Source organism: Carassius carassius, chromosome 50, assembly GCF_963082965.1.
Source record: "Carassius carassius chromosome 50, fCarCar2.1, whole genome shotgun sequence".
NCBI lineage: Eukaryota > Metazoa > Chordata > Actinopteri > Cypriniformes > Cyprinidae > Carassius > Carassius carassius.
Window position 1 is genome coordinate 3,497,956 of NC_081804.1, and position 122,382 is coordinate 3,620,337.

The window sequence follows — 122,382 nt, forward strand, 5'->3', positions numbered from 1 at the left end:
GTGTTTGTGTCTGAGCTGCGTGTGAGTGTGTTAATGTTCCATTAGTAAGTGACTCATTACTCACCTGTGGCTGCGCATCAACCTGACCAATGCTTTAGCAATGATGCCCACCTCTGCTTTAGGAGCCAAATGGAAGTACAACTGAGCTACTGCCATCACCACCTGCACAGACAGAGAGAGGGGTTCATTATGAGACAGTTCCGGCTAAATGAACACCATTTCTCTATTTAGAGGTCATGTGAGACAGATCCAATTATCATAATGCTGGCAAAACAGCTTTAGCACTTTGTCAAATTAAATACTGATGCAATGTGTGAACAACAGTAAAAAACAACAACAAAAAAACCCTATAATTTAAAAAAAAAACACTAAACTAAAATACATTTAAATAATTCTAAAACAAATGAAAATAATATTAAGAAAAACTGGGGGGGAAACTGGCATTAAATTATATTTATTTTAATAAAATAAATATAAAATAAACAATCATGCATTTAATTTAATAATAATAATAATAACAACAACAATAAATAAAATGAAAAGAAAAAATACGATTTAAAAAAACTAACCAAACAACTGGAAAAAACTGACACTAATGTACTGAAACTGAAACTAAAATACATTAATAATACATAAATAATAAAACAAATGTCCCATAAATTTAATAATAAAAAACACTAACAATAACAAACAAAAGAGACTTTAAAAAAGACGAAAAAGGCCAAAATTATACAATTAAAAAAAATTTAATACCATACTTAGAATAATAAAAACACCAGTTGAGTAATTGGAAAGACTGAGAGTGAACTAAAGTAAATTCTCATGACTCCAAAACTAATTAAAATAGTAACATTCATGCATTTGGCATACACTTTAAAATGAATGAATGGACTAAGGCATTCCAATTCAATTTCCTGCAGCATGTGGGCAATTCAATTCAAATTCAGTTCGTTCTTAAAATCAGAATTTTCCTAAATATAATTATTGAAATATTCTTGATAATTGTTTAATATATAGAAAATAAATAATACTGTTTCTAATTAATAATTAACTTGCAGTGAAGCCAAAGCAGAACTGTGTGTGTGTGTGTGTGTGTGTGACTCACAGCAGCGTTGCGGCTCTGCAGCAGGGGTTTGGTGTTCCTCAGTAGGAGTCTGTGATCGGGGTCCATCACATATGGCTTCCTCTTCACTACAGTCGCTGCCTCGGCTTTCTTATCTTCATCTTCCTCATCATCAGAGGCGTAGAAGGCCTTCTCACTGTTCTCCTCCAACAGAGACTCCTGCGTATACACACACATGTTAAAAGTGGATACATCTTCCTGCGATACACACTCACACATGTGTGAGATACTCACATTGACGTTGGGGTTGAGGAACTGTGTTCTGGCGTAGCGTGTGAGCATGTTGATGATGACCACCTGACCCCACTCCTCCACGTCAATCAACAGGTTACACAGCTTACGGTAGTTCTTATGGATCAGATCGATGCGGTCCGGACACACTTCCTCAAACGCCATCACCACACTGCCGGCTACCAGCTACACACACACACACACACACACACACACACGCGTGCGCGTCAGGAATGAGGATCACATCTCAGGACTGACCTGAAATGATTCTGTCACTCACTGTGGTTTTATCAGACAGCAGCTTCTCGATGACTTCAATCAACTGATCTTTCTGTTCTGGGTCCAGACTGAAAGAAAGAAAGAAAGAAAGAAAGAAAGAAAGAAAGAAAGAAAGAAAGAAAGAAAGAAAGAAAGAAAGAAAGAAAGAGAAAAATGACCATAGGCCCCTTCAACCTGTGGCTCTTTTTAACTTTTATTGAATATTAAAGAAGTAAAACTAAATTCTACAATGCTAAGAAAACTTAATACATAGCTGTGTGAAATACTTGACTGAGATTGGTCAATTGCATTTAAGTGGTCAAATATTGTTACATATTGAGCACTTAGCTGCTGCATAAGTCACCATTTTTCCTAGTTTCATATCACACACATAATTCCATGCTTTTTCATACTTAAATTATTTCATTACGAATTAATATTTAATATCTACTTCATTATTTATTGTTTTGCTCGTGGGATATATAAGGATACACAAGGTTCTTGATCACCCTCTTGAGACTGACTTGAAAAAATGACTATACCTTATTTTTTATTTATTCTTAACTATATATGTAAGATTAACAAATAAATGTTTACAAATACCTAGAAATCGAATAATACATAAAAGGTTTTAAATATAAAATTGTAATAATTTATATTTATATAAAATATATATTTATTAAACGATATATTACACAAAATTTACTTTATTATATAATTCATATGATAAATATATCTGTATTTTGAAATAAAGGAGACTTTTTTATATACACTACCTTTCAGAAGTTTATAAGACTTTTATAAAAAGGAAATTAATACTTTTACTCCGCAAAGATGCATTAAATTGTTTCTTTTCATCAGACAATCCTGAAATTAATATTAATAATAATAATAATAATAATAATAATGTTTTCAAAAGGATCATGTGACACTGAAGACTGGAGTAATGGCTGTTGTAAATTCAGCTTTGCATCAAAGAAATAAATTAAATTTTAAAATATATGCAAACAGAAAACATTTACTTTAAATTGGAATAATATTTCTAATTACTACTGTTTTTACTGAATTTTTGAATCAAATAAATGCAGCACTAAATGAACAGTTACTTACTCCCATGCCATGTTTTATTGTACCTGTGTAGTTTGGGTATGGCATGAGCTGCGGTCTTGCGGACGTATGGAGACATGTCAGACGCTGCCTCTTTGATGGCTAACATCATGATGGGCACGATGATGGTCACTCTGATGCTGGACAGCACACGCAGGGCACTCGCACGGATCAGCTGGTTGGGGTCCTGAATCAGGGGTCACAACTATTTAATTAGAAACAGATGCTTCAATAATGTGACTTCACACAGCAGAATCAAAGGGTGTGACAGGTATTTCCTCTATCTGAACACTAGAGGGCATTTTTGGTCCCATATGACACACTTTTGCAACATCTTGAGTGCATCATACACTATTAGCATGTTCTCCATACTGTATAATATGTGCTGTAAGTTTATATTTGGATCGCCTCTCCAGTCATAAAACACTGGAAACAGTATGACAAAGGCACATGGATGGTATACTATTTCCACATTCTGGCAATATGTATTTGATTTATGGTTTAGTGTTTCCTCAAACCTCTTGCACTATGGAACAGGTTTGTAACAGTTCTATAATTTAAGTAGAAAAAAAAAAAGAAAACCACAGAAGCTTTAAATATATGAAGCTAAAATTAATAATGAATTGTAAGATGAGGAATTTAGGTATATATATATATATGTATATATATGTATAATAAATTATAATGTATATAAGTATATTAAATATTCTATATACAATATATTAAAATTATTTATTTATTATTTATATTTTTCATATTTAGTATAAATATTAGATGAGAAATCAGAAATTTTGCATTGGCAACTAACTGAAATAAGCTGAAGCAGTAAAATTAATTGAATATAAATAAAACTAAAACTAAAAATGTGAATAGTAATATTAAAAAAATTATATAATAATAAAATTTACAAAAGCACATTACAAGCTAAATAATAAAAAACTTATTCAAAATATGAATACATTAGTACTAACTTGATCTTGGGGTTTATTTTGCAATAAACTACTCTACATTATCTTTAACATAACTATATTCAACAAGCATAAACATAATATAAAGGTTTTTATATATTACAAGAATTTTAATATATTTATATAATATATTCAAATGTATATACAAATATTCTTTACATAACTGAATTGAAAACATTGCAATAAACAGCAGCTTTAACTAAATAAGCAGTAGTCTTACAACACACTCAAAAGTACATTATGCACTTTCAATACAAAGCATGCAAACTGGAGTGTAGCATTTTCTTATGTTACGGATGTTGTGAAAGATGGTGAGGGAAGGTTTTGTCAGGATTGACCTTCAGTCCTCTCTGGAAGGTGGAAATGGACAGCAAAGCGAGATCCTGCTGTTCTTCAGCGTACCGCACGAGATACACGTACACCAGCTTCTTCACCTGAGAGAGAAAACACACGTCACTGCAAACTCACAAAGCACACATACACTGGAGGTGTAAAGAATACCTGTAATCATACTTGAGTAAAAAAAAAAAAACCATATCCTTCAAAAAGGTCTCTTCAATATAACAGATCAATTAAATAATGTTAAGTTAAATGAAAAAGTCAAAGCCTTCTTGCACTGGATGTGCTGGTTTCGGCCTCATCGCCGGTTGGAGTCATGTCCCCTTCACAGCTACTTGCTAAGTAACTCACATTCACATCAAGTATCCTTGTCGACAAGTTTTGGTGAGTAAAGGCACAACGCACAAGATATAGTACTGCCTGTAGTTGAAATGTCACTTTTTTTTGTAGCAGAAGTAAACTGCTGCAGAAAAAGCTAGGTGCCGTGCAACTACAAAAAATGTAGTGGAGTAAAGAGAACAGATCCTTATTCAAAAATGTAGTGAAGTAGAGAGTAAAAGTTAATAACTTTATAACTTTGATACTCAGTAAAACTGATCTAATGTTGAATGCATTTTTTTGCGAGTCAGCACTTGAGCTTACAGTGACTCATGAACAGAATCACGCTGCCTTTGCAAACTAACACAAGATTAAAGTTTAATAACAGCCTGAAAAGCTGACATCCTGTAAACTCTGAGCTGCTCCTCTGCGTTTCACTCACCTCAATGTTCTTACAGGCCACGTTCTTCACCACTGCAGGGAAGAGTTCTGAGGTGTTCTTCCCCCGGGCGATCATCTGTGGGAAACACATTCTGATGTAAAATATATAGTGTGATTCAATTATACTGTGACCCTAAAAAGACTCTGGACACTTAGTACAGTTCATCCAGAAATGAAAATTCTATGTATAACAAATGACAGAATTTTAGTTTTTGGGTGCATCATGCTAAACACTGTGTCCAAACCAGACGTAACATGACACTGCGACAAATGACAAAATATATATTTGCCATATTAAAGAAAATATTAAATAAAAATATAAAATAGAAATAAAAAATAATTACAGTATTACTGTCTTTACAGTTTTTTAAATCAAAGACCTATTTAAAAAACAAACAAACAAAAATATTACTGAGCCCACACTTTTGTCTCCAAATCTGTCTAAAGATATATACAAATAACATAATTTGGTATAATTTAAAGTTCCCCATTTGAAAAGGTTGCCGACTACAATTAGCAAGTTAAAGTCACAATTTATTTTAAATATTAATATTGAATCTAAATATATTACTGACATGGTCTACTTTTGATATGCAACTAGTGTTAACAAGGATAGTCTTAAACTTCAATAATAAAATGTGCAATAAGCGCTACATATGAAAGACGACAGTGGGTTTTATTATTGCATCAGTTTGCAATAATATTACAACCAAGTACATTTGTTGCACTATATTCACTGGACATATTTGCTTGCTACTAGAAGAAAAAAAAAGGTTTTATAATATGCAGTGATGAATCATTCACAGGAAGATAACGAAAAATAGGGTGACATTTGGCTTGGTTCTGAAGGAATCGTGTGTCTGCTGCCAGTGCCACCTGTGCTCTGTGAATGGAAACAGTATCAGGTGGCTGTTTGTGGCTTCTGAGCTCTTAGTGATAAATATTTCATTCTTGATCTGATCCTTCCCAATACAGAGACACTAAAACAGCTCATGAATATTAAACACATTTCACATTTCTGTCCCGTTTCCAAAAGCGCTCGCTGAAATCGCTCATCTCGCGATAGAAACAGATCTGATGCAACAGTTACAAACCGTCGAGAGCCCGGACTTCACAAAACACACAGTGACAGCGGTATTTACTGCCCTCTATATCAGCCTTCTGTCTATTTACACAGTCGCATAATTACTGACATGAATCCAAATGTCTCTTCCTGAAACACAAAACAATCAGCTTTGTTATTTGACTTAGATTTCTGTTTAAATATCTGGTTCTGTTCATCGATACAGCTATAAAACCGAATCTGCTGGGACTTTATTAATGATGATCCATGAAAACTGAACACAAATTTCACAGTCCAGCTGTGCATCACACAACGAGACGATGCAATTGACGCCTGAGAGAACTGCATTGTGGGACACCTTACGCATTTTATAATGCACATTTTGGCATGTCATTTAATGCGTTCAGAAAATGTGCATGCTATACACATACTGAATACTTCAGAAATAATATGCACAAAAACTTGAAAACAAAACCCAAATGCTGAATGTGTTTGGTGTACTCACCGCAACAATACGCTTCATGGCCTCCAGCTTCAAGGAGTCTTTATTACTGTCCAGCATTTCCTTCAGGTCATCGTGTCTGAAGATGTAAAACAAAAAAGACAGAATTTTATCAACTGTTCTTGTTCTCTCTTCATTAAAAATCTCACAAAGGTGACCATTAAAAGAAGATTCAGAGAGACTCGTTTCAGCTCTTTAAGAGCCCTGCAGACATTCACGAGTTCAGAAGAACCAACCAGAGCAAATGAAATTAAACCTTGCATTAAGAATTCACACAAATTTGACATACAGAGAATCAAAACAGACAAACACACCCAGAAACACCATCAACAGCACGATCTGGTTTTCATAAGCACCAGATATTAACTCAAGGGAAGCCACAAACCACTCCGCTTTCTCATTTGGATCGCAATTGTTTCTCCAAAAAATCAGTGGCAGTGATTTGCTGTTCTGACATGCTTCTCCTGAGAAGAAGTCTCTCAAATGCATTTTTTACAACAAAGTCTCAAACTCTGGTACCATAAGTTATTGCAAAGTTAGAGATCTCAGTATGAACTCCAACATTTCTCATCAGATGACTTGAGCAATACCATACACATTCATTCATCTTTATAGATGCCAAAAACTGCCTTGTTTATGATGAATTATAGCAAAAACATCTAGGAAAAGTTGATATTCAAATGTAAATGAAATCTGCATTAAATCTCCCCTAAAAGGGCAACTTCTGAGCATTTGTGTTCACTAGAAAAAATTTTATGGGTATAAATCTAAATTATTGGCAATGTTAATGATCCTCCAGACATCTGGGGAAAACTATTAATATTAAAATAAATGAATTAATATCAGCTCAACTGACAAAAGATATAATGTCGAGCCAAACTCATTCTAATTGGCCAAAGTTTAGCTAAGACCCACATCTGATCCTGGGTCAATTAAACTCGTCGCAGATGAGACTTTCTGACATCCTGTGCAAGAAATACCTGTCTATAAACACACATTACTATAGCAACCACATCCTAATGTTAGCAATCTTGTTTTAGAAAGAAGTCATGAAGAAGAGATGTTGAATCTCTCGTTTTATCGCTCTCTCTCTCTTGCCATTAATCACACTGGTTGGGTTTAAATCAACAGAGAGACATCTGCTCACACATTCACACACAAACAAACTCAATGAACATATCTAGTATCAATTCCCACTTACTAGTGTGCATTCTTGCCTCAACTATGCACAGATATTAATGTATTTAAAAATATAATAATTATGTTTGCTTGTTCTTTGATGATGATTCATACATAGCAAGAATTAGTAATTGAGTTCAAAACCATATTTAAAAATGTCTCATTTGAGTGTACATGAATGACCCACCACAACATCAAAATAGAGGCTTTGTTGCATTTCTTGAGCAGCAAATCAGCATATCAGAATGATTTCTGAGGCATCATGTGACACTGAAGACTGGATTAAAGATGCTAAAAAAATTCAGCTTTGCATCACAGAAATAATTTTCATAAAAAAAAGTTCTTTTAAATTGTAATAATATTTCCCTATTTTACTGTATCTCAGCCTTGGTGAGCATAAGAGACGTCTTTCAAAATGAATTGTAGTGTATAAAGGTCTGTGCTGTAATAGTCAAAAGCCAATCATATTAATATATTCAAATGTATGCAGATTCCAAATTAGTTATGGGCAAATGCAGTACTATAATAAAGTAACAGTCTACAGTGATGCAACACTGGATTTCCACTGATGTCATCACAGATCAGAACCCTCATCAATGAAAACATGTCAAGCATTATGACACTCCTAATAATGTCGCAGCGGGCTCAGAACAAGTGAATCAGAGCGAGTGTGTGCCCTCAAAGCTGTGGCGTGAAAACATTGTCAACTGGTCGAGATAACACAATTTGCTAATTAAAAACATTCCCCCGGTGGCTGTCATGCCACTGTCGCTGGAATTAAACGACTATGATATCTCGCAACACACCCAGGTCCTGCTCTCTGGTTTCCACAGCAACAAAGAGAGAGCAATAAACTCCAGCGAATAGATTTGCTGCCAGAGTCTCCCACCCAATACGACCATCTATCGCTCCTGAAAAAAGATTGCCTTGGCGGCCTTCATTAGCTGGAAGGGTCCGCGGAGATTCACACCGTATAAGCACCGTCAAATATTAGTGTGTGTGAGAAGGTGGGGGTGGTGTTTCCTTTCATGCATCAGAGTGTGTGTCCTGTCTTGATGGCTGTGCTAGTCGTGTGTGGATGCGCTCTGTCAGCTCAAGTTACCTCACACACACAAACGCGCGTGCACGCAGTGGGTCGTGATCAGAGGATGAACACAGGCTTGGTGATTCAGCAGACATGCTACAGTCAAATACATCATCTCCACATTATGGCAGATTATTATGTCATATTCCAGAGAGCTGTGCATGAACTGAATGCACTGTAAGTCGTTTTAGATAATAAATGTAGTGGATAAACAGTGTCACACATCAGAGATGAGCAAGGGGAAGTCTCTGAATCACAGTATGAACTGCTGCATGCAGAGGGAATACAAACCTGTAATCACTTTCCCTCCTGACCTGCAGTGACTGAGCACCAATGCTTTGATTTACATACTGGAGCTTTTAGCAAATTAATTAGTCCTGACGAAAGGTCTGATGCTGGGTATACTTACACGGTATATTTTTCGACAAATAGAAAACTATTAGGCCTGAAACACAGTCTTACATGTGTATATATATATATATACATATATGAATGCATTAAATATATTTAGGCATCAAGCTTGCACAGCTATATATATTATATAAAATATATATCATTTTTAACAGGTTAGAGTGTTTGCAAAAAGCTTATAGCTTTTTTAAATAAATTTTTATATTTATTATTTTAATATATTATATTATAATATTTAAGCTTGATTCACACTGTAATACACTAAAAAACTCAAAATAATGTAATAGTAAAAAAATATGTTCGAAATAGACTGTCAAATCCACATTTTATTTAGTTGTTGATAAAGCTGATAGTAAAATTATTATTGTTGTTGTGTATAGTTGTAAAACATCTAGTAATTTGAAGGAACTCCAGATCACTTGTTACAGTCACAGTAACAACACAAGAACATCTCAATATGTTAAACAACACAAAGTAATAGCATTGCATTGTCCCAGCAGCTTCGCATGCATTTGCATGAGAAGAATATTTAACTCGTGTAAAGCTATATTATAGCATATTGTAACAACCAAATAATTATGTAACATAAGCTCCCTGCAGAGAATCTTATTTGTAATATATCTAATTTTCTTCAAACATGAGATACTTTGAGCTCCATATTATTAAAGTTATTCATAATTCAACACTCCACAGGGTTATTCCTTTCTCTCTAATGACCTGTTGAGGAGCACAGCTATCCGCTCTGGACACAAACTCTGAGACAGTGATGCTCTTAGAGTCTCTGCCAACATTTCTGAAGATCTATATGACTGTACGAGCAGGTGCACAGGTGACTATTACACCAACCAGAGCTGACAATTAACAAACCCTCTGCTCAAGAGGTACAACAAGACAAGATCCAGTAGGGAAGAGAAAGCAGTTTCTCCTAGACAGCAATGGCTCTTAAAGAGCTTCAGAAGTGATCAGATTATAAGAGTTATACCAATTACACACACACACACACACACACATATACATTGATTGATTGTAATATATAATTGAAATAAAAAATATATATTTATGTAAAAAAAAAAAAAAATTCTATAATTATAATTGTTTATTATTTATACATTTTTAAATTATAATTTATAAAATCGTACATTTATAGATTAAATGTAAACTAATTTTATTCAAATTTTTTTATCAAAAATTGTACATTTAGAATGAATATTGAATAAAAAGAATTTATCGGTTTTTTCATATGTGACTATTTTTTTCAGAGAAACAACAGAGGCAAAGTGGCTTAAATTATGCTTTGAAAGAGTATCAGTCAGACAGCCATTCATGAGAGTTAGCGTACCGTAAAGGTTGCGTTTGAACGCTGTTAAGCCCCTCCTCCTGCGCAGATCGATCTTCTGACCCCTCCCCACCTCCACCTCCACCCCCACCACCCGTCCCCCCAGATCTCAGGTGTCGGAGTTCTTCAGGCTGGACGGCGCTGTACCAGTTTTGTGAGCCACTGTCGGGTGTCAGCACCGGACTGAGAGCTTCCTCCTGGCTCTGAGTGACTCCCTGCACACCCTTCACCATGTTCACGGCGTTCACAGGCAGCTGGAGCAACTTCTGCATGGTAGTCATCGTCAAGCTAGTCTGAAAACTTTTGCACCTGTTTAGATCCCCTGAGACAGGTAAACACACCCGTAGATGATTCTTGAAGAGCCAAACGGTCACACACACCTGTAGAATCAGTTTCAAAAGCAAGCAGACCGTAAACTCCAAAGCACAAGCATGTAACAGCCTGTTGTACTAAATCGTCAGGTCTGGTCTTCAGCTGTCAACACAATGCAGATATGCAGGCTTCAAAGCGCTCTACGTTCTTTCCTTCTTTCACATGAGGCGACTCCGAGAGGTGAGGAGACGAGAAGGGAGGTGACAGTAAAAGCTGTTCTCATCCTGCTCAGAGCCGACTGATGGTGAACACACTGCTCTGATCGCTAAACAAAGCTAAACCCCGCCTACCAGCACCAGACCCCACCCCTCGTGAAACACACACTTGGTCTCTCCCTCTCCTTCATTCACACCATCACTCTTTACCAGTCCCTGGCACATTTTTCTGTCCCTCGTCCTCTTTTCCTTTGTATTTTCTGCAATGGTCGATTGCCTCTCCCTCTCTCTGATATGACTCAGCTAGAAATGCTGCTCTGAAAAAAGGCTTTTCACAGGAAAACCCCTAAGTTGAGATGTTGGCAATCACAAGCACTGAATTATTAGTCGCTTTGAATACTACATAAAAATTTAAAAACACCGCGAAGATATTCTTACGTGGAGTCATACATGTTGTCTTGAGTGTGCGCACATATTGCACCATTCACAATTGGTTTCTGTTTCTTGACTCATTATTTGATTCATTTGAAAAAGGTTCAAATATTTCTTACACAAAATTGGTTTTAAAATGTGAAATAACAGGGTTTTTTTTGCATCATTTGCATGCAAAACAGTGTTTGTCTAGCTCAAACTGGTTTTAAAACTGAGTGAAACTGAATCTAAATTATAAACTAAATCAGACTGATTCACTGATTTTATTTACTTCCATTCTGACTTCTGAGTCCATACAGTTCAATTCAGTTATTTTCAGTCTGTCCAATTCGGTTTGATTAAAATGATTTTGTTGATACAGCTCGATTCATTTAAATCAGTGTGATTCAGTTCCATTTACTATCATTCTGTGTGATCCAGTTTGTATAAATTTCAAATCAATCTGCTTCGATTCGATTCCCTTTCATTCCGGCCCATATGGTTTGATAAAAACAATTAAACCAGTGTCATTCTGTCCAGTTCAATCTGATTTATCTCAATTTAGTTTTTTTCTGTCCAATTGACTTTAAAAAATCTGTTTAATTCTATACAGTTTAATTTATTTGAATAATTACTATTTAGTTTGATTCATTGTCATCCTGTCCAACACAGATTGATTAAATTTGAATCAGTCTGATTTAGTTTGATTCAATTTCATCCTGTATAATTCAGTTTGAGTAAAATGCTTCAGTTTCATTCTGTATGACATTTTTATTCAAATGAATCAGTAAAATACTTTTTTTTTTAATTCTCGTTCATTCTTTCCAGTACAGTTTGATTCATTTGAATCCTTCTGATTCAGTTCCATTCCAGTCAAATTTAGTCTGATTAAAATTATTCGGTTTTATTCTGTCTGATACAGTTTGTTTCATTTGAATCATTATGACTCAGTTAACTGTTATTTCGTCAGATACAGTTTGGTATAATCTTTATAGATACCAAAATGAATACTTTAATCAATCTGATCCTTCATGTTTGACACAGTTTGATCAAAATGATTCACAGACATTTTGTTCACTACAGTTTGATTCATTTGAATGAGTCCCATTCTTATTGTCAGCATGTGACGTGGCGTTTCTGAACCCAGAATAACATGGAGAAGGGAACAACTGAATTCACAGACAGATGCAGAACTCACACTTCAGTGCTAAAAGCCACTGACCCCTAAAAAGACATTCTCCTGCGTCAGAAACCCCCAAATCTCTCTAAACTCACATACAGAGTCTGTCTGACTGATCTCCATGAATACTTGAGGGTGATTCTCTACAGCTACTCTGTTTATTTAGCTGTTCACGGAGCAGAGATGGAGAGCCTTACAGTAGCAGATCAGAGGGGCGGGTTGCCAAGGCAACAGTATGTGAGAATCGCTTTTCTTCATGTTCACCATGGAACCAGTGGAGCTGCCACCATACACACACACACACACACACACACACACATCCTGCAGCTCAACAGTGTCAGATCTCTGTGACAGCAGAGCAGAAATTTTTAAAGGGGTGATTATGATGATGTGATGATTAAAATATTTATGTTAGGCTCTGTCACATTTATGCCTCATTCACAATAACAACAGCATGAAACGCATTCACAATGCATCTCATTTTCATACCTTGACATATTTCTAAGAGAAAGAGAATATTAAGTGGGAAATAATTGAGGACAGGGAGTGTAAAATATGTTAGGCTATAATATAATTGGTTATTATTATTATGATTATTATTATAATTGATTATTATTTTTCAGAAGAAAGTTGCTTCAGACGTTATTCTGATAAATACATATATATATATATATATATATATATATATATATATAATAACGTGGACTGATGAATGAACTAAAAACTAAATAAAACTTGGGCTTGGTGTTATTGGGTTTTTTTTCATCCTAAAAAAATTATGAAGCAACACAACTGTTATCAACATTGATAATATTAAGAAATGTTTCTTGAGCAGCATGATTTCTGAAGATCATGTGACACTGAAGACTGAAGTAATGATGCTTGAAATTCAGCTTTGATCACAAGAATAAATGACATTTTAAAATGAATAAAAATATAAAACAGCTATTTTAAATTGCATTAACATTTCACAATATTACTCTTTTCACTGTATTTTTTATCAAATAAATGCAGCATTGGTGAGCATTAGAAAGCTTCTGAACAGTAGTGTAGCTATTACACAAATAACCCTCCACCACAGAAGCTCATTGTAGATCAGTACACATGATATATCAGTGTTTCTATCACCATTAAATAATATAAAAAAAGAATAGTGAGCATCGTAAAAGTCGGGTTTGTTGACTAGTCTCCATGTTCAAATGAGTTCCAATGACACCCTGACAAAAGCAATGATGGGAATAAATGTGCATCTGGCTCCCTCTACTGTCTGAGAGAGAGATGGCGTGAAATAAATGATGCCCAGTGAAAGAACAGATTTATCCAAGCAGTTTTATTTTAAGCATTGTTTATATACTATTATAGCATTTATTTATTAATACTGAATAATTTTTTAATGTGCTTTTGCCATTTTCATTTAAATTTTATTTATTTTAAATTTAATTTATCATTAATTTATTATTTATTTGCATTTTCTGTTTTAGTTTTAGCACTTTTAGTACTTCAGTTTATTTGTAGTTAGTTGCCAAAGCAACATTTTTAACGTGTTTACATATTTATTTCAATTACCAAAAACAATTATTTATCAATTTAATCTCAGTCTTAGTTACCTATAACAACACTGGATTCAACAAGCATCAAAAACACAACTGATAAATGATAGACATTTCAAGTAAACAATATTAGCAAATGAACACTGAATCCATCAGCTACAGGATGAGCATGACCTCAGCAGAAGCAGACCAGAACCTTGATATTCTCCACACACCAGACTGAAGCACCTGCCTCAGACAGAGAAAGAGTCTGCCAACACTGATTATCAATCTCAGTTAAAGATCTAACCTTCAGAATCATCACATCTTCACAAGAGACAGAGGTAGAATAGAGGAAGAGGAAGAGGAAGATGCCAGCTTCAATGTAAAGATGTAAAATCCTGGGTTAAGGTCACATTTACCCCGTGTTAAACCACATTTTCACATTTGTAAGTTTTGTTTCCCAGAAAAAGAAGGGGAAAAAACTTAATTTACTTCACTAATTATTTTACTAATTTTGGTATTATTTACTACCACAGTATTTTTTATATTTTGAATTAGCTTTTATTTTTATATTTACACTTTTCATTTTAATTTTATTTTTAGTGATTTTGTTATATGTTTTTGTCATTATTATTATTATAAATATTTTAATTTAGTTTGATTGCTAAACTGAAATTTTTTTTTACATTTGGAATTTTGTTATTCCAATTGTGGTGCCAAAGTTAAAAAGTGTGAATTAATATCCCAGAGTAAAGTGGGAAACATGGACAAAACTAACTCTGCATTATTTATATATATATATATATATATATATATATATATATATATATATATATATATATATATATATATATATATATATATATATATATATATGTATATATATATATATATATATATATATATATATATATATATATATATATATATATAAGCAGTGTGAATTAAAAACCCAGACTAAAGCATAACTATGTGAAACATGGACAAAAACATCTAAGAGTTTTTTTGTTTCCCAGAAGTTTCTGGGAAGGTTATCTACTGATAATAAAAATAAAACATTAAAATGGTATCTAGAAAACGTTTTGTATACAGGTTATCTTAAGGTTATTTAAAAAAAAAAACTGTCGTTCACCCACAAAATAAGCAACATTGTGTGTTTGTTGAGATGCTGATCTAAAGTTATACTCAACAGAGACGACGGTAGTGGTGCTGGTCACGTGATGCTAGCGACGCTAAGACTACAGGATAGCGAGAGATACAGATTACATGGCTATATTTACACTGTAAAACCAACGATATATCACTGCCATACAAATATTAACAACATAAACCAAACGTTTCACCAAATAAACGCCTAAAACAGTCAGAGTGAGGTGTAAAACAGGACAGAAGTCATCATGTGGGACCTGAGCGCTGTCCACCGACTGGTGCTGAAACACAAACACGCGAATCACACACGTACACTACACACTCCATTCAGGCCAGTTTCTCTCGATGTTTATCATGTCCTTGTTTTTCCACGGAATTCATTCGTTCATCCGCGCATGCGCACCTCGCCCCGTCTGAGATTTTCTGTAAGGTAAAGGCTCCGGTGGGCCGTCCCCGGGTTACGAGGGTTCACCGAGCGTCTCACCTCTTGTAGTCGGAGGAGAAGATGCCGCCGCTGGCCGGGTCGTGTCCGTACTCGGGCTCGCTGGCGGAGCCGCCTTTCTCATCGCTGAACGCGGAGCTCGCGGACATCCCTGCTGCTGCTACTGCTGCTGCTGGTGCTGCTGCTGCTGATGATGATGATGCGGAGCGGCGGAGAGCGGAGACTGAGTCACGTGACCAATTACGCGGTGCTGAAGCAGACAGAGCCGGAGGAGCGCGCATGCGTGCGTGAGCACCTCCACCTTTATCCCTGTTCATATCTGTTCCCATTTTATTTTATTTTATTTTATTTTATTATCCCTCAATACTGTAGTGACATCACATGATATAAACGTTTTATTTTACATTAGATTTGATCTGTACTGTTGTGAGATAACGAAAATATAATTTAATTTAGCATCTAATTTTTAGTGAGAGAGATTTCTTGAGAAATCACTTTGAACTGTGATTAAAATACAACAATTCACTTTGAGTTGTATTTAATTTTATGTCCACAATTTAGTATGAAGTATTCCAAAATAGAACATAAAATGAATATTTTTAAATAATTTTATTTTACTGTACTCTACAATGTACCCAAACACACACACGAAAAATACAGAAACAATAAACAGCATTATATAAAATACTAAAGTGTATTAAGTAATTTATGTATTTATTTATTGTCAGGTTTGCTTTCGATTTTATTTTATTTTAATTTATTCTGTACAATATACATAAACAAACGCACATACTCACAATTTAGAAACAAGTAATAAGCAATATTTTATAAAATACTAAAATGTATTATTACTAGAAGGATTGTTTAATTTGGTTAGGTTTTCTTTCTAACCACCAGATGGCGGCAGCGCTCCGTCATGCAGCTGCTCCTGCTGGCAGAGGTTTGCTCACACTGCCTGTATTAATTGCACAGATTATTACGTATAATGAAGAGCCAAGGACTGATCATTCTACAATGAAGGTCATAGCAACAGACCAATAAGAAGTGACTTAGGGCAGAGTCTGTTCTGTGGGTGTTTCGGTTTTCAGTTCTCAGGCCAAAAGTTGACATCAGCCTGCCTGACTAAACATAAAACTTCTCACTGTTAATTAATTTAAAATACTTTAAAGTGAGCCATTTTTGCTATTTCTTTAAAGTGAAGAGCAACATGCAATTAGACGTTTTATGCTCTAATGACAGCTGAAAGAGGCTGTAGTCATCCTAGATTAGAAATAAAGATAGATAGACTTTGTCAACATACAACTTCATGTAAGAAATATGTTTATCTGCCTTATTTTGCAGCTTGTTTCAGACTTCTGATTCATTCACTACTGTATGTAAATAGTTAAATTAACAGGGGTCTCTAAACTCAGTCCTGGACAGCCGGTGTCCTGCAGGGTTTAACTCGACACCTGCCTGGAAGTGTATAGTATGGGTAGTTAGAGCTATATAACACTACTTTGTAACATTTGTAATCTCTTAATGAGTCCTTGCTGAATAAGAATGTTTTAAAATCCTACACAAACATTTGGAAAACATCTTTTCAGGAGTACACGCACAAAAAAAAAAAAAAAAAAAAAACCGACAATGAGCCACAAAAGTCAAGTTCTGACTTTTGGGATCTTCAAATATGTGCCAGATGAGGAGGATTTGCCTTGCGGGGTCTTGGTTCCTTTGTAAGGTTTCTTCTTCGTTTAAACATCCAAGGGGGTTTTCCTCTGCTTGCTCACTTGGAAGTTAGCAAGGTACTATTTTTGGGAAAGCTGACTGGAACAGTGTATTCTGAGAGCACCATTCAAATGATTTGAACTACCCACTGATATTCTTTCATTAGACCTTCAGACATAGTTTGAAAACAATAGTACTGTTCAAACAAACGGTCTCTCACAGACCAGATCTGCAGTTGTGCTGTGATTAGAGGTTCTGTTCTTCAGCTGGTAACAGCTGCTAAGAAAATGAGGCCTTAAAAGGAAAAACATGAAACGAGAGCACATATTCACTCTAAAATAACATATCTGCAGCAGTAATATGAAAGGTACAGAAAGATGTCAAATCCATACAAGGAAAGAGTTTTTGCCTTTAACAAAATTAATATTTTGCAGAGAGAACTCATTACAAACACAGCATTTAACTTCAAGACATTAACTAATGGACTGGAGTGGTGTGGGTTACTTTGTGATGTTTTTAATCAGCTGTTTGGACTCATTCTGACAGCACCCATTCACTGCAGAAGATCCAGTAGTGAGCAAGTGAAGGAATGATACATTTACCCAATTCTCTTCCCTTGAAAAATTGATAATTTTTTGATGACCTTAGGAGTAGGTTTTCAGCGGCAAAAAAAAGGTTGATTTCTGAAAAGTGATAAAAAAAATCTCCAAACACTCAAAATCCTCAGATTCCCTTTTATTCTCCAGTTTCACATTCTGAAAAAGAAACAGCATTTACTTTTTTTTTCTTCATATAATACAGCAATGTTAGCAGTCCGTTTAAACTCTGCCACAGTCTGGACACTTCAGTATGTAACAGCAAAAAAACAAAAGGAAAATCAAGATTGCACTTATTTACTCCAAACAGGTTATAGACGGAATTAACCACCAACTAAAACACAAAGATACAAGGGAACACTAAACTACTCCTACATATATACTTATTTAATTGCACAAAACAAATGCATAAATATTCATTACACTAATGTACAAAAATACTAGTACATTTCTTTTTTTGTTCAAATATTCTCCAAGCAGACACCGATAGCAGAGGACTGGTGATTTCAGGGCAGAGGAAGATGCAACAAAGGTCTGGAGGAAACAAGAACTCGAATCTGCTCGTTCACGTCAAGATCACAAACACAAACAAATACCCAGTGCATGTCATCAGTTCTTAAAAATAGAAAACCATTACACAGACTGGATTTAAAAAATAAAAAAAAACCTCTGGGTTAGCTGGGATGAAAAAAAATAAAGGTCTGGATTTTAAAACTCATGCCTTATCGCATGCAGAACGACGACCTCAAAAACATACATCTACCAGAGCAGCTAGACATGTTGAACGCCTGCACAATTGGCTCATCATGCGTGGCTTTTGAAATGGAGACGGTACCGTGAGGTTTGTCAGAGTCCTCAGCATCTCAGAGTGCCTTGTAGAAGACTTCCTCCAGGAAAACAATCCTTCATGTTTAAATTGTCCGTTAAATAAACCTGATTAAATTAAATGCTGCACCCAGTGGGCCTTCATTTAAACCGGAGGGAGAAAAAAAAAAAAAACAACAACGTCTGGTACAGAATGGCATCTGTGGAGATGAGAACAGCCCATCAGCCTATGGTCATCTATGATCAGAGACAGTGATCACATGCAGAGAGTGAAGAGCGATACTCACAGATTTAACAGAACTGGCGTGACTTCCATCCCGGCTGAGAACTTTCAGAGGGAGAAGGGTACCAGCGCATCTACAGACAAGATGAACAAGAAAAGTTTCAATGAGCGGTTTGAGATTTCAAAAGCTTCTCCTCAACCAACAAAGTTTTAATTTACACTAATATAATAAAACATGTAGATAAATGTATACAAAACTGCATTACCATTTATTTGCATCTTTTTATATAAAAGGATAAATATACACTATTACTACGTTTTAATTTTGAATCATACGTCACATGAAAATATTCTAGAATTAAAAAAAACACATTAAGTTACTTGCATATTTTATTTAAAATACACTTGCATTGTTTTAAAATAAAATATTGAAGTATAAATCTTATAAAGCCATGCATTACGACATTGTATTTGCATAGATTTAAAATAACTTCTATAATAAAAATTAACACAAAAGCCTAATTATATGCATTTTAAATTATGCAGTTTCAAATATTCACAAAAATTTCTATTAAACTATTAGGACTTAATACTACTATTTATATTCTGTAAACACACACACACGAGCTTAACATTCAGAACAATTTAAATCTCCCAAAACCCATATAGCCAACTAAAACTACAACTGCCAAGAGCCATTTAATTACCACTTTGAAACCTTTCAGACATTGTTAAAAAGCCTTTAAAATGAATAGGGCAATAACAGACAAACAAAACTAGAAAGAGAGAAGAATTTCTACAACACCAAGCAGTTTAAGCTGTGCTAATGACCTGATGCAAGCATGAATTCCCTGACTGAACTGGAAACTTATCAGTGCATCTATAAACTCAGCAAGATTACATTAACTCCCTTCCCCAGCCAAGGGCAAGAGAACCACAACAATCAGCCTGGCATGTCCGTTTCAGCCCTTTGCCAACTCTCACTCCGAGCTTCCCACGTTCTTTACGAGCGGTCGGGATGTTTGAAGACACAGCGCACACAGACACAGAGTGCAGGTCGTCTCACTCGCTGCAGCGGTGATCTTCCTCTGCAGGTGTGTGCTGGAGAGGGTGGAGTAAGAGAAAGCCAAGGGCTCTGTTCTTCCAGCAGTTTAACTGCAGACTTAGTTGCGTCATCCCGACTACATGTAAACATGCCAAAAGGAATTCCACTTCCATTTTCCTTGAGCTATATCAAGCAGGACTGCTATATGGCTCTTTTGGGTGACAAACGGTTTTGAATGTCTAATATTTAACTACTTTTGATCCAGTAATAAAAGAAAAAAAAAATAGTTCTGCACATGTAAAAAAACATTTTACCATATAAAATACAAATGAACCACCACCAACTAAAATTACTTCACACACACCCCATATAAAAAGTAGAAATTATACATACACAATGTTGATTGTTTATATACATTGTGCACAATGCTGTTTATATAATATAGAATGACTTTGTATATACACACAATTTAAGCACACAAGTTGATCTCTCTGAAGACCCTCAGAGTGACATTGGGCAGAGAAGGTGTTAGCGTGTGGATCCATTAGCACACTCGCTCGCTTTCTCACCCAGAGGATGAAACCTTTTACAACCCCTTTGAGATCCTGACAAAACATCCTACACTTTAGCAAGTTCTTCCGAACATGATTGGAAAATGTTTTTTTGGGATAAAATCTTAACGCTTTAATAAAAAATAAAAACTATTACATTTGTCCCGTTCTCTTTACGGCTTGAGGAACCTGTGAACGTACAGTACTACTCAAGAGACTGAAGTAAAACCTCTTCATCCGTGACCTTTAGCTCTCACTGGGTTTCCATGACAACCACAAAGTCTAGCCATCCAATCAATAAACTTGATCAGTCAGCACAGAGTCTTCAAAACCAATCACATTTCATTAAACTTAAGTAAACAAAGAATGATTGACCATAAACCATGTCAGCATTGCCCGAGTAGCATGAGGCACTTTAATTTTTTACCCGTTTAAACCTACACTGCAAAGTGTTTGCAGGGGAGAATTTTAACATGTGCTGCTTTTAATGGATCATAAAAAGGCTCGAACACAGTTTTTTTGGCTAAACTTTAACCGGCACCTCCCTGGGCACAGATTCACTCAACGAGTCCATTATAATCCAACCTCTGAGATGCAATTAAAAACAGCTTTTCTCTGATGTGATCTCTTAGCAACACTAGCAGGCCAAGGAATGTTGTTCTGAGGGATTGTGGGTAATATTCAGAGCGGACCCCTGACACCTCAGGTTTAGCTGCATCATGTCGGCCCAGGGTCAGTTTCCATCAGAGCTCGAGTCGGGGCATTATGGGAAATGTTAGCAGACTGAACTACAAGCCAAAAGAATTGAAGGCTAATGATATATATATATATATATATATATATATATGATCAGATTAAAAATTAACATGCATAGCCAGAAATATTCAGAATTAAAATAATATTAAAACTCAATTTAAAATAGTGTATGCTAAATACGAATTAGTAAATCCTTAAAACTTGGCCTTGGGACACATTTAGAATAGGACAAAATCAGAGAGACAGTGATGGAGTGAAGGAAAAGGAGGACACACCGGTTGGTCCCTCACCTGGGCGTGCAGGGCGGCGGCGGCGGCAGCGGCGGCGGGGTACGTGAAGGCGGCGTGAGGCAGGCCTGGGGTCAGTTCAGTGGTGTAGAGAGGATACGGAGCCCACGCCTCAGGAGACGCAGGGATCAGTGCTGCCCCCGTCAGGTCATCTACAGAATCACATCTGAGAGTCACACACGGAACCAAACACTAGGTGTTTTATAGCACTTTATACAATAGAGATGGTCTCAAAGCAGCTTCACAGTAATAAACAGGAAAGTAACACGCAATACAAAAGTTCAAATATGACAAATCCAAATTTTGCAGAAAGAGACCATAGTGTCATTATTCAGCTCAAGTAAATTCAGCGTTGGATCGGATCAATAAATGTGTAGTTTATAGATTATGAAACCAGTTAAATTCAGCTATAAGCATCTAAACAGATGAAAATGGTCATTATTTAAGTTCAAATGTCGATTCAATTCGGTTCAATAACAATATTGATGTTGCAAAAATTCATCAGATAAACCAATTTGATTCAGCTATAAAGCAGCTACAAAATAAACTGAATAAGGAATACTGAATAGCCTCTCATCTGAGGGTCACTGTCATCAAATTGATAATATTACGTGCATTTTAACCGCCAACTAAGCCAGCCAAAATGAAACCGCATCCAACATACACACACTTCGAATATTTCCACAAAAATATGAAGTCCTGTGACACTGAAGAATGGAGTAACGGCTGCTAAAAATTCAGCATTGCATCACAGGAATAAACATTTTCAAACAAAAACTAATAATATTCCACAACATTGTTTCTGTATTTAATCAAACTAGTGCATCCTTTGTGAACAGACAGACTTAAATTATATACATTAGCAAATACTATTTTCAGCCACCCATACATCTTACCAACATCAAATCTCAAATTAACAAAAGCTATATTCAAACAATGGGAATAATAAAAGCATTCAAAATGACATCAGGGTGTTTATAAGAATGCACTATAAATCGAAAAACCTTTTCATTTGCGTTTTTAAGGTTTTGTGTACAGATGACAACGTTATAAAAAAATAGATCCACGAAAATGTCTAAAACTGCTGTATTATACATGCCAGGCCCGTAGTTGGCAATTTATGGGAAAAAAAAAAACCAGTGTCTGCTACAGAATAAACACGTAATACACATGCACAGAGTTTTCACAAGTTCACATTTTATGAAGTTTACAAGGAGACAAAGGTCTTCAAACGTTTGCATTTCCCACAAAACAGCATAGTGTAAATGAACAACCAAAATGCATAAAGTATTGTTTTTAGTTGAAAACAAGTGCAATATGGACGGTTACTGGTGGCTTATCGTAAATGAACTCCTGTTTTGCAGTGTGGGCGGGGCATAAGCCCAAGGTTTTACTCACATGGGTCTCGAGCGATGAAGTGCGCACCCAGAGCTGGGTGCAGGTTGGAAGGGTTTGGCGTGGCCATCAGTTTACTCTTTGCCATCTTTGTGTTGGCTTTAGCAAACTCAAGACGCAGCGTTTGAGGGCTCTCTGGGTCAAAGCGGATACCCTGAGAATAGATGAAATCGGGTGTTGGGTCTAATTATTCTTCATACAATGCACAAATCAATCAGCAGGTCCATAAACAGAACAGCAGCACAAGTGCACTGATTCCCAAAGTATCCTACATCCCACTGAAAAAGCATGACATCATGGAACATTTCTTAGAGACAAAGTGAAACTTCCCCCTCAGAGAGGAGAGCAACATCTGAGTTAAGAGCGAAGTTTGGGGGACATAAAGCACAGACAGTCTTATAAATGATTAAAAGCTGCCATCACTTCAGCTTACTGACGGACCAGTGGTTACTTACGTTCAATGCATTCTTGGCTGCTTCAGCCCCAGACCGGCTGTCAAACGTGACAAACCCCACAGGCTAGAGAATGGAAAGAAACAGATAGACCGAGGTAGAGAGACAAAAAAAAAAAAAAAAGTAGATTTTCCCAATCAACAACTAAAAAGCAGAAAGCAAATCTTATAAGAATTGTAACATTTGACCCTGCCCCAAAAACTTTCAAAATTAAGATAAATAAGTTAATAAACTTTTAAATGTGATAAAGCCTGAACCTATAAAGAAAGCAGTTAAAAATACATTCTCTTTATATATAGGTTCAAGGGTCTTTGTTACTGCATGTGACAAATCTTTATATGTAAAAAAAAATTAAGATGTTGTCACATGCATATTACAGGTGATAAAATCTGAACCATCTCTTACATACAGAACACATTTAGGCAAAACAACTACATACAAACCCAGGAATGTCCGGAAATACAAATTTATGATTTTGGGGTTTATTAGAAATTAGAAAGTTTTTGGGAAGGTTAAAATTGTTAGATTAAATCATTTGTGTGGTCGGATAATAATGGATGTATGATAATAATAATAATGATAATCCCACTGAAGGGAAATAAGTTTCCACTTTACCTGTTTTGAGGTAAGCTTTATGAGAGATCCTTCATATCCCTGTTTAACAAAAGACAAAATTTATAAAATCAGGAAAATTTCAATGTCAATTCTTAAAATAAAAATAAAACCACATCCAGAAAAAGGTGGACTAACAAAACAACCACCTCTTACCTTGAAGGGTCTGAATAGCAGGTAAAGCTCACGTGGTTTGATGTCAACAGGCAGCCCGCTGACAAACAGCGTTCGTACCTAGAACAGGGAAAAGCCTAAATGACATCAGCACACAAACGATTGACAGAGGGCAAAAATGCAGTGACCTCTGACCTAGGAGTGCCATGTATGGTCTTATAAGAGTGCACCTGAAAAGGAGAAGAATAGGAATCATTCAGAACTACCTTTGATCGTCTCTGTCCCTTCCTATCGTGTCAGAATCTCCCCGTTTGTCTGCAGAATTTGCTATTGGAGAGTGAATGTGTTCAGATCAAATCATGAGATTGTGTTAGTTTAGTGAGCAGAAGTGTGTGCGTGGTGATCAGGTGTGTGTGACCCTGAGCATGGATGCGGAAACCTCTGCAGGGAGCGGACAGCATTATTGCTCCAATGTGAGTGGAAGGTAAACCTAGTTTAACTCGACAAATTAACAGGATGGATCAAATTATATTACAGTGAACAGAGAGAGAAAGCAAATGGCGATCAAATAAATAAAGTATGGACACAGCAAAAAGAAACTAGCACTTTACCTCAGAATTCCACATTTTATCCAACAAATTAAAAGTAATATGGATTCTAAAGTTACTCAAAAAGCAGCGAGCATTTAAAAACAGATGTAGCAACTCTATACAGATCTAGTGGGGAGAAGAGAAAGACTGGAGGACACGGTGTGCTATGACCTTTTACGGAAAAGAGGAGAGGGAGAGAAAGAACTTCAGTTCAGCCTGACCCATCACATTCTCCCAGCTCACATTTTACCAGAGAACCAAATGAAACCTTTTTTTATTGCATTAAAATAAAGAAAATTCTCTCAAATTGTTTGGAGTTTTCGCTTTAATTCTGCAACATTTTCAAAACAGAATATCAGTGAACTCAATGAATTCTAGCAATTTCTCCCTTAGAGTAAGTGCATATTAAAATTATTATAACATTCTCCTTTTTAACACCGATTACATAAGATCAGATTGTCAATGAAAAGGTTTGTCTGAGTAAAAAAAAAAAAAAAAAGGCAAAGTAGCATTTATAATATTTAATAGCCCTGCATTATTTAATTCCAATCATTCTCAATTACAGACTGTTAATTAAACCGTATTTTCCCCCCGTAGAGAGAATTTAAAAATTCATAAAATAAAAAAGGAAAAGAGAAAAAGACCATCAAGCAAAATATAAATATATATATTTTATTAATATAGTTAACTATTTGATTTTAATTCTGCACTAACAAAAATATCAAAATACAATAATTGATTTATTGTTTTTATTTGGGGGGGGAGGGGTTATGAAATCTACTGTAGCTTGATAGCACCATGGTATTCTTTTAAATATAACAATGCCATGAATGAACACCATTGTATATAAACTACATGGTAAAATCCTAAAAAGAGTGCAAGGTCATCATAATGCTAAAAGAGCAAATCAGAATGTGTAGCAGGACAAACGTCCATCACTTAGATTTCTACATTTCCACCAGTATATCAGCCACTGGAAACCCGACATGTCCTGAGCAGTCGCAGAGTTCAGACTCCTGTCAGGCTAAAAGCCCCCAGCAGAAACTTTCAGATTATCCTCAATGTTCCTGTACACGAAACATGAGTGCAGTGCTCAAGTGCTGCCAGCAGCTGAGAGGGCAAACAAACAGGAATTTAATCAAAAAGGAATAAACACAGTCCACAAGCACAAATAATGGACAACGTGCCACTTAACCTAAATAAACAGTTGATTTGGTCTGCGGTCAGAAAAATGGGATGCAGGTTTCGCAGGACCGAAACAAAGGGCATGTACGGGGATGCCAGCGACCGGTTCGAGGCACAGAGGGAGGAAACCCCTGTCCTAATTACTGCAGGTTGAACACAATGAACAATCTGAACACACCACACGCTCTGACCCAGTGCTGCCCAGTAACAATGACAGGACACAACTCCCACCCAAACACTCAACCAGAGTCCAACTCAAACTACACCATTTACATAAAGACCCTCACTAACTACTCACTTTAACAAGAAACTGCTTAGGACTGATGCGTTCTGACAGAGAGTGTATTTGCAAATTGCCTTGTAAGGTCTTAAGCCAGTAAAAGAATACACTAAACAGCAGGAAATGCCTCTACAAGAGGTCAGAGGTGGCATCGGCACTCAAGAGCATAGAATGTAACTAAAAATAAGACTTTAGATAGAATAAGAAACTGCTTCACTCATTTTACAGCAACTGCTGAAATATCTACATTAAATGAAAAGGCTAAATAATAAAAGCATAAATAATAAGAACTCAATTTAAAAAGCATTTTATTTAAACAATTAAATAGTAGCAGTCTTTTGGGGTCTTGAATTAAAATTAAGTTCTAATTTAAAATAATGCCTCCGTTAGAAATCAGAGACTAAATCAACACTGGAAACAAATACTGAAAAAAAGTAAAGTAGTTAGTTTTAAAAATAAATAAATAAAAATAAAAATGCGTCTATGCAAATGAAGATGTTTGGGAATTTAATATATATTAAAAAAAAAACCTTCAACACTTTCGACCCACGTTCAATTAAATAAAAGACAGCCCCAACTTAAAAGCTCTAAAAGTAATAAAGTGGGTTTAATTTTTTTTATTATTAATTTTTTTTTTTTATGTCATTATCTCTGGCAGACCCACGTTCAGTGCGTCACTGTTTGCGCGTCTTTAACGAGACCCTGAGAATGACGGGAGGAAAACAGAAAAAAAAAAAAACAAAAAAAAACAGAAAAACTTCAGAAGAACAACCACCGAAACCGTTGCTTGTTAAATCTGCCTTTAAACTTTATGCAGTCACACGAGTGTGTCTCTCATCAGGTGAGTCTCATATTTCAATGCCAACTTTAAGATTAATCATCAACAGACTCCGCATTCCTCTCAAGCTTTTCCACAGCAAACGCTTTTCCTCAAACGTCAAATCAAACGCCAGAACGGTTTTCCACAGTCATCCCCCGCCAGAGACTTGAACTTCACTAAATGAAGTTTATATTGACCAAAAGAGTTTATTTCTCTTACCTCCTCCTCTAATGAAACACTGGTGTTCGTCTCTGAATCTGACTTCAGACTCATTGTGTAACTTTAACGCTTCTTTGTGCCAGAAAAATAAAAATAAAAAGTTTCCCTGTCGGTGATTTTGTCCCTGGTGTGCGTTAAAGTTGCAGAAGAATCTCGTGTCGTTTGTGCCCAGTGAAGTCGTGAGTTAAAGCCACAATCCGAAAGTAAAGGTGAGAGGTGCTCTGTGAGGGTGACAGAAGGGAAAGGAGGTGATTTTTGGAGTTTTTTTCCCGCCTCGCTCACATCAAGCTCGTTTGAGTTGAAATGGAAAGAAAGGAGTAAAGAGGAACCGTGGGTAGGTTTAAAGCTGAAGTTGTGCGTCTGCTCTTCTGTCCCATTAGCGGATCAATCATGTTAAATGCGCGCACCCGAGCTTCAGATGGGACTCAGCTGCGCGAGGCCCGGCCCACTTTACCACCATCATCACCATATCTAACCCCTCCTCTACAACCATGCCTGCCTCTATCTAACCCTGCATGGCTGTGTCTGAGACCAAGGAGGTCTATAATGATTACAGAATGTCTTCCAATGTCTACTATTCATGCCAAATATGCCAATCTGCCATTTTTGCTCATTGCGTTGAGTTCCTTAGCCTGGTTGCTTTGAACCAATCACTTGAGACATATATGTCATGTGACTACGCACTCTGGAGCCAAAAGGAAATAATTTTAATTGACTGGCTGATGCCAACAGAAAAAGGGGTCCAAACCCAAACACTGGCAACTATTGAGAGCTTCTGATATCAAAATATCACTTACAATATAATGGAATTTTTAATAATTACTGCAAAAAAAAAAAAAAGTCTATATGAATATGGCTGTTTTTAAACGGCCGTCATTGGAGGATGGTGCTTTTCACATTTTTGTACGACAGCACCTCGTTAAATATGATTTCAGTGCTCATTTCCCAACATAAATATACAGAATTATAATTTGAAATAAAGAAAAATCGATATTTATAGATTTATTCACTTCTATCCAGTTTTTTAGTATGATTGATATACTATTAATATTTTATTAATTTGTGCATATTTAATATTTTCTGCTTTCACTTTAAAGTGTAAGTTTTAGCAATTTTTTTTTTTTTTGGTCCTTTTTAATTAACAATCCTGTTAAACACTGCTTCTGTCAGCCAGCTCAAGTCACTTTATCAGATTCCGCTTATTGTTTTTTCCTCACTTCACTCTACAAAATCATATCATTTAACCCTGCCTCTTTCATGATCTTATATCTTTACATAAACACAACATATTAAAACCTACCTATAGATCATTTAGCTCTGTCTTTTCCTCCAACCAGGGCCACTGCTAAACTTATAAGGCCCAGGACAGTATTTTTCTCTCCCTCTGGTCCAACGGGTCGATGACATCACAGAGGACCTTGGTGGGCCCCTCATCATTGTGGCCGGGACAGCATCGACAACAGCCCTGTATGTACCCCTCCCTTTTCTAAATTTCTGTACTGCACAGTTAAAAATTTTATTCATAGCGATGCCTTTCACTCCAGGGTTCATGGGAGTTTTGTAGGTTTTATTTTGAATGTTCATAGCCGTGTGTATGTATATGTTTGTATGAATTGCCACGATTTCCTTGACTATAATGTGAGACAGAATCAATTTTACACACATTTTAACTGGCTGAAGTATTGCTCTGGGGTTTTGGCCCCACTTTACCAAAACGAACTGAATTTGTTCTGTCCACATGTGATGCAAATGCTGGATATGGGTTACACAAATGTAGTTTCTGATTTCATATTCCACATTACGTATCTAAATATCGTCTGAGATCTGTGAGATCTCGCGGCTGTCCCGTGTGACGTCTCGTGACAGACTTGATCTTCCTCGCATGTTTTATGGTAAACGCGCTTGAGTGTGTGAAACATTAACGATCCTGTTAAAGCATTTGGCAGACAGTTTCTTGACCTGTGTTAAAGCAGACAAACAAAAACAGAAACAGTTTTTACACAGCTTTTTTATTTCTATATTTGTTTAATGTTCGTTCATTTGAAATTGAATAGCTATAATACAACTTAAACAAGTTTTACCAATGCATTTTGTCTGTAAATATCACAGTATTAACTTTCTTACTTCTGTAAATATCATAAAATAAAAAAATAAATAATAGTTTATCTGTTAAGTTATATAAAGATGACAACAACAATTATGTTAAGGAAAATTATAATATACAGTATAATTCTCTCTCTGTTTTAATAACATTTATTTTAAATATTATACGTTGTCATTATTGGCTATAAACGTAATCAACTCTGGCCTATATATGTGTGTGTGTGTGTGTGTGTGTGTATTTATTTATTACCATAGACTATTTTAAGGAGTAAAAGATTGTTGTTTTTGATCATCATTCACTGTGTTTCTATTAATGGCCGATCTGTGATATCAGATCAAGCTGATGTATAATTGTAGAGGCTTGTCTCTGTGTTTAAGTCTGTGATTCAACTGGTCTAATATGTACACAGGCAGGGCTGAAGTCAGTTTCTGCCTGAAGTGTGTGTGTGTAAATGTGCTTGTGAGTGTGTGTTAATGCACACTCAGTCGGTGTGTGCAGGAATGACTGGTTTCCTGTCTTTGTACTGGAGCACAATTACTCAAAGACCAAAACCTGCTGCCAATATTCGGAGAAGGTCTGAGGCCTTAACAATCATTAACCTGCTTACTGCTTAACTAAAACTATCTCTAACCTTCCTAGTTCATGTGTGGAGAGGAAAAGATGGCACAATATCTGCGGTTTACATCTTCAGTCACTGATATTCTGATATAATTTTAGTGTTCATAGATAATGTTGACAATTGTTGTAGTATTACAACAGTTGTAGTTCCGCCAGTTTGAGTTTTTATTTATTGCTTTATTTTTCCATTCTTAAGTTTTGCAAGTGCTAAATATTCATGAGCATTGCTAAATATGTTTTGAGTCACTGATTAACCCATGACTAACAAAAGCACTCTCAAGTTTTAGGATTTCATTGAGAGTTCATGTAGAAAAGGTCTCTTTCAGACCTCATACAGCTCTCATTTCTGTTTTTAATGAATGCTCCTTCATGTATTGTAATTTCAGTGCTGCAACAATAACTTCCTATAATATTTTATTATTTTGTCTGTAGATATTATAGTATTTACTTTTGTAAATATCATGATACTGAATATGTTTCAGCCATGAGTTCTTAATGTACATTGTAAAATATATAGATTTTTTGAAGATGAATTATTGGAGCATGTTTCACAAGAAAACACTTCAAAATTTCAACAAAAAAAAAATTCTACTTCAAAATTTCCAACACAGGATAAAAAAAAGATCTAGCTGACAATTTTGTCTGATAATTTTGAATTTTTTCCTAGAGATTATATCTATATATATGCGAAATAATAGAGAATATATATAGTGAAAAGCCTGAATTGTGAGTTAAAAAGCCACAATTGCTTTTTTAGTTTATTTTTATTCTGTGGCAAAAACAGGCTTCTATAGTTACTTCCTGATTCTTTGTAATTAATTGTGAAATTTACTAGCAATTTCTGTTTTTTTTTTTTTTTTAAATCACTGTTGCAGCTGGTTCGTGTCTGAGACAAATTAGTCTGCAAATGTCTTTCTCGGTTAATTGAGATATCAGATAAACACTCTAATTAGCATAGGGCGTGATTTGGGTGTTGCTTTTGCCCTGTAGTGTCCCAGCGGGGGTCTGCATCTCTTTTGCAGACCACCCTGCCCCCTTCATAATCAAGAAAATGCTGGCAGAGATAAACACGTCTGCCACCATCACCTCACTATCAGACACCAGGGGTATAAATAACAACCCCTAACATTCTTCATCATCACAGAGATAACAGCAAGAGGACCTAAATGAGAGCCTGTTAGTTTTTAGAGGAACTGCAGGGGTCACTCAGGGGGTCAGTAATAAAATTTGAAGGATGAAAAATTTCAAAAACAAAGGGATTCTGGTTTTCTTAAGGAGTAGCGAATAAGCATAAGGAATGAAGCGTCAACTCCGGCCATGTGTGCTTGTGTTCTCCGCTATAAATCGAGCTTGTGTATAGCTCTGTTCCTCTGTTATGTTCAAAATGACAGTGTACAGATCTCTACTGCACGAAAAGACAGAAGAAGGCGAGATGTTCTCGCTCTGCTCTGCGATTTACAACAGCCTCAGGATTACAGCATTAATGCTTATAAACAAGCAGAACTTCTGTGTTATACATTGTAAAAAAATAATTTCCAAAGTTTATTACAGATTATTGGGGTATATTTCACCCAAAAATTACATTTCGGTATTAATTAAGAATTTCAATGTTGCCTTTAATAGTAAAATTTTGCATTGTGCTTTAATTCAAGCTTATTTTAACATGTGTACTAAACACCGGCTAAAACCAGGAAAGAACATGATTTCAGGATGGTTTAACAATGATTTTTTTCAGTGTTTGTCTGAGGCCCTTTGGTCTCCCATGATGACTTCGACCAGTAAAATTAGACATCTGCCATTCTTCTGTGACATAGATACTAAGGAAGTCATTTTCTTGCAGAGTTCAAAGTTTTATTCATCACATGCTTGTCTGGTGGTCCAACAGTGAGTGTTTTGTTGTGTATGCTGTGCATCAAGCAGTAAAAAGACAATAGATGATATATGACTGTAAAAACAGGACAGTAAAGACACTCTTTCTCTCAGGAAAGTGAAGCCATGCAAACTGTGTGTGTGTGTGTCTCTCTCTCACACACACACACACACACACACACACACTCAGGAAAACAGACGTCGAGTATCTATTTAAGAAGTACTGGAGAGACTGTAAACTGTTTCATGCAGTTGTATATACACTCTTGGCTCTCTCTGGTTTATAGAGACTCAAGATTGGCTCCTTTTAAGGTGAATTCCCTGTTTGCTCTCTGCATTGAACTTCTGCTGCCAAGAACTGTTGGGAGAACGTTCAAGTAAAATCTCCCTGAGAAAGAGAGAACTATGGAAAAGCAAAATCACAAATAAGACCATGAACATAAATGATATCTCATTTGTTTCTTCCGGACAGCAATGAGATTAAATTGAGATAAAATAGAGAAATTTACCAAATACAAATCAGTCTGTCATTAAAGTATAGAGACTCTCACATGTTTGTGAGAACAGCAACAATAAAGTAAATGTTTAATAAATCTATATTAACTTTATTATAATATTAAATATTTGTATTATTATTTAATTATTATATATAACACTAATTTAAATAATATCTATATGCAATACATACATATGTATATGTATTGTGTGTGTGTGCATGTGTATGTATATATATATATATGCATATATATGCATACATACACACACACACACACACACATACAGGTCCTTCTCAAAAAATTAGCATATTGTGATAAAGTTCATTATTTTCCATAATGTAATGATAAAAATGAAACTTTCATATATTTTAGATTTATTGCACACCAACTGAAATATTTCAGGTCTTTTATTGTTTTAATACTGATGATTTTGGCATACAGCTCATGAAAACCCAAAATTCCTATCTCAAAAAATTAGCATATCATGAAAAGGTTCTCTAAACGAGCTATTAACCTAATCATCTGAATCAACTAATTAACTATAACACCTGCAAAAGATTCCTGAGGCTTTTAAAAACTCCCAGCCTGGTTCATTACTCAAAACCGCGATCATGGGTAGACTGCCGACCTGACTGCTCAAGCGAGAGGGTAAGACACAGAAAGAAATTTTTGAACGAACAGGCTGTTCCCAGAGTGCTGTATCAAGGCACCTCAGTGGGAAGTCTGTGGGAAGGAAAAAGTGTGGCAAAAAACGCTGCACATCGAGAAGAGGTGACCGGACCCTGAGGAAGATTGTGGAGAAGGACCGATTCCAGACCTTGGGGGACCTGCGGAAGCAGTGGACTGAGTCTGGAGTAGAAACATCCAGAGCCACCGTGCACAGGCGTGTGCAGGAAATGGGCTACAGGTGCCGCATTCCCCAGGTCAAGCCACTTTTGATCCAGAAACAGCGGCAGAAGCGCCTGACCTGGGCTACAGAGAAGCAGCACTGGACTTTTGGACAAATTTTGCATGTCATTCGGAAATCAAGAAGCCAGAGTCTAGAGGAAGACTGGGGAGAAGGAAATGCCAAAATGCCTGAAGTCCAGTGTCAAGTACCCACAGTCAGTGATGGTCTGGGGTGCCATGTCAGCTGCTGGTGTTGGTCCACTGTGTTTTATCAAGGGCAGGGTCAATGCAGCTAGCTATCAGGAGATTTTGGAGCACTTCATGCTTCCATCTGCTGAAAAGCTTTATGGAGATGAAGATTTCGTTTTTCAGCATGACCTGGCACCTGCTCACAGTGCCAAAACCACTGGTAAATGGTTTACTGACCATGGTATTACTGTGCTCAATTGGCCTGCCAACTCTCCTGACCTGAACCCCATAGAGAATCTGTGGGATATTGTGAAGAGAAAGTTGAGAGACACCAGACCCAACACTCTGGATGAGCTTAAGGCCGCTATCGAAGCATCCTGGGCCTCCATAACACCTCAGCAGTGCCACAGGCTGATTGCCTCCATGCCACGCCGCATTGAAGCAGTCATTTCTGCAAAAGGATTCCCGACCAAGTATTGAGTGCATAACTGAACATAATTATTTGAAGGTTGACTTTTTTTGTATTAAAAACACTTTTCTTTTATTGGTCGGATGAAATATGCTAATTTTTTGAGACAGGTATTTTGGGTTTTCATGAGCTGTATGCCAAAATCATCAGTATTAAAACAATAAAAGACCTGAAATATTTCAGTTAGTGCAATGAATCTAAAATATATGAAAGTTTAATTTTTATCATTACATTATGGAAAATAATGAACTTTATCACAATATGCTACTTTTTTGAGAAGGACCTGTATATATATATATATATATATATATATATATATATATATATATATATATATATATATATATATATATATATATATATAAAATGATTTTATATATAATATGCACACATTTTAAAAAGATTTACTCAAATTATTTATATTATAATATAAATGTACTATTATAAATATATTATTATTTCTATATATCTACTATTTCTATACTATTTTATAGCATTATGTTTATATCATAAATAATAAGCACATATAAATAATAGATATGTAAAAACTAATTGAGACAATATAGTACAGAAAGATAAAATGATGTGGATGGCATCGCTAAGTCTAAGAATTTGATTAGAGATATTTGAGTTCATATTGAGATCTCTGAGACTGTGGTAAAATCTGTAATCTGAGGGTGCAAAAAAATCTAAATATTGAGAAAATCACCTTTGAAGTTGTCCAAATTAATTCTTAGCATTGCATATTATTAAACAAAAATTAAGTTTTGATATATTTATGGTAGGGTATTTACAAAATATCTTCATTGAACATGATATTTACTTAATATCCTAATGATTTTTGCCATAAAAGAAAAATCAATAATTTTGACCAATACAATGTTTTTTTTGGCTACTTCTACAAATACACCCTGGTGACTTAAGACTGGTTTTGTGGTCTAGGGTCACATTTATTTTATAATTCTATATGCTTACTGCATCTTTTGGCCTGTTTGTTTCTATTTGTATGATTTTGGACGAAACATCTAAGACAAAGTTGATGCAGGAACCTAACTAAAATCCCTGTCCTCATTTCCTGCTAAAACATCTCTTTCCTCTGCTTTTCAGCATGACTAGAGTAGAATAGCACAGATTTGCTGATTAGCAAAGCTTAAACATTCTTTGCAACCCCCTTTGGCTTTTTTATTCCCATTCTCATATTTTTATATCTAATGTCCAAGAGCTCAAATGTAAACAAATGACTTTCAGAAGACCAAGGCCTTTTATGGAGTCCAGAGCAGCTGAGATAAATTAAACTGTCAGTGTTTATTTTCCAACAAATCAGCAGTTGAGCACTCCAGCCCTTCGTCAGCTGATAAAACACACCGACGGAGAGCTAGAGACGAAAGCGAACTAATATAAGGAACACAAAAACCCTGACTTAAAAGGATAAACTGAAAAAAGCTGGTAGCAGGAGTTTACTACGTAATCCGGCGTTATCTGCATGGAAGATCTGGGTCTTGTAAACCCGTGTGGTCAAGAAGCTTGAAAGTCTTTTATTAGCTTGATTTTAAAGGTTGGTTTCAGATCCTCTGTCCTTTTAGGGAGGTGAGGAGCTCATGTACATCAAAGCATGAAGAGAAATATTAGTCCCAACTACTGTTACACGCTGAGTCTTGTGTCCATACAATGATGAGACCATTTGTGTTTCTTACTGATCATCTCTGTTTTTTTTCTGCCTTAAAAGGTTTGGCTGTCAGTCGTATTGTTGACTAGGGCCCCGGAGTGACACTGGCCCCCTGAAGCGTCCACCTGATATAGCAGTGAAAGATCACAGACATGGACTTTCAGGCTGGTTCAAACTTGAGAAAACTGTACTAAGCAGATTTTGAAGGATGTCCCTGCTGAAAAGACCAGCATGTTCAATTTCCAAACCAACAGTAAGTTCAAGTGAGGTTCCCAGCAGGATTGTGCACTTTTCAAAACTGAACTGAGAATGCCTTTTAAATTGCCCAATTCAAAATTGAATCTGACTTCATTTCCCAGAATGCATCACCTGTGTTGAATGTCTTTGAATTACAATTCCTCTTCTCGTCAATTCAATTAAATTTCCTGTTTAGTTTGGCCAATGCAATTCAAATCCCACCTCGCGAAGTGAAATAGAGCCAACTCTGAATTTAACACAGCTTTGGTTCCCACACATTTTTGACCAGTGAATTTGAAAAACTTTTCAATGTCTTGTTACTGATTTCAGGATAAGGATAATAGAAAAAAATAATTTGACAATGAAAAATAATTTAAACATGATGAAATATTTTAGCTGAACATAAGAAAACAATACATTTTGTAAAAATGCTTTTTACATTTTTATTCATTTTAATCACTTTTTTTTTCCAAGTCTGCAAAACCACCATTTAAATACTCAGATTTTTGTACATTATTAATAACCATAGAAACCCTGTCAAGCCATACATTAAGCATTTTGGATTCCCAGTGCCATGCTCTTTCAGTTTAGCTTTATTAATTATATAAATCCTAAAATGGTTTGGTGTTGGTTTAGCTGGTGGACCAACATGATCTTCATAGTAAAGCTGGCTGACCAAAGAAATGTTTCTGTTTAAGCTATTACTCGATCAACAATCTTCAAAAGACAAGTTCACCAAATAGACCAGCACAAAACCAGCATATGAATTCATGCTAGTATTGGTGAAGCTGGTCTTCCTAAATTAGGGTTACCATAAGTCCTCTTTTTCCCAGACAAATTGCATAAAATATCCAGGTTTTGGCTTTGTTTTCCTATAGTATAAGTAATGACTGAAAAGTAGTTTGACCAATAGCATTCGGGCAATGAACATATCAACCAATCATGGCAAGTGAGAAGGCGGGATCTACAGAGAATGGTCAAAGCAATGCAAAAGCATGTACATATAATATATGAGGATGGTAGAAAGCGTGGCAACAGGAAAACAAAGCCAAAACCCATCATTTTAGGCGATTTAGAAATCCCGGTCAGGACTTGTCTCGGAAAAAGAGGACGTATGGTCATCCTAACAAAATCTTGTCAGTGTGTGTTCGGTGTACTGCATCTGCGTGGGATTCAGCGATCGTTGCCCTGGTGGGGTGTGGCGGTAGAAAGGCTGTACTTAAGCATGCTTTTAGCAGCCCTCAAGAGGGACCGTCTTCCGTCTCACTGCATTTTCTTCCACACAGTCAAATCTTACAGTTCATTACCCAACCCAAGCTAAAAACGTCCTTATGCGTGTGTTATGCTGGGTCTGAGAGTGAACCAAAAAAAAAAAAATGAAATGCACATCAAAGATACATGAAAACAGAGAAGGAGAATAAAGCCATCCTTTCAAATTTTAATTCATCATGTGTAATCAAATTTTCATCTCACAAATCACAGCACTGTGTAAAGAGCAGGACTGTAACCGACATAGACACTGCATGTCCGTCACTATAATCAAATTAGTGATTAGTCAATATTGGGTGTTGTTTTAATGACTGATTCCTAAAATGTTGCTTTTGAGTCTTGGAAATATGGTTTCCACCTTTGCAGAGACTGCTCCATTAAAACAAGAGTTCAGAATGAAAATAATAAAAATGAAAATTACCTCAGAATTTTTTCATCCTCATGTCATTTCTAACAAAAAAGATTTTCTCTTTTCAATGAAATACAATTACTATCAATGTCAGGACAAAAACAAAAAAACCCTTGTAGTCCATACAACTTGTGTACTGTATTTTAAGTCTTCTGAAGTCATACATTAACAAATTATGCAGACTCGGGGGGTTTCTCTGAACAGAGAAGAACCGATTATTTTCAAAGATTTGATCTAAAAGAATGATTCATTGATGAATCGCTTTTGTCTCATTAACCCTAATAAAAGCAGATACCAAGCTTTTCAATGAATAACAATTACTGAATTAAATTCAGTCTGTTTCTCACACAAAGGGAGACTTTTATGCTGCTTTTTGAGTCCTTTTAGGAAGCTTATCTAAATAAATTAAGGATAAGCACTTAAAACAAAAAAAGTGATTTTTTAAATGCAAAACCTAAATAAAACCTACAGTATGAAAAGAGATAATCATTTTGAGATTAGCTAAAGATCACATTTGTTGAATTATCAATGTTTTTAAAGATTAACTTTAAGTGAGCATTAGATGATGGCAAAGGTAATCTAATAACAGCTTAAATTCGTCTGTTTCTCTCACGAAGCTACACTGTCAAAGTCTAGAAAAGTATAAAAGACGTTTTCAGAATAGTCAATCTGCCATCAGTGGTTCAACAATAATGAAGTTATGAAGTAACGAGAATACTGTTTGTTAGTGAAGAAAACAAAAATAACTACTTTATTCATCAATTCATTTGTCAACAGTTTCCACTGTGTCTCTCCACATCACTCAATGGCCTATTCTGATGATGCTTTTCATACTTTTCAGGACCTTGAAAGTGTAAGTTACTTGGCAGTCTATATGGGACAGTCACAAGCCTCCCGGTTTTCATCCAAAATATCTTAAATTGTGTTCCGAAGACGAACAAAGCTTTTACAGGTTTGGAACGACATGGGGGTAAGTGATTAATGACAAAATTTCCATTTTGGGGTGGAGTATCCCTTTAAGACCACTTTCATTTTGAAGTAAAATTTTAAATATATCGCAAAAAGTGAATCAGCATAGTCGTTGGCTTAACATGTTGCCATCCACTGATCTAAAGGCAGCCGGACACACACCTGCTTGAAGCTCTTGTGTTCATTGCATCTCCTGCTGCTGCTGTCATGATAAATAAACCTCACTGTTCCCAGTCACAACATGCCTCCTGTCTGGCCCCGTGTATGTTTTCCTCCTGTTCCTCCACGGACTCCATCATGTCGTCCGTGGCCTACCATATAGACAGAGCGGAGGCTGAACATGCCTTATTCATGCTCTCCAGCTCCGGGAAGCTCTAGCTGGGTTAAAACAAGCCTCTCTCTCCCCTGAACTTCCATAAATGATGAGCTCTAAAGCCTGTGCTGGTGTAGCCCTGCTGTTCCCAGCAGCACCGCCGCAGGGACGCTAAATCATTCACAGCACTGTGGCTTCAAAAAGAAAAGTTTCTGCTCACTTGTCGTCTACGGTGAAGTAAGAGATAAAGTTGGCATGGCTAGTTTAGTCGTAGCTTGTCTTAACTCAAGGCCACTGATTGAATTCATGGGGCCCTGGATGACATTCCCAATGGAAACGGTCCAAACATTAGATTTAAGAAGCAGCTTGCGGAAAAAACAAATCTATTGTCAAACAGGAAGTGTGAAGAGAAGAAAGACTGGAAGTGAGGTCACCGAAGGAAGGGTAGGCAGAGGAATTATACACCTGAGCATAAAGACTGGACAACTCCATTGTTCGGAGAAGAAGGAAAGACACTTTATGGATTTTCCTATGGAAGGACAACACCAAATGTCTCCACCAACTGTGATAATGTTAGTATTTTGTCAGAGGATTTAATCAGTTTTAAAATTATGTGTTATTTTAGTAAATTCAAAATAAAACTAAAATGAAAAATTGCTAACAAAATGCTAGAAAGCCAGTGTTTTTTTTTTAGTATCATTAAGATTTTAAGATATTAATTTTATTTCAGTAGTTACTTTCGTACATCGTTATAATAATAAAAAAAAAAGAACATTTACAATTTTTTTTAATCATTTATTTTTTTTTAAAACCCTGCTACAAGTACATTTAGGCATGACAACATTGTAAAATACAGCATGAAAAACGTATATTCATTTTGAGATCTACAAAATGTTACATTTAACAGTGTTATTGAATTATTATTGTTTTCATTAATTAACTTTATGTGAAATTTAGATGACAGCAGACGTAATCTAAATGTAAAATATGGGAACTTACCATTCACAGTTAAAAATCCACCATCAGCCAAATAAATTGGTTCCCAATATTTTTTTTATTATTTTATTATTCTTGTTTTGATTGATCAGGCTGTGTATCACACCTCTACTTCTCTCTTCCAGGCGATTCGCCGCAGCCAGACTCCCAGGAGGCCACGGGTGTCTGGACATGATGTCACACCTCTAACATCTTCTAGCCTTCTGCTGCCTGAAAGTGACAGCTCTTGGCTTCTTCTGCCTGCGTGGAATGGATCAGTTGTGTTTCTCTGCACTCAGTAATGTATAGGATCACATTTCTAGTTTCCCTGCTGAAAAGACACTGCTGTTGTGTTTTGGTACCCAGTGTGGGATGAAGGCTTCTTCGGCCCAAAACATACCCTCCACATGTACATGAATGTTCCTGCTAAACAAGCATGATTTTATATTGCTTCCATAAATGCATCAGAACACATTCAGGGGGTACTACTGCATGGTAAAAAAAAAAACATGTTTATAGGTATTAAGGAGAAAAAATGTATCTATTAAAAATTAATGAAAGCAGTAAAAAATTAAGTCAATAAATAATTAAACCAATAAATAATTATACCACTATTTATTTTTAATGTTCAATAAAAAAAACACAGCATTTAATATCCACTTTCACAAAACCATTACTGTAATTAAATTATTTTTCCCATAATAAACATACTATTTTCAAAAGCCATTTTAAAAATAAAGCATTACCCCCCCCCCCCCCCCCAAATTGCTGTTTTGTTAATAAATCATAATTTCTTCCTATGATAAAATACATTATTTCATATTATTTTAATTTATTAATTATTTATTGATTAATTAATTTAATTGACAGCGTTTTGGTCCTCCATCTACTTATAGCTAACTGCACTTTTATGATAATTAAATTATTTTAGATTTATAATATTTGTATATTTTTTATTTCATTCTTTCTCTTTTCTTCAGAGAGGAGGTGCAGCAGGTACAAGTGGAGCCGCGGTTTCACCTAAAAGCAGAAAGAGCGTCCCAGAGGTCCCTCGACATCCCCCGCATGTCTCTTTTCTCTTCCCTCCTTCTTTCTCTCTCGCCTCAGTGAAGCTGTCCGATCACGTTAGCCTCATCACAGTGCTAAAACGCTCTTTCTGCACCCCCTCTGTCCTCGGTGCTGTTGACGCCCTCATTTCCACCAAACAGAAACACTTTGAAAATCTCAGGAAAACAGGAAAGATCGCTGGCCTCACTTCCTGCACTGAGTTTGTGTTTGATAACTCTCAAGACAACATAGCGCCAATAATGACACAAAATTACTCCAGTGATTGTGTAATTAGCTTGTGGATCTGTTCACATTACGGTCATGTTCTGGTCTTTAAATCTTATCAGTGTTTTTTAGGGTGTCACCAAATGCAGAGCTGGTTAATCAGCAGAGATCATCTCCAACAGTCACGTCAGGGTTACAAGACTACACGCTAAAATCATAGGTACCTGGAAAGCAAGAATCGATTTTCTGTGTATATTTTTATTAAAAAGTTACAGCACAAAACTGATCTAATCAGGTCCATCTCAAACTACTTATATATTTGTTTAATATATTTATGTTTTGAAAAAAAGAAAATGTATTACATAATTCATAGTGCATTATTTAATATAAATTTATTAGATATTATTAAGTGTTTTTTTCTTTCAGATTTTCAAACAAAGTTTATAATGTGATTGGCACAAGTTAAATATATTAATATCTGAATACAATGAAATATAATAATATAAAACAAAATACTAAAACCATAATAACTTTATTAAAAAGTTGTGTTAATACTGTACATTTAATAACAGATTAAAACAATGGCATATGCCCATCAAGTACTTCTTAGTACAGTAAACTGTTTTTCAGTTTTTTTTTTCAAAGTCATTTATTGATTTATTACAGTCATTAATAAAAATATTACATCTTACCATTGATTTTAATGATTAAATCAATAATATCACATATAATGTAATATCAAATTAAATATTGAAATGGTTCATTTTACATAAAAAACACTTATTTTAAAACAATGGCGTGTAGCCGTAAAGTAATTCTCAATTAAATGAACAGTGTTTCAATGTAATTTATTCCATAAACAGACATTAATAAATAAAATAAAGACTAATAAAATTCAACAAAGATGCAAGTTGAGGTCAGATGTATCTTACAGTGCTTCAGATATCCACCAACAATATAAAGTATTCAAGGTAGCTGCACACAGTGCTCCTGCCAGTGAATAATACAGAAAATGCAGCTTGTGTTCATTACAGTGAACGAATGACACAGAGATGTGGTTTTCTGACTGATCACATGAGCTCAGAGAGATCTAGTGCTGCTCTAAAATCAGGGGGGAAAAAACTCTTTCTACATCTTAAGCTTTATAAATTAATTCCTTGGAGATGCCAAGCTTAAGAACAGCCTGTCCTTGACACGAGGTGTTTACATATTGTTGGGTTCTCCTCTCTCTCTTTTTCCTGCCTTCCTCTCTCCACCTCCCCCGGCCGACCCTCCCTCGCTCTGTGGAGGAGGACAATCTACTGGAAGGAACGAGGGACTTGGCCACAGACCAGAGCAGAGAGAGAAATACTGTAGAGTGAAGACTGACTGTGTGCATGTGTAGAACAAAAGAGGTCACATGAACAGAGGAATGAAGAACAGAGCAGCGATTGATCGTGAACACACCTGGTGGAGAGAGAGAGTTTGAGTGGTCTCTCTCTCTCTGTAACCAGGGGGTCAAGAGCAACATGTTCCCAACAAAACAATTAACAGGACTTTCACAGCAGGGGAGAATATGGAGGGAGCTGAGGGGGTCTCTAGAGAACGAAAATAGCATGAAATTGACCTTCCGCTTCACAGTGTCACTGAGAGCACCCAATGCTCCTAAATTTAGTTCTCTGAGAACTTTTTGAGAGAGAAAAGAAAAACATGGGAAATTCTGTTCTTTCTCTCTCTTAATTTAGTTTCAAACGAAATAACAGTGCATTGTAACAGACTAAAACCCAACAAACCAACAGTTTAGTTAATTTTTTTTTTTGCCAAAACAATATTACACTAAAATAAACTGAAAACTACTAAACTATACAGCAGTGCTAAAATTCAATTTGTATTGCCAGAGCAGTGCTAAACTAAACTAAAATAAAGTAATCAACAGTGTGGTATAAAACATGAATTTCTATTCCCAAAGCAGTGTTAAACTAAAAAGTGCAGTGTAAAATTTGAATTTGTATTGCCGTGTCGTACCGGACCAAGCGCACAATGTAGAAGTCAACAGACTAAGTCTTTAATGATAAATCCAATAGGAATTCTCACGAGAAACCATGACACAATTGCTAAAGCATACAAACAATACCAGACGAGGACTGACTAAACTGAGGGCTTAAATAGAAAGATGATTAACAGAATCAGAACAGGTGAGAAGGAATGAGTAATTATAGAAACAAATGAGTGGAGGGAAAATGGGAACAAAGGAAACTGTGTCAAATTATACAAAGAAGACAGAACTAAACCAAAACAGAAAATAACCCTGACAGCAGAGCTTAACTAAACTACGTAATTTAAATTAAACTAAACAGTGTGGTGCAAAATACTAATTTTATTGCAAAAGCAGCGTTAATATGAACAAAACTAAACAGCAGCGCAGTATAAATAAATGATGAATTAGCATTGCCAAAGCAACATTAAACTCAACTAAACTGAAATAAACAGAAGTGCCATATAAAGTTTGAATTTGTATTGCCAAAGCAGTGCTAAATAAAATTAAAGCTAACATAACCAAATTAAACAACAGTGCAGTGTTTTCTCTGAGGTCAGTTTTGTGTTGTAACTGCAATGTCATATTCATCTCTGCTCCAGCTCAGGCTTTCCCATGAACACATGACCACATGACAGCTCCACGACCTCCACGAGACCCCAGTGAGGTTGAACCCACTGAGACGGGACAGGAAGCGCTGCTGGGGTTCCACCCTCAAATGTTCTGCCTTCCTCTGTGACCCGTTATCCCCGTTTACAGTGAACTGATCCACACTCAAACACACACACACACACACACACACACACAGTGTGGGAATCCCAGCACCTTCACACAACATCTCAGGATATATTTAGATTCAGACATTAAACTAAAACACTCATGAAGCATGTTTTCCACCAGTTAAAATGTTCCAGACATTTGTGTCCATGAATGAGATTTGTGTCCATGAACTTTGAATATTCCAGATGTGTTCTTGTCTCCAATTGTATCAGTGTTTTTAGGGGATTTCCAAATGCATGATAGAGCATGCAGTTAGTAGGAAGTAAACAAGAAATCCTTGACCACACTTTTATATAGGGGCAGTTGTGGCCTAATGGTTAGAGAGTCTGACTTGTAACTTGAAGGTTGTGGGTTCGAGTCTCATGTCTGTCAGGAATTGTTGGTGGAGGGAGTGAATAACCAGTGCTCTCTTCCAACCTCAATACCACAACTGAGCAAGACACTGTACCCCACATGTACAGTAGGTACATACATACAGAGAATTTAAATTGCATTTCTCTCAGACCCATGGTGCATACAGATGATAACTAACATTAGAGCCTAGAAATCTAGATCAAATATAAAATACAACTATACAATAAGGCCATGTAAAAAAATACAATAAAATAAAAATAAAGTTAAATAAAGTAGCGCAAGGCACATGGCAGATAGAGTGCAAACCAGAAGTGAACACACAGTGCAGATAAAAAGATTTTAGTGCAAAAAAAACAACCTTACTTAAGTAAAGCTTTGTTCTAAAGGTTATATTCGGATTTACCTGCTTTGAAAGGATTAGTCATAAATCCATATTTAAAACTTGTTGATGAAGAAGTGAGGTGGAGAGCAGAAAATAATGACCTTTAACCTTTTCTTTACATCTATGTGTCATGATCATATCAACTACTCCTAGGAGTCAAAAAAATCACACGGTTCCATGTGTCTCAGACCTTTTGCTGACCATCTACAAGCATAAAAAACATCAAGAGCTTTCTCCAAACAGCATAATGCTGTCTCAAAGCACTAGATCTAGATCCGATCAGATTAGCTGGCTTCTACACAACATCACTGAGTCACAGGAAGCAAAACTGTGTTTACAAGTTCCCAGGACTGCTGCAACTAGCACTTCTAAAGAAGAAAAGTCACTGGACTTGTCAAAGTTTGCAGACTGTTCTGGGTGGTTTTTAGGGTGTTGCTACAGTATGCGGTTGGGAAGTGCTTTTTTTGTTAACTTTCGATGTACCTGTAGTTAGTAACCTTGCAAGGTATATACTGCTGAATCTATGAAAGTGGACCAGATATGTTGCTAGATTACATGGTTCCTGGCATTGGAGGGTTGGGTTTGTTGATCAAGTTAGTTTAAGCTTGATTTTGTGAAAAACTGTTTCATCTTTTCCTTTGTATAAATACAAGCTTACAGCAATGCTAACATCCTCAGATTACAGTCTCCGTCCCTCAGGCTGTGTGTTTCCTTTTGGAGCTTTGAAGAGTCTGTTTAAGATAAGATATCCGAGTGTGGGACGTCCTCTCCCAATCACGAGCTGCCGCTAACTATTTATAAACTCTAACAGGGCAGAAAAATGGAAATATTCACTCTCTCCTCTCACTAATGTGCGCATGTGACGTAATATCACCTGTCTCTTTCATCAGGGACATTTGGATTGGACATAAGGAGATGTTAAAACTTCCTGCTTTCCGGACCGACACAAGAGGTAATTTGCAAGCACCAACCTTGCGCTAAAGATCATCAATCAGAGATGTGAAACCATAACACATGCCATCTCTGTTTATATCTCTCTGTCTCTATTGCACTCTTCCCGCTGTCATCTGGATTACGTCTATGAGCTGTCAGTGATAAACCACAGGCCCACCTGAAAATCTCTCCTCTGCTCTCGGCATGTTTAGATAACCCCCCGGTCTAAGTTTCCAAACTATTCAGTGTGTGTAAAATTGCAACAAAAACACAATGAAACTATATCATTTCTACAATATCTGATGCAACTCAATTGCTTATCAAAATGAAATCCCATATGTTAAAAAACAAACTCTTGCAATGGGTTTTGATAAACAAGAATGATGGAGTTTTAAATTAAAAACCAATCAACAATACTGGTCAAAAAATAATGTAAAAATGTAAAAAGACAAAAAACTATGACTAGGCATATCTCGCCTTCTGATTCACCAGTATAAAGGTGGGTAAGCAATTTAAGACGGCTAGTAGGCTAGTTAAGTAGTACTATGTTAATCACAATATTTCAAATTGTTATATATAATTTTGCAATCAAGGTCATGTCTGAGAGGGTGCTTATACATACATACATACATATATATATATATATATTCATAAAAGAATAATAAAAAAAAGTTTTCTCAAAAATATGAAGCTGCACAGCTGTTTTCAGCATTAAAATAATGAGAAATGGTAAATGGGCAGCAAACCAGCATATTAGAATAATTTCTGAAGGATCATGTGAAAATGAAGAGTAATGATGCTGAAAAAAATCAGTTTTGATCACAGGAATACAGTATATGTTAAAACATTCAAATAGTTATTTTAAATGGACACATTTCACAATATTACAGTATTTTTAATAAATAAATATAAGCTGGGTGAGCTTAAGAGGCTTTCTAAAAGTAAAAAAGGGGAGGGGTGGGGGGGCCTAAAAATATTTTATTCTACAAAAGGAGGGCCCGACAGAAAAAGTTTAGGATCCACTGGTTTAATGTGAAGTTTCTAGGGTGAGTGGTTGTCAGAGTGTTGATATGCAGTTGCCAAACTGTGTTTTAGTATGTTACTATGCCGTTATTAGGCTGTAATAGCATCATTTATGGGTTTGAAACAGCAGACAGGGCTGGAGATCTGATCTGGGGTCAGGTTTGCCCATCATACACTAATGATGACTGACTCACGAGAATGAAACTCTCTGTTTTATCATATGGTCATGTGTTTCTCTGTCCATCTCTTTGTGTTTCTCTCAGCTGCATGAACACTGCAGCACAGGCAGTGGGTGGAACTAATATCATTAAATATGAAAGAACTTACAGTGAACTGAGGAAAGAAAGAGGGAGTGAGAAAAAGAGGAGAGGAGAGGTCACTGAAGGTCGGTGTGTGCATGTGTGTGTGTGTAAATGGTTATGCAGTTAATAAATCTCAACACGCTTCTCCAGAGGGTTCTTCAAGAACTTTGAGTAAGTTTGATATAATCGTGTCATGTCATGTTTCCTGTTTCCAGACAGAGGGGGAGGAACTCAATTGATGGACATCCCACTGGACAAATACGAACTTGAGATCGGATTGATCTTCACAAACAGCAAAAACTTGATAATTCTGTCTGATGTGTTGATGGAGAGTCTTTACAGTCTACTGTGATAAGAAAATACGTGATTTAAAGCTCAGACAAATATATATATATATATATATATATATATATATATATATATAAAGAGCAATAATCAGGTGAACTTGGGGTCATATCATAAAAAAAACATGTTTTTTCATTGATCTTTTGAAATGTACCATGTATATTTACTCAGACTGACAGTGATTAAACTGCTGGATATCATTAAATTGCTGTACTGTACTATATATTCTTACTAACCCCTAACATTTGAATGGTATTGTACTACAAAAGTAAAAAAAAAAACTGTTGAGTAAAAGTCAATCATGCTGTTTTGGTTGCGTGAAACAATGACATAAAAAGATCTTAAGAAGACTTTTGGGAAGTGAAGAAGTGTAGAATATGACTCCTTTAAAAAGTACACAAAAAACAACCAATTAACTTAATAAGAAACACAACATTGCCGTAGTGTGTTCTACCCAAAACAACCAACACCTCAGAACACCACAAATTCCAGTTATTACAGAAGTGCAGTTATTTACTTGTGTGATATGAATCTGAATGCCCTGAGAACCAATTACAACAAGCAGAGTCTGATTACGTCAGGAAAATGGAAATTAGCCATATATGGACTCGATGACCAGGATGAGGAAGTTGAATCATGGAAATCTGAATACATCATTTTACTTGTGTTGGCAAGAGAGGTTTTTACCTAACACTAGAGGAATGCAGAAAGAGAGAGAGAGAGAGAGAGAGAGAGAGAGAGAGAGAGGCAGGCTAATGACTGGAGTGTTTAGTTTACCCATCAGTCTGCCGATTACTCTGAAACATTTGTTACTCCAAAAGAGTTACAGTTACTGTAAGTTTACAGCAGAAATTACAGCATAAACAAAAATTAAACTTAAAAAAAAGAAAAGTAGGCCCCTTGGCCCTACTTCAGGTGGAAATACTGTTATGTTATTTTATATTATGTTATGTTATAAACTGCATTTATTTAATAAAATTTTTTTGAAATATTGTGAAATACTGGTGTATATTTTAAAATGTAATTTATTCCAGTTTTGAATATGTAATTATTCCCAACTTTTGACCGCCAGTGTAGGACAGCAATACAATTTGATACATCATTGTCCTTCAAAGAATCCCAAAGAGTCCAAAAAAAAAACATGGTAGCATCATAGTACTTTTTGAAAGGGCGGTATATACTTGGCTTAAACTCTGAAAACTCTTCCATCATGATGAATTTTATATCCTCATTGTGTCTTAATGCAGAACATAGAGATGGAGCTGTGTGTGTGCAGCTATCCCACAGGTCTCTCCAGGCTTCGTTTCGGATCAGAGTCGTCCCGTTGAGCTCCACTTAACAGGTTAAATATTTCATGCTCGCACAGAACTGCCACTTTGAGTTCAGAGATACAGACGAGCGGCGGTCGCCCACAGCTCCCTGAACTCCACAGAGCCTGCATCATTCAACAAACTCTATTTATCTCCTTTTTTGTTTAATATGTTTTTCCCTCGACCCTACTTCTTTAAAAAAAAAAAAAAAAAAAAGATCAGGAATGGAGGATTTCTGGTTTGATCCCCAGGTGAGAGAAACTTATTTTACTGTACCTCAGGCTACTCCAGTGGGATCGAGTTTTGAATAAAAGTGTCTGCTAAATGATGGTAATTGTAATTTTTAAAGGGTCATATGACAATTTTTTTAATGATTATTTATTTGTTTATTTAAAAACAGTAACAAATAACCATTTAACCACTTATTTTTAAATATTTAAACCATGGTTGAATAAAAGCGTTTTATTTAATTATTTTCTTAAATTGTTGAGTGCCTTGGATTAATGTTTTTTTTTTTTTTTTTTTTTTGAGTTAAATAAATTGGTAACTTTTTATCTCAAAATTCAGACTTGTTTATTTATATATATATATATATATATATATATATATATATATATATATATATATATATATATATATATATATATATATATATATATATATATATATATATATATATAAATACAGAATTGTAAGATAACAAGTTGCTTACCTTTTTTTATTTTTTATTCTGTGGCAGAAAAAAACGAACTCAGAATTGTGAAATGAAACTTAATTTTGAGAAGAAAAGTCCGAATTGTGAGATACAGACTCATGTTTACCTAAAAAAAAAAAAAAAAATCAGAATTGTGAGCTATTTTGAGTTTTTTCAAAATGGCAAAAATCAATAAATCAATCAAGCAATAAATAGCTTTTTTAATTTATCCCATGACAGAAACAAGCTTTAGTTATTGCTGTTTTAACCATATTTTTCTTTAATAACAGCTTGCAAAGCTGCATGACAGGTTCATAAACAATTAGCACCAAAACTGTTAAGATTGCATTAAATGGAAAGGGAATCAACACAAGGTTTGACAGGTAAGTAAGTACACATTGTTCTCTTAAATCATTGGTTGGTCTGTTGTTGAATTTTGAAAAAAAAAGAAAAGTAAGTGTGATTCATTTTCTACACATCATCAAACCTGTGTGAAATTATGCAGTGGGTCATAAATTTGGGTGAACGAGTTCTTTCAGTTTTGCTGTGGACTTCGTTTGGGGGATACAAGGCATTGTGGGATGCCAGACAGATTTCATGCTTATATCATGATGCAATCCTTAAAGGAAAGAAAACTCCTGCACGCTGGGATAACGAGCGCTTTCCTGGTTGGAATTCCACTCGTTATTCATCAACCGCGCCACATTCCAGTGCAGTGACATCACAATGAAACACTCTCCTCTACAAATCAGATTCCTGTGGCATAAACTCTCCTTTGCTCTGATCAGTGCAGGTATGTCCAGAGAGAGAAAGGAGGAGGAATGCATGCATGAGATTATATGCAAAACCTAATATTATGCAATGCACAGGTTTGTGTCATCCAAACTGCATTTCCAACAATAAACCATCACAAAAGTCAGAAAATGATCAACCTATAACTTAGAAAATGCTATAGTCAATAATAATGGCGAAAATAGCAAAATAACTACTGAAACATGGCTTAAATGTGATACTTACATTTACATTTATCAGGCGCTTTTATCCAAAGTGACTTACACTGCATTCAGGCTATACATTTTTTTCACCAGTATGCACATTCCTTGGGAATTGAACCCATGACCTTTTGCACTGAGCCACAGTGGTAGAGCATGTTTCCCTCACTTTGTCATGAGGTCAGAATGGTTAAGTAATCATTAGTGCTTCCTTTGTTTTGTCGCATTCATGAATATGTAGTTATGGAAATGTGTCTGTGTTTGTTCTGTCTCACTGAATCAGTGCAGATTTAAAAGTTTTACAGTCTCTCTCTCCCGTGATGGAAGGATTCTGCATCTTTCTGGCACAGGTAAAATTTTGTCATGAAGCAATAGGATCATTTAAAAGAGTCAATATTTCTGGCTTTCTGTTTCGTAGATCTGCTAATACAAACATAACAGGTTTCACATGATCGGCGTGCTTTATGAAACACAACACTGTGGAAAAACAGTCAAAAGAAAGACAGGAGATTATGCTTATTGTGTCCAGCTGTTAGCTCTGGAGGCATGCGTATGTGTGAGGCAGAAGATGATTTTCCATTATGAGCTGCAGGATTCTCTATCTTTATGAGAGCTTCAGCAAAATAGAATTTAGATTTTTACAGCATATACAGCCATAAAGCATAAATATATATAGTACAAATGATTTTCCCCTTATATTATTTGCAACACAGCATACAATACACATCTCAGCTGTAGTTTATTGGCACCGACCTCCAGAGCTCATATCAGGAAGAAGGACTATGGCACTACAGCACAGACTTTTCATCAAACTTGGAAGGAACCCGGGGGAAGAGGAGTATTTATGGCTATTTATTGTGATACCTGTAAGACGATAGCGTCCTCTTGTGGACATAATTCAAATTTGCTAGTATGAACAATAAACATTTCAAACAGTAGGCCTAGCCAAGCACACTAATGTTACCTTGTTATCCCATTACCTTTTTACGTTGCAGTTAGAGAGTGGCGTCTAGTTTAAATAGTCACCTGTATCAGAAATTAAAATACACATCGTTGGTGTTTTTACAGAGTGGGAGAAAACATATAGTGTGTGTGTGTGTGTGTGTGTGTGTGTGTGTGTATAGTAAAATAGTAAGAATACATTTGATTCGAAAACAAAAGAAGTTCAGAACAGAATAATTAAGCCATGCAACCGGGTGTTTGAAATATATATCTCACTCTGTAAATATAATTATATTTTTCTTAAATAACACATACTCGCTATCTACAGGCCCTACTATTCTCATATCATTTAACTGTGATGTTCTACAAAACAACCAACTTTAACACACTTTTTGCTTACTGCTGTAAATGAGATCATTTGCTGTGAAATCCGTTTTCTCTCAGCTACATCACCAGTGTGTGTGATGTCAGCTTCATGGTGAGTAGGTCTACAGCACTCTTGTCAGTGCAGTCCAGTTACAACAAAAATGTATCTTGATTGTGTCTAGTGGATATTTTTGGCAAAACAGTAAGGGGGTGTTTTCTACCCACTCTACTCTACATTTAAATCAATTTACATTAGTCAAATTCAGTGAGAACATTTGGTTCAGAAATACAATTTCTCCATATGTGTCTCTCTGCCAGAGAGAGAGTCTCTAGCCAAATCAATAACTCATCACTGGTCAGTTGTGTTTGAATGTGTGTCTGTGTATTTAGGTCAGGGTTTGAATGGTGGGAATATATACCAGAGAACTTCCACTGTTTCTGTTCAGCACAGTAAAATGATTTTACACACACACACCTTTTGACTTTTCACTTTTTTCACTTCACGCACATTTTTTAGACGTTTTGAGTTTTTCGAGATTTTCTCTAAATCACTAACACATGCTGTTCTACGGTGCAGATGATGAGAGGTGCAAAGCATCACGCACACGTTAAAATAACAATGTGTAAGATACGAAAAATTTTATTTTAGAGAATATATCTTGAATTAACTTCTTAGTTGATTGTCTTAAGCATAAATAGATCAAAATGTAGGTTTATGTTTAAATAGTCAATTTTTTATTACAAAGAGATGGTCGATATTCAAAGGCAGCAGAAAACTGCTGATCTCACATCAGCTGCTGTATTTTGAGGTCTTTATTTGCAGGCATTGCGAATCATGTGATGAATATAGTCCACATCACTGCAAACAAACACAATGAAAAACATACAAAGTGAGCTCTGAAGAAAATATAACTGCTGTTTGCTCATGAAAAAGTTGGCACCCACAAGTGTTTGGCATTGCTCTGCAATTGCTCACTGGGTAAAGTCAAAAATGCCCATATTTCACTAATAATACAGGTGCTTCAGATTTAAGACAGATATTTCAGTGTGTCATTTTGACACTCAGCGGGAACAAAGATGAGCTTAGATCATGTTCAACTTTCTCTTTCGGTGTCTTTATGTTCATCCCACTCATCTAAAATTCTCTCTTCTTGCAAGAAGTTTCCAGGATACATGTTTCCCAGCACACACTGCTGCTGCACTTTGAGGATAGAGCCACTCTGACCAAAAATAAAAATCACATTATATATACCACAGAGCACATGCTTTTCCTTTCTCTCTCTGCAGTGCTTTACAATTAACACAACAACAACAAACTACGACCGTAAAGAAAAATGAAAACATGCTGGAAATGTGCTCATGCTCAGGCCATCCAAGAGGTAGATGAGTTTGTTTCTTCATCAGAACAGATTTGGGGAAATGTATCATTACATCACTTGCTCACCAATGGATCCTCTGTAGTGAATGGGTGCCGTGAGAACGAAAGCCCAACATTTGTTTTCTATTCCTTTACTGTTGTAGTTGCAGTAGTCGTGTTAGTTGTAAGAGGAAACATTGTGCTCTCTGTGGTTTATGTGATTTTTTTTGTTCATATACTTGACCCAAATTACGAGTCAGAGCTCTTCTCCCTTCTTGTTTTGCAGCGATTCATTCACGCAGAAAAAGACTCAGTGAGGGGAAGTATGGGAGGAATTCCCTCGACTCGGCACAAATCTGCCCCCCTAAAGCCCTGCTGTGCAGTTTGTCCTACTTCAGGCCATGTGGAAAGAGCAGGTCCAATATGCTGAAACCTGTGTTATTCTACAGATGTTTACAGGCTTGCTGGGAAGAGCACAGAGGCCCGGACATACCCGGAATATCTGTCCTCTCCTAGCGCGCGCTCTGTTTCAACGCAGAGATTAAGAAAGGCAGGGTAGTAACAACATGCCAATTAAGTGCTCAACGATGTTTTAGTGTCAGAATGTCACACTTCAGTCCCTGTTTACTGGATGTTCTGCTTAACAGCACAGTGTTCAGTATCTAATACCACAAGACAAGAGCCCTTTCAGTATGAGGGAATTCCTACAGTGATGGAGCCAGAAGATTATGTTCTCAATTTAATTTTTTAGTTAATGTTCATTTTTAAAGATAACTTCAATTATTCTTATATATATATATATATATATATATATATATATATATATATATATATATATATATATATATATATATATATATATATATATATATATATATATATATATAAATTGTTTTATATATAAAAAAAATTATATATTATATAATTATTTAACTTGTACACCAAAAAATAAAAATAAAAATCACTCATCAATATAAAATTTAAAAAAAAAATCCATAAACCTCAGATCATTTGTTTTCTATAAATATTATTCACACAAACATCCAACAATGACACTTTTAACTCTAATGACACATTTAAACCAATGAAATAATAATTTTTATTGCTATATTAATAGTAGTAGTAATAAATCAATATTTATTTCTACATTCTGGGAAAATCAGCATGTAGATCTGAACAGACTCTTCTTATTTTCTTTAGTTTTTTTTTATTTCATTCAATCAATGAAAATAAAACATTTATAAAATGCAAAGCAAAATAGCATAGCCTTTTAATTTAACTTAATAAATGGCAGAGTTACAAAATGATGCCTTTTAGAGTTTCTTGATTATATGAAAACTTTATCACTATTAAAAATTCAAGCAACATGTTTGTCACAAAAAAAAAATCTCATGGCAATTTGTAACTATTTTACATTTTGGCAAAATTGTGGCTTTTTCATGTGAATTTGTACAATCTAATTTGTATATTTACATACATCTGCTTATGCCTAGTGATGGTTATGTTTAGGCGTAGACCTTCCTGTTTACTTTTATCTAAAAATTCTTTTTTTTAAACGTTGATTCATAAGAAATTAACACCTCATATAATAGTTAAGTTTTCCTGTAATATTTGGTTGATTTGTTACCATATTTTGATATTTACCTAGAAGTTACATTTATATTTGCTACACAAATTGCTACACAAATCACCAAAAATGCCATAAGAATGATGATGCTCGCTATTAAGATTACACACTACAAATTACACTGATCCACTCGTTAGACAAGCATAAACTAGCCCAGACCAGCACTAAAACTCATACCTGGTCAAAGCTGGTGTTTTAAGAAAGTGAACAAAAATGCTTAATGTGAGAGAAGTGGGCGGCGGTGACCAGAAGTGGTTGACCATAGCTTTCTGTTTGATGAAAGAGTGAATTTAATGTCACCAGTCGTTGTGTAAGACAGGAACAGTGTGTATTAATAATTATTCATGGATTCATTGCACAAGCAGCTGAACTGGTCACGTTCTAGCTTCCTACCAAGAGCCATTTCAACAAACAACACCCTTAAACAGACATACCGGTCAGCATGGTTCATTTCCAGCATGGAGCCCTTTGAAGTTACAAACACACTCACTGTCACACACTCATAAATTAATATGCATTATCCTATAACCAGTTTTAAATTTAGTTTGGAAGGAAACTGTTAATAGATTCAAAAACAAGAAGAGAGGTCACCGTGGGAACGTAACCAGCGGAAACGTAAACAGAATTATGGGAAACCAAACTTTCTTTTCTCAGTGGGTTTCTGGGTCCAGAGAAAGGGCTGTCACTGCGCTGCAGTCCCACACCCTGTGTGTGTTTGTTCAGACTCATACATTGTTTCTCCACTTCCTCAGTTGTTCCTTTACTGCACTTCTGATGCTTTTGGTGGAAGTGAGTCTCTGCTGAAGGCCCAGGCTGCTGCGCTGAACCCATTCCCACGACCCACTGCCCTTCCTACTTACACACTCAGACAGTTCACTAAAAGATTGCCCTTTTTTTTTTTCTCCAATAAGGTGTGCAAAAATAGACTCAGATGGGAACATTGAAAAGTCATGGATCTCAGGACAGAAATGAAGAATGCAATACTCTAATAAGCATAATTTTCTTTGAACATTTGCCTCCCTCTCAAACACTTAGGTTTGTACTACTCTATTTTTAAGACTTCTTTAAAAAAAAAAAACATCTGCTATGAGTAGAATTTAAAATCTTGTGTCTAGATGACACATTAACCTGTCATCTTAATTTAATGATCTAAACTCTTGGTATAACAGTATGTATGATGAATGTATGGACAGTAAGAGGAAGTGACATGCTGTGCTTTGATGGCACACAAGCGTGTGTAATCAGCTGTCCTGTGAGGAATGCAACAAATGGAAGCTCAAAGCCATTACAAAAAGTATACCTGCCAATTAGCTTAATGCTGTACACCACAAAACCCTTGATGCGACACAGAACCTCTGTTCAGTGCCAGACACAAGCCAGCATCCCTAACCATCCGTCTGGGGTCAGGGGTCATAAAGTGAACAGAATGTCTTTTATTGATGTGTGTTTTAGCATAGGTTAGCAACTGATATGACTCTGTCTACGTCAGTAAGGACAGAACATACCCAGGTGAGCACGCATGAGGAATAGCCTGAACTCAGCATTGCTACTGAAAGTTCATTCGGTTGGATTGGATCATTTCACTGTCGCTTAGCAGCCTGTCTCCGAGTGAGAGAGTCAGGAGTGAGACGGGGCACTTTCTGTGTAGCCTGTATATTCTTAAAGGTGCTATATGTCCTTTTTTTGACTGTAATAAAGCATAAAAATATCATAATACTTAGGAAACATGGTAAGTGTTTGCATGCTTACACTGTAAAAAAAATAGCAGCTGTGGTTGCCAGAATTATACTGTTAAAAATACGGTAACAACGTTTTAGGTTTTACGGCTAAATTTACAGTTTAATACCATAATTTAACTGATATAATGTTAATATACCAACTTATTGAAGTACTGAAATCTGTTTTGCACCTTTGTAATACACTGATAACCACCCAACGCAGGTGATGATGAGAAAGTCACGTGATGAAACAAAGTCCATTACAAGCAGCTTTTAAATAATAAGATACATAGAAGGTGCACAGTGTCATTCACACAAGCACTAAACACCATCATGATGAGACTTATTAAACTGAAATATGCAATAAACATTAACTTAACAACATTTTATGTAACCTACAACCCTAATAAACATAACAGATATTTCAAAGAAAAAACATCAAATTCAAACAAAATTTGAAATGCAATGCAGAGAATTCTGGAAACGTCAGTTTACGTTTTTTCCCTGTAAATTTTACGGAAAATTACCATTTGTACTGTAGCATTTTCACAGTTTTTTACCATTAAAAGTGTAGGAAACATGGTAAGTGTTTGCATGCTTAGGAAACATGGTAAGTTTTCTCTGAAATGCAATGCTATAGCCAGTTATTCTACTTTGAAATGTGTGTTCCATTTAGAACTGTCTGTTTTTGTTTTGGTCTGTGTGATTCTGCCCACTGCCAGTTTATCCAATAGTATTTTGACCCCCGGGTTGCCAGTTAGTAGAAAAGACAGCGTATCGCAGCCATGGAAGCCAGCAAAAGAACTGGACCAGAGATCACAGATACTACCCAACCTTAAAAGCCTCGCCATCCAACTAGAAATCTATTTTTTTCCAGAGAAATATTAAAACTTGGATAAATCAACTCATTAACTTACAGTGTAGGGCTCATCACATTACACTGTCAATTGCACTCATTCCTCTTACAATCTGGCAACCCTCTCTAATATTTTGAATTTGGACTGCAGTACCCATTTCAACCACAGGCAGTCAATACTACATACCACACCTTCAATGCAAGCAAATGGATGTAAAATGATTTAATACACAGTCATAGTCACAGTCATCAGCTGTTTGTTCATAACATGTATCGAACCATTTTTGCTAGGGAATTCTGCAGTGTTGCAAGGGCATTGCTAGGTTGTTCTGGGTAGCTGCTATGAAAATGGGTGGTGGGTTCTAGGCTGTTTCTAGAGCATTACTAGGGAATTCTAGGTGGTTGCTAGGACACTGCTAGGGTTTCTGTGTACTTTCTAGAGCATTCTGGGCGGTTATGGGGTGTAAGGCAGTTACTAGGGCATTACTAGGAAATTTTTGCTGTTACTAGGGTATTTCCGGATAGTCGTCAGGAAATTCTTGGTTGCTAGGATGTGACTGATAACTACGATATGTTGCGTGCTTGCCATAGGGCATTAATATGGAATTTTGGGTGGTTGCTCTGGTATTCTGGGTGGTGCTTGGGGGTTATGGGTGGTTATGAAGCTCTGACTATTTTCTAGGGAATTCTGGCTGGTTGCAAAAGTATTCTGGGTGGTTGTTAGGGAATTCCGGAATGTGGGTGTTGTGGGTGATAGTCCTGAATCTTGTGATTACTTATTGATTTACTGCTCTAACAATCTTTGCCTTTATCAAATATTAAATTTTTGGATAATTATTGTTGTTATTCATCTGTCAGCGGCAGGTAGGGTGAATCATTTAAGAAAATCATCGAAGAGGGAATATATTTTTGTTGTTTGTTTAGCCCTAGAGGGTTCAGAATACCTCAGTCTGAGAGAAACCACACAGAGGGAAGTGTCACAGAAACTGGCGAGATCTCACGTGATTTACTATATGTTTAGGGCGTCCAACCTGTTTATCAGTTTCAGATACTGCCAAATCAGGTGGTTGCTAATGTAATCAAATCACCAAAAAGAACAAATGAGCTATGAAATCCAATACTGAACCAAAAATAAGCAGATATCAAGTGTTGCTTGCTAAACTTTCTTCTTTCAGATGAATGCAATTGAAGTTATATAAAAAAAATGTCCTGGCTCTGCCAAGCTTTATAATGGCAATATGGAGTAAAATATGGATTTAAATATGGACATTTTTCGAACACAAACACATCGCTTCAGAATTCCTTTATTAACCCACGGAGCCATGTCGAGCACTTTTTAAGATGGATGGACGCATTTTTTGGGCTTCAAAATCTCGACAACCATTCATTGCCATTACAAAGCCTGGACATTTTTTATGCATTTAGCAGACGCTTTTATCCAAAGCAACTTACAGTACATTCATGCTAACATTTTTACCTCCCTGGGAATTGAACCCACAACCTTTTGCACTGCTAATGCAATTCTCTACCACCATTTGTCTGAAAAAACAAAGTCATATACACCTAGAATGGCTTGAGAATGAGTTAATCATGAGGTAATTTTCATTTTAGGGTGAAGTATCCCTTTAAAGAAGGCCACAGCCCAGGTTAAGTTCCCCTTCCGCAGTGGTTCTTAACTAGTTTACTAAAACCCAGCTAATGCAAACAATAAATTCTAATGCATAGTTAGGATAAGATGATCTAGATCCTTGAGCAAAAACAGCTGAAAACACTTTCCATAGACTGTTGATTTTTCAATACTACTGAAAATTCAAACCCAGTGCCTTGCAGAGTTAAACCCTGTAAGATATTGACTGTGTTGTGGGTTCTCTCTGGAGGTCACTCACTGAGACTGATCTTCACCCACCGCTGTGTAATGATCACATTGCCTGGTGTCCAGTTCCTAATCCTTTAATCTCTTGGCCCTCGGTTGTTTCCATTATCAGCTCTTACATAAGTCCTGCTCCAAAAGTCCTGTAGAGGTCTTAAAAAATAAACAATAAAGGGGTAGAATAAAATATTTTCAGAAGATCCATCAGTTTTGTTTAATTTTTAAGGATAATTTCATAAGATTTGACATGATAGTTGAGAAGAACGTGACTTCTCTGTTGATTTTAGCACGTTTATTCTTCATTTTACATTTATTGGTAAATTAGGTGATTTAGAAAATCTGTGTTGGAATTTTCAAGCAGAAAACGTCATTTCACAGAAACCTTCACTCAGATATCAAAATTATGCTTCTGAATCTGACTTAAATTCCATTTGAAATACTATATATTTTGGAATAACACATTACAAATTCACTATACTGATACTGATATATAAAGATACAATAAAAGCAGATTCACTATCACTTCCCTATTATGGGTGTCTCCCATGATTCTCCGCGCTGCACGGTGATGAATATTAATAAAGCTGCGTATCGGTTGACAATGCCCGCCTATTGGCAGACGTTACGCAGGCTCATTAATATTCAGCAGCAGTTCCTCAACGTCACCGCGCAGTCAGTACTCGGTGTCAAAGCACGGAGCGCTTATCGCAGAACGCGTCAGTGAGAATTTTTATATATATGGTGCATTTCTCCGTGGACTTTCTGCACAGCATTCACTTTTTGTGTTATCAGAGTACAGCGGTCTACGAAGAAAACATGTGCAACACAGAGGAGAGGTGAGAATAACACGATCATATTTTATTAATATAGTCGTGCAAGATTTTGCAGCTGATTATTATGATTAATTGACATCTGTTTAGTCTTTTAACATTCCATTAACATATTTAAATATATTGAAAATATATTCAAATACTTAAAATGGATTAAATAAATCGAAATATCTATACAGAATGATTTTTTTTTATTTACTTATATTTTATAAAATATTTGAATATATTCAGACGTTCTATAATATATTTTCTTTCCCCTTAAATAATTATATGATTATATTTTCGATAATATTTCAAATTGAAATCAATTTTATATTTTGTTTGGACATAGAGATGTCATGTGTGTAGCCTATATTATGAATGGGTAAGATTTATTGTGATGTTCTAAAGGATCAGAGTGGCGGATCTAGAAAATTTTGCATGGGGGGGCAAAGGGGTGCCAAGAGGTCTTGGCAGGGTGGCAGGGGTACATGGAATATGAATTGCTTTAAAAAAAAACACAAAAACACGTTTAAACTACAGTAGTTATTGTTTAATCATGCCCTTACACACTACAACGTTTTTTAATTCACAACACACACACCAGTTATGTTTAGACTACTTAATTCTATTGTATTTGTTATTTCCCCAGTTGTAACCTGGTTTCATTGCTGTGATATCTGAGAGGAATTGGATTTAATAGGACTGCTTAGGCTTAGCTAATCAAATGATCGATCTCCTAACTGGCACTGTATTGTGTGTTGTAACGTAACAGCCCAAACTAAAATTGGGTATTTTTATTTAAAGTAATTAATTAATTATTAAAGCGATTTAAGGGAATAAAGAAAAAGAAAGGCTTGTTGTATTAGTGAAATAATTGTAACTATTTGCAACTAATATTTTATTTTTAATTTACATAAATGAATCAAGGAAATTATAGCATATTTTCAATTCAAAAAGGCAAAATTTAATAAATAAATACAAAAGTTGAACTTTTCTATTGTAAAACAGTGAAATATTAAATTATCTACTTACAATTTACCAGGCATTTGTTAACTTATTTAATAATTTTGACATTGATGAGCTAGACCGCTGAACTTTTAGTCTTCCTAACAACAAACAGAGCGTTGCGTAATGTAGTGCATCAGAGCAGCATCAATAATAATATCAAGTGAATCTCTTATCTGCATCTTAAGTTTATTGCCAATAATAATGACAGGTTTGCGAACGTGAACTCGGTGAGCTCGCGCAAAACACATCTTCAGCACAGCGACTCATTTAAAAGCCTCGGATTGGCCGATGTGATCAACAGACATGTCTGTGATTGGCTACAATGGTCAACGTTGCAAAAGCACGTCAAAAGTACCTTTAAAGCAAAGGGAAAAATATAAATAAAAATGTAATATGCACTGTTCATGATTAGTTAATCGCGGCCGCTGTAATCTTATTCACATTTGTTTTTCTGATGAATTGTTTTGCTCTGTGAGAAAGAAAATTTAACAAAATATTCGGGGCTTTACTAAAAACTTTCGGGGCTTAAGCCCCATTAGCCCAGCCCTAGCGCTGCCCCTCAATATTTTATATTAAGCTGTTCTTGTCTTTACTAAAATCAAAATCAGGCTAATCAAAGAGAAGAGTGCTCTTACAAATCACGAGGGAGCGATTTGACCGCTGATTTTGCCTAACGTAATAGACTCGCTGTTTTTGCTGATGCTGAATCGTCTTTAGCATACAATACATTCATTACAAATGTAACTTTAAGTTAAACGTGTGTTTAAACTACACCTGGGGAAACTCACTTCACCTTCAGAGGATCTGTCTGGGGCAGTTCAGTCTCTGGTTGCAGGGCCACCGCACCGAAGCAGACTCGCTGTGTGTATGAGCCAGACTGAGCGAACGCCGCTCTGCACGTTTGAATCAGGGACGTAACTAAGTATTTGAGGGGCAGGGGGGAAGGGCGAATAATACATTTAAAATTAAAAATTAAATTGTTCACTTTTGGTAAATGTATTGGACATAGTGGTGGGATGTTTTTGTAAGTACAGTTTTTGGATCATTAAAGTTAGGGGGGCAGCTGGGGGGGCAAGGCTCTAGAGTGGGGGGGCACCTGCCCCCCCTTGCCCCCCTGTAGATCCGCCCATGCGTGGACGGTCATTATAATAATGCAAATGAGGGGCACGTTGATTGGTTGCAGGAAGGAGGGGGGTTGACACCGCAGGTAACGCTTTAGCATATCATTACAAACTGACATCATGGCGCAAGTTGTGAATGAACGCGACCGGCTTCCCGGCCAGTGTATAAGTATGAGGCGCCGTTTAGGGCTTAAATCAAACTTCATTCACGCACACATATGAAACACGCTTGCATATATACTAAGTACTAGTCACACATACATGTATATGAACTATCTACGCACATAAAGTTACTCATATGAGACGTGAGCACAGCACACACACACAAATATAAGACGTGAGCACACACACACAAACTAGACGGGGCCTCATGTAAGCGTTAGGCAATAAATAAACAATAACCGAATTCATGATGATCTCAGTCATTTGTTTTTTGCAAAGTACGTTAGCAGCCATTCCCCATACCTCGAAGCTAATACTCCCGCCAGAGTTGTGCCTGGACGCGTTCATTGAACGATAATTCATGAACTCGTTCATGTTTTGGACTGAACTGAACGTACCGCATTACTGCCTGATGAACGTTACTGTGAACTCGTTCGTTCTGTTGTCTGTGAACGCCACGCTCTCTCAGTTTAACTTCGTTCAGTAGGATGCCAGATTTCTATAAAGCCTTCCAGGCGAAAACCCACCTAAAACCCACCGTAAACCGGCCTTAATATGTAGCGGAAAAAACACCCAATCTGGCAACGCCAGACTCTCTTGTTCAAACTCGTTCATCAAAATGAACAAATCTTTTTTCGAGTCATTTCGTTCATTTGAGGGGCTTTAAATGTTACTATTAACTGGCAAATTCCCCGAACACATCAACCTACGCAATCTTGATCATATTCTGAATTAAGAAATCATTATAATGCAGTCAAAAGTCCGTTTTTGCAGTCCGTTTACAGGGAACATAAATAATTACTTCACCTCCAGTCTTTCGTTTATTTGTCTAGTGACAGACGCAATAGCATACAATAGCCGCATTAGCAGTTATGCTGTTTGTTACACACAGTAGAGCAATAAAAACACAGTCTTACCGTTTCAATTGCAGGCAATTTTGTTGGAATGGTGCTTTTCCCGAGCTTCGATGCCAACTTCGCCTGATATTGCCCCAAATTTGTGAAGGATTTCGGCGTACAATGTTTAGCACAAACACGTAACGATAAACCAGTGGAAGGGTTGAAGGAACCGCGTCATTAAAAATTAATTTAATCCACTGGTCTCTGATAGCTAGGTCCGTTCTTGGTAGAGAAAACACATTTTCATGTTGATTCTGGCAGTCAACCACAGAGCAACTCACGTGTGCACTACGTTCCAGCGTCTTTCTCGACTGAATATGAGGGGGAGAGGGGAAGGGCGAGCTTCCTGCTGCGGTGTCCATATATGGTATATCCTGCCCCGTCTTGACGTCAAGACGGGGAAGAAATCAAAATCTCGTATTTGAGTGCGCGTGCACGTGGGCTATTTTACAAACCCTGAGGTAAACAAACGCTTCACTTTTAAATATCGGCTTCCCGGCCAGTGTATAATCGTTAGGCAATCATAACATACATTGATTCTTGTGGAAAAGTGAAAATTGTGGGTCATGACTCCTTTAATGTATTCTGAACAAAGAATACAAGGACAGAACATTAGATAAACATTAAGGTATAGTTCCTAGAATGTTCTGTTGTTCAGTTAACATCTCTACAGGTGCTCTGTTTATAGACCCCTTCAAAATTCCAACCTCATTTAATTTTGTTCTCCTTTTTCATTTTATTTTTGTTTTACTTGGAATCCATCCAGACCTGCAACTGTCAAAAGACAAACACTTGTCTGAAGAATGCAGCAGCACTAAATCTCTGACAAAACAGAAACATGTCAAACTTGTTTTCAAAGGTAGCCATTTGCTTGCGGTTTTGTAATCTGAAAAACACAAACCTGGCATATTTCTCCTGGTCAGTGATTGGTCTAAACCACATTCACTGTAGGGCTGCTGGATTATGACAAAAAGCATAACTGTCGATTATTCCCCAGAAATTGTAATTGCCATTATTAATTACAATTATCACAATTTACACTGAATGATGTTCATACCATTGTTTGATGCAACTGCATGCCGTATTTATATAAAAATAAATAAGATGAAAACACTATAACTGAAATATTTTAGCGCTTTTCTATAGGAATAAGCCTCAAATGTCAACTGTACATCAGATTGGTTTCTTCTTTAAATTATGAAATAGAAAAAAATATGAATGGTAATATACTGAAACTAAAATTAAAATAATGGGGAAAACCCTTTAGAAAACGCTTCTTAAGAAAGCAAAGAAAAACATAATTGAACTATATTAATTGGCACTTTAAACGATAATTGTGGAATCCGTAATTGTAATCGCAATTATATATTCAATTAATTGTGCAGCCCTAATTCATTGTGAGTTGAAGGTTGGACTTCACCTTTCGTGTCCCTCTGTAGCCAAATTATAACTGTTCCTGGAAGACTCGCAGTATCCTGTTTTGGTTCTGACTGTTTCCTGGCCCTTCTCCAAACACTCACCACCAGAGCCAGTAATTACTACACTAAAGATTAACCTGAATCCCAGGCTTTAAACAGATCCAAATTAACACCCTGTGCTGGTCCTGGAGGTCAGCTGGAGTCAGGAATGATCTTCATTGATACTGGATCGTTTAAGAGATAGATTATTCCTATCTTGTATTACTATTGTTCATAATTGGCAACCCATGTACACTCTTAAAAACAAATACATTCTGCAGTGATGCTGTAGAAGAAACATTTTGGGTTCCGAAAGAACCTTTCACTGAAAAGTTCTTAAAATAACAGAATGTTGTTTAGTTTTTTGGTGTGAAGAACATTTTGATAACATAAAGAAACTTTTGACCAGCTTTAATGGTTTCATGTTTTTTTGGAAAGCTTTCATGGATGTTAAAGGTGGAACCGGTCATCATGCCCTGATTGTGCACCAGGCATGAATGCTAATTATTTTCCAAGTGTTAAGTTTCACAATTTTTACGAAAGACCCACAGTTTTCATTTCTTTTTTTAAAAAGTAGGCCTGAATCTGTTTTGATCCAGAGCATATACAGTCAGAGACTGTAGTGGGGGAGTGGGGTGCTTGAATGTCAGAGGGTGAAAGTATCGGCTTTCAAAACAAGCTGACATTTCACTCACAGATGCCCACTGCTTCTATATAGAGACCAGGAGAATCAAGACAATCAAGAACATCTCAAAAGTGCATTGAAATATCTGTCATAATAATTCTTTGCCCTTGAATAAAAGTAGTCTGTATCGTAACCAAAAATGAAATTCAGCATCCTTGGTAACAGTGCCACCTGTTTTCATGTGGTCACTATCCAGATTTTGTCACCTGGGTTACATGTTCAGTTGCCAGGGCATAGAAACCACAGCACATCCCTTCTTTCATTTGCTTGCTGGGTAATCAGGCTCATGAGACGTGAAAAAACACTCTAGCTTTGAACAGCCATTACTTTTGTGCCAGCGTGCTGTAACCATGTTATAAATCGCTGTCAGCTGATAATGCCATAAAATATCAATGCTCTGTTTCCTGATCAGCATATTGCCAATAGGTGATCATGAGATATCAAATTCCTTCGTTTGTTTGTTGTAAACAGGGCTGTTTTGAAAAGTAGGAATTTTCTAGACTGCTTTCAATCACAACAAGACATTTTTGCTGACAGTTTGCGGCCTGGCTTCAGATTAGAAGTCAGATCCAAAGATCTCCCAACATGACACGGGAACGTAAATGTCTGTTATTTCCATCTTTAAAAGCCAGTGCTGTAACTCAAGCCCTCTGGGATGTGAAATGTTCTCAGCCAAGCTGCTATATACAGACTTGTTTTCACATCATGTGCTTGTTTGTGAGCTGCGCGAACTGCTTCCCTTCTGTCTAGTGGAAAGCGAAACATCTGTCTCCAAGAACCCAAATATCTCTGCTTACAGCTAGTGTAAAGCTGACATCAGGTCAGTTTATGCTTGGGCTCTGTGACCTGATGTAGTTTGTGCAAAAGCAATAGGCTACTTGTTTTCCATAAAGTCTTAGATGCTGACCTCCTAAAACTCCAAAAAGTGTTATTCCTTAGCTTTTTCAAGCCAACATCAAAGTCTCAAGTGCTGCCATTGTCTGTAATCAGAGAACCGAGTGTTAATGTGAAAACACTGCTGCAGTTAATATTACAAGGTGACACAGTGTCTGATAAGGCATAAGAACAGATATAGATAGAGCAAGCCCATAAAAGTGCCAACGTTTCAGTGAAGCATACAGTCAGACTGTTGTTATGCTGTTGGCAGGATGGCTATTTGTTATCAGCTGGCACCCTCAGGCTTGTGCCAAGCTGCATCATGCACTTGACTCATGATGCAGAGAGAAGGTAGCTTTTAGAACCACATGCCAATTTTTGTTAATGAGCTAAGGGATAATCTAACACAGCTATGAAATGGTCTGTCTCTCTCTGTCTTGTAGTTGTGCTGTGCTGGGCTCGAGGCAGCAGGCTCCAGGGCCTCTGTGGTGCTCCTGATGCCCCTCTCCCACTAACGAAGATCCCGGGTGGGCGAGGGACAGGCAGGGATCTCCCTCATAGTGTACTGCACAAGGTAAGAATAAACATGTTTTTGTACAAACTTCACATTTGAACATAAAAAATTGTATATATATTTAAAAGTTCATTTTTGCATTACTCACCAAAAACCAAAGTGCGGTAGGCTTAGTTCAATCGAACAAAATTTACTAAAAATATACTCAACCTCAGGCCATCCAAGATGTAGGTGAGTTTGTTTCTTAATCAGATTTGGAGAAATGTAACATTGCATCACTTGCTCCCCAATGGATCCTCTGCAGTGAATGGGTGCCGTCAGAATGAGAGTCCAAACTGCTGATAAAAACATCACAGTAATCCACAAGTGATCTAAACATTTCACTTCACAAGATGTTAACTGATGGACTGGAGTGGTGTGAATTACTTGTGGATTACCTTGATGTTTTTATCAGCTGTTTTGACTCTCATTCTGACGGCACCCATTCACTGCAGAGGATACATTGGGAAGCAAGTGATGTAATGCTACATTTCCCCAAATCTGATCCATTAGTGAAGTAAGCATGTGATGTGAAGTAATACACTTAAGATGTAGACCTAGTCATGAATTACACTCTTTTTAACACAATATTTACTACATTTTTGACAACAATATCTCAGCATTTTGGAATATCAGATATATTAGTTAATCAATACTTTACAGTACACAAAATGTGATGCAGCCCATCTCCGTTTACTACTTTACTACCACAGCATGACCTAAATAAACACCCTAAACAGTAAATGAATACTTAAGTCAGTAAGACACTGGGGCAGCAAACCATGCCATTTCCAAAAAACATACACAGACAACTAGCTCAAGGGAGAAGATGGGTGTGACGAGATCTCTAGAGCTTGTTATTTTTCATGTAGCTCTGTGCCATATTTACAGCTAGAGTTTCCATCTGTTCTACATATGTACGGTGTTGGCACTCAGCACTCGAGCTCAGCATACAGCTGACCACGTGTGAGAGACTATAGATGTCAGCACTGTCTGTGTGCAGACATGCGACCGTCTCAAAAAGGTTAAGAGGTTTTGGATCACTCACACCTGTGCAACGAGATATTATGCAAGTGACTGTAGGTTGCTCTTGAGCTCATTTATATTAATTGATTGTGTTTAAATATGCCACTCTGATAATATTTAGAGAAAATCAGTTGAAAAGGTATAGGATAACACTGCGTTCATTACCAAAAATAGTCCAACTACATCACAATGGGATACATGCTGCAATACAGATGTCACAATTCAATACAATGCAGTGTTTCACAATATCATAATTGAATCGATTTGAAGTTAAGAGAGTGACTCTTTAAGCATCTTTATCTCTCTTGCATAGTTTGATTTCATTGTGAACTGCAAGAGTTTACATTTATTTAGAAATTTTATGTGCACCGTAAAAAATATAGCCATTTTTATATTTATAGGATCAAACATGGATGCTTTATGTTGAGAAAAGACAGTATGATAATTACGCAACACAAATGTGTCGATTATGTTTTATTTTTGTAATTTTTGGAGAAACGATAGATACAGTTGATAATTAAAAGAAACTTAACAAATCTGCATTAGGTCCCTTGACTGTAACTTGACTCCTATTACTATTCTGACAACAAGCTTGTGAGTAAACACTACATATGTGTCCTCCAGGACGAAAAGTTGACGGTGACTCAGACGGGGGCGGTAAACGGAGCGCCCCCTGTCCTGCACTTCCAGTACCAGTTGAGTGAGCGACGGTTCTCCTGCTGGGACACAGTTCTGTCGGACGACGCACTCTATCTGGAAATCCCCACCGGAGCTCTTCACAATGGCAGCAGAGAAGGGTACGTTGGGTTAATAATCTGTCATTGTGCTGCTCTATATTGAAGATGACAGCAGAACCATATCTGTCTGTCTCTACATGGTTCAGTTTTAGGGCACAGTAGAAATATGTGTGCTCTGACTAAAGTTGTTCTGGCTTCTACATCTGCATTATTACGTAAGGACATTATGTAAAAGCAGCACTGCGTCACCATCTCTGTCTCTCTCATTATGCTGCAGTTTAACCAGGCTGCTGGAGTTTGCAGAGGAGCAGTTGAAAGTCAGCTATGTGTTCCTGTGGCTTCAAAAAAACAGAGACGATCGATGTAAGAAATGTTTAAAAAGACGTTAAAGAAGTATTTTGACAAATAAAAAGAAAATTCTGTAATCATTGACTCACCCTCATGTTGTACCAAACCGATATGACTTATGGCCTGTTCAAACCACGAAAGATAACACCACACAATGACCTTCTGTTTATTAAAAGCATTAGATCATTAAAGTTATCATCTTGGTGTGAACAGGGATTTAATTTTTTTTGTGCAACACAACCAAAGATATTTTGCAGTTTTTTCCCCTATAATGGAAACAAATGCACTTTATAATGCTTTTTGTAATTTTTGGAGCTTGACAGCCTAATTATGATTGTGCAAAAAAAAAAGTGTTTCAAAGTAGCTTCACAGCAATAAACAGGAAAATAACAGAATCAACAATGCAAACTAAGTTCAACTAAAATATATGTCAAATTTAAATTCTGCTGTAATGCAGCTCTAAAAAACCAATAGTGACATTATTTGGCTCAAGTCAGTTCAGTTCAATAACTATGTAAGGTTCATCATTTATAAAACCAGTTAAATTCAGACAGTGGCAAGGAACCCAAACTCCATCATTGAGAGGATTGATTGAACGGATTGAAATCCCTTGTAAATGCATACATTTTCAACATGAGGGTGAGTAAATGATAATAGAACTTTCATTTGGGTTATATAATCTTTAAACTGGATAATGAATCTTATACCATTCAGTAAATGAGGAACTGTCTTTGTTTCCACTTGTGCAGTGTCCATCATGAAGACCTTCCACTACATGGGTTTTGAAGTGGTAAAACCGGGTCACCCGCTGGTGCCGGCCCGGCCTGATCTTCTCTTTATGGTCTATTCCATGGACAGCAGCAGTTCTGATGAAGAGTGACCATCAAACTCTCAATCACACTTAATGCCCCCCCCCCACCACTATACTTCTGCACAGTGACTTTTAAGAAAGGGGGAGGGGTGAAGCTGGGTGGACTAACACTCTGATTGGTTCAGTTTCCATTATTATCCCACCAATCGGTTCTGATTGGCCGCAGGAGATGGGTTGGTGCTAAAGCAGAAATCCAGCATACCCTCTCTGTTAATTCACACCATATATCAAACTTTTGTGTACACTATGTATAGAACATTCAGAACAGGATACAGATGGCAGACATGGTAATGATACTTTTTACAGAAGGGAATGCATTTGTAACCAACTGTAGACTGTTTCCAGTAGCTGATATTGGTGTTTTTAGTTTATTCTAGATTGGCTGTCTTCTCTGTTCTGGTTTTACTCTTCATTAGAAGTTTCAGGTGAAACTTTTAGTTAATCATTCAATGTGAATGAATAGCTCTCAACTCTTAGTAATGATGACTCGACTCAACAGCAAAGTTAGCTTTTCAAATACTCGTTAGGATTTATGCTATGTTCCATTCAACTAAGAATGTTTGCATTTCCAACTTCCTATATAGAAAAGTGCAATAGAACGCACTTGAAGTTGGACTTCAAACTTGGAAAATTCTATGAAAACTATAATTTTGAGACGCAGGAACTGGGGAGATGTGCAGTTAATACTAAACATTTACTTTTAAGCTAATAAAAGTTTCCTCATTATATAAAATGTTGCAGTAACATGTGTAAAACACAGTAAACACATCTACACATACCATTACGCTTTATTCTTGCCATTCAATGATATCAAGTATGAAAAATATCTCTCAATATTGGATAGAACGCAGCATTCTTGCGCAAGTTCATCAAAAAAGTGCATCATTCCAGACCCCAACAAAGCACTTGAGTGTAAGTTTAGTTGATTTTTTTTCTGAGTCTGGTTGTGGTGTTTACTTTTCACAAATTCTTTGAATAGAAGTTGTTTAATCAGGCCTGTTGCTTGTATTCTATAAAACAAATCCAGACCTGAAAACTTTTAGATGCATGAACATGTTTGTGATGAAATCATTCTAAGTCCTAATTTTTATTTAGGGAAATGCATAGACCACCAGTGGTCTTCTACATGATTCTTACCATAGTCCATCACACCTTTTGTCTTCGCCATCCCAAACAAAACCAACAGGAAGCGTGAGAGCAAACCAACCCCACCCTCTGTCCCTCAGGGGCTTTAGCACTTTAGGAAAACACAAGCAATTCAGCCCACGGTGCATCACATATCCATTACAGAGAGATGTACTTTAAGCCATCAAGATGTTTTGCGGTGTTTAGTGAACTTGACATACTTGCCAAAGATAATGGTCTCCATTCAAAGAGAATGCCTCAAGTCTCATTCAGAGAAGACTGGTGAACCCAAAGTAGCAGCACCTTCAGATAGCAGACTCGGTCCTGGCGCAGTCAGGTAAAACATGCGGAAACATTCCCTGAAACGGAAGCCTTTGTTTCTTTGATTCTCGGCCCTCTCCGTGGAAATTAGGTGCAATGAATTCAGTCCTGTATACTTCTCAGCAGGGTGGCCTTTAGGTTTTGCATGTGTAAATAGATCTTAGAAGCTTTTAGAGAATGTTTTTTGTTCATCCACTTAAATTTTATTTTTATCTTTTTGATTTATTTTGTCTATATGATTGAATTGTAGGGTAGACTTTTGAGTAAATCCATATAATGACAATCTACACATGTATACCTTTTTCCTTATTTTCAATTAAAACACATTACAAAACAAAACTTCATTACTTGTTTTTTTTCAGATTCTGATCACTATCAGAAATTAGCTGAAAAGAGAAATAAAATGAAGCTATGAATGTTGAATTATGTGCAAACAAAAATGCAAATGCAAACTCTCTTTTGGGTCTTCTATGGAAAAATGGCACCATTCATAGCTCTCAAATGACATTCACATTAAAAACAGAAAATGCTCTTGTTTAAAGCCAATCAATGACAATCTATTGAATATATTTATCATAATTAAGATTTAGCTGCTTATAAATTGTACACATTTTGTGTACTATTAATAAGAAATAGACATAAACATTGACCAGAAAATACCACTCCTTTAGCATGTAGCTGTAAGGCTTCTAAAAATCAAACTACATTTCCCATCATTCTCTGCGGCAAACCAAAACACTTAGAGTATAAATAACACCCATGCATGGCAAAATTAATCACATTCATTGTAAAAATGCTCATGAAGTAACTGTAGGCTATTCCATATTAAACTATTATAATTGATTGCTTAATGACAGTGTTGGCACCTCAAAACAACACAAATAGACTGAAACTAAAACTCTAAATATTTGCTTATTTCTAAAACTCGTTTGAATTGGTTCTTTAGACAAGACTTCATGATGTCTTTAAATACTATGTGAAACCAATTTCTTGACTTGAGTTTCTTGTCTGACTCCCGTTGACAGACTGAACTGAAGAACTTCTGTCACTGTGTGAACAAGCCTGCAGGCCATATGCACTCAATGATCCGTGCTGGGTTATGTCACAGTAATTTCGTCCATTAAAATGACCCACATTCTCTCAATTGGGAACACGTTAACGTTTCTGTGCTGCCGGGTTACTGCTCGAGCTCATCGTTGTGTTCAGGTCTGATCTCTGGAGACCGTAATCCTTTCGGGCGCTTATGCAACACGTGCCGAATTTTCCCGCGCTTCCTAGAAAGCCGATAAAATAGGTCAGGAGTCAGTCAGAGATCTGGTTAATCCCTCACAAAAGACACACCTTTTAAATTAAGAGTCTTTACTCCTATATATCACACAAAATATTTTTCTTGGAAGTATTTGAGCATCTTGCGACAACATAGCCCAAGTTATTTCTATAGCGCTTTATACAAAATAGTATAGTAACCACTTTTTTACTAAATGTTAAATTCAGTATGGTTTCTGACCTTAATTATGGTGCTATGGAGTGCTCCAAAATTTATTGGTGAACAGGTGCAATGACTTTGGTTTTAAAAAAAAAACACAATGGACCAACACTAGCAGATGACATTGCACCCCAAATCATCACAGACTGTGGAAGCTTAACACTGGACTTCAAGCAGCTTGGGCTATAAGCTTCTCCACCCCAGACTCTAGGACCTTGGTTTCCAAATGAAATACAAAACTTGCTCTCATCTGAAAAGAGGACTTTGGACCACTGGGCAATAGTCCAGTTCTTCTCCTTAGCCCAGGTAAGATGCCTCTGACATTGTCTGTGGTTCAGGAGTGGCTTAACAAAAGGAATATGACAACTGTAGCCAAATTTCTTGACACATCTGTATGACTTTACTCCAGCCTCAGTCCGTTCCTTGTCAAGTTCACTCAAATTCTTGAATTGATTTTGATTGACAATCCTCATAAGGCTGCGGTTCTCTTGGTTGGTTGTGCATCTTTTTCTTCCAAACTTTTTCCTTCCACTCAACTTTCTATTAACATGCTTGGATACAGCCCTCTGTGAACAGTCAGCTTTTTTGGCAATGAATGTTTTTGCTCCTTGTGAAGGGTGTCAATGATTGTATTCTGGACAACTATCATCCCCATGATTGTGTGAACCAAACTGAGAGAAAATTTCTAGGCTCAGGAAACCTTTGCAGGTGTTTTAAGTTGATTAGCTGATTGGCATGTCACCATATTCTAATTTGTTGAGATAGGGAACTGGTGGGTTTTTGTTAAATGTGAGCCAAAATCATCACAATTAAAAGATCCAAAAAATTAAGTCTGTGTGCATGGAATTTATTTAATACACAAGTTTCACAATATGAGTTGAATTACTGAAATAAATGAACTTTTTTAATTTAACTAATTTATTGAGATGCACCTGTACAGCTGCGAGATGTACGTATTTGTGTTTGCTCATCTGTTATATCTGCTCAAATACATGTTTAGAAAATGTCTTAAGATTTAGAATGCAGTGTTGGGAAAAATTACTTTTAAAAGTAATGCATTACAATATTGCGTTACTCCCTAAAAAAGTAACTAATTACACTACTTAGTTACTTTTTATGGAAAGTAATGCATTGTTACTTTTTATATATGAGCAGGGCTTGGTTGTTTTTAATAGAAGTTCTATTTATAGCAAATGTAAAAGCCTTTTCACATAAATATTTGTAATGAATAAACCTCAGGCTGAAGAAAAAGTAAATTCACATCTGTACAGTAGATGAAGGTTCAACACTCTTCAGCAATAAAAAACTAAAAAAAACTAAAGCACAATTGTTAGTTTATCTAAAGTCATTTTTTCTTATTATGGTTGCACTGGATCATCAAAGACATTAGTTAATAAAATGGGATTAGATACATTTGTGGTATTTAACATATTTAATTATTGCAGGTTTGCGTCATATTCTGAGTTTGCATTTCATTGTTTTGATTCATTTTGATGAATATTAAATCTGTTGTTTTTTTGCGAGTGGGATGAAGTAATGCAGATTCACATTTACTCTAGAACTACATCATGTTCACACAATGCACACAACGCCTCTGTACTTCCGAATTCTCCCGATATGGGGACAGGAGACTTGTCAGTCAATAAATGGAAAAGCCAAGTAACTGGTGTTTACTTTTTAGAAAAAGTAACTCAGATATTTTCTTGTAAATTAAAAAGTAATGCGTTACTTTACTAGTTTCTTGAAAAAAGTAATCTTTAACAGACATCTTGCAGATGTACGAGTGCTATCTGGCCTAGTCTGTATCTATGATTTTATGGTTACTATAGTATTTTTTTTTGAAAAGGTTAATGCAGAAAATCAATCTCAGCCCACACCAGCCTGAAAACCCTTTGTTTACACAACACTCACATTAAGAGGCAGAAATTTCCAGATGAATGATTTAACATTTTAGCTATTATTCAACATCTAACCACCAGCTGTGGACATTAAGTGAGGAACCTTCTAGATTTTCCTCACTCAGAATGTGTATTCAATTACAAGAAACAAAACTACTAGACATGTTTATCTTTTCGTTTTGTGTTTAATAAAGAAAACGACAGATCGACAGACAGAGCAATATGAATCTCTCTTTGAATCCCAGCGGGCGTTTGCATTTTAATAGAAAACAAGTGCAAATGTTTTATTTGTCTTTCTCTTTCTGTTCTTTCTCTTTCTTGTCTTTCTCGGTTTTTGCCTCTTCTGCTTCGTGTTTCTTGATGAGCTCTTCCACTTCCTTCTGCTTGAGGACTTTGATTCTGGTCTTGCCGTTCTCTCGTGTCAGTGTGGCAATCTCCACTACGAAAGTGGACAGGAAAAGGGAACACAATCAGATGTCGTCAATAAAGTTTAAAGACTGTTCGTGCTGAATCTACTGAAACATCATCATCTTCAGCATCTGTGAACAAGTATGCAACATCTTTCTGCATGTAAGAGTTTTAAGGTGAAGAAAATAAAAAAGATGCTTGTAAAAAAAAGTAAGTATATATAAAAATAATATAATCAAACTTAAAAAATTCAACATTTTCAACAAATAATTGTGATTTCATGTCAAATGTTATTTTATTTGTTGTAACTTAAAAAAAGGGTTGCAATCGAGACCTAAAACCCATTCAATTTACTGAATGTCTGTTGTTTGTTGTTGCATGACTGCAGTGTGTGTGTCATTGCAATTCAGCACATGATCAGCTGCATTAAGTTAAGAGCACAGATGGATTGTGGGTCTGTATATGGTGTCATGATCATTCATAATGCAAAAGTCTGCTCTCTGGCAGACTGCCCTGATCGATCAGCCTCAGCTGCATGCTAAAACATTTATTCCATCTCCGTCTAGCCAAACACACACCTTTCTCTGCTGAGAGCTTGCTGACGTCCATGGTCTTGTTCAGCACTTTGACAGCCAGAGCGAGGGCAGACGACAGAGTCATCTCTCCCTCTTTGTAGTCCTGCTTCAGCATTGACACAGCAGCCTAAAACACACAAAAACGCACTTTTAAGTTTCTGAACTGAGGTGTTTTGATATCTTTTTTTTGTTGTTGTCAGAGAATAGATCAGAAGTCTCGAATTAAGAACAGGTTTCTTGTCGCCATCTATTGGCCGAATCATGATATTATTACAGTGCACTAGTAGACGGACATAGTGATTGGTCGTCATACTTTTTTTTTTTTTAAACACTTAACTTTAAAAGAAAAAACCTGAATTCCAACATGTAACCTCAGAGTTTACAAACAAAAAGTAATTTATGACAATCTACATGCTTAGTGATAAAAAGCAGTATAACGTAACATGTAAGATGCTTTGTGAGGACATCTGGGAACACTTTGATGTAATAACTCTTGAATATTCTGTGCTGATTTTTGAGTGAAAAATCTGATAGATTTTAAATCGTACTATCAATCAATAAAACAATCGCAATTTTTTTCTGAAAATAATCGCAATTATTTGCAATAATTTCACAATCAATCTTCAAATTAATGCAGAAACAGCAAAGACAGTATATTTTAAATATTTCTTTAAATGGCATCTTTTTTTAGGACTGAAAGTGAGTAACACTAATATCGATGTCTCTATGAAATATTAACATTATATAAACATTACAGTAATTGAGAGCTATCAATTTTACCTTTATTAGATTCAAAAAATAACAACCACTTCTAATTTCAGTGAACTTAGACAATTATAATAAATGTCATATTTAGCTTCACGTGCCCTTCAGCAAGTAGGAAATATACAGAAATTGAATAAACTTATCAAACACTATTTCAAAGAAAAGCATTTATTTGAAATAGGAATCTTTTTTTAACATCATCATGTCTTTACTGTCACTTTTGATCAACATAACCCATCCTAAAAGTATTCATTTATTCCAAAATAAAAAAGGCAGACTCCATATCAGCCTAGTAACTACTATTTTTCTAACTGATTTATTTAAACCAAATGATTATTATGAACAGATTTGGTTCAAATGAACAAGTCCAAAATTAATTGTACTTTCTAGCACTAGTTGGACAGTTGACAATGAAGCGTTCAGAATGTGAATGTTGGTTTCACTCACTGCGCTGTTGTTGCCGATGCACGTGGCTTTCCATCCTCCATAGTTTCCACTGGGGTCACTCTGATAGAGCTGGAAGCCGTAGTGTTTGTCCCATCCCATATACAGCAGAGACACACCGAAGGGCCTTTTACCTGGCAAAACACACATTCTGTTAATATTCCACAGCCCAAAACTTCAAGATCGTATTAGAAATAGATTCAAATGTAATGTTGTACCTCCAAACTGTGTGTAAGCCTGTTTGATGTCACACAAGGCAGTAACCAGCTGCTCACAGGGAATGGGCTCCTGATACTGCAGCAGGTACCTGCACACACACCATCACACACTACATCACTTCTGAGACTCTCAAACCAATGCAACCTTTAGCAGGAGTCAAAGTGATGCTTCACTCACCTCTGTGCGATGAGCCTCAGCTCGTTTGTGAGGACGTTGGCATCTGACGTTATTCCCGCTACACTGCATGCCATGTCTCTGTGTAACAGAATCACCACACACCAGTGCTGTTATTAGAAACTATAACTAAACTATTATAAATCATTTTCAGTAAATGCAAAAAAAAAAAAACTGACACTATAGAATAAAATACAGTTAGATAAATGCAACTCCTTCCATTATCAAAACTAAATAATATTGTTATCTTAAAAAAAAGACCAAAATGCACATAAGAAATTGTCACATCTGCTATTTTTTTTATTTTATTAAAAAAACTGGAAATATAAAAATTGAAGCTAATTTAATAGATTTCTCAAAAACATAATTACATGAAATATTAATTAAAATATAAACATTAATACAATTCCTTCTAAACTGAACGAAATCAATGCCATTAAAATAATAATAGAGTGCTAAAACAAACTAAAATTTAAATAGAAAGCTAATTTAATAGATTACTCAAAAACAGATATTGTATTAAACATTAATTCTAAATATTAATTAAAATGTAAACATTAATGCAATTCCTTCTAAACTAAACAAAATCAATGCCATTTTAAAAAATATGTAATAAAATAAAGTACTAAAACAAACTAAAATTTAAATAAAAGCTATTTTAATAGAGATATCTCAAAAACAGAAGTTTATTAAATTAAGCTGTGTATTGCCAAGAATCTGGCGATGCGATACGTATCACGATACATGGGTTGCGATATGGTACGTTGCGATACACTGCAATACTGTAAGCAAGGCGATATGATTTTTTATTTTAGGAATAGTATATACTGTAATGAAAGCTGTCATTAAAAACACACTACTATATGCAAACCTTAGCAATAAATACATAAATAAAAATAGTTTAACCAGAACACGGTGAGATCTGCATTTGCAATAATCTGTCTCTGTAACATTTAACATTATTGAACCACTTTTTGTGCAGTATGAGTAAAGGGGGATAAATTAAAGTGCTTGCAGGATCCTTTAGTTAAATGTATAATACGTATAGAATGTATTTTTATAAACAGGACCACACATATATATGTATATGTATATATGTATATTAGAATCTGCTTTAAAGGTTCACAGTTTTAGTGTACAATTGTGTCACAAAATTAATACAGATATTGAACCTTTCCACTTGTATTTGACAGGTTTTTACATTTAGTCATGTAGCAGATGCTTTTATCCAAAGCGACTTAGAAATGAGGACAATGGAAGCAATCAAAAACAACAAAAGAGCAATGATATATAATTGATAACAAGTCTTAGTCAATTTTAACGCAGTACACATAGCAAGGTCTTTTAAATAATAGAATAAATAAAAAGAAAACAGATAGAATAGAAAAAGAACAGCGAGCCAGTGTTAAGAGTTTTTTATTTAAGAATAGAATTAGAATAGTGAGTGTTAAAGTTAGAGGGTCAAATAAAGATGGAAGAGACGTGTTTTAAGCCAATTCTTGAAGATGGCTAAAGGCGGGCGTACACGGTGCGAATTCAGATGGTCGGAAGATCATACATGTTATTTTTTAGCAATAGGAAACCTGGGACATTTGGTCACCCGGTGTGTGTGTGTGTGTTTTTGTAGGTTTATAAATATCTGAAATAGGTATTACAATGTAAACATGGTTTGTGAGGACAATTCCTGTGCCTTCGTAAACCAAATGGCTTTAAAAAATACTATACGGTGTTTAATAGAAAATTTAAACATGCATTTTTCATAATGGATAGAGGTAGTGTATGGGGATATACAGTATAGAATACCGTTACGTCTATGGAGAGTCCCTGTAAACTACATAATGCGTGTGTGAGAGAGAGAGAGCGAGAGAGAGAGAGAACTAAAAAGCATGGTACACGTTGCTAGAAACATCATACAGTGCTCGCTGTTCCTGTCAGACTTCAGCGAGTTTATCTTCCTGGTCAATAGTCCACATTCGCCGTGGCGCTGCCCTGTTCGTGTTTCTTCTTCTGTGGTTTTCCTAGTTCGTGATTGGTCAACTTCAGATAAATCAACAAATCGGCTCGTTCAACCGCACACATGTCACAAATTCAAACCGATAGCTCACGAACTTTTTAGACATGTTTAAAAATGATTTTTTTTACAATTATGAATATTAACGTAAATTTGTTTTATATTGAATATCAGTACAATTCCTTCCATATATTAGAACTTCAACTCTTGGGAAACCTTAAAATCCATAATTGTCAAATCCTGATTTTAAGGCCACAAAATATTTGAACCCAAACTTATTGAATTCCATGGCAAACACTCACTCGTTGAGTTTGTAAATCTTCTCAGAGAAGAAAACCTCGTCCAGAAGCTTGTGGATGTTCCTCCTCTCTGCCGCCAGCAGCACGCCGTCATTGGCCAGGATGCCCAGACAGGTGCCGGCGTGACCGATGGCCTCCATGGCATATTCTACCTGATACAGACGGCCTGCCAACACACACACACACACACACACAGAGAGAGAGAGAGAAAGAGAGAGAGAGTATATTTACAAATGACCAGGACCAACATTTACATTAATGCCACACAATAAAAATAATAAAAGCTCTCACCCTCTGGTGAGAAAATTGTCGTTCTCGAGTCATATCTCCGAGACTGTTAAATAAAACAAAATCAAATTGATTCACGATTAATTGTGATATTAATTTATTGTGAAGCATATTAACTGCATTAAAAATTAAGAAAATCCACTAATAATGCAACACTTACCATTATGCCTTTAAATAAAACGAAACCTGCAAACAAGAGAAAAAAAATGCTTAATTGACCATTAACAAATTGCACATACATTATTATTAACAATTATAATATTTAATAATGTGTTGATTTGTGCTGCTGCCCGAAAAATACGAACTTAAACACTCAATGAGTAACACAATTAAACCGAAAACACGTCTAAAAACACATCTAACCTACCTAAAAATTTATATACTAAGAGACTGAAGCATAAATGTGAATTTTAAAGCTGCTTTCGGTTTCTCCTGTATGGACGGTTTAGCTTTAGCATTAGCACATGCATCACAGCATGAAGCAGCAACTTTTCATTTCATTTAAATGTATTCTGCGCTTAATTCAATTCACATTAGTTCAGCTTTTCGCACAAGCACAGAAAGCTGTATTTTGTGATGGGCATCTTATATAGTGTGTAAAATATAGTAAAGTATTATTATGTTCATACCTAAAGACTTAGCTCGCGCTGTCTATTCACTGTTGTAGCTCCGCTAAAGAATCTCACTGCAGCGAGAAGCGCATCCACTCTGGATTCACTTCCGCGGTCTGTCACATGTGTCACGTGAAGCTCTGTGATTGGTTCTCTTTCTTTAGCGGTAGCGCTTGCATGCAGTTCAGCTTTTTTGTTTATTAACGTCAACTTAAAACTATTACTTGTAACAAGCACTAATTGCTCTACATTTGCACCAGTGTCCAGAAATCTGTAAATGTATTTTATATATATAGAATTATTAAATAAAACAGAAAAATTATCAATTAAGTAATGATATAATCTATGCCTATAGCAAATCAGAATCCATTTAAATGCGTTTACAAATTATGAACATCAGTTTTTTCAAAGACTATGCACTGATGCGTTTCACTAACAAAAACACACACACAAAAAAAGTGGTTCATAAGAATCCTGTATTTGGGAAATCAGACCACAGTGTACGTTTTTGATTCACTAAAAAGAACTGGTTCACAAAAGCCATTTTTTTCTGAATCAGATTACCCTCTGCTTCCAGGTATTTTGTGCTGAATAGAGTGGGTGAGCTAGACTGAAAATTCTAGCATATATCCTACAGAAATTAATTTAGTTTTACAGCGCCCCCAGTGTAAGGGAGGCTACATTATTATACACTTTATAATAATGTACAAACTATGAATATTTTCACAGCATATTTTAAACCAAACATCTATTCTAAAAAGCATATTTAAATATTTTAAATAATTTTCAGTATTCATTATTTAATGTAATAAGTTCTTTCATAATTTCGATTCAATACAAAGAACCGTTTCAAAGAAAAGCCATTTGTTTGTGATTTGGAATACACTTATTGTGCTCTATGATAGACTATGGTATTATAAATACAGAAAAGACAAACTCAGCATGCTGATCTCATCATTTATTAAAAATTATTTACAATAACAGCATAATCTATGAAAAGAAAGATGATTTTTAATATCTACTGCATCGTTCACCCCTGTGCTGAAGAGTTGCATACTGTCTTCACATGATACCGAACACAAAAACTGAAGCCAAACATTGCAACAAGGAAAAGAGAACTAATAGTACCAAAACCAGCCATCATTCACACTCTAATGTGAGCTCAGATTAATATATTATGTTTACGGGTGGACTTATTTCCTTAGTCACTGTCGCTCATATTCCCAGACAAATAGACGATCATAATAAATAAATCAGTATATTCTACTGGATCGGATCAAATTGAAGAGTGCTTTTTTGTCGTGACGGTAATATGTGGACGTGCATACAGAAACGAGAAATGAAGAAGCAACAAACTGTGCTGGAAAGCTTTGAATGTGTGGACACTTTCGCTCCGTCAAATTGGCTCCGTGTCAAAATCAGCACCATGAAAAAATGAGCAAAGGTCGTCATGCAGTCTTCACGTCCTTATTAGTTTCACATGGACTGAAAGCGCAGTTCAGATGAACAGTTTCTTGACACACATTGCAGGCACTGCAATACGAAACGTCCAAATCAAACCTACCAAAGTTCATGCTCCACAACCAGAGCGTGTAAATACACGCAGAGTCGCGTCTGGGTGTGGAGAGACTGATTTGGAGAGAAATGTTGGACATTTGTTGTAAGTGCAAAATAATGACGTCCTCCGGGACGGGAGAATTCGCAAACAAGAGGCACATCATTCAGAGTTCATAAGGCCTCTGGGGGGTGCTGTTCTGATCAGAGGTCCATTGGCATCTCCGTGGCTATGAGTCTGATGTGCTACTACGGCAGAAGAGAACGAGCTACATACTTCAGGATGCCTCCATGTCTGAAAAACGCCACATCCATGTCACTCTCGAAAAGAGCCGTGACGCTGAAACTCTTCCCTGTGCTCGTCTGGAAACAAAGGCAGACATGAACATTAGATGTTGCATGGACAAAAATATGCTTGTAAAAGCAAACTGCAGTTTAATTAAGAATAGGACAGGACATGGATACACATTTAGTTTCACAAGCTCTCTACTTTGGTAACAATCTAATAATGTAATAGCAAAAAATAAATTCTTGCAAAAATAAATTCTTAGCTATTGCTATAAATAATAAGGGAAACTTTGAACGTCTATATATTAATTTTAATAATGGCAGGGCAGAAAATATGTAGGTCCATTGCTATTTATCTAACAGATTACTTATTGAGACTTGTTGAATGATTCATTTAAACAACCAGTTCAAAGTGTATTTTGTTTGTGAATCAAACTAAACTTCTGTTGTTTGTTTCTGATTCACAACAAAGAACTGGTTCATTAGCATCATTTGTTTGTGAATTGGACTACAATGACTGTGCCTTTTGTGTTTTGATTTACTACAATGAACTGGTTCAGGAGTCATGTGTTTGTGATTTGGATTCACTACATTTTTTTTTTTTTTTTAAATCAGACTACAATGGTTGTTCTGTGTTTTTGATTTGCTAAAAAGAACTAGTTCATAAGTGTCATTTGAATGTGTATCAGACTACATTGTGTGTTTTTGATTCATAAAAAAAGTTTCATAAGAGGTCACCTGGCCTACACTGGCTATTCTGAATGTTTTTGATTCATTAAAAAGAACCAGTTTGTTTGTCAGTCAGACTACAATGGTTTGCTGTTATTCTGCACTATTTGCGAGCACATCTCAAAAGAAATGCTGAAGTGAACTGATGTGTGTTATCCGATGCGAGTCGCTCTACCTGTACTATGAGCTGTTGTCTGGGTATGAGCTCCTGTGGGATGTTGATGGTGAATCGCTCTTTTCCACACAGCTCCAGTGAGTCGGCATTCTGTCCTGACAGGAACTGCAGCGGAGCGATTCCCATCCCCACCAAATGATTCCTATGAATCTTCTCAAAGCTCTCCGCTATCACCGCACGGACCCCCTATATAACACAGTTAAGAGAGTCCGTATGTTGAGTGATTGCTCTGAATCAATCACAGAAAATTGTGTAGTACAAAACTGGTTCCTCACGAAAAGGAGTATGGGACCAGTACCAATAAATAAGGTCCTTTGGCGGCCCAGTCACGTGAGCTGCCAGAGCCGTACTCTTTTCCTGCCAGGATAATGAGAGGAACACCATCTTTCTGATAACGTTCAGCAGCTTCAAACACATCCAGCTGTGATGAGAAATTGTGCATCAAACAATGAGTTCAGATTCAGAAGGAATGGTGTTCAAACTGGTTTAGTCTGGTCACTAACCGTCTGTCCTGATGGAATGTGCAAGGTTTTGGGTCCGGCTTTCCCCATGAGGCGGTTTTGAAGCTTTGTGCTGGCAAATGTTCCTCGAGTCATTACAGCATCGTTTCCTCTCCGTGCGCCGTAGGAATTGAACTCACGAGGGGTCAAACTGAAGTCAAATATATATAGGAACTGAACTTAGTTTTTTTAATCATCTTTATCCTTAACATATTCATGAAAAAGCATTTTTACTACAAAAATGTAATGTAAATTACAATAAATAATTTTAAGGACTAATATATTAACATACTGAGAAGAAACAGTGCCAAAACCCCTATAGATCATCTCACCGTTTGCTCTGCAGGTATTTGGCAGCAGCGCTGACTCTTGCGATGCTTCCCGCAGGAGAAATGTGATCAGTTGTTACTTTATCACCCAGAAAGAGAAGCGGGTATGCACCCTCAATGGACTGAGGAGTGCACGCCTCTTTAGACTGAGATGAAGAGAAACAGGGACCATGTTAGTGTCAAAATACTGTGAACGTAAAGCATGAGGAGAGCTGCAGCTGAATAACACTAGTGTAGTTACTGTTACAAGCTATTACACTTTCACTTTCATTAACTGAAATAAAGCTGAATTACAGAATACTAAAAATCGCAGAAACTTAAATTGAAAAACGTTCAAGCTAAATAAAAAATATAGCATATATAGAATAAAAATTAGATGAAATTACAAAAAAAAAAAACTTTTTTTTACAAATATTTAAAATTTGTAACTTGACAAACTTACTTTAATAAAAATTACATTAAATATTTACAATTTAAAATATATAATTTCTTAATATAAATATTTAAAAAATGAAAACTTATAACATTTAAAAAAAGTCACATAAAAATTCCTGAAATTATAAAAATAAAAAAAATGAATTAAAAAACAAAATAACAAAAATAAAATAATGAATGACACTCACCAGTTTGCTGAAGAAGGACGGACATCGAATGTAAGTAGATTTGGGATCCCACGGGAAGAGGGCAGATTCGGCAGACTCTAAACTGTTCCAGAATGTACTTCCTTTCTGCAGACAATCACACAAATCAGCCAGTATTAACAGAATTTTAATAAGTCAACTGATGCAGTGAATCAATCAATTCACATTAAGCATACTGTTAATATTTTGTGGGGAACATGTGCTATGATAATCCTCATACCTCCATCCGGCTCCTCAGCTCTTTGAACATGGAGGCAATGACGATGTTCTCCTCCGTGTGGTTCACCTCTTCTTTGGAGGGCCAGATATCCCGCAGATACACATCCTTCCCCTCCGAGTTCACCCCCAGCGGCTCTGTCTCCAGGTTGATGCTGACTGTGCCTGCGATCGCATACGCCACCACCAATGGAGGTGAAGCCAAATAATTCGCCCGAACACAGTCACACAGGCGTCCCTCTAAATGCCTGTTTCCTGACAGCACGCCACATGCCACCAAATCACCCTGCACACAACATACAGATTAATACATAGCAGATCAAAGAGAGAGGGAGTGAGGCAGAAATGAGAGATTAAACTGTCTCACCTGTTTAATGGCATCCACCACACTCTCAGGTAAAGGTGCTGTATTACCCACACAAGTGGCACATCCATAACCCACCACCTCGAACCTGAAAACACAATCAAACATCAAAAGGCATACGTATTTAGTCAACTGTTAATGTGTTTATGTATAACAAAACTAAAATAAGTGTCAAAATCCCATTTATTTTTGGTAAATAAACTATCTATATTAAATGTAAAATGCATTTTGTTTTCTTTATGTGAAAGAAATAAACTTTCTTATTTAAATATATTACATTATTAAATATTTTTATTACACATTTTATATATTTTTTATTTAGTGATAGCTTTCATTAATGATTACCTATGTGGTTTCACTAATAAAGTTTTTTTTTAATTATACTATTTATACACATTAAATTGTGTTTTCTGCATAATAAATAAAAAAGGTTTACATGAAGTTACACGAATAATAATAATAATTAAAAAAAATTATATATCTTATATAATAGGAAAAGTTATTGTAACACATCAATAACAGAAAATAATATAATGTTTTATATTATAGAAGTGGTACACAAAAGCACTAAGAAAAAACTAGACACCAAAAAAAAAAAAAAAACACACAAAAAAAATTACAACAATAATTAGTAGTGATGTTCAACATTTTTCCATTATATATCTTATTACATACCATTTTATACATATTATATCACTTAAGTAGAGTTTTGTATTTTAATGATAGCTTATGTTAACAATAACCTTGCTATGTGTGAGTGAGTATGTGTATATATGGTGTGTATGGAGTGTGTACCCAAGTTTCCCGAGGTAGGGCAGGACTCCACTGGTGTTCAGATAATGTGTGACAGTTCCACTGCCAGGCACCAGACTGGTCCTGATATACGGTTTTACCACCAGACCAGCCTCAATGGCTTTCTTCGCCAGTAGACCTGAACAAAGACATACATGTGTGATGCACTTAACACTGTGCAAACAGCTAACAACAGATCTAGAGGCGTGTTGACATCTGACCTGCGGCCAGCATGACAGACGGGTTGCAGTTATTGGTGCAGCTGATGACAGCAGCGATGACGACAGATCCATGCGCCAGGTTGTACTCGGCCCCCTCGTGCAGGAACGAGACCTGAGTTGCCTGCTTCTCTTTGGATATGTGGAAGCCCTTAAAACCCACCTACACATACATATAAAGCACAAAAACATATACAGGTATTAGTTATGTCAAAGGTACTTTGCAACCAAGTTGGTAGCAATTTAATGTGGTAATGGGTGCATTCACCTTCTCATTCAGGCAGTTGATAAAGTCTTCCTTCATGCAAGTCACAGCAACTCTGTCCTGCGGCCGTTTGGGTCCGCTGACATGAGGCACAATTGAACTCAGGTTCATCTCGATCACCTATTATACAAACCGCATCACATGACTTAGCGGGCAAAGGCTTTACTTTTTTTTTTTGCTTTTCTAGTTACTCATTTCACATGTGAAGGTTTGTCATTTATTTACAGTTCATTCAAAAGTTTGGGATTAGTGAAAATAAAGAGTAATTAAAGTTACATATCCAATCTCTTTTTCAAATGCTTTTTTGAACTTTGCTTATCAAAGAATCCTGATCTGAACTGGTTTCAAAATTTATAATAATAAGAATGGTTTCTTGAGCAGCAGATCAGCATATTAGAATGATTTCTGAAGGATTAGATTAGATTCAACTTTATTGTCATTGCACAAGTGGGCACAAGGCAACGAAATACAGTAGACATGGGAAGAGACAACAGCAAAACATTAGGAAAGAGAGGGAAAAAAAAACCAACACCCAGACTGTGCTCCTATGGGAGGGCTCCCAAGGATCATGAAGACTGGAGTAATGATGCTGAAAATTCAACTTTGCATCACAGGAATAAATTACATTTTAAAGTACAATGAAAACAGTTATCTTAAAATGTAACAATATTTTTACTTTTATTCCCCTTATTTGAGCATAAGAAACTTTTCAAAAAGTCCCCAAACTCTTAAACGATTGTGTATAAAGACACACAAAAGGTAGAGGAGCAAAAACAACCTGTTTACTTCTCAAAATGCTCATTAAATCTGAATGAACCAACCTCTGAATACTGTGGCTCTTCTGATTGGTCACTGTAGCTTCTGAAGAGTTTGATAGCCTTCAGATAGTCTTCTAAAACCACAAGCTTCTCCACACTGCAAACTGATAAGAAATACATTTTTGCATCAAGTTACATCCTTACAAACGCTTGAAGCTTCAAGCTGTATCTAAAGTACACAGTATGGTCCCTACTGGTGTGTTTAAAGTGCTGAAGGGTGATGTCATCCACAGGAAAGAAGCTCACGGTGGCGTTGTACTCGGGGCACATGTTAGCTATGGTGGTCCGATCGGGAGCCGAGAGCTGCTGTACACCAGGCCCAAAGAACTCCACAAACTTCCCGCCGATTCCTGCCTGACGCAGATGCTGATACACAAAGATCAGATCAGTGCATGAAACATCATTGAGATTTGCACATTCACTGATGATGTCATACATTAAGGAAACAAGGGCTTCACTGTACCTTTGTAATGCCAAGTACGATATCAATGGATGTGGCAAGAGGATTGATGGTCCCCACGAGTTTACATCCAACGACCTGTGGCAGAGTCAAAGACACTGGCTGACCTAACATGACCGCCTCTGATTCAATACCTCCAACTCCTGAGAGAGAGAGCATGAGAGTGAGACACTGTGAGATAAACAAGACAGAAGATATAACAATAACTGACATCATGCTCACCCCATCCTAAGATCCCGAGGCCGTTGATCATGGTTGTGTGGGAGTCCGTTCCCACCATGCTGTCAGGATAAATAAACCCCTCCCCTTCCTGTACCACCTGACACAGGTACTCTAGATTCAGCTGATGCACTGTGTTGATGTCTGGCGGGACTACGTTGATGTTTTTAAAGGCTTTTGAGCACCACTGGAGGAAAGAATTGTGAAAAACAAGACTTATGTATGGTTTTTATTATAACTTGAATGTGATGTGATTGGTGTTTAATGTTGTTTTCATGTATATAGAAATCATAGAGAGTTTTGAAAACTCACCTTAAAGAACTGGAGCCTCTCTTTGTTTCGGATTAGCTCCATCTCTTGGTTTCTGATCACCGTTTCAGGCCTGTGTGTCAGACAGACATCAGAGAATGCAGACAGATTAATGTGAAGAGAGCTTGTGTTAGTGTGTGTGTGTGTGTGAGGTGTAGACATACTCTGACACGGGCTGTAGGTGGAAGGGGCATAGGAGGGGTGTATTCTCTATCTGTACTGCTGTGCTTCTGCCACTGGGGGGGTCCGAGCAGGAGGCTTTACTGCAGCCGCCCCGATGACCCGGTCGTTGACCTGCACAGTGACTGCCGATGCTGCTGCTCCCTCGTGGAGATGGTCGTCCGGCAGGAGATCTGACGGTGGCACCATGACTCTCATCCACGGGACTTGGAGGGCTCTGGATGGCACTGAGAAATCAGGCAAACGCTTGTTAGCAGTTTTGTTGCTTTATTGTGACAACTTGTTGCATCATGCCTGGTTAAGCGCATAAAAAGAGATTGTTTTCACAAAAACAGTAGCACAATACATTATCACCCTAATGACTGTGTACGTTGGGAGTTCTGGGCGTAATCATCGTTTGTGTTAATTCTGTAATTATTGGGTTTTAAAACATAAATACTGCCTTAATCTGTCCTTAAACCTTTGAGTTCACTCTCACCATTTGCTGTAGTCAATCTGGAGAGAATGATCTACGATGAGGTCTGTGGGGCATCTGGGGTTCACCAAGTTCGGATCGACCCCCTGTTTAGCTAAAGCATCTCTCATAGCTGCCAGATCCACCATAGCAGGAATTCCCCTGTGAACACAGTTGTGCTATCAGGACATATCCAGCCTTATGAACAGGCCCAGTTAGCATGCAAATGAAGATAGGGCTGTTATTCTTTAATTTTTTTATCTAATCTTTAAATTAAATTTTTTTTTAAATCACAATTTTAATAGCAATCACAATTTTTATCAGGAGGTAAAAACAAATTGTGCTGCCCTAGTCGATTACTCACGTAAAATCCTGTAACAGAACCCTGGCAGGTGAGAACGCAACCTCGGCCTGGTTCTGCTGCTTCTGCCAGTCCAGAATACTGGAAACATCATCTGTCTTTATGTAGAACCCGTCACACTTGCGTATGGTGGACTCCAGGAGAACCCGCATACAGAACGGCAGTTTCTCTAAAGGAGACAAGACTTTATTTTACATCTGAAATCCACTGAGTTTAATTTCATGTTTTTTTTTTTATTTATATATAACAAGTGATGTCAGCAATGATGTCACTTGCGTCTGTGCACGATTTAATTCCATTAAAGCATTATCTCACCGTATCTGACATCACTCAGCTTCTGTGGGTTAAAATATCGCCGCTCTGCATACTGTTCGCTCTGGAGAGTGTCGATCAAATGGCAGAACGGATGTTCTGTATAGAATAAAAGACCTTATTGAGGATTTTGCGAGGCTGAGCAGATAAATGAATGTCATTTACATAACAGTGACAGGAAAATAATGGCTTGTGTGTTTGAACCTCATTAATCTTATCTGGATTTTGGTTTGGCTTTGACTGTGCACCTGCAACGACCAGACAGAATCAAAACTGGCCCAGATAACAGCAGACCATCATCTAAAGCCTCATAATATAACTTCAATAGAGTGTATCTTTTGGCAATGAGTACTGAAAGCTTACAAGCCCAATTCACTTCCATTCAGGGCAGAAACGCAAGCATTAAATGACATGTGAACATTCAATTTAGGGATGCAACAAAAGAAAGAGATAAATGAAAGTGACACAATCACAATCCATGTTCAAAGCTGAACACTGACATTTACAGAAGCATATTATGATTACGTATTTGCATTTCCTAGCTGTGCCAAGAAACAGTAGCTCTCTTGGTTATGGAGAACAATAATAAACCATTTTCACATTTTCTCTCATGGTAAAAGGCAGCTGTCTATTTTCAATACAAAACTAAAAAAAAAAATGGAAACCACAACAACAAAAAAACATTTTGTTCTTTGTTGTGTGTTACCAAGCAGTCTATTGTCAATGAGTTTTGTTATCACGGTTCAGATAAATGAACACTTTTAATCAGTAAGGACTCATTCAATTGAGCAAAAGTCTGACAGTTCACTAATCAAAGAGAGCTCAACGAAACCACATCCTCATCCCTGGGCATGATATATACACACTATTCTTGATGCACAGCAGTATATCGTGACCCTGTATGACTGCATGTATGCAGGATAAACACGCACAGACAAGCTTATCACTCACAGCCTGCGTCTGCTGCCTGCTGCAAGCCTTAGATTAGGTTAGATTAAACAGAAACTGCAGCAAAGGAACAAAAACCTGCATTGCCACATCCAAACACACAAAACCCATGATCTAGATTTATGACATAGAAGATAAAGACACTGGGTGGGAAAAGTAAATAACACTCTCACTAACAGAAAATCAGATTACAGAAGGTTCAGTCCACTGACATGAAAACTAATATGCAGTAAACCTGTTAACTGTCGGTTCCACTTTTTGAGCATAGAAGTGAAAGTGACATTTCCAACTTAAACTGTTATCAATTTTGTGTTTGGTCCACAGACTTAAGGTTGTTCTTTGTAAAGCAGACACTTGGCAGAATATTGCAGAAGTGAAGAGAGTTATAAAGATTATATAACAAAAAGAGTTACGGAAGTTTAAGTTTATGTTTATAATTAAAATATTTATATTTTATATAAAATATATATTTTACAAAACATGTTTCACTCTAAAACAGCTAGAATATAAAAACCAAAATTCTGAACAAGTTAATGTTCCAAATTTGAGGTTGATATCTCAAAAAATGAGCTTTCAGTGAGATTTTGTTTGGCCATAGTACCAAGCTTTTCCACTAAAAAACCATCTAACCCCATTAGAAACAAATTAAGGGTGCCTTCATTTTTTTTTTTTAGAAATATTAAGGGTCAGTATGGCAGTATTTGATTTCAATGCTACGAGAACTCTGGACTTGCATTATAGTTCATAATGCATCAAAAAAGGATAAATAGTTTTTTCTATATATTCAAAATACTTTTAGACCTTTTTTTCTCAAAAAAATAAAAATAAAATGCATGTTATCTTTTGAACACTCTCCATAAAAATGAATAAAGATTTTTTACAGATTTTTCATGATTTCATCTATGCATCACTATTTCAAATGCACTCTCTGACTCTAACAAGTGCTCTTCTTGCATATTAATAGATTACAGTTGCTCTGTAAAATATTTCAAAAATCAGTCATCAAATATCAAAACTACTATCTTTAAGCTATCCAATGGTATGTCAAGATTACTTTAGGTTCTACATGTTTACGGTTTAAAACACATCATGGTAAGTGGGCCCAACGGTGGGCCAGTGACACTTAACAGGTTAAATATAATTATACACCTTTTACTTCTAAAAGAAACCTGTTGCATTGTAGATCTAATTAAGACAAGGATAATTCTCTTCCAATGTTTCCCTCAATGTAGATTTTCCAGTTTTGTGGACATTTTGTTCATTTGAAGACACCATTTGTCCCATTTATAAAAATTGTGTAGCATTTAAAACAACCTCATCAAGAGGTTTTGTTACAAGCAATTGTAAAACTATTAAGATATTTTGAATAACTGCAGAGAAAGGCTGTGCTTTGCCCTTAAAGTCCTATAGTATATTGACAGAAAACGCTAATAATACTACTAATCAAATGTATGCACATAAAAGTACTGAATGATTACCATATTCACATACTACGGTATTTACATAGTAAAACAAGGGTAAGAACACAACGGGAAGTCATGGTACATGTTCAAAAAGCATGGTGCACGTGTTATTGCAAACAATACATAATAATCGAGCATCGTACATAAAACAAGCTAAGTGTCTCAATTCTAAACGAGCTTCCTGCCTAGACAATATTCTAGGCAACCTACACGCAAAAAAACAGTTGCTGTCAAGCTCTCTAGGTTTTGATACACATCAGTTTGTGCTTGAGCTGGATGTCAGTCGCTCTCTCGTCGCTAGCCGCACTGCTAACGACAACGCCGCCTGTTTCATCCTTCTAACAGTAAATATTTAAGAACTGTTTTAACACACAATTGTGTGAAATGTTATATATATATATGTCAGAGTGCAAATTAGACAAATATTGTTGTTTTTGTCAGTAAAAACAGTCCTTACCGTGCTGAGGTGAACCGAGCGCCATGATGGCTCCTAAAATTAACACGACTCCGCTCTCGCTGGGGCCATGACAGCTAGCCAATCAGCACGCAGAACCTCCCAGAGAACTGTCCAATCAGAGTACAGCACTGAGCACAGCGTTGACCAATCAACAAACTGTATCTTCTACTCTACCTGTAATCATGTTTTATCCACAATGGAAATAAAAGCGGATATACGGTATGTTTTAATGATCCTGTCTATTTAGTAATGTTAAACATTTTCTATCTATCTACCATTTATGGAAATGAAGACGCCCTTAAATTGTTACTAGTGGGGTTTGAGGGGTCACCTAGTGGAAAAGCTTGGTACTACGCCCAAAAAAAATCTCACTGAAAGCTCTTTTTTTTAGATATTAACCTCAAATTTGGAACATAACTTGTTCAGAATTTTGGTTTGGATTATTTAGTGGTTTTAGAGTAAAACATGTTTTGTAAAATATATATTTCATATAAAATATAAATATTTTAATTGTTTTATTTTATATTTTTAAACTTCAATACCTTTTTTTGTTATATAATCTTTATAACTTTTATCACTTCTACAATAATCTGCCAAGTGCCAAGTCTTTGGACCAAAGCATTCAAAACTGATAACAGTTTAAGTTGGAAATGCCCGAGTACAGGTACAGACTCACCCATAACCTTCTGTGATTCATAGCATTTATTGTTGTTATTTAAGTGTACCATTTAAAGGTTAGGGGCGGGAAGATTTTTTGCTTTTTTGAAAAAAAAAAGTGTCTTATGCTTACCAAGACTTTTATGTGATCAAATGCACAGTAGAAAATACTCTGAAATAATTGTTAAATGTCATTTATTCCTGTGATGTAAAGCTAAATGTTCTTTTTTTCTTCTTCAGTGTCACATTATCCTTTAGAAACCATTCTAATATGCTGATTTGATGCTCCAGACGTTATTGTTATAATTCTGTTAGGATTTGATGAATGGAAAGTTCAGAAGAATGGCATTTATTTGAAACAGAAATATGTTGTTACATTTTAAATGTTCAGTCCTAAAAAAAATATAAAATAAAATTCACAACAAAATCACACTGACCCCAAACAACCCAAACAGCAGTGTATTAAAGACAATATTTTTCATTTTTATTTATTTATCATTTTAAAATGTATACAATACATCTTTTTAAATCAGGGTTAAACAATACTTGAAATAAAGTAAATGTTAGCTGAAATAAAATAAAATATAATGACTCATATAATGACTATAACTCATATTTTGGCAAGTAGGCATGACACCATTTATCATTTACTTTTAGTTTAACTTGAAGTATTAAAATAACTAATACTAAATGTAAAAACTGTTATAGACAAAAATGACTAAACATTGAGCTAAAAATAAATTATATATAAAAAATGAATTAAAAATATTAACAAAAACAAATGGTATATCAATACTAAAATAACAAAGATTTAATATATTAATGTATTATCATACATAAGCATAATTTTTTATTCATCTTTAAGTCCATTTATCAAGCTATAGAAGTCCAGCTTTGTGACGTTTTCTGATCCTCTCAATTAAGTTGTTTTTGCTACTTTATCTTTAAGACATCTGTATGTAAATAACCTGTGTATTATAATTGCCTAACCTCTGATGTTATTCACATTGTTAATCATCAGCATGACTTTGCTTAATAATAATATTTGCTCATTCTATGTTAATGTACTCAGAACCATAATGAATTCTGAATGAGCCATTTTTCTATATTAAAATGGTTTACCATGTCATTATTACTCTGGATTTAAGCGTTGCTAGTTGTTTGCAGGTTGAAGGTCGCTCGTCTGTGCTGTAGAGGGCGTGTGGGGTCTCACCAAGGCACTGTCTTTTTTTCTCTCTCTCTCTCTTCACGTCATCTGACAGGAAGTGAGATCATCACATCTGTTACATGATCGGAAGAACGAGAACATGTATGGGCTTTTCACACTTGAAACCCTGGCTCATTAGTCAGTTTTGCCTTATTTGCATATTTACAAGGTTATTAAAATGGTTTCAACATATGCATTCAGTCTTAAGTCTTCTGAAACTTCCAAATAGTCTAATATTTACAGTCAAGGTTTGATATTTGTAAGTATTGACCTGTAAAAACTTTCCACATGAACAGCAAATATCATTTCACTGTGCTCATGAATATTTAATGAGGCGAAATTGACTAAACACCTAACTACCATTTCCATGGTCATGAAATATCTGGAAATATCAGTCCTTATTCAAATCCATAAGGCAATTAATTTGGAAATTCGTACCTGGAAAACTTACAAAAATGTTTTTTAATAAATACAAATGTACTAATTCTATATTAAGCTCAGGTCTTAAATATTTCAGTGGCCTGAAACTGCGCTTCAAGTGTAGATACAAATTGTGTAGATAAACATAAGTGTAGATTAAATTAATGTTAAAGTCCTTATCCACTGATCAAAAACGACTGTACAATCATGTAAAAAAAAGTGTGTTTTACCACATTCCTTGTCTTTCACCTTCAGAAAAACAGTGTTTCATATTTTAAATATAACTGCCTTAGTCATTTATTTTTTCCAAAAGATTGTTTCTAACTGGATCTAACTGGATCGAGTGTAACAATCAAGATTGAATTAAATGAACCAAACAAGAATGAAACCATTTGGGATTGGAATTATTATTTTTTTTTGCTAGAGCTTCTCACATGCTCTTCAAAGAGTTCAGCATTCAAACAAGTTCAGCTTTGGATATTTATGTATTATATAATTCATTTTTCCATGTCTGGTATAACAGTCCAAAGCAAGGACTCTGAACTGGTGCAGTAACATTTGGTGTCCTGTAGAGGGCGAATAGTGATCAGGAACGCCATGTGAACAAAATCATAGACTGTATGGAAAAAATCTGGAAACATCAAGGAGTATAACATTTTGCAGTTTGGGATTTTTACATAATTAAACTACAATGAATTTAAATCTCATAATAAAATATGTATCCAGCTAAAAATTTCATGCAACATATTCGACCATCGAATGTGTGAATACTGAACAGGATAAACAACAACAAAAATAGAACTAGAAAAAAAAAAGAGATTTATTTGTAACACCATATACAGATGTTGAACTTAGCGATGAAAAAAAAAATAGCATGTTTGCTGTGGTCAAGAGAGGCTGTAGTTTTTTGGAGATTCACATGGGACAGTCGTAAATGTGGATGGCTCGGTCATCACCCGCAGAGACGATTTTGGAGCCTGTGGGGTTGTACTTCACACTCCAAACCTACACACACACACACACACACACTTGAACATGAGCATGCATGATTCATCCCCTTCAGAAACTAAAGCAAACAGTGATTTGCTTGTAATCCAACAATACAGTAAAACATTATTAATGTGAAATATTACCATTTAAAAACTATTTTCTATGTGAATTTATTCCTATGATGGCAAAGCTGAATTTTCAGCATCATTGCATCAGTCTTCATGATCCTTTAGAAATAATTCTTATGTGCTGATTTGCTGTCCATGAAACATTCTGATTATCACTGTTGAACACAGTTATGCTGCTTCATATTTTTATGTAAAGTGTGATACATCTCTCACCTGGTCCTGATGATCAAAGAATGTGTTCACACATGACCTGCTGCTTGTGTCCCACACTTTTACACTCTTATCAGACGAACTGAAACAGAAACGAATAACAGTTAAGAACACACAAACTACATTTCACATTTTCTATTCTTCTGAAGTGCATCAGCTCTTGCCTGGACACGAAGTGTGTGTTGTCGGGTGAAAAGGCCACGTTCAGCACCCAGGACCCGTGACCACTGAGAGTGCCGGCCAGGTTAGCGTGCTGCCTGTGGGACACACACAAACAAGCAGAACGTGAGATTCAAATGTGTTGGAAGGTGAAAGATGCACACAAATTTGCAACTTACACGTCATAGATCTTGATGTAGCCGTCATCTGATGCGGTTACCAGCAGCTGAGAGTCTGGAGAGAAAGTCAGAGACCTGATAGGCATCGCATGACCTGAAAAGAAGAAAAAAAAGATCATGTCTTATTGTTAATCCCACAGTTTGGCTACTGTACCTTTAAGAAGTCTGTATGTAATCAGGGTAGTATAAACAAATAGTAATAAAGTCTGCATTTATTTGATCAAAAACACAGTACATAGAGAATGGAAAAATGTTGCAAAATATTTATATTTCAAATAAGTGCTGTTCTTGTAAACTCCCTATTCTTCAAAGAATCCTGAAAATTCTATATATTAATATAGAAAACTGTTCTTTTAAAGTGTAATTATATTTTACAATATTACTGCGCATAAGAGACTTCTTTCAAAAACATTTAAAAATAAATATATTACTTTTTAGCGTAATTATTACACGTTTTGACCACTAGTGCAGTACAACAAAAACAACTGCATCTAACGTTCAGCATTTTTTCCAGCTGTACTTGTTGGAGCAAATAAAGGGATGAGTGAATGATGGAGTGACGCAGGAAGACAAAGAGACAAAGTTTATGACCCTTGATGGACGGCCAGTGACGCAAACAGGTTTTTCCATGCATTCATGAAATCCATAATCACCCTAAATTCATCTAGCAGACTAATGGACAGAGGGTTTTAACAGAGGAAACCTAAGACAGCTTGAGTCGTGTGGGAGACGGTCTTCACCTTCCAGCGTGTGCAGGAGTTTCCCAGACGCAATATCAAAGATATTAATGATTCCGTCTATAGCACCACTGGCTAAGTACTTTCCATCTGGACTCTAGAGGGAGAGATAGAGAATTATTAAGGCTTGGAAAACTTTATATTAGAAGGAAAATCTGCATTTTCTCTAAATATTAATTCCAATGTATAATGTGAATGAAATTTGGACTGTTATTTCTGTACTTCCTTTCTGTTCCTTTTTGAACACTGAGGCTGACTGTTACACTGACACTTATTTACATATTCCCACACTTTTAAGTTGTTTGATTACTGGATTAAGACTTTTTTAATAATAGCAATTACACTGAAGAAACCTGTTTTGTTTCTTGCTGACAAAATATTTTAGAGGTGAGCATTTATGTTCAATATAGACTTTTAAAAAATGTTTTAAAATAAATTTAAATTCATTTGATGAACCTTTTTATTTAGCATTTCAGCGAGACAGAACATTTGACATTTTGTATATGATGAACAAGAACATTCTAATAAATAAATAAATAAATAAATAAATAAAAATTAAAATAATTATTTTTCAAAATGAAAACGTGATCTACACTTCCGTTTCACGGTTTGGAGTTAGATTTTTTTTTTTTGAAAATAATTATTTTATTCTGCAAAATGCATTTAATTGACATAAATTGACAGTAAAGACAATTATGACATTATAAAATTTTTATTTTACAGATACATGCTTGCTCTTTTGAACTTCATCCTAAAATTCTCCAAAAAAAAAATCAGTTTCCAAAAAATATTAAGCAGCACAACTATTTTTAACAATAATAATAATCAGAAATGTTTCTTGAGCAGCAAATCAGCATATTTGAATGATTTCTGTAGGATCATGTGACACTGAAGACTGCAGTAATGTAATTAAATTGTAATATTATTACTGTAAAATCTTACCAACTTTAAACTTTAGTTTATATAGATTTTTAAAAAATAATATATTAAAAAAAGGTTATTATACATATACATATATATATATATATATATATATATATATATATATATATATATAATTCATGATCCAATTCAGTACAAAAACATAAAACGAATCTATCCTACAAACTTCTGTCCCCTGAATATTTAGTTTTTGTTTGACAGAAATAAAACATTAGAGCCATTGGCTTTAGATGAGATTCATGTTGCCCGTGCAGAGACTCTTACGTAAGCGATGCTCAGAATGAACTTCCCTCTGGTGTCCAGCGAGTGCTCCTTTTTCCCACTTTCCACGCCGAAGATGTTGACCTTCCCTAGATGGCTGCCGGTGGCAATGTATTTGGAGTCAGGAGAAAAGGCAACCGTCCAGGCGTCAACTGCAGATGGTATAGAAAGAGTTCATCTGTGTTATTTTAGTGTATTTAGATACTAGATTTTTATTATTTTATTATTTATTTTTTTAAAGTTATAGCAATTTGTTAGTCTTTATTTTTATTTATATGTCTATATGCTTTTTTTATTATTAAGTTTCCATTTATTTATTTCATTTTTTAACTTTTTAATTTTAGTTCGTTTTTTTATATTTTATTTCAGCTAATGTTTATTTTACTTCAAGCATTAAAGGGTTAGTACACCCAAAAATGAAAATTATGTCATTAATGACTCACCCTCAATACATTTTGGTCCAAAAATAACAAACATGACGACTTTATTCAGCATTGTCTTCTCTTCTGGGTCTGTTGTGAGCACGTTCACGGCGCTGTTGATGTACGACGTATGATGTGTTATCTTTGTTATTGTGAACACGCTCACAACAGACCCGGAAGAGTAGACAATGCTGAATAAAGTCGTCATGTTTGTTATTTCTGGACAAAAATGTATTTTCGATGCTTCAAAAAATTCTAACCGACCCTCTGATGACACATGGACTACTTTGATGATGTTTTCTTACCTTTCTGGACATGGATGTATACCGTACACACACTTTCAATGGAGGGACTGAGAGCTCTCGGACTAAATCTAAAATATTTTAAACCGTGTTCCCAAGATGAACGGAGGTCTCACGGGTTTGGAACGACATGAGCGTGAGTCATTAATGACATAATTTTCATTTTTGGGTGAACTAACCTTTTAATAAAAACCCTGTGTCACACTCACGCATTCAAAGCAATCTTTAAAAATAAAAAAATGTGCCGCTCACCTGGGCCTGCGTCCATGGACTTAATCTGTTTGCCCGTCTCCAAATCCCAGAGCCGAATATGAGCATCAAGAGAGCTGGAGGCAGCGATCGCTCCGTTCTGACTGATGTCCACCGACACGACTCCCAGCTGGTGACCCTCCAGTGTCCACTGCAGCTCCAGCTTCTCATCCCACCATTTCCACACTTTCACCAGGTCGTCCAAAGAGCCGGTCACAATGGTTTCTGACCCGTCCTTCTCACTGCGACCCCAAGCCGCCGTCCAGATGGCATCTTCATGAGCTGCACAAACACACAGATTCTTTGGCTGTGTCTAGATAGACAGCTCACTAGTTGTATCCCCTCTTAATCAGAACAGATGACTAAGTGTGTGTGTACTCACCATGCTCCTGCTTGAATAGAATACTGTACTAAAAACAGAACAATTAACATATTAACATCACACACAATCATTATTCTGATCACCATAGATACTATAAAAGACATATTAGAGATGGACTCACTTGTGTGCTCATAGTCTTCGTTTCAAAATCTGTATTATGAGTTTCTAAACTAACTTCATGCACAGCTGCTAGCGTAGCTTAGCTTTTGACTAAATAAACAGCTTTTGCGAGCGTTCGACGCGTCCTGAAGAGGTTTTAGCGCGTTCGCGGAAAAGTCGGATAATCCTTCAGATCAGTTTACATGCATCCGATGAAAAATGAAAGCGATTTATTAACAATAACAAACACCCGCGCTGATGCTGCCTAGAGGGACGCCATGACACCTGCGCGCAAAGTACCATGGGAACATCCGTCTGAGTCTGACTCCGCTCTCTTCTTCTTCTTCTTCTTCTTTGTTTTTAACGGCGGTTGGCAACCAGCTTTTGGTGCATTACCGCCCCCTTCTGCTCCGGAGTGTGAATCAGACAATAGGCTTACAATCTAGTTTCGACATAAAAAAAAAAAAAAAAAAAAAAAAAAAAAAAAACACTTTCATTCATTACCCAACACACTTACCCATATCCCTATTTTATCTTCATAACCTATTGAACAAACCAGTTTCCCTTAAGAAAGTTAACAATATCCTAACCTGTGCTCTATCACCTATGCTCAACACTCCTTTTAATGTTAAATCCTGCACCCCTATTTCCCTCAAATTATTCCTCATTGTTACTCTCTGTTCCTCATACCTCCTGCATCTTATAATTATGTGCTCCACTGACTCCTCTTCCTGACACCACTCACACAAGCCTGTCTCGTGTTTTCCTATCATTTTCAGTGATCTGTTTAAAGCACCATGCCCCAGCCTTAACCTTGTCACTACAGTTTCCTCTCTCCTGTGCCCACCACCTAACCTATTTATTTTTACACTCTTTTGAATTTGATATAAATGCCTTCCTTTCTCCTCTCTGTCCCACCTTTCTTGCCAAATTTGGTTAGTTTTTTCCCAGATGATACTTTTGACCTCTGCTTTACTTATTTTAATTTGCATTTCTATATTTCCCTTCTTTAAAGCCCTCTTTGCCAATTCATCCACCTGCTCATTCCCTTTCACCCCTACATGTGCTGGAACCCACATAAATTGTACCTGTCCTCCTTGATTTGTTATTCTTGTTACTGACTGAAGGACTTCATATAATACATCTTGACGGCTAGAGTGAAAAGACCTTAAACTCTCAAGGACTGAGGATGAATCGGTGCATATCAGAACCTTTTCTTGACTTGTTTTTTCCACCCACCTTAACGCAACTAATACTGCCACCATTTCCACTGTATATACTCCTAAAAAATCAGATGTTCTTCTATTAATTCCTATTCCTTTAGCAGGTATTGCCACCCCATATCCTGTCACTCCTGTCTCAGGTTTCTTAGAACCATCTGTATACACATGTACAAATTCTTTATAATCTTTATTTATAAGGTACTTAAATGCATTTACCAAATCTATCTGATCTTTTCCATCATCCTTCCTTTTTAATTCTAACAAATACCAGTCAATATCAGGCCAAACAAGTAACCACGGAGCCACCATTGGATATACTACAGTAGGGCTCATCTTCATATAAAATACTCCAAATTCTCTTGCTACCTCGTTGCCTATTCTACTAAAATTCTCTCCTTTGTAACTTGCATTCTCCCAGGTCTCCTGCAACACTATTTTTGTGGGGTGGAACTCATTATGACCCTGCAAATTAGCCCAATAATTTGTCATCAGCTGCCTCCTTCTAATTGCTAACGGCATTTCTCCCATTTCTACCTGCAGTGCAGGTACTGGTGAAGTTTTAAAAGCACCACTACACACTCTTAATGCCTGTGCCTGGATCCCATCTAGTTTCTTTAATAGAGATTTGGCTGCTGACCCATAAGCTACACTCCCATAATCCAACACAGATCTAATCAATGCCACATATACTGTTTTTAATGCATAACAACTAGCTCCCCATTGCCTACCTGTCAAACATCTCATTACATTAATTACTTTTTTGCATTTTCCTTCTATTTTCTTTATATGATCTACCCATGTTAACCGTGAATCGAAAATAATCCCCAAAAATTTGAAAGTTCCAACCCTTTCTAATTCTTTCCCATACATATTTAACTTCATCCCTTCCTTAATTTGTTTCTTGGTGAAAAAGACTGTTTGAGTTTTTTCTATTGAAAACTTAAACCCCCAATCATATCCCCACTCCACCACCTCATCAATTGCTCCTTGTACTTTCCTGATTGCATGCTCCATATTCCTTCCCCTTTTCCACAACGCCCCATCATCCGCAAACAGTGACCTCCCTATATCCATTGGTACCTTAGTAAAGACATCATCAATCATGATGATAAAAAGTAGTGGGCTAATCACACTGCCTTGAGGTGTTCCATTGCCCACATCGAACTGACTTGATATGTCTGACCCTATTCGTACTTCAATTTTTCTTCCAAACAAAAAATTCTTTATCCAATTAAAAACTCTTCCACCTAGACCCATCAAGTGCAACTTTATCAACAATCCTTCCTTCCACATCATGTCATACGCTTTTTCTATATCAAAAAACACTGTAATGACTGATTCCTTATTTGCCTGAGCCTTTCTTATTTCATTTTCTAGTCTTATAACCGAATCCATGGTACTCCTCCCTTTCCTAAACCCACTTTGATATTTTGCTAGTTTTCCACTTTTTTCTAGTATATATGATAACCTTTCTGTTATCATCCTTTCCATAATTTTGCATACATTTGATGTTAATGCTATTGGTCTATAACTTGTGGGTTTAGAAGGATCCTTGCCTGGTTTCCTTATTGGAATAACTACTGCTTCTTTCCATGCATTCGGTAATCTTCCCTCCTCCCACACTCTGTTATAAAGGTTCAGCAACTTTAAGAGTGCTTCTTTCCCTAGATGTTTTAGCATGACGTAGCATATCTGATCTTTTCCTGGAGATGTTGGTTTAGCTTTATTTATTGCTCTAATCAACTCTGCCATACTAAAAGGTTCATCAATTGTATCATCAGTTTTTTCCCTCCAGTCTAACACACCAGGATACTGATTCATTGTGTTTTCCTTTCTCATTTTGCATACTTCTGACAAGTTATCTGAACTGTGAATTTTTACAAATGTTTTTGCCATTACCTCTGCCTTATCCTTATTGGAGATTGCTGTACCTTCCTCAGTAATTATAACTGGAATTTCCCTTTCCCTCCTTACTCCACCCATCCTTTTTATCATTCCCCAAACCTCACCAACAGGCGTTGTTCTTCCTATTTCATTGCAAAAGTTCCTCCAACTTGCCCTTTTAGCTTGACGCACTGTTCTTCTCACATTAGCCTGTGCCTTTTTATACAGAATCAAATGCTGCATGTTATGGGTGTTTTTAACTAGTTTAAATGCTCTATTCCTGTTTTTAACAGCTTGACGACATTCTTCTGTCCACCATGGTACCAGTTTTTTATTCCTCCTTTGTTTACTCCTTGGAATAGATCCACCTGCTGCCATAATAATTGCTGATGTTATTTGTTTGTTTGTTTCATCTATATTGCCAGAAATGTCTATCTTTGATAATGATTCCTCACTTAATTGCTGGAATTTTACCCAATCTGCTCTTCTAAAACCCCATTTTGGTATTCCTTCACCTGGTCTTATTTCCACTCGCTCTCCCACTGAGCATGATACTGGGTAGTGATCGCTGCCCACTGTAGTATCGCTCCAAACATGCCAGTTACTTATTCCAGCCAAGGGATTAGACACTAATGTAATATCCAATGCCGATTCATTTCCTGTTGTTATGTTTATTCTTGTTCCTCTTCCGTCATTCATACACACCAATTCCTTATCATCCATCAAATCTTCTATTACCCTTCCATTTACATCTGTATGTGAGCCCCCCCATATTTTACTGTGAGCATTAAAATCTGCACACCATATTACTTTGTTTCTATTATTTCCTTGTATCCTTAATAACCTATCTACTTCCAACCTTTTGCAAGGATTATAGTAGTTTATTATAACCACTTCCTCCCCTCTTTCCCACACTACTACCTTAATGTATTCTAAATCCTCTCCCTTTTCCAGTACCCTATATGGAACATCTTGTTTAATAAACGTAGCACATCCTCCTCCTCCCCGTCCCCCATTTTCTCTGTCATTTCTTATCCCTATAAATCCATGAATCACAAACTCTAAATTTGGCTTTAACCAAGTTTCCTGGATACACACTACATCTGGATTTATTTTCCTGTCTTTAATGAAATGTTTGAATTCCTGACCATTGGCCAGTAAACTTCTTGCATTCCATTGTAAGATGATAACCATTAATATTAACCAATACATGGTGCTTCCTGGCTTGACTGATTGGTGAGGTTCTCCCTCACTTCTTCCCACGTCAGTCCCACTAGTCCTAAATGATTTACTGCTGCTTTGACAACCAGCTGTATTTTATCATTTTTTGATTTAACTTCAGCTGTACTGTTTATCACTCCTGCAATAAACGTCACCAAGTCCTTTTTATCCACATAAATCTTGTCACTTGTTCTTTGTTGTTGTTCTTCCACCCCCAACTCTGCTTGTTCTATAGTGATATTATTGTGTACTCTTGACACTCTTGCTGCTTCTGCATAAGTGATCCTTCTTTCAACTCTTATTTTCTGGATTTTATTTTCCTGTCTCATCACCTCACATCCTCTATAAGCCACATTATGGCTTCCTCCACAATTACAACATTTTGGTTGCACTCCTGCTCCACACTTTCCGTAGTCATGCTCGCCCCCACATCTAGCACATCTCTTCTTCTCTTTACAGTTATTGGCTATGTGTCCAAACCTCTGACAGTTAAAACACCTCAATGGTTTTGGTACATACATTCTCACTGGGTAGCTCATATAACCTAGGTATACCTTTTTTGGCATATTTCCCCCCTCAAATTCAATCAATACCGTTTCACTATCCTTTTTCACTCCTTCTCTTGTAGTTTTTAATCTTTGTGCAATCACTATTTCCCCCCCTTTAAGATGTCTCTTAAGTTCTTCCATTCCTACATTCATTGGTACCCCTGTGATCACTCCTTTGCATCTTCCACCATTTTGTTCTCCCACCCTCCGTGTGTTTATCACTTTCAGTTTTCCAATCTCTTTTACTTTGATTGCTTTCTCAAATTGATCTTCATTTGCACAATTGACCAACAAATTTCCATCATTTAGGACCTTAGCATATAAGATCTCCCCTATCTTACTTGCCAGATGTTTTGTTAATACAAACGGGTTGATTATCTTCATGTTTTCTTGATCTTTTTCATTGAATCTTATTATGACTATAAAATTCTCATGTATTTCCTTCTCATTTCGCTCATGTTCTTCTTCCTCACTTTCCGAATTCTCATCATTTTCATTCCTTATTCTTTTATTCCCTTTTACCTGACTGACTCTCTTTTTTGAAACCTCTCCCTTCAATATTCCCTCATTTCCTTCTTTCTCTTCACTGTAATCCATTTCCGCCCACCTACCTACGTCTGATCCATTCACGAAGCAGTCGTGCTCAACCGCTCCCAAAACAGTATTTCCAATGTTTTTTGAATTTCCCGCTTTCATTCGATTACTATTTCCTCGATCACGTCCTGCTGATGTCGCCGCCATCCTCCTCCATCAACTCCGGTTTTCTCCACTGATTCCGTCCAGCTGACTCCGCTCTCCCTGAACCATACTGGCTTTCAAAACGTGCAATATTATCAAAACATCAAAATAAATGACAGATGCCATCGATAGTAATAAATTAGTAGTAGTAATAAATGTATTTATAAAAACATTTAAAAAAATCAATTTAAAATAAATAATTACAATAAAAAATAATTAAAAACAAATAAACAATACATTTTAAATACATTAATAATAACTAAATAAAAGCTAACTACAATAATTATACACAGAACTGAATATAATCAAAGCAAATAACAGATACCAGTGATAGTAATAAATAGTACAAGTATTTTACAATAATATCAAAGCATCCATACAAATAACAGGTAGGCTACTAGTGATGGTAATGAAATAATATTACAAATAAAAAAAACAAACACATAATTGATAATAGAATAATAAATAATGTATTTATAAATTAATAAAATAAATACCTATCATGTATAATGCATTTAAAATAAATATGTTAAAACAAATGCATGAAAATAGAACAATAATCTTTTTTTAAATAAATAAATATTAGCAAATAATTAATAAAACAACAGGCACCTAAAAAAAAGAAAAAAAGATAATAAACCAGAAATGTATTAAATATTTACAAAATTAAATTTAAAAAAATATAATACATTTAAATATTAAAATAAAAACAAAATGAAAAAAATATTTAGCTTGTTTTATAGGCATGGCTAATAACTGTAAATACAAATAAAGAGAGCAATATAAACAGTCTCTTCATCAGATTGACCTTTGTTTATTGCTTTGTCATTATAGTTTCTAAAATAAAATATTTTTAAATGGATATTTGTTCCATTTTTATAGCAACTCCAAAAAAATTATTTCTGCTGCTACAGTGTTAAGGCGCTGAAAGTAAGTCATAACAGAAAAGCAGAAGACATGAAAACGCAGCATATTGCGGCATTTGATTACAGCGAAGTCCAATCAAAGACCTTTCCTCTGTGTTAGCGAGTCACACAGAAGGAAGTCCATTTGTTATGTGGGATTTTATCCTTTTATGTCTTGAGCAGTGAGTTTCTCAGCTGATGCCCTTTGAGGTGCAATGTGCCTCGCAGAGGGAGTTCAGCATCGACTGACCTAGATCTGACAGCACCAGCGAGAGAGAGAGAGAGAGAAGAATGTGTGGCTTTATAGTTTAGAAGAGATTCATGAAATATGGTCTGTTTTATGGCTCTGAACTGCTGATACAAGACAGCAACACTTGACAAAAAATGTCCTTCTGTATGATGTTTAATATTACTGATCTCAATGGGTAACAAAAAGAAGCAGATTTTATATAGTCACATTCCCTGGCCCCCCTTACAAAAGAGTACTATACCATGGTAAAGTTATGGTATCATAGATCATGTTTCTGTTGGATTCAAATATTCATATATGGTATGTACATGGTGGTTAAATGTACCTTGTAGGCCTACCGTAAAATCATTATTTTATATTTTCCATGGTAAAAATTGTCGGTTTCTTTATTGCCTTACAGACTCAGATCTCATTAGCAGCTTTGGGGAAAGTTACTTTTAAAAGTAATGCATTACAATATTGTGTTACTCTTATTACATTAGTTACTTTTTATGGAAAGTAATGTGTTACGTTACTTTTGCATACATTTAAATCAGGGCTTGCTTGTTTGTTTTTAAATAAAAAAATTATATTTTTTGCAAATATAAAAGCCTTTTCACACCAAAATTGAACTGAATACACCTCAGGCTGAAGGGAAAGTAAATTTACATCCATACAGTAGAATGCAGAAGAATAAATTTTAACACACTTCAGCAATAAAAAAAGACACACAAAAATTTGTCTAGAGTAATTTTTGCTTATAATGGTTGAACTGGATCATCAAAGGTCAGAAGCAAAGACATTGGTTAAAACAATGGGATTAAATACATAAAGGATATTTTTGTGTTCTTTAACATTTAATTATTGCAGGTTTGTGTCATATTCTGAGGTGGATTATTTATATTCATTTTGAGGAATACTGAATCTGAGTGTTTTTTGTTGTTGTTGTTGTTGTTGTTGTTGTTTTGTAAGTGATATGAATTGATGCATATTCATATTTATTTAAGAACTACAGTAACATCTAATTTCTCTCAACATGGGGACAGGAAAGCTATCAATAAATTTGGGGGCAAAAAAAGTATCTTGCGTTACTTATTTGTTAAAGTAACTCAAATTAAAATGAAATTAAATGAAATTAAATTAATGTAAATTAAAAGTAATGTGTTACTTTACTAGTTACTTGAAAAAAGTAATCGGATTACACGCCTTGCATTACTTTTAATGCATTACCCCAACACTGCTCATTAGTACATTTTTGTACGGTCTGCTTATGCCACAATGAAGATACATTTTAGGCATGGGGTTGTGGGGAGATCATCATATTTAAAAAATTGCTGCTAAAGATTATACATTTCCATAAAAATCACATTGTACAAATTCATATGCAATTGTCACTTTGTAAAATAGTTGTGTTTTCTCATGAGATCGGGTTTGTATGTCAGTCTGCTTGTCCTGACCAGTGTTTGGCAGTAGCTAATTACTGTAATAATATTACTATTTGCAGTAACTAGTAGTGTAACTAATTACTAATAAGATTTCAGTAATAATATTTCAGTTACCATCCATAAAACAGCTAGTTTAAGGTCTGTGTGCATTTTCCTTCTTTTCTCTTGACTTTTAATTGCTTTTGGCTCAAATTCTGACTAAATTTACCATTAGGGTTTAGCTGTAATTAATGCTTAATTTGATCATGTTTTTGTGCTCGCACAAACCAGTCGATTTTCTCAGCAAAACATCTCTTCATTTTCTTCATGAAACGAGAGAAAGATTATGTTTGTCTTGAGATGCATTGTACTAAGAAACCCTTTACTGTGCCTTCTGGAAAACAGTTAGCATTTAAGAGTTTTTGGAGTTCATATGTGTCCATCTTCAAGAAGAAAAGCTCTGCGTGCGGCGTCAAGCACAGGCTCTAGAAGCCTCTCAGACTGCATGTGAAAAATGACTGCTCATGGTTTCTCATGGCTTAATACACTGAGATAAAGAGGGAGAAATGACTAAAGGCAGCCTTTTCACAGCCAGTGGAATTTTTATCTCTTTCATTCGAGCACTTTTGTGGGCAGGGAACTTTAGAAACTAAAATATAAAGACCTTCATGCTGGACAAAGCACAAATTTTGTGTCCAAACCTAATTAAGACCTTGTACAGAAAGTATTTTGTCATCATGAAGGACTTTAAGCAGAGCTTTAGTCTGGCAAACATAATGAGATGCACTATGGCGTCCGAGATTCAGTCGAAATTTGCTGTTCAGTAATGCTTTCTGAAAGACTTGGTTCTGCTAGTTACCGTTGCACTTTAGTTTCATGTCTCTCCTGTCACTCCATGCTCTCGTTCTTCTCATATAATAAACAGTTTCAACTTGAATTAAAATGTTATGTCTATTTATTTACTTATTTGTAGAGAAGCCATTAAATGAAAAGTATTTTAGTATAATATAGATACCTTTCCTGATTTGTAAAATGTGTTTATGTTTGAGCAGGTTCATTAATATGCTCATATGGTCCGCTCTGATATATATATATATATATATATATATATATATATATATATATATATATATATATATATATATATATATATATATATATATATATATCAAGTAAAACAATGATTTTAATGCCTTTCCAGTAAAATACTTAAAAATCTCCATAACAGTTGTAAGTTGCGGTATGAAAATAGTGTCACATCTTCTCTTCCATACTGTGATGTACAATGTGAAGCAGATTATTGAAACAAACCAAAAAAAATTCATCGTTTGTTGATCAGTTGGAGACGTCACTGGAATATCCAGTTCTGATATTCTGATTAAAAATGACACAAAAAAATACAAAGTTTTAAAATAAATAAATAAATGAAATATGGATGGATGAATCATTTAAAATATCATAAGACACATCAATAAAATAAATGATGAATTTCCAATTTTTTTGTGAATAAATCTTGTCAGTGTAAGCAAGAAAAATACAGCAGTATTAAAGATGCATTACTAAATAAAGTCTTTATATGTTAAGCAATATTGCTTCATGAGAAATGTTATCTAAAGATTGTATTTTCTTTGGTATTTTAACTGGAAAACAAAGCAAACATATTTCAGATTTTTGCAGTGAAGTCACAAAGTGGCTCATTAAAACCATTTTGTATGCATTGCAGCTGTGCAATCTAGTGCTTCTCTGAAGCACTTCAAGTCTGGAATCATGTCATCTGTCCCGAGGCGCTTGTGTTTAAATCAGAGCCTGAGTAACACACCTACAATACATGTTGAGTAAGAAACATTAGTGGACGGTTCTGTGGCTGATGCTGAAACAGGCTGTTTGATGCAGCAGTCTGGATGGTGAGACAGCAGCACTGCAAGTGGGCGGGAGAGAGAGAGAGAGAGAGAGAGAGAGAAGGGAGGGACGGGGGGAGAGAGAACATTAGACAGAAAGGGAACAGACGATCACAAAGAGAGTAGAAAAGGAGAACAAGAGTAGCGAGGGACCAGAGGAGAAAAGAGACAGAGCAGGACAATCCCAAGCTCAAAATGCCTCCTAACTTCGCCGGCACCTGGAAAATGAAGAGCAGTGAGAATTTCGATGAACTTCTGAAAGCTCTCGGTAATATTTCATTTCATCTGTTCAGCTGTGCATCACGTTCACTCACCTTCTCTCCTCCAGGCGTTCACATTAGAACATCTTGAGAGGATGAGGAGATGTTTCAGACTAGATCCGGCTCTCGGGGAAGATGTTATCGTACGGTAGAATGCGAGAGGGCTGATTCTGATTATTCACATTTATCATGATGGGTTAAAGTGGGTCATGTGGCTGTTAAAGTTAACTGAGGGCTTTGTGTTTGATACATTCACTCACAGTGATTTGTTTAACTCTAAGATAGGAAGGTCTCGGAACAGTCTGGGAAGAAATCAGCCAGTCTGAAACGAAACCCAGGGTGCGACAGTGTGACATTTCTGCATTTGCCAGCTGCCTTAAGGATTGTATTATGCCTATGTGCTCCGTGGCATCAAACCCCTTATGGTGATGTTGCGAGCACTTTGCTCTAACAGTTGAGCTGAGGAACAATTTTATTGCTTTTTCAAAGCTGATGAGCTCAGTTCATCAACTCTGTCTCAAAACAATGCAACAATTTCACTATAATTTATTTATTAATATTTTAAATGAGCTGGTGTCAGTTTTCATTTTAGTTTAAGTTTTACTAGTTTTGTTATGTGCTTTTGTAATTTTAGTAGTTTTTTTTTATTAATATTTAAATATTTATGTTTAGCTTTCATAAAAAGTAAATTGTACTACTTTTTTTCAGCTTCAACTCATTTAATTTCAGTCAGTCACCAAGGCAGCATTTCTAGTTTTTGTTTAAATGTTTTAAGTTTATAATGAATTATACAAATATTTATTTTGTAAGTTGTTTTCGTTTTAGGTAATAACAACAACACTGTCTCAAAATAGTCACAAATAATAAATTATTCACATACAGTAACATTACAGAGAACACATGAACAAAATTGAAGATTTTAATGAAAAATGTCTCAATTTTGTTCCTAGGAGAGCAAATAATTAACCTTACAATTTGCATATTTCACACAATGCACTAAAAGTATGTACTTCGACGATGCAAAGCATGTGCTAGACATAATAATTCATGAGAAACAGTGTTTAAATGCAGCTTTGTTTGTTTAGTTCAGCTAGTTTAATTACCTTTAAATGCATTATTTTCCTTTTTGGTTCATATATTTAAACTGTGCAACCCAGGTGTGAATGCTATGCTCCGGAAAGTGGCCGGCGCTGCAGCAGCCAAACCTCACGTGGAGATCCGACAGGACGGAGAGCAGTTCTATATCAAGACCTCCACCTCGGTACGCACCACGGAAATCAACTTTCACATCGGAGAGGAGTTTGACGAGGAGACGGTGGACGGCAGGAAATGTAAGGTGAGTCAGAAATGAGACACTGACCTGCTGAGCTTCACAGTGACCAGTTAAACCCCTTAAAAACCACCTGAGCTCCAGAACACAGAGACAACAGCCATTCCATAACTATAGGAGATAAACACAAGAAAAAATTAAATGCCACTCAAAATCTCCATGGCAGAAGTAGTTTAAATTACTATGTAATATATATATATATATATATATATATATATGAAAAAAGTAATATTAATAAATCCATTATTTTTTTTACTAGAAAATACTGTAAATTACCATAAGATTTTATGATTTCTTAAAAATCTTAAACTCAGATTTTTCTGATTTTCAGCCTGGATTCATATATTCAAATGGTGCTGTGTGTGTGTGTATGTGTATATATATATATATATATATATATATATATATATATATACACACAGCACCATTATATATATACCATTTATATATATATATATATATATATATATATATATATATATATTTTTTTTTTTTTTTTATTATGTAATTATTTTAAATATTAAAATGTAAATAAAATTACTTTGTTTTTAATATATATTACATTTTTTATATATATTACATTATTTACACACACACACACACACACACATACTATTACAAATATTTTAAGATGTATACATATATCTTTTTTTAATTTTTAAAACTCTCTTAGCCTTTAGATGGTTACTGACATTGGACTGCCCTATGACTAGCATTAAGTAGCGAGTTTTTAAATATTAACAAAGGCTGGGTAGTTTAAAAATACAGTAGATATTTTTTTCTGATCAGAAAATATGTTAAAAAGACAAAGGTATGACATGTGCAGCGTTTTGTAATTTTATTTATTTATTTATTCCCTTAAAATTGAAATTAAGTATCTTGTACCCTTCTCGTTTTTATCAAATACTTTTTTTTTGCTTAAAATGTAATGTTGTGATTTATCTCAGAGCTTGTTGGTTTGGTTTTTAGCTTTAAATTCATCGATGAACATAATTTTTTTTAATTGCTGTAGAGAAAATTGGTGAAAATGGGTAAAAAAAATAAAAAATTTGGAGCTCAGCAAGCACATGTAACAAAACAAACTGCTGTTAATGGAAACCGCTGTTAATGTCCCCAGACATCATGGATTCTGATTTCAGAAGATAAACCCACAGACACGTTTATGTAGATTTACATTAGTTCACCTCGCATCCATCAGAACAAATTGGCCACTAATGTAAGTATCAATTTCACCAGCATGAGTTTGTCCATCTACTAATGTCCCTCAGATGAATCTCTCTATATCGTCTTAATTGGGTCTTCACTTGTTTTGCAGAGGCGCAGTTTTTTGTTGCTTGCCCTAGCAGTCCAATTCCACTCTGTAACCCAATCCTTCCATTCACATACAACAAAAGCCATCCAACACTACACAATGTAGAACCTCGTCCATAAAAAACGATTTTATTTCCCTGACCTTAACGATGACATCTCACTGAGCAAAATGATGGCGTTATCAAATTGTGAGAAACCTAAACCAGGTCTCAGACTGCTAAGCTCAGCAGAGAGTCAATTTGAACAACTATGGGACTTTTTTGTACACGAAAACCCAGAAATGAGACAAGGGCAATAGGGTCGCTAATTGCAACTACACTCTTAAATATGAAAGATTCAAAATAGGGTTTTTGCAGTGATGCCTCTGAAGAACAAGTTTTGGTTTCCCAAAGATCCTTTCATTGAACAGTTCTTAAAAGACACATTTATTTTCTTAGTGTGAAGATTTAAAAATCTACACTCTTAAAAAAATAAAAGTTCTTTATTTGCACTGATAGTTCCATAAAGAACATCCATGTAACATTTAGTTTTGAAAGGTTCTATATAGTGGAAAAAGGTTCTTTGAATCATTAAACTGTTTTTCATATCCCTTTCAGAACGGTTCACTCAGTGGTTCTTCTGTGAACCCCCTTTTGAAACCTTTATTTTTTTAAGGGTGTAAAGAACTTTTTTTCCCTACAAAATAACTTTTTGTGGAAAGGTTCTTCATATAACCATTAATGCCAAAAAAAGAGCATTTATGTTTAAAAGCGTAGATGTCACATTAATGCTCGGCTCTCAAAATCAAGTGATATTCCTACCTGGATAACGTTATTATAGATTAACCTTATATCTAAATCTCTGGAAAACTGTCTTTGTAGGCAGCTCACTAATGTGTTTTGAAAAACAGTCTTTTAATTGTCTGGACTTAATGAGAACATCATATTGAATATTATTCCCCCAAGAAATTTAGTCTTTAACTTTTTAGTTCCTTTTTAATGGAAATGGCTTTGTTGTGAGATAGACAGAGATACATAGTCAAAGGATGAGCGTATAGACAAAGAATTGACCTCATTTTGTTCTGGAACAGACAGTCGTGGGAGGGGGATTATTATTTTTTTGGAGTCTTGCAGCCCCTGAGAGTCACGTAACTGTCTGTCTCGAGCTTTCTGAAAGACCGGGGACATTCTGTATTTATTGATACATGTGTGTCTTTCCGACCTACCTGTCTGAAAATATGCCAAAAAGCTAGCTGATTGGGAGAGCTGCACCATCGGCTCCTGGAGCATCATGGGAAAAGCCTACCATGAAAATTGCTTACAATTAAAATAAAGATTCTTTATTGACATTGATTGTTCCATGAAGAACCTTGGAAGAAGTCCACAGAAACTACAATGAGCTTTCTTAATTATAATGGAAGCGCTCCGAAATGTTCATCCTGATATTTGTAGCTATGAAATGAGTTGGCAATGTGAAGCAACAAGCTTTTTGATTGAATTATATATTAATACCCCAAGTTACAATAGATGGAAATGGTAGTGAAGTCACTGACCCCCCCCCCCCACATCATGGTCTAACAGAGTGAAAACAAAATTAAACAATGAAACATAGTCTCAGCAAACACTGTCATTTTTAAGAAATTCAAACAATAAATATTGTTTTGGGCTTTTTAATGTGTGGTGACAGATCGCTAAAACAACTCAGTTCAAGCGGCATGTGAACCGATCATCTCTTCGTCTTTACTAGTCATAGCACGAATTAAATATTACAGTGAACATCAGAGGGTATCTTGTTTCAACCGCAGAAATACGTCAACACACACCTTTTTTTTCTAATTCAAGTCCACTGACTTATGTACTAACTCTTGTCTGGGTTGTTAGTCAGTGGAAATGGCAGATTCGCCATTATGATTGGTCAGACAGTGTGCCATTTCTGACACAGCCCAATACCTTAATGGAATTGTACATATATACTCACACTTATTCTATAAAACAGCAGTGAATAGTTTATAAGTAGGTGAACTGAGATGCACTTCGCTTCTCAAATCTCACTGCACATGCTCTGAGAGTGTGCGAGTGTTATAAAAATAAGACCCTTTATTTACTTCAGCTGCCCTGTTGTCGTTGGGGGACAGACAGGGACTCGAAGTAATCCAGCCGTTCTCAGAACCGGTTGCTATAGAGACAGACTGCTCACCTGCCACAGGGCAGAAGGCTGAGACTAAATGATGGTTAGTGAGAGAGACGGGGAGAAAAGATGCTAATCAACCCCTAGAGGAAGAACAGAGACTATTTTAGTGTTATTTTCTTTCATTTCAACTTATGTATTATTCTTTATTTTTACTTTGTTACTTTATTGTTCAGACTCTCATTGCATTATCTATACAGATGCTTTGACAATGCAATTGTAGTCTTGGTATCTGTCATGCGAGGAAAGCACATTAACAGAGAGAGGGATGTTTGATTTGTATTACTCGCTTTATTGGAGGGATTTTGTGATTTAGTTGCCTACACATACATTTACATTATGCATTTTGCAGAAGCTTGTCTCCAAAGCTATTTACAGTGCATTCAAAGTACATTCAATCATCAAGTGCATTTCCAAGGAATCAAACCCACATTGTTGCAAGCACCATGCTGTTCCAATTGCACTAAATAACATAAAATTGCAAGAGGGTTAAAAAAGTCCCCTTTCCAGTTTTCATTTCCATTACACTGAAATATCATCCACAATACATCCCACAGTCATCGCAACCATCAAGACAATGATATTCAGATTAGTATTTTCAGTGCCAGATTACCAAACTTTTACTTTAGTCAAATAGCAGTGGATTTTTCTCCATTGAGTTTTACTCTGTGTCCTGGTTAATCAATTGATCTTAGATTGTAAATGAAGATGCTTGTGTGTGTGTGTGTGTGCGGTATGTCTCTGTTTTTGTTAGTCTGAGCGAGACAAATGTGTGTGTCAGGATGCTGTACACTGTATAAATTGGTTTAAAGATGGTGCCTGGGGCGAGAGAGAGGGAGGGAGAGAGAGAGAGAGAGAGAGAGAGAGATGATATTAACGGAGTTTTGCTGCATTTCTCGGACACTGTTCATTTATCTGGCCACATTCATCCAAAGTAACACACTTACTGAGATATCTCCATGAGGACATACCATTGACTTCTAATGTTTTATAATTTATATTTAAAATTAAATAATCATTTAGAGAATATTTAAATATATGTTTTTATTAATAGTCATTAATTAATTATATATGCTATATGTTATTTATAGTATATTTGTATTACATATTTTTATATTAGTAAAAATGTGTATTACGTGCAATAAACTACACTGAAAAAAAATGTTTAGGATTTTACAATTTTCACTCAAAAAACTGTTACTTTATTTAATTAAATTGTATTTTCTTGTTCTTTTTTTTACAATGTATATTTATATTATACATTTAGAATTTAATTTTCTAAATTTTAAACATTTCAAACTTCAACTTTTTAGAATAGAATTTTATGAACAAATTATTTTTCAGAAATTATTTTTCTATAATTCAGAAATTAATAATTTACACACAAAAAAAAGTACAAAATTTGACATAAAATCCTAGATACACTTTGTAATCTGAAAAAAAAAGTGATTTGGCCATGCTCTAAAAAGTATGTATGATTCATTCTTTTGAGTCAAATCAGTGAATTGTTTGATTGATGAGTCAATGAGTTGAATTTGAGAACCGGATCAGGATTTTCCCAAACCCATTACACAATCTTTGATCATATTCCAAAGTAGGAAATCATTTGAATGCAGCAAAAGATAAATGATGAGAAACACAAATGATTAGTTCACCAAATGTTTGAACATTTGTCACGTGCTGCAATAATGAACTGTTCAAGAACTGACTCAACACAAACTGATTTTTGAATGAATCATTCAGGTTTTGCAGCAGCTAACAGATCAAGTGGATGCATGGATTGTTTTTTAATGATCAAATTTACAGATAATAACACAGAAATGTTGGTCTGTAGAGTTTGGCCACGTGGGAGACAGAGAATAAGATCTACTGCAAACAGAAGCTGGTGGATCAAGACGGACCCGTCACATTCTGGAGCAGAGAGCTACGTGGAGACGAACTGATCCTGGTAAAATACACACAAACACAACATCATCACTAAGTCTGATTCATTTGTTTCATTTAAATATCAACTTTGGTGTAAAGAAAACAGAGTAAATCCTGACTGAGCCACTTTGCTTAAACACAGCTTTATCTGCTGTTTTGGAGATTGTAAAGGCAAAGGATGTTTCTGGTGTTCACTTCTCCAGCCAGGAGGAGCTGGATGAACATGACGGTGTTCACATGAGAGATCACTGTGATCATATTTTATGACTTCAGACAGGAAACAGACTATGGATTTATTTCCTTATAGCTTGAGAGAGAGAGAGACGGTGAGTGTGAGATGTTTAATGGAGCAGATAAATCTGAGAGGAAGAGAGCAGCTCATAGGCTGCTTTTCTCACTTCTGTCTCATGTGATATTGCACTCTGGGTGTCCTTCACATAGTTTGGCCACAAAAAGGGTACAATGAGCATCTTTTTTTGTTTTTGTACAAGTTCTGTTCACTCTAAAAGACTTATTTTTAAAAAAAGAATATCATTGGAATAAAACACTTATGTACTTATCTTCTTACAATAGCTTTGGTAACCGGGCTGAAAGGCTGAGCTTGACAAATGTATTCTACACTACAATTTTTGTAAAAACTGGTAAAATTATTTGATTGTTTTGCACTTGTCCCAGACATTCAATCATAAAATATGAACAACCACTTTAAAATGACACCATTAAAAAATATTTATTATAGTAAATTATATACACTATGTTCAAAGGTTTGGGTTAAAAAAAAAAAAACAATTGGCAACACGCACGATTTGTGTTGATTGCAAGTGACGTCACAGGTAGCGGAGAGTGCAAGTGGCGATTGCAAGTGACATTGTAATTTAGTTTCTTTTTTCTTGTCTTCACCACCTGACTACTGTTGTAAAATGTTGAGAGATTCAAACAAAAAGTTATCAATAAAAAGAACAAAATAAAAAAAAATAAAGACTGCAAGTGACGTTGCTAGCGGAAGCACAAGTGTCTGAGAGTGCAAGTGCAAGTCTGCAGCCAGACCCTTCTCCAAAATTCAGCTTTCCAATCACAGGAATAAATTAGATTTTAAAACATTATTTTAAAATTGTAATAATATTTCACAATATTTTCGTTTTTTTTTTCTTCTTCTGTATTTTAATCAAATAAATGCATCCTTTCGGTGAGCATATGATACTTCTTTCAAAAAATATTTAAAAATCTTACCAACCACGAATTAATGGTATTTTATGTAAGTGAAATTATATTAAGAAAATTGTTTCTGTTTAAGATAGATGAAATGCTTGCTATGACATAAACCTTAGAAAAACAAAAGAGTTGGCCATTTCATTTCTAAAATGTTTAAAATGTTTTTCCACCACATAATGCTTTCAAACACAATATGTTATGTGTGAAATGTTGAAATGTAATCTTATGAAAAAAAAATTATAAATACTCTCCTATGATGGATGTGCACTGTTAGATATTATCAGAAGACATGTTCAATAACCTTGTGAGAGTGTGCAAAGGGTTTATTTAAGTCCACAGTGCCAAAAGTGTTAATAGTTGACGAAGCACACATATGTGGGCCTTGATCCAAATTCAACAATAAAATAAGAGCATCGTGAATCCGTTCCAGGACAGGCGCTCCTGACGGCCGACCTTTGAGAAATGTCAAATGCTTATTCAAATGTGTGAACGACTGTCCAAAACATATGCAGCTCTGACCCAAATCAGAAGGGATCACTTTAAATCTGACGCTTGATATTTCTCACGGTTTGCTAAGTGAATTCAAAGCTTGATGTGTGGAGAACAACAATCCCAGAATGCAGCACTGATTGTCTTTGGTGTCTCCCTGTGAATCTAGGACACATTTCCATAAGATGAATGTGCTTTCTTTAGTCCAAAATAAAGCAGAAAAGGGATTACGGAGAGTTCCGATTGTCTTTATTTCATAAACACAACATAATGGAGGTTAAGTGCAATACACTCATCTGATCGTCTCTGCTAGAGCTTCAGACAGATTTCTTTGTTCCTTTCTCTCATTTTCAGATCTTTGGGGCCGACGACGTGGTGTGCACAAGGATTTACGTGCGAGAATGAGGTGAAGTGGAGACAGTGACCATGAAAAACACAACCAAACAGCCCTGCATCCCAAGAAACCTTGTGTCTAGAAACACCAGAACCCTTCTTTACATGTCAGGCAGTGAACATGCATCCGTTCAGTGCATTGTGGGTGTTTTTATTCGGTTTGTTCCTCTCTCTTTGTCCGTTTCTGACACAGATGTGTGTATTGCAAACAAAAGCAGTAATAAAAATGGAAACGAATATCAGTGGTTCTCTCTAAGTCATAATTGTTTTGAAGAGCTACTTTTTAAGTTCCAATAAGAACCTTTGATTCTTCAGAAAACCATCATGGACTGGTGCTTAAAAGATGCTGATCTGGAAAGCCTATCAAGAACCTCCAAAGATCAACTCAAGAATCCAATGTAGTAAAAAACAGAAGATGGTTCATTGCTGAACTAATGAGTCTCTTCTGCAGGGAGACAGTTGTTCTGTCATTAGACACAGACTGTGGCCCGCAGTCAGATTCGGGTGGGTGGCAGACTCTGCGTCAGACGCTTCCACACTTTAAGGGACGTGATGCTGAAGTGAGGGATCAGATTTAGCTGGATGTCATGCTCAGGGGGAGCTATTATGTGAATTTCACTAAACAGAACGGAAATCCAAATGCACAGACAAAGATGCAGGTTTTAAACCCTAAATCCAGACAAAGGGATGCAAACACATAATCTACACCGAAAGAACTAGAATACTACACACTATGATCAAACAAAGCTGTCTACACTGCTAACAGGCAATGCAATAAAATATGAAGGGTTAAATTATTGTTAATGAAGTACAATAAAACTAGAGGACTTGTGATGATCTTGTGATGAAGCTTTCTACACTTCAAACAGAAAATGAAAGACAGACAGACAGAACGATGGATGGATGGATGGATAGGACGAGTGTGTGGGAGAGATGGAGCTGTTTTGGCCTGTGTCTGCAGTGAGATTTAAGCTGATGGATGAGGAAATCTGTCACTGCGATGAGAAACACAGGATAGACTCTCCTCATCTTCCTCTCTGTCTCGCTCCTCGCTGACTGTGACGAGATGACAATACAAAAAGAGTATGTGCAGATTTTCAGACAGTGCTGCTGGTATTGTGTGTGTGTGTGTGTGTGTTTGTGTGTGTGTTTGTGTGTGTGTGTGTGCGCGCAGCCCTCACATGAAGAGAAAACCATAGACTAACTACCACATACACTGTTTAGTGTGCAGTTTTACATGGCCAGATTTTGACTTTTGACTGAAACAAAGCCTGGACTTCATTGCTGCTTATTCTGGCTCAGAACGGTCCAGTCACACAAAAAGAGTTCATCTGACTTACATAGGCGAACAAACAACTTTTTAATATATATAATATAATATAACATTTTAGATGCTGTTTAGGGGTGAAGTTATCTGCAATAATGTATGTAACAATAGTAAGCCAAAAAAAAAAGATAATATATATGTGTGTGTGAACATACATACTGTTGGTATAGAATAGGGATGGACATTAAATACTATTTAAATATTTGGGCTCATAAAAAAACTGAATAGCCTATTCGCATATTCGTAAATGACGTTTATCGAGAAAGACGTTTTTTTTTTTAATATTTTTTTTTAATAATAAAGCTTTTGACAACATTTCTGAACAAGCTTATGATAAGGCATTATACACAACAATGTTGTACAACAACATTATGTTCTCAAGGTTTTCTTTTAGTTGAAAAAGGGTGTGTAAAAAAACAAAAACATATATATATATAATTGAATATAAATGGCCCATATAAAGACCACAAGCATTCAAGCTCAACTCCTTGCTCGGGTGAAAGTTGGCTCCTCAGGCTGATAACAGTAAGAACGTAACAAAGATAACGTAAAGGGTTACCACAAATGATGAGGCAGCTGTGGCCTAATGGTTGGAGAGTTGGACCTGTAACCTGAAGGTCACAGGTTTCGGGTCTTGGTGCTGGCAGTTGTCATCGGTGGGAGGGGGTTAATGAACAGCCCTCTCTTCCACCGTCAGTGCCCTAGAGCAAGGCACTGCTCCCCGGGCGCTGGATATATAGCTGCCCACTGCTCTGGGTGTGTGTTCACTGCTGTGTGTGTGCACTTGGATGGGTTAAATGCAGAGCACCAATTCCGAGTGTGGGTTACCTGTTTTTATATGGGGTTACCATACTTGACAAATGTCATGACTTTCTCTTACTTTCAAAGTTTCTTTCAGCATTGTGAGTTTTCTGCACTCTTTTCCAGGAAACTTAAAGGAAGTACATGTCTCAAGATCATTGGGCTGTCAGGTCAGCTCTCTTCTCGGCTCACTCAGGTACAGCTGTGCTCTCCTGCAGTCACGAATGTAGTGATGGGACAGTCTTAACCTCAGGCCACTGCTGTTTGGATTTCATGTGATTTCTCACAGCTTTGCATGTTTCTTAAAGCGTTTTGGAGACATTGATACAGTTCTTCTGGATGTAGTCTGTCTCAGTTTGTTCTGTTTCTTCATATCACTCCAGACAGACTGATGATGATGATCAGATCAGATCTCTGTGTGGAGCACGGACTGCTGTCAGACTCCTGGTGCAAACAAATCTTACTGGATTATTACAGTTAATGGCAGAAATAATGTTTGGAAATGTAAACTGATATTTACAACTGACGCACTACAGCAAAAGATAGAAATAACTGACTTAAAACCATTTTTTTGTTGGTGACAATACTAGTGGCCTAAGACTTTTGCACAGTACTGTATATTATATACAGTGTTGTGCTAGTTACTAAGAAATAGTAACTAGTTACAGTTACTAGTTACTTAATTCAAAAAGTAACTCAATTACTTTGTTGATTACTTACACCAAAAAGTAATGCATTACTGTTAAAAGTAACTTTTTAAAAGAACTTTCTTTAATGTTCCCATTAATGTGCTTTTATGCGTTATGGTCTATACAAACACAAAGTAAAACAGAAAGTAATTTTTAAACACTATTTTGATTAAGTCAGACTAGCACAAACTGAATATTGTATATCACAAGGATTTCTGAAATAAATAACAAAACACCTGAATAATATATTCAGAATCAAAAACTAAAGTGGCTTCTGCATCATAAAATCTGTTGTGTTGAGCCCTTAAAAATGTTCCTTTCACAGCTTAAGTATGAAAACTATCAACAATGGACAACATAACACAAAACATTTTGAAATAAATAAATGAAAGCAATCTGAATTATTCAGAATCAATTTCGAGAAACATACATACATACATACATATACATGTATATATACACATGTATATATATATATATATATATATACACACACATGTATATATATATATATATATATATATATATATATATATACACACACATGTATGTATATATATATATAATATATATATACACACTACAGACCAAAAGTTTGGAAACATTACTATTTTTTATGTTTTTGAAAGAAGTTTCTTCTGCTCATCAAGCCTGCATTTATTCGATCAAAAATACAGAAAAAAAATGTAATATTGTGATATATTATTACAATTTAAAATAATTGTTTTTAAATTTATTATACTTTAAATTATCATTTATTTCTGTGATGCAAATCTGAATTTTTAGGATCATTATCACATGATCCTTTAGAAATCATTCTAATATGATGATTCATTATCAAAGTTGGAAACAGTTCTGCTGCTTAATTTTTTTTCAGAACATGTGATAATTTTTTAGTATAAGAAAATATAAAAATATAAATATTTTGTAATAACAATATACACTACTGGTCTGTAATTTGGGGTC

The 122,382-nt window shown here is 35.9% G+C and overlaps 7 protein-coding genes across 14 annotated transcripts in view; 2 read left to right on the top strand and 5 right to left on the bottom strand.

The window, feature by feature from the left end:
- LOC132133208 (AP-3 complex subunit beta-2-like) overlaps positions 1-15,799 on the bottom strand; it is a 33,131-nt gene extending 17,332 nt beyond the window's left edge. For 3 of the 7 annotated variants that reach the window (XM_059545978.1, XM_059545976.1, XM_059545977.1), the window contains exons 1-9: positions 15,644-15,798; positions 6,354-6,429; positions 4,787-4,861; positions 4,026-4,121; positions 2,746-2,906; positions 1,635-1,701; positions 1,358-1,540; positions 1,106-1,282; positions 65-162 (exon numbers count right to left, since the gene is read on the bottom strand). In XM_059545978.1, coding sequence (XP_059401961.1) covers positions 65-162; positions 1,106-1,282; positions 1,358-1,540; positions 1,635-1,701; positions 2,746-2,906; positions 4,026-4,121; positions 4,787-4,861; positions 6,354-6,429; positions 15,644-15,750 — 1,040 coding nt within the window. In that variant the 5' untranslated portion in view covers positions 15,751-15,798. Of the gene's footprint in view, positions 1-64; positions 163-1,105; positions 1,283-1,357; positions 1,541-1,634; positions 1,702-2,745; positions 2,907-4,025; positions 4,122-4,786; positions 4,862-6,353; positions 6,430-10,363; positions 10,961-15,643 lie in introns of those variants that run through there. The other 4 variants (XM_059545975.1, XM_059545971.1, XM_059545974.1 and 1 more) reach the window with 4 other exon arrangements.
- A 2,229-nt stretch (positions 15,800-18,028) lies between these two features.
- Positions 18,029-27,660, bottom strand: LOC132133073 (RNA-binding protein, mRNA-processing factor 2a). Of its 2 annotated transcripts, none has more exons than XM_059545769.1 (8): positions 27,259-27,660; positions 24,207-24,284; positions 24,054-24,092; positions 23,442-23,504; positions 22,990-23,140; positions 21,580-21,743; positions 19,017-19,086; positions 18,029-18,929 (listed from the first exon to the last, which is right to left on the bottom strand). In XM_059545769.1, exons 1-7 carry the CDS (start codon positions 27,310-27,312, stop codon positions 19,021-19,023), a joined length of 615 nt encoding a protein of 204 aa, XP_059401752.1. In that variant the 5' UTR covers positions 27,313-27,660; the 3' UTR covers positions 18,029-18,929; positions 19,017-19,020. The 2 variants fall into 2 exon arrangements, with proteins under 2 accessions (XP_059401752.1, XP_059401753.1); XM_059545770.1 differs by having other exon boundaries at positions 21,595-21,743; positions 27,259-27,656.
- A 31,878-nt stretch (positions 27,661-59,538) lies between these two features.
- LOC132133017 (ornithine decarboxylase antizyme 2-like) lies at positions 59,539-69,468 on the top strand. The gene is given in 6 exon segments (XM_059545671.1): positions 59,539-59,703; positions 66,331-66,382; positions 66,384-66,461; positions 68,091-68,263; positions 68,481-68,566; positions 69,301-69,468. Coding segments are annotated over 6 exon segments (618 nt in total). The 5' UTR covers positions 59,539-59,605; the 3' UTR covers positions 69,432-69,468.
- Positions 69,469-74,417: 4,949 nt separating this feature from the next.
- LOC132133057 (proteasome subunit alpha type-4-like) lies at positions 74,418-80,166 on the bottom strand. The gene is made up of 9 exons (XM_059545751.1): positions 80,065-80,166; positions 79,596-79,621; positions 79,439-79,481; positions 79,151-79,313; positions 76,841-76,918; positions 76,663-76,751; positions 76,448-76,578; positions 75,239-75,362; positions 74,418-74,691 (listed from the first exon to the last, which is right to left on the bottom strand). The coding sequence occupies exons 2-9, from the start codon at positions 79,596-79,598 to the stop codon at positions 74,537-74,539; spliced, it is 786 nt and encodes a 261-aa protein (XP_059401734.1). The 5' UTR covers positions 79,599-79,621; positions 80,065-80,166; the 3' UTR covers positions 74,418-74,536.
- Positions 80,167-81,494: 1,328 nt separating this feature from the next.
- Positions 81,495-92,223, bottom strand: LOC132133058 (iron-responsive element-binding protein 2-like). The gene is made up of 21 exons (XM_059545752.1): positions 92,099-92,223; positions 89,234-89,329; positions 88,922-89,087; positions 88,582-88,719; positions 88,088-88,330; positions 87,927-87,996; positions 87,618-87,801; positions 87,399-87,538; positions 87,130-87,301; positions 86,939-87,039; positions 86,121-86,237; positions 85,856-86,015; positions 85,638-85,773; positions 84,846-84,930; positions 84,483-84,764; positions 84,245-84,349; positions 83,625-83,767; positions 83,296-83,443; positions 83,091-83,213; positions 82,793-82,978; positions 81,495-81,963 (listed from the first exon to the last, which is right to left on the bottom strand). Exons 1-21 carry the CDS (start codon positions 92,121-92,123, stop codon positions 81,850-81,852), a joined length of 2,934 nt encoding a protein of 977 aa, XP_059401735.1. The 5' UTR covers positions 92,124-92,223; the 3' UTR covers positions 81,495-81,849.
- A 2,965-nt stretch (positions 92,224-95,188) lies between these two features.
- LOC132133513 (superkiller complex protein 8) lies at positions 95,189-99,758 on the bottom strand. The gene is made up of 9 exons (XM_059546369.1): positions 99,465-99,758; positions 99,344-99,371; positions 98,965-99,243; positions 97,992-98,140; positions 96,789-96,882; positions 96,049-96,142; positions 95,875-95,967; positions 95,714-95,792; positions 95,189-95,387 (listed from the first exon to the last, which is right to left on the bottom strand). Exons 1-9 carry the CDS (start codon positions 99,474-99,476, stop codon positions 95,298-95,300), a joined length of 918 nt encoding a protein of 305 aa, XP_059402352.1. The 5' UTR covers positions 99,477-99,758; the 3' UTR covers positions 95,189-95,297.
- Positions 99,759-109,587: 9,829 nt separating this feature from the next.
- On the top strand, positions 109,588-118,841 carry LOC132133276 (cellular retinoic acid-binding protein 1). The gene is made up of 4 exons (XM_059546082.1): positions 109,588-109,780; positions 110,930-111,108; positions 116,414-116,527; positions 118,561-118,841. The coding sequence occupies exons 1-4, from the start codon at positions 109,708-109,710 to the stop codon at positions 118,609-118,611; spliced, it is 417 nt and encodes a 138-aa protein (XP_059402065.1). The 5' UTR covers positions 109,588-109,707; the 3' UTR covers positions 118,612-118,841.
- Positions 118,842-122,382: the final 3,541 nt, after the last annotated feature.

Bases quoted from the DNA above. Each gene is read 5' to 3' on its own strand.
- LOC132133058 (XM_059545752.1), bottom strand. From the start codon at position 92,123: ATGGCGCTCGGTTCACCTCAGCACG. The intron at 89,088-89,233 runs GTGAGATAATGC...TGTCTCCTTTAG, and splicing joins GCTGAGTGATGTCAGATACG to AGAAACTGCCGTTCTGTATG. The intron at 83,214-83,295 runs GTTAGTGACCAG...TTCTCATCACAG, and splicing joins ACATTCCATCAGGACAGACG to CTGGATGTGTTTGAAGCTGC.
- LOC132133513 (XM_059546369.1), bottom strand. The intron at 98,141-98,964 runs GTGAGCGGCACA...TACCATCTGCAG, and splicing joins GTCCATGGACGCAGGCCCAG to TTGACGCCTGGACGGTTGCC. The intron at 96,883-97,991 runs GTAAGAGTCTCT...CTCTCCCTCTAG, and splicing joins TCATTCTGAGCATCGCTTAC to AGTCCAGATGGAAAGTACTT.
- LOC132133057 (XM_059545751.1), bottom strand. The intron at 75,363-76,447 runs GTGAGTGAAACC...TGTGTGTTTTAG, and splicing joins GCATCGGCAACAACAGCGCA to GCTGCTGTGTCAATGCTGAA. The intron at 74,692-75,238 runs GTGTGTGTTTGG...CCACTTTCGTAG, and splicing joins CAAGCTCTCAGCAGAGAAAG to TGGAGATTGCCACACTGACA.
- LOC132133073 (XM_059545769.1), bottom strand. From the start codon at position 27,312: ATGAGTCTGAAGTCAGATTCAGAGACGAACACCAGTGTTTCATTAGAG. The intron at 24,093-24,206 runs GTAAGAGGTGGT...TTTGTTAAACAG, and splicing joins TGCTATTCAGACCCTTCAAG to GGATATGAAGGATCTCTCAT. The intron at 23,141-23,441 runs GTAAGTAACCAC...ATCTATTCTCAG, and splicing joins CAGCCAAGAATGCATTGAAC to GGTATCCGCTTTGACCCAGA.
- LOC132133276 (XM_059546082.1), top strand. From the start codon at position 109,708: ATGCCTCCTAACTTCGCCGGCACCTGGAAAATGAAGAGCAGTGAGAAT. The intron at 109,781-110,929 runs GTAATATTTCAT...TGTGCAACCCAG, and splicing joins TGAACTTCTGAAAGCTCTCG to GTGTGAATGCTATGCTCCGG. The intron at 116,528-118,560 runs GTAAAATACACA...TCTCATTTTCAG, and splicing joins GTGGAGACGAACTGATCCTG to ATCTTTGGGGCCGACGACGT.